This window comes from Medicago sativa, chromosome 2 (assembly GCF_051527215.1).
Source record: "Medicago sativa cultivar Bolivia chromosome 2, Bolivia_mono, whole genome shotgun sequence".
NCBI lineage: Eukaryota > Viridiplantae > Streptophyta > Magnoliopsida > Fabales > Fabaceae > Medicago > Medicago sativa.
In genome coordinates, this window is record NC_140750.1 from 19,456,312 (window position 1) to 19,600,490 (window position 144,179).

General features: G+C 33.0%; 10 protein-coding genes, 1 non-coding gene and 2 pseudogenes across 14 annotated transcripts; 7 read left to right on the top strand and 6 right to left on the bottom strand.

Moving 5' to 3' along the window:
- The first annotated feature begins 580 nt into the window (after positions 1–580).
- LOC146945277 (WD40/YVTN repeat and Bromo-WDR9-I-like domain-containing protein) lies at positions 581–19,968 on the top strand. Its single transcript, XM_085743616.1, has 25 exons — positions 581–721; positions 907–1,012; positions 5,247–5,594; positions 5,865–6,019; positions 6,151–6,390; positions 7,884–7,993; positions 8,096–8,173; positions 8,272–8,378; positions 9,545–9,636; positions 9,726–9,841; positions 11,342–11,445; positions 11,524–11,601; positions 11,737–11,815; positions 12,012–12,180; positions 13,394–13,464; positions 14,447–14,527; positions 14,617–14,687; positions 15,159–15,255; positions 15,340–15,399; positions 15,962–16,016; positions 16,131–16,531; positions 16,615–18,459; positions 18,607–19,179; positions 19,270–19,328; positions 19,410–19,968. The coding sequence occupies exons 2-25, from the start codon at positions 1,008–1,010 to the stop codon at positions 19,603–19,605; spliced, it is 5,190 nt and encodes a 1,729-aa protein (XP_085599742.1). The 5' UTR covers positions 581–721; positions 907–1,007; the 3' UTR covers positions 19,606–19,968.
- A 2,013-nt stretch (positions 19,969–21,981) lies between these two features.
- LOC146945278 (DNA-directed RNA polymerases II, IV and V subunit 9A) lies at positions 21,982–24,953 on the bottom strand. Its single transcript, XM_085743617.1, has 4 exons — positions 24,814–24,953; positions 24,661–24,736; positions 23,861–24,019; positions 21,982–22,430 (listed from the first exon to the last, which is right to left on the bottom strand). Exons 1-4 carry the CDS (start codon positions 24,840–24,842, stop codon positions 22,350–22,352), a joined length of 345 nt encoding a protein of 114 aa, XP_085599743.1. The 5' UTR covers positions 24,843–24,953; the 3' UTR covers positions 21,982–22,349.
- Positions 24,954–45,383: 20,430 nt separating this feature from the next.
- LOC146945279 (outer envelope pore protein 16-2, chloroplastic-like) lies at positions 45,384–47,492 on the bottom strand. Of its 2 annotated transcripts, none has more exons than XM_085743605.1 (6): positions 47,228–47,492; positions 46,786–46,881; positions 46,430–46,461; positions 46,218–46,251; positions 45,856–45,923; positions 45,384–45,680 (listed from the first exon to the last, which is right to left on the bottom strand). In XM_085743605.1, exons 1-6 carry the CDS (start codon positions 47,415–47,417, stop codon positions 45,537–45,539), a joined length of 564 nt encoding a protein of 187 aa, XP_085599731.1. In that variant the 5' UTR covers positions 47,418–47,492; the 3' UTR covers positions 45,384–45,536. The 2 variants fall into 2 exon arrangements, with proteins under 2 accessions (XP_085599731.1, XP_085599732.1); XM_085743606.1 differs by having other exon boundaries at positions 46,786–46,866; positions 47,228–47,483.
- Positions 47,493–49,823: 2,331 nt separating this feature from the next.
- On the bottom strand, positions 49,824–65,068 carry LOC146945280 (uncharacterized). Its single transcript, XM_085743618.1, has 24 exons — positions 64,880–65,068; positions 62,169–62,249; positions 61,655–61,754; positions 61,389–61,473; positions 61,236–61,285; positions 60,521–60,600; positions 58,914–58,973; positions 57,976–58,075; positions 57,805–57,882; positions 57,616–57,683; positions 57,441–57,509; positions 57,214–57,291; positions 57,030–57,125; positions 54,950–55,020; positions 54,301–54,378; positions 54,104–54,197; positions 53,548–53,646; positions 53,091–53,308; positions 52,887–53,001; positions 51,884–52,015; positions 51,471–51,578; positions 51,260–51,366; positions 51,062–51,175; positions 49,824–50,976 (listed from the first exon to the last, which is right to left on the bottom strand). Exons 1-24 carry the CDS (start codon positions 64,922–64,924, stop codon positions 50,442–50,444), a joined length of 2,661 nt encoding a protein of 886 aa, XP_085599744.1. The 5' UTR covers positions 64,925–65,068; the 3' UTR covers positions 49,824–50,441.
- Positions 65,069–66,530: 1,462 nt separating this feature from the next.
- Positions 66,531–73,829, top strand: LOC146945281 (dihydrolipoyl dehydrogenase 2, chloroplastic-like). 2 transcript variants are annotated; one of them, XM_085743620.1, is made up of 15 exons: positions 66,531–66,972; positions 67,536–67,682; positions 67,991–68,125; positions 68,458–68,566; positions 69,308–69,432; positions 69,679–69,804; positions 69,898–69,978; positions 70,588–70,650; positions 70,736–70,810; positions 70,880–70,958; positions 71,038–71,138; positions 72,288–72,401; positions 72,887–73,000; positions 73,192–73,263; positions 73,364–73,829. In XM_085743620.1, exons 1-15 carry the CDS (start codon positions 66,658–66,660, stop codon positions 73,370–73,372), a joined length of 1,665 nt encoding a protein of 554 aa, XP_085599746.1. In that variant the 5' UTR covers positions 66,531–66,657; the 3' UTR covers positions 73,373–73,829. The 2 variants fall into 2 exon arrangements, with proteins under 2 accessions (XP_085599746.1, XP_085599745.1); XM_085743619.1 differs by having other exon boundaries at positions 73,368–73,829.
- Positions 73,830–80,930: 7,101 nt separating this feature from the next.
- On the top strand, positions 80,931–83,873 carry MDA1 (Mitochondrial transcription termination factor family protein). Of its 2 annotated transcripts, none has more exons than XM_085743621.1 (4): positions 80,931–81,307; positions 81,885–81,946; positions 82,057–82,263; positions 82,355–83,873. In XM_085743621.1, exons 1-4 carry the CDS (start codon positions 81,177–81,179, stop codon positions 83,443–83,445), a joined length of 1,491 nt encoding a protein of 496 aa, XP_085599747.1. In that variant the 5' UTR covers positions 80,931–81,176; the 3' UTR covers positions 83,446–83,873. The 2 variants fall into 2 exon arrangements, with proteins under 2 accessions (XP_085599747.1, XP_085599748.1); XM_085743622.1 differs by having other exon boundaries at positions 81,017–81,307; positions 81,897–81,946.
- A 770-nt stretch (positions 83,874–84,643) lies between these two features.
- On the bottom strand, positions 84,644–88,526 carry LOC146945283 (Thioredoxin superfamily protein). Its single transcript, XM_085743623.1, has 4 exons — positions 88,213–88,526; positions 86,396–86,539; positions 86,104–86,309; positions 84,644–85,000 (listed from the first exon to the last, which is right to left on the bottom strand). The coding sequence occupies exons 1-4, from the start codon at positions 88,452–88,454 to the stop codon at positions 84,840–84,842; spliced, it is 753 nt and encodes a 250-aa protein (XP_085599749.1). The 5' UTR covers positions 88,455–88,526; the 3' UTR covers positions 84,644–84,839.
- Positions 88,527–93,519: 4,993 nt separating this feature from the next.
- Positions 93,520–96,425, top strand: LOC146945284 (small COPII coat GTPase SAR1A). The gene is made up of 3 exons (XM_085743624.1): positions 93,520–93,828; positions 93,917–94,048; positions 95,841–96,425. The coding sequence occupies exons 1-3, from the start codon at positions 93,700–93,702 to the stop codon at positions 96,159–96,161; spliced, it is 582 nt and encodes a 193-aa protein (XP_085599750.1). The 5' UTR covers positions 93,520–93,699; the 3' UTR covers positions 96,162–96,425.
- LOC146945285 (small nucleolar RNA snoR83) lies at positions 95,066–95,188 on the top strand. The gene has a single exon (XR_015028368.1). It is a non-coding gene; the product is annotated as a small nucleolar RNA snoR83 (small nucleolar RNA).
- Positions 96,426–98,783: 2,358 nt separating the features above from the next.
- Positions 98,784–105,730, bottom strand: LOC146945286 (calmodulin-binding transcription activator 5-like). The gene is made up of 14 exons (XM_085743625.1): positions 105,648–105,730; positions 105,358–105,487; positions 104,527–104,652; positions 103,978–104,093; positions 103,682–103,770; positions 103,449–103,494; positions 102,912–103,029; positions 102,488–102,604; positions 102,346–102,404; positions 101,831–102,217; positions 101,017–101,714; positions 99,867–100,413; positions 99,471–99,779; positions 98,784–99,212 (listed from the first exon to the last, which is right to left on the bottom strand). Exons 2-14 carry the CDS (start codon positions 105,425–105,427, stop codon positions 99,150–99,152), a joined length of 2,745 nt encoding a protein of 914 aa, XP_085599751.1. The 5' UTR covers positions 105,428–105,487; positions 105,648–105,730; the 3' UTR covers positions 98,784–99,149.
- Positions 105,731–125,195: 19,465 nt separating this feature from the next.
- On the top strand, positions 125,196–127,344 carry CTL2 (chitinase-like protein). The gene is made up of 3 exons (XM_085743607.1): positions 125,196–125,594; positions 126,406–126,565; positions 126,723–127,344. The coding sequence occupies exons 1-3, from the start codon at positions 125,219–125,221 to the stop codon at positions 127,141–127,143; spliced, it is 957 nt and encodes a 318-aa protein (XP_085599733.1). The 5' UTR covers positions 125,196–125,218; the 3' UTR covers positions 127,144–127,344.
- Positions 127,345–132,075: 4,731 nt separating this feature from the next.
- Positions 132,076–134,754, bottom strand: LOC146945288 (uncharacterized; annotated as a pseudogene).
- Positions 134,755–142,086: 7,332 nt separating this feature from the next.
- LOC146945289 (F-box/kelch-repeat protein At3g06240-like) lies at positions 142,087–143,324 on the top strand (annotated as a pseudogene).
- The last annotated feature ends 855 nt before the right edge of the window (positions 143,325–144,179 follow it).

A 144,179-nucleotide genomic window follows, 5' to 3' on the forward strand; every position in this document is an offset into this window, starting at 1 on the left:
TATTAATGCCATCCTCTGCTGCATTCAATCAACTCCGACCATTGTCTTCAAGTGTTCCATATTATATGAGAAGGATGTGAGATGAGTTGAAATCAAATCCAATCAATGTAAAGTTAAAAACCTAAAATCCAATCAAATCAAATAAATAAATAAAACTATATATACAGTAACAAAACAAATGGATTATCCGTTAAAATCTTTAACAAACCGCCTTAATAAAAGGCAGTAGTAGTAGTATACAAGAGCTACTAGTTGTTTGCAGAAGTAACCTACACGGATCTCATTAGCGCGTGTAAAACCGCCTTAATAAAATTTATTTTTATTCATTTATTTATAGATTAGAAATTATAAATAAATATTATTCTCTTTGATACTTAAGCATATTTCGCCGAAACCGTATCACAAAGACTCAAAACGCAGCGTTTTATTCAATCCCTTTCTTTCTCTCTCGCTTTTTTCTTTTCTCTTCATCGTTCTGTTCATATATTATTTTATTAGAAATAAATAAATACACTCAAAAAAAGAAATAAAAAAAAGACGCAAATCACTGCACAAAACTCTTCCTTGAATACACAATCGCATAACAGCGCGTGTTTCTCACTCGACTCGTTCTTCACAATTTCGAATTGCATACACTCTCTTTATCTTCCAAATTCCAATCCAAAAACTCAACCGCATCGCTTTTAACACTTCTGCAAACTCAATCCTATTCATGGCACATGTATGAATAACAATCTTATTCATTCATTTATTTTTTGTTATTTTTTATTTTTTGTTTTTATTTGAATTTTTGATGAATTGGTATTGTTTCTTATTTTGCCGCATGAATTTATTCTTTTTTATTGGTTTATTTGATTGTGAAAATTTTGTACATTGAAATTAGGGTTATGAATTTTGTTGTTGCAGATGAATGTGTAATGGATTCTATTGAAGGTCAGGGTTTGAGTTTTGCAGAGGAGAATTTTGGAGTGTGCTTCACTTGTTGAATTTGAATCTGTCATTCATTCATGAGGTTTTTGTTTTTTAATTATTACTCTGTTATTTGGATTTTTAATTTGATGTGTGATGAATGAAATTTGAATTTATCTATGGTAGAATTGTTCCACATGATTTGAAATGCAGCACATCATTGGATGCATGTGTAAAACTTTTTTACACTGATTGTGTGTATAAATTAAACTCATTTGCATTGTATTATGAGAAATAGATGCACCGACAGAGTAAAATAGTTTTACGCTGACATCCAATGAGTATTTTGTATCCAGTCAAATCACAGATATTTTGAAATTAGTTGTATGACATGGCAGACCGATGGTTTTTTATTGGATGACATTGCGAAACTATTTTACAATGTCAGTGCATGCACATTGAACTCTTTTATTAATGCATGTTACATCTAATGCTGCTGATATTGTTTACGGATTTAACTCATATATGCACTATCATTGTATGGAGTTTTTACACTGTCGATCAATAATAACTGTCGAATCATTAGAAACATTTGACTTTTATCATAATCACTTCTAAAGACACATGATTGGTTGTGATGTGCTGACAGTGTAAATTTTCTTACACTGACTGTTTGTGAAAATCAAACTCTTATTCCATCATGTTTTTGCTTTTGTGTGAGCCATTTTTGGAAAGTGAATGCATGGCTTCGTGGCTGAAATTGTTCTTCGTTACTTAATTGCTTATGTTGGTGATCCTTTCTTTTGATAGTTATTTTTTTTTCTTTCTTTTTCATGTTCTATTTTCAGATACCTTGGTGTTTTAATAGAAATACTAGGTTTTCTCATGAGAAATATTTTGAATTAGATGGGGTAATATGCTGCAAGATGATATTTGCTTCGTTTAATATTAATATTTGAAGGATGTATAGCTTTAGGTTGTAAGTTACTTGAAAAACTTGGGTGTTATTGGAATGCTATTTTAGGTGAGGTCATCTCCAATGACATTTCCTAGTAAGATTCATAGAGATAACAATCGGTTCTTGCATGTTCTACTTTTGTAAGAATCGTTCGTACGTAAGAACCACTTCTTAACTATTAAAAAAACTAATTGAGGTAACTCATCAAACCCGTTTTTAAGAAATATAAAAATGTGTGATAACTTGTGGGACCTATTTAAAGTTCTTAAAAAGTTGCATCCTTGGAGAGAAAAGTAGCTAAAGTTTTTGAAACTGATGTGGCCTTGTAGGGCTTACCAAAAGTGCTATCGTTGGAGATGCTCTTAGTTTAGTGTATTACTAGTTACCACTTCGCAGACATGTGACATTGGCATGCTAGAAGAGGGACGCGGAATGAAAAATGGTCATCTAATGAAGAATACTAAATTGGAAGCTTAAAAAGAAGGTCCTTAGTGGTTCATCTTATTGAAAGTTAATGGTGACTAGTGAATTTAGATATCTTAATCATACTTTCACTGAGTTACTTATGTCTTGAAGAGATGACAGGGAATTACTAAATTGTGTATCCCATAGAACCTGTGATTGTTATACTAGGTGGTATAAAGTAAACAAAATGATATAGAAAAGGAAAAGTTCACCTGCAATTTAATTGAATGTGCAGATTTAAGAAAGCACTTAATTTCTTCCTCATATTTTTATAGATGAACCATACACTTATTCTGTGAAGGACTTTTGGTGATTTTAGGTGATGATTTATAAATAGTTGTTAGAATTGAAATTAAGAGAAAAGAGAGGGGGTGGGGTGTTGTTCTGTCTTTTTTGATGCATGCTTATTTCAGGGGATATTTCTTTTTACATAAAATTTAGCAAATTTTAGATCTGGGTTCTAAAATATCATTGTGCTTTGGAGATAGATCTTAAAGACCCGTTCCTTGACCTCTTGTTAACTTGTTAGGAAAGGCATGTCAAGCACAGTTCTCTGCATTTCCTCAAAGCAAATGGAGCGGGCTTGCCGCCTTACCCTATTATAGTAGGATTTGAGATGAAGGAATGCTTCCCATGAGTCGCTAGGTCTTAAGGTCGGAGTCCACACCACTTACAAGGCACAATGTACTTTTAGCCCATGATCATTAAAGAATAGCATGCTAGTTTTAACCAACCTCACTATGACCTTGCCTACCCCTATGTTTGCTGACACATAAATCTAATCAATTAAACACAATACTAATCTTCCCTATCATACACTCTAATAATAGAGGCAGTGAACTATGCCTCTAGAAGTTGGCATTGCACACTTAGCAGTTAGAACCTATGTCTCCAAGGGAGATTACACCTCTTCAGATGAGAACCCTAACTCTAAAACACAATGTTATTTGTCTAGGTGGATAAATAAAAGCTATGTCACCAAAATCACAATTTCAATTGTGAAATCATCCCACTCCCTTGGTACGAGTCAAATCGCATGCATAATTGCTTTTCACAAAGATTGGTGCCGAAATTGCAGTTTTGATCGTTAAATTTTATGACTTTGCAACCGTACCCCCCTCTCTTAGATTTCACAATTCCCGTCTCTCCCCCCTCTCATTACCTCTTTGTGCATCCGTTCCTCGCTGAACGGCTGTCCCTGCGCAATCATCTCTGCACAGTTGTCTCCGGTTGTCATTGCGACCATGTTTGTGCCCTCTTTGGAAGAAGAAAGATGGCACAGTGCTGCTGTTAATGGAGGAGGTGGTTCATGGAATAAAAGAAAGTTAGGGTTTCGTTTCTTTCTTGACAGAAGGGTATCTAGGCTATTTTAGGTCCAACTCATGATTATTATTATTATCGTCGTTGTTGTTGTTGTTGTTCAAAAAATGAATGGGTCTTTTTTATTTTTTAATATTATTTTCTAATTATTTTTTAACTGTTGTGTTATGTTCTACATTAGCTTTGGTTTGGGCTGAGTGTTATCCTTGAAAGCCCAATAAAGAATCCAGTTAAGAGTAATAAATTAATTTCAAATATTCCCCAACAATGTTAAATAACTTAAATCTTTTCTTTACAAAATCAATAAATAAATATTTCTTAGCCACAAATAATTTTCTTACTTTCTTAAATCAACTATATTTAAATGGAAATTTTTTAATTTAGTTTATGTAATGTGTTTGTGTAATCTTGCAAACCCCTCGCGATACTAGGTAATCTTGCAACCCCCTCGCGATACTAGGTAATCATGTGTGAAGAATCTTATGATCCTTGTTATGGTTAATCGATCGTACATTTTACAATCTTGCTACCCTTCTCCGATCATAGGCAAGATATCAATCTTGACAACATTGAATAAAAAAGCCTTGCTTTCCTTTGAAAGTGTTTTTTTTAATTAAATTTTTACTATGCTGTTTTGGATGTTATTTATCTTTATCTTTAGAGTAAGCAGCTGGTGGTTTTAAATGGTCCTCGGTCATGTCTCTATGTCAATTGCTTAATTTTAGGTTAAATTAAAATTTGTGGCGTGATTTGGGGTGAATCTTATGATCCTTGTTACGATCAATTGTTTGTACATTTCACAACCTTGTTACGCTTCTCCGATCACAGGCAAGATATCGATCTTGACAACATTGAATAAAAAAGCCTTGCTTTCCTTTGATATTTTTTTTTTATTTACATTATTATTATGCTGTTTTGGATGTTATTTATCTTTAGGGTAAGCAACTGGTGGTTTTAAATGGTCCTCAGTCATGTCTCTGTCAATTGCTTGATGTTAGGTTAAATTAAAATTTGTGGAGTGGTTTTGGGGGTGAATCTTATGATCCTTGTTATGATCAATCAATCATGCATTTTACAATCTTGTTACCCTTCTCCGATCATTGGCTAGATCGCAATCTTGACAACATTGAATAAAAGCCTTGCTTTCATTTGAAAGATATATTTTTTTTAATTATTACTATGCTGCTTTGGATGTTATTTATCTTGGGGACAAGCAGCTGTTGGTTTTAATTGGTCCTCAGTCATGTCTCCATGTCAATTGCTTGATTTTAGGTTAAATTAAATTTGTGGAGTGGTTTAGGGTGAGGGTGAGTTTGTGGGAATGGGATGGATGGGTTGTAGTTATCATGTTTTTCTGTAGACATTAGAACCATGCTAAACAAGAAAATCAAAGATAATCTTGCTTTTGTTTTATATGGTATGGTATTGTTTCTTGATAAATGAATTCAACGTCAGAATATTGGCTATTTGCTGGTTGTTGCTTTTCTATCTAATCATTTATGTAATAATTGCCTTTTGATTTTACTATCACTTTGTAAACCATAGGGTGCTTTTTTTAGCTTGGTGCTTTACATGCTTCTCTGATGTTTTGTAGGGATATGGCTTTGCAGAAGTATGTTCCATCCGGCGATGCACCTACTGTTAGTTTGAAACATTTGAGTTCCAGTAAGGCCCCTGAGAAAACTCAGCCTGATGTAGCAAATCAGAATCATGACATGGATGTGGATGTTGACCTTGGGGAAGTTTATTTTCTCATTATGCGCTTCCTTTCTGCTGGGCCATGTCATAAAACTTGTTCACATCTTTGGAATGAGCTTCTGGAGAATCAACTTTTGCCTAGAAGGTATCATGCTTGGTATTCAAGGAGTGGGGCATCCAGTGGAGTTCCACATGATGATGGTCAATCATTCCCTTTAGAAGATTACAATAAGTTGGCCGAGAGGTATTTACAATGCTTTAGTTTAGTGTGTTCCCCCCTTGGCCTCTATCTGTTGACAATTCTGAGTTTACCTTGTTAAGGTATTGAAAGGTCATCAGCACGAGTCCATTTTATCACCTTTATGCTAGTTTTGTTAACAGTATGGTTGTTTGATTGCTAGTTATGGGTTCTAACTTAGCGTCTAAGTAATGAACAAACGAGGATGCAACTATCTTTATGTATTATTTTCCATTGTAGTATTTTCAATTGATGTTGTAATTAACTGTTGTATAGGTATCCTCATATTGAAAAGGATCACCTGGTAAAGCTTTTGAAGCAATTGTTATTAAACAAAGCCTCCCTGTCACCAGGCATGAGTACTGGAAATCCTCCAAATGCAGCTGATGTACCCACTCTTCTAGGAAGGGGATCATTTTCACTTCTGAGCTGTACGTGTAATTTATTTGTGCTTATTATTATTATGACTCTCAACACTTTCGGTTTCCCTTATTACTGTGCTTTTAATTGAATTAGCTTTGCCTGTCTGTATCTGTATTTATTGTTTTTTTCTTTACTACAGATGACGGGGATAAAGTGAACGAAGAAGTTAAACCACCACCTCCTTATATGCGCTGGCCTCATACGAAAGCCAATCAGGTTCATGGGCTTCATTTGAGGGAAATCGGGGGTGGTTTACCAAGACACCACCGTGCACCATCTATACGTGCTGCATGCTATGCCATTGCCAAACCTTCTACTATGGTACAGAAGATGCAAAACATCAAAAGAATAAGAGGACACTGTAATGCTGTTTATTGTGGTAAGCTATTTTATATAATACGAGAAAGTATTTAACCTTTTGTTTAATTTTTAGTTGTCCGTGTTTACTTACTTCTCTTTGATGGTTATAGTACAACCTATTACTTATTTTTATTTCAAAATAAGATGACCGATACAAGAGCAAGTCTCATATCAAATCTGAGTGCGAAAAATGAGACACTGATTCCTATTCATCAAGATATATTGAAGCGCCATCTGTGCCATTAATACACCCTTTGGAAGTAGTAAAGAAACTTCAAGGTGGAAAAATAAAAGAAAAATAAAGGAATGCTCATGAAAATAATAAAGAGGATTTAAATTTGCTGCGGTGTTCTAGGAGTCGTGTAGGTGAGGGAAGTCAGGTTATTCCTTGATAGTGTCTATTATTATTCTAACATTGCTACAGCGTTACTTCAAAAAATCAAAATTGAACTAAATTACTCCCACCCAAAGGAATAGTTTGTACCCAAAATTTGAAAGGAGGGATGAAGATTCGATGATGTAGGGAAAAATATGGTGTTTGATAGAGGATCATTTGATAGAAAGATGTGGCATTATGAAAATGAGTGTAGCAAACTTCCAAGTTTTGTTGGTTATTCTTGCACACACTTCTTACATTAAACAATTTATTAGCTTGATTCCATCCTTTTCCTGTATTATATTAATTATGTGAAAACCTCAAGGTTAAAATCCCTGCTGTCTCTGCGATCAACAAATTTGTAGTTTTCCTTTGCATGACAGAGAACGTGGATCATATTTTACCCAACTCCATTAGGTCTGTTTAGCCAAAGTATCCTTGCTTTTGTTTCAATTATGTTCCATCAGTGCGTTTTGAATATTCATAAATTTTTCACTTCCTATCGGTTTTGAAAAGCCAAGAATACTCTATACTCGCCCCTTTTCTTTTAATGCATTAGATTGCTTTTATTAAAGAGGAAAAGGGATGAAGTACAATTGAGTGGAAAATTTAAATACTCTAAAATAAAATACATCAAACCCCAAGGAACTTGGAAAATCTAGACTGCCCCTAAGGTACCCATTTCCAGTCTATGGATGTCAGAAATTGAAACTTCTTGCTCAAAATAGCCAGAGCAGAACAGGAAAGGAGTTAGCCACAAACACAATTCCGTGACATGGAAGTTTGGGGGAAAAAGGTCGCCCATAAAGGAGAAAGCCTTCTACCCCAAATGCCCCATACAATTGATTAAACATTATGCCACAAAATCATAAAATTAACACAAATGCCTGAATTAACAAGACAGGAGAAGCTCCCCTCTCATTTCAAATATGTACGATATCATTTTAAATATGTACAATATTCTAAGTAAACTCAACTCATTTACTGTACCTTCCAAGATGACATAAATAATAAATTCATGCTGTGTGGGTTTTACTATGAGTATTATTTCCCTTTCTGTTTTTTATGAATTTTTCTGTGTTTTTGGAGTTGGGCTGTTTAATAATATCATGCAACTGAGTTTCCTTTTTCTACAGCTATATTTGATCGGTCAGGACGATATGTTATTACTGGTTCAGATGATCGACTCGTAAAAATTTGGTCAATGGAAACGGCATATAGTTTGGCCAGTTGCCGTGGACACGTTGTGAGTCTTTTTTTTTGGTACTTAAAATATGTTTTCTCCTGTTTGTATAGATTTATATTACTTCAATATTTGCTGACCATTAGATTGAATTATGTTTGATAGGGTGACATTACTGACTTGGCTGTGAGTTCAAACAATGCTTTAGTTGCATCCTCATCAAATGACTATATCATTCGAGTTGTAAGCTTTCATGCGACAAATTCTGCAATTGTTTTGTATCTTCTCTCCCTTTTATCTCGAACTTTGGTTCTTAAAATTTGACTATTTGGTTTTTATAGTGGCGCTTGCCAGATGGCTTACCGATATCAGTTTTACGGGGACATTCTGGAGCTGTTACAGCCATAGCCTTTAGTCCCAGACCTAATGCTGTTTACCAGCTTTTATCGTAAGTCTAATGTTTATTAAAGAAAAGGAGTTTATAATAGTCTTGTGGTTGGCTTTTGCAAAAAATATCCTTATGCTTGGTAGTGTGGATGCATGTTGAGTGAGCAAATGCAAGTTATGCAATAGTTTCATTCGATTTTACAAATATTGTAGTTACTGATCCAGTCATGAGGTTTATTTAAGTCCCAGTGGGTAATTATAACCATCGTCAAAATATATATAGTTTGCTGTAGGTAACATGTGAGCTTTCTCAAACCGTAATATGGGCTAATATGTTTTTCCCTGTGGGTCCATTTGTTTCAATGGATTGGAGGGGGGGGATTTTAATGGAGGGGAGGGGAAGGGAAGGGCGGGAAAGAGAGATATTTTAATTAAATATGTTTGGTTCAAAAGAGAGAAAGGGAGGGATTTTAATTAAACACATGTTTCGTTCACAAGGCGAGGGAGGGATTTTAAAATTAATTTACCTTTTTGCCCTTAAAATTTAAGTAAGAATAATTTTAAGTTTTAACATTAATTTAAGGATAGTTTTGTCAATGTAATAATGACATTAATAATTGCACACTTTTCCTCCCCTCCAATAAACTCCAATTTGGGGGGAAGCAATAAATGAGTCTATGAGGGGTTTTGCTCCCCTTCCCTCCCCTCCCCTTCTAAAAATTGAACCAAACATGTCAAATTAAAAATATTTCCTTCCCTCCCCCCCTCCTCTCCCCACCCCACCAAAAACTCAAACCAAACGGACCCTATATCACTCAGAAATTATTGCATGCAGGCATGTTTGTATTGAACTCTTGACGGTTAATTCTTCTGTTTTTCAGCTATATTTATTTAGGAGTGGCACATACTTGTCTATGAAATATTAAGTAGCTACTTTATTATAAATTCACTAGTTACTTTAGCTAGTTTATGAAAGATCGTCTGCGAGAGTTGGATTGATGCATCAATTCATTAAGTGGGCATTTGATTTCGTCTATTTGTTGGTTTCTTGAATCAATACTATGCTGCGTGATTATGGCACTAAGAAAATATCTCTTATTGACGGATTCATGACACTATAGGTTTTGCATGCCTTTAACCTTTTAAATTGGTTTCCGTGGATGACCCTTTTGCTTACGCATTCCAGGTTTTCCGTTATAAATTAACTGTAATGTTTTCTTTTTGCAGTTCCTCTGACGATGGAACTTGTAGGATATGGGATGCAAGGTATACCCACTCAACTCCAAGATTATACGTTCCAAAGCCATCTGATTCTACTGGTTAGTTGATTCTTTTGTTAGCTAAGATTGTGATGCTTCTTCTTGGTGAAAACTGAAAAGAATTAACTTGATATAACATATTGTTTCAGGAAGGAGCAGTGGCCCATCCTCAAATACAATGCCACAGAGTCATCAAATTTTTTGCTGTGCATTTAATGCTAATGGAACTGTCTTCGTCACTGGTAGCTCTGATAATCTTGCCAGGGTATATACATAAATATAGTGTTTCTTCATCGTTATAGAGATGCATTAGTATATTCTGTAGTCTTTATTATTGAAAACAAATGTAGGATCTATGAATTGCCATCTATTTTTACATTTAGTTATTTCTTCCCCTTTTGATTTTCTGGCGTGTGCGTGAAAAAATAACCTCTCAAGGGACTGCAGATGGATTACTCTTCTCCAAAGCAAAATCTTTCATCCCTGTTCAAGCTTTTTATAAGAAACCAATGTCCATATTCAATCAACTTCAACCATTTGTTGTTTAGTACTTGTTGATTTCTGGTGTCTTCATCAATTAATGGTTATCTCCTGCCAGTTAGTTACAACCTTCTAGGTTTTAAGCATTTTCTGTCCACCCTGAGATGGTCAATGACCATTTTTGTATGGTTGTCAAATGTTAACAATACATTTTCTGTGATTTTGGAACCTGAAAACTTGCTCTGTAAACAGTTTCTAAGATTTTAGAACCTTTTCGACATATTAGGCATTGCTAGCTTCTAAATCAAATTTATTAATAGCATGCTATAGTGGCGGAGCAGAGTGGCTCGTGCCTGCTATTTGAAGAATGTAGATGAGCTGTTTAAAGTCAGTGCTGCCGCGGCCTTTATGGTTGCCCAGATCACAGCCCGTCTTGGTCACGACAGCTGCCAATGGTTTCAGAGTAGTATTTGGAGATATTTTCTGTATTTTTCATGTAGAAAAAGTGTTCAAAAAGAGTAGTATTTGGTGATATTTTCGGTATTTTTCATGTAGAAAAAGTGTTCAAAAGAAATAACCCCTGTGTAGCCTTTTATCGTTCCTTAAATTTGAACGCAGTTATGCAATCCCAGGATTCCCGGCCTCCTCTCGGTGAGCCGAGCTTCCAATTCGACCTAGCCCCCTATCCGGCGACCTTTTCTGTAACTCAGCCTTCTGTGTTGTTTGTTCTTTTTTATTTTTTCTAATAATAAAAAAATAGCCTTTCAAAAGTTAATTAGCTGTGTTTTTTATGCATAATCACGCACATGCCCAGCTCCACAAAAAAAATAGCTCTTTAAAGCTTTTTGTGCGTTGGTTAAACTCACTGGTACATTGACATAGCACGGCAAGGGAACAATTTGAAAGGTTTGGACAATAGGAAGAGCGTGCCCTATGACTTCTTGTTGTTAATTATGAATACTTGATGAAAGTTTTGAAAGGTTTTTTTTTTTAACTCTTAAAAAAATGAATACTTTATGAATTTTGAGTATTTTTTAAGCATTTCAATCTATATAGTTTTAATTATTGCAAGGGTTTTTGGGGTCAGCCGTGACACGATTCTGAGATTCTTAGCTATGATCTAAATGCATATTTGGCTAAGCCTATTAAATAGATTTTAGAAAAACCTGTTCAAAATGTTTGAAGAAAAGAGATTTTTGGTTGAGGGTAGTATAATGAAACCAGACATGTATTAAATATGGATTTCCTGCTTCACAATCTTCAGAGCTAACTGAAGGTTTTGCAGGTTTGGAATGCTTGTAAACTTAGTATGGAAGACGTGGAGCAACCAAATCATGAGATAGATGTACTGTCTGGTCATGAAAATGATGTAAACTATGTGCAATTTAGGTTAGTATTTTCAGCATGACATAATTTTAATAGATGATTTTTTTTTGAATGCTGATGTTTTCACTGCCTCTTTTGCAGTGGATGTACAGTAGCATCTCGATTTTCTACAACAGAAACTTGGAAGGAGGATAATATTCCCAAATTTAAGAATTCCTGGTGTGTGTAGTAGCATCTGAAATGATCTAAACTCCTATCACGCTTCACCTTTCCTTTGTTTCTTATGAGAAATGTCATATATCTAGTTCTCGATTCTTCTGCTATCTGATATATCTAAAATGGCTATATTTCTAGGTTGAATCATGACAACATAGTTACCTGCTCTCGTGATGGGAGCGCTATTATATGGATTCCAAAATCACGTAGGTCACATGTAAGTCTGTCAAATATATTCTCCTTCTACAGATGCTTTCAACTCCATTCCCCCCCACCCCTCAAAAAAGGGAGAGTTGTTTTGCCTACTTTATTGTTCAAATTGTAAAATATTAATTTGTTTATTTAACAATGAATTACTTATGGTAAAAAAACATTTTGTATTTATTTTAATTTGTTAAACTTATTCCATTTAGGGAAAAAGTGGTCGCTGGACTCGGGCATATCATCTCAGAGTTCCACCTCCACCTATGCCTCCACAACCTCAGAGAGGTGGTCCACGCCAGAGAATTCTTCCAACTCCACGTGGTGTAAATATGATTGCTTGGAGCCTAGACAACCGCTTTGTCCTTGCAGCTATTATGGGTAAGTTGGTTGTTTTCTTCTTGTCTTGATCCCCCCTTTTTCTCAATTCTTGGTGTCTTGGGATGAGATGGTGAATACAAAAAGCGCAGTCTTTCCACAGCTATTCAACTCTCCTACACTGAAATTCCCAATCAAATCAGGAGTCGCATGACTAATTCTCCCTCTTCACTATTCATTTTGTGTAAACTCTGTTACCATTAACTTTCTACCGGACAGATGCTAGTCCTTCCTATTACTTATTTATTCTCACCTCACAATGTTATGATCAACTGTCAGCTGAACAGTTACTGTTATTTGCAATTCACGAGGTTCTAATCTTCTGTTCGTTTTCTAGTCTTCCTATCATACACCCTCCTAACAGTGCGTTACTAATATAATGATGCGGCAGTCATCAATTGGCTTATCTTGAAACATGTAAAGTATAAAATAATACTTGACTGTCATCTATCATATCACAGGGAACATTCTAAGCTAGTGTTATAGTCTTGGGGAATCAGCAATTCTAATAGTTTAAATAGTCAATTTAAGATTGATTTTGATATTCCTTTTGATTGAAATACTAAGGTCTTAAAGTGTGGAAAAATATATTCTGAGGTATCATTCAATTGTGTTATGAGCACAAACACTAATTTGAATATGTAGACTAAGCTCTAACAAATGAGGCTAACACAAAAATATTAATAATCACTTAATATGTACCTACAACAATAATTACTTATCTACAGCACTCCCCCAAGCTGTTGAATGAATATCTTATTTTATTTCTAACACACCTGTCAGCTGGTGCTCAAAAGGGATGTATGTCGTTATCAATTCATTATCATCTTTTTCTTGGAAACAAAGATATTGGGTGAGATATGATTGGATATATGTTTATAAGTGGTGGATAGTCCCCACTTTACAAACCGATTATGTAAGGTTTGAGTTAGGGACCCATATTTTAAGAGTTCCCACATGAGAACGTGCAATGTCCTGAAGTGGGCCTTCTATCACTCACTGAGCCTGCATAATGTGCATGAATATAAGCCTCCATAGTCAAGCTTCGGCCTCTTTTGAACAAGAGAAAGCATTTTATTTGTACATTGTTTCGTATGCACTGCATTTGTTATCATGTCACTCTTGTACATGTGTCATGATAATGCAATGACTATTTTGTTTTTGTTTTGCGTTTTGGAAGGCAGTAGTCTATTATTTATCTGACTTCAACTTGCAGATTGCAGAATCTGTGTTTGGAATGCTTCTGATGGCAGCTTAGTGCACTCATTGACTGGGCATACTGAATCTGTAAGTGTTTAATTTCCTGATTTAGGCATATCTCCCTTTTTCCCTACTTTAGTACTTTGCCAGCATTTATACTGTCTTTTGCAAATATAATAATGTATGAGGCGTGACTCCAACTATTTAAGACATATTTAACGCACAAGCTGGACACAGGATGCTTAAGTTTGCGTTTATTAGTTTTTGTTTCAAACAGTTGTATCAGAACATATCATTCTATTTGATTAATTTTCAGAAAATTGGTTTTTTGGTTTCATGGTCTCAATATGATCTCTGTTGAACATATATTATGATTTTGTATTTATTGTATAAGCATATCATATCATGTAAATAGGGATAGAATCTATATTTGTTTTTGTCTTTGTTATCTTGAGCCTATATGTAGTTCAAACACACAGTTACGCCATATGCCTCTATCATCGTCCCTCTTTCAATAATGTCTTATGGTTATCTGTTTTCTAGAATTACCTTTTGGGGTAGCTAGTTGTGACATAGTATCTAGGACCAACTGGTTTAGAGCTTGATTCTTAATACCCACATTTTTTTAAAAAAACATTTGAATTTCAGCACAAGGTAACTAGGATCTTGCATTATCTCCACAGCCCAAAGGACTGTTGTATAAGAGAGCTTGCTAGCGATATATTATAAAACCATTCACGTATTTACTTACAGGTTTTTGACATTGAATTTTATAATATTTTTAAACAATATTTGAATAATTCTTAAAGTAGTTTTTTCCGCGAAGGAAGAATTTTATTGAAGTGATTTTAATTATACCCATTAGTTTACTTTATCTGCTTTTGATCGGCCATGATCATCAGTCTTCACTCTTCAGTTTCTGAACTGCTGATTTTCTCTCTGATGATATGCTAATCTATTCTCTTGGTTTAAATCAAACGCTGACGGGATAAAAGCATGTAATTTTGAGGGTTCATTTTTCTTTGTTTTTTTTTTAGTTTAACTTGTTTTGTTTCTCTGCTCATTTTAGACATATGTTCTGGATGTTCATCCTTTTAATCCGCGGATAGTGATGAGTGCTGGATATGATGGAAGAACTATTGTATGGGATGTGAGTCTTCAGTTTCTTTTATCTTGATTTCTTGTAGGCATTGGCAATCCTCTATCTTTAGATGACTTTCATATTTTTAATGACTTCAGATATGGGAAGGCGTGCCTATCAGGATATTTGAAATTTCACGTTTCAAGATGGTGGATGGAAAATTTTCTCCGTAAGTACAAAATGAGTGTGCTAGCTTCGAATTTTTTTTGCATCAAGTTGGTATTGTATTTTCCTTAAGTTATTCACAGTATCTCATATCATAATTGTTAGAAAATGCGGTTTGAAGACAAATCTTGCTTTGTTCGATTTCTTGCCATGAATTTCTATCAAGTTGTTGATCAGTCCAGCTATCTGGCTAGGCTATTTATATTGCAATTCTCTCCAACTTAACTTGAATCCCTGAGTTGCCTTTCCATCCTTTTTATTTATTTGCGGGGCAATACATTACTTTCTTGTAACAAAAGCTTTAGCTTGAGGGGGAGTGCTAGAAAATAAAATAATATCTCGATATTATGCCAAATTATCTTTGTTTATCTCCTAGGATCAGTTTCCAATATAAGCATATTTTAAATTATCTTTAAGTGCATGGACTATAGCTATTTTATGTCATGAATTCATATGCACACTACCTTATGGATAGGGATGGGACATCAATCATACTATCCGATGATGCTGGTCAACTATATATATTGAACACGGGCCAAGGTGAATCCCAGAAAGATGCCAAATATGATCAGGTACATACAACGTTGAATGTTAACTGCTGTGTTACTCTTTCATTTGTTACTGTTTTGTTGCTAATGTTGTCTGCAAATCTGCAGTTCTTTCTTGGTGATTATCGGCCTCTCATTCAAGACACGCATGGTAATGTACTTGACCAGGTTAGTTGATCGCTTGCTTGCTTCCCTTTTCGTTTATGATGCTTTTTGAACATCTGTTTTTGCTCGTTGTCTTGCCTACTCGTTTGCCTTTTTATTGTTTGGGCGGGGAAAGGAGTGAGGCTTTTTTTTATTAATATTTCTATATTTTTCTTTTTAGTCCATATGGGCAATTTTTTTTCCTAGAGTACTCCTGGTCAAAACTGACTTTTCAATGCCTATAGAAAAACAATTCAATTATTAAGTATTCTGTTACATCAACTTTCACATGTAGTAAGAAGAGTAAAAATAATAAATGAAATGTCAATACAACAAACCCAATGTGGAAGTCTAGTGAAATATTTAATTTTCACACCGGCACTTTAACTGATGCATTTTGTGGTGGACCGTCTACCCACTGCTTCTGTAATAAGTTTTGTAGATACACAAGTTTCAATTGCAATCAATGAAATCTATTGTTGTAAAGATTTCTTTCTTTGATGTTTTGGGTTTTATTTAGAATGCTTGCTTTATTTTCAATCTTACACCATCTGCTTTTCTAATTGTGTGATATTTAATGAGTCAGGAAACTCAGATCACTCCATATCGGCGTAATTTGCAAGATTTGCTTTGTGATTCAGGTCAGTTTCAGTTCTTGGTTCTAATCTTTACACCTATTCACACACGTAATGTAAACATATTGTTTCTCCCCACATTTATTCATTGGTTGTTTGTTATATGCTGGCAAACTTCAGCAATGATACCATACCCAGAACCTTATCAGAGTGAATTTCAGCGGAGACGACTAGGAGCTTTAGGCCATGATTGGCGCCCATCACCGCTAAAGCTTGCTATTGGCACTGATTTCAGCCTGGACCCAGCGTATCATATGCTTCCATTGGCTGACTTGGACCAGCTAGCAGAACCCCTACCAGAGTTTATAGATGCTATGGATTGGGAGCCAGACATTGAAGTGTTAGTTGATGATACCGATTCAGAATATAATTTAACTGATGATAGTTCTTCCCGGGGTGAGAAAGGATGTTCAAGCTCCAATGCCTCTGGTGATCCTGGTTGCAGCACAGATAACAGTGACGATGAAGACACTCACATGGATTGCATTCGTAGATCGAAGAGGAAAAAACAGAAGACCGGCGTAAGCACACAAATAGAAAGTATATAGTGAATACTTGTTATGTTTGAAATAAATTTAAATTATTCCCATTTTCTTCTCTGCAGATTGAGACTATGACTTCTTCTGGGAGACTTGTTAAAAGGAGGAATTTGGATGAGTGTGAAGGCAATGTTCACAGTAGTAGCCGAAGTAGAAAGGGAAAAAGTGGAAAAAAATCATCAAGGAGGAAATCTTCAAAATCAAAATCTTCAAGACCTCGAAGAGCTGCTGCACGCAATGCTCTGCATTTATTCTCAAAAATTACAGGTACACCAAATGAAGGAGAAGAAGATAGTTTGGTTGGTGATTCTTCAGATAGTGACTCAACATTGCAAGAGTCTAATATTGACAGTGATGAATCCGGTAGAGCTTCCCAGAATGACCAACAGAATTATTCCAAGGGAAAAGAAGTATTACTGTATGAATCAGAGGACTCAAAATCTCATGAATTGACTGAGACTCGTGTAAACAGGAGGAGGTTGGTCCTCAAATTGCCAATTCGGGATTCATCTAAACCTGCGCTCGAGTTTGAGAACCAGGCTGAGTTGGTTGGCTCATCGTCAAAAACTGCACAAGAATATCCTGATTTTAATAGGAAGAGACCAAGTTCTACAGAGCCAGGATATTGTTTGGGCAATGGAAGTTACTCTTCAATTGAAAGAACCGATCAAGTAAAACTTAACCAGGTAGCAGACCATGTAGACTTGCTAGAGAAACTTAGATGGGGGGTGGTTAGAGCTCGTTCAGCTAAACCTCTCAGAATGAGAGAAGATGTGCCACCAGGTGCAAATCCCAAATCTGTAGAATGTCCTAACCATCTCAATGAAGAAGAAATTGTTAGTATTGGGCATGACAGAGAGGACAAGGACTTCAGCGGTACATCAACCCCTGCTTTAGAAATCCAAAATGGTGATAAGGTAGATAGTTTGACAGAAATAAATGAAAATTGTGCTGGCACTACCTCTCAGCCTTTCAATCTTACTGAGAATGGAGAGCCACTCACAGCTTCCAGCAATTACAGGAATCAAGATGAATCACTAGTTTCTGCAAGCATGATTCCTGAGAATAATATTTTTGTACCTGTCGGCCAAAGTGGGGCTGACCAACTACCTGAACCAAATATTGGTTTTCCTTCGGTTTCAACAAAGCTAAGATCTAAAAGGGGTACAAGGAACCCTGAAAGTCCATGTAAGCCTGAAACAAAATCTTCAGTGCTAAACAATAATGCATCTAGCAGTAATGCTAATATTAATGTGAACAATGAAGAGCATGTGGTTGTGGTTAAGGATGACATCAATACTGGAGTAACATCTAATCAGAGAGAAAATGGTTCTCCGAAAGTTGATGTTCAGGCTAAACAAGTTAGTACTTCTCATGATTCTCTAGAACCACATTCAAATAGAGATAAAATGTTCAAAGCAGTTTATAGAAGATCAAGATCACATAGGGCTGTGACTAATTTAGCTGATGGTAGTGGCTTGGGAGAATCCACTTCAAATGGCAGCAACAGTAATTTTAATGTGGCAGTGGACAGTAATGGCATAAATGAAGCTCTTCATACCAATGGTTCCCTCGAGTTGGAACAAGGTTCTTGTGTCCCAAATAATGAGCAGAGTAATCTTAAAGTGCAGCAAGGAAATGGGTCTTGTATGGTTAGAATTCCTCAGAATGTTTCACCAAATAAAGGAAAACTCACAGAAGAAGAAAGGGGTTCTAGTTCAAAATTGACTGTTGGTTTGAGGTCCACTAGGAATCGGAGGTCTACTTATGATATCCGTGAGACTAGTCCTGTAAATAGACGGAAATCACTACAATCTGCGGTGAAGGGGTCCTGGTTGCTGTTATCAACACATGAGGAAGGATGTAGATATATTCCTCAACAGGGCGATGAAGTTGTATATCTAAGACAGGTTAGTACTGAAACACTACAAATACACCTTTTGTCTCATTTATAGTATTTTTATAATTTTTGCATGTAACACCTTTTCCTTTCTTTTCTTTTTTTTCTTTTTTTATTTTATTTTAAAGTTTACCTTTTGAAAATGTCACATTTTCAGGGACACCAGGAGTATATAGAATATAGCCGTAAAAGAGAGTCGGGGCCTTGGGTGTCACTTAAGGAACATCTAAGAGCTGTTGAATACTGTAGAGTTCAAAGCCTTGAGTATTCTCATGTTCCAGGGTCTGGTGATAGCTGCTGCAAAATGACCCTCGAGTTTTTAGATCCAAATTCAAGTGTTGTTGGCAAAACTTTTAAATTAACCCTACCTGAAGTGACTGGTTTCCCTGATTTTCTTGTTGAAAGAACTAGGTTTGATGCTGCTATCCAAAGAAATTGGACACGCAGGGATAAATGCAGGGTTTGGTGGAAGAATGAGGATAACTCCTCCGGTAATTGGTGGGAGGGACGGATTCAGTTTGTAAAAGCCAAATCATCTGAATTTCCAGACAGTCCATGGGAGAGATACAGTGTTCGGTACAAGAGCGACCTCTCTGATGAACATTTGCATAGTCCTTGGGAGCTTTTTGATGCTGATACTCAATGGGAACAGCCTCATATTGATGATCACACAAGAAATAAACTGCTATCTGCTCTCACCAAAGTACAACAGTCAGGAAACACGGTTCAGGTATCATTACAAAATCCATAGCATGCATTTGTCTTTTACCTCTTCAGGTGAATGTAAATATTCACACTTCTATGTGTTACTGATATCCAGGATCGCTATGGATTACATGAATTGGAGAAAATTTCAAATAAATCAAAATTTACAAACAGGTATTCGATCCATTCTTTTTGAAGCAGAACTATGCAAAATGTATCTATATTTTACCTTATATATTTCTGGTGAATTTGCAGATTTCCTGTTCCTCTGTCGATTGAATTGATACAATCAAGGTTGGAGAATAGTTATTACCGTAGTTTGGATGCACTAAAGCATGATGTCTCAATTCTACTGACCAATGCCAACTCGTTTTTTGAAAAGGATTTAGTGATGACAACCAAAATCAAACACCTATCAGAGTGGTTCACTAGGACTTTATCATCTCTATAACTCTTTGCTTCCTTAGGACATGGCCAGTATTATGGTCAAGGCAGCCCCAGCTGCTAATTTTCCCCCATAATTTTTTTTTTTTTTGTAGATATATTCTTCATTGTACCTTTGGATTAGTTTTTTTTTTTTTATCTTGTTTATGAATTAGATTTTGAGGTTAGAGATAGCAAAATCAGGATAAAGTAGCATTTTGCTGTGGAAAATTCTGCGGCCGCCATTCATCATTTGTACAGCTTATTGATAGCAAATGTGAAATTCAAACTCAGAATTTCTTTTGCTCTTATCTTCTGGTTGGGGTAGTTACTACCGGTTCTTCATTATTGAATCGAGGTATAATTCTAATAAATTATGCTTTTGGTTTAATTTTACTTGATTATAATGCAACCAATACACATCTGATTGAATATTGGCGAGTTTGGTTAGTGACAGAAACGAGTAAAGATCCTCTCCATTATCTTGTTCCATTTGTTGCAATTTGGAGAGAGATAGACACAAAAAAACTAATGATGGTGGGATCCACTTAGTGATAGGACCCACCACTAATTTTTTTTGTGTCTATCTCTCTCCAAATTGCAACAAATGGAACAAATTACAAATGGAGAGGATCTTAACCCAAAAAAAGTATATAGTGGATCCTACCATTAAATGGGTCCAATCACTATTAATTATTTGTATATTTTTCAAACCGCGTGGTGTCTTTATCTCTTCAAATGGAAGAAATAGAGAGGACATTAAATGAAGAGGATCCTAAGTTGCAGAAACGTAGAGAATGGAATTTACGAAACGTATACTCACTGTGTTGTGAGGGTTTTATGCAGGAGAGTTTTGAAATATAAAAAATGGGTTTGGTAGGCTGGGCGTGTGGGAAACTTTTTTCTACAAGATTTTGTGGATACTTTTAGAGCAAATTACTCTAACCATGAGGTTTTATTAAATAACACAAACACCCCTATTAAAAATTACACTAACCTATGAGTTTTCTTAAATAATACAAATACCCCCTCTAACTTAAATTAAACACTAACCACTTTATAGTTTGTTATTAAATCGACAAACACCTCTCTTTCATCTCAACATTGTTAAATCTCCACTAACTCTCACCCTTTCACTAACACTACTATGAACTCTTGTTAATTGTCTCCTCTATTTGTAAGCAAATTTACCGAATAATGAATGGCAACTTCCTAAAAAAATTGAGAAATATGATATGATCGAATAACAATGTCTTTTAGTGGGCAATTCATTTTAATTGCTTGAAATGAATCCATATTCCATATACAATTTCACGTGTCAAATTGTAAACTAAAATTTCACATAATGTAGTATTCAGATATGGTGAGTGGTGAGAGGGAAAGATTTAGGATGAATTGAAGATATCGAAGACCATGGTGTTTGAACCTAACGGTGACTGAGAAGATAGGAGGTTGGCCATTTTTATGAAATTTAGGGAGAATTTGGATTTAGAATAAATTTGCAAAATTTGACGATGATTGAGGGTGTTTCGAAGATGTAGAAGAAGCCAGATGGTGGTCATGAAGAAAAGGGAGAGCATAAAAGTTCATAATTGTGTGAGTGAATGTGAGAGTTTAAAGATATTTAACAATGTTAAGGTGAAAGGGAGGTGTTTGTCAATTTTATGACAAAATAAGAGAGACTAGTGTTTAGTTTAAACTTAGAAGGAACGTTTGTGTTATTTAAGAAAATCTTAAAGAAATTAGTGTAATTTGCACATTAGTGTCATGTCATCAACTTTCACATAAAAATCTCCCTTGTTATTATTGCTCATTATTGCAATAAAAATTAAGCCCCAAAATTTAGTAAAGAATAAATAAATTAAGCCCCAAAATGCATAAGTGGAGGAAAAAAAACATCAAACATAACCTAATGATTTGGTTCATTCATCACATTTGTCAGTTTCACCAATCTGATGGATGGACCAAAAATGCGTGACTTTAAAATAAGAAGATCAATTCCGTGAATGAGTGAAAATATGAGGAGTAAAACTAATTAAGCTAGTTAATTTTTTTAGTAATATATTCAAGAACAATGTTATAATATTACATTTCAACTATATTTTATAGGAAATGATTCATCTAAATTTTAAGTTTGTCCATTTATCAAATTGTGTTGATATAAATTTAAAAGTCTATTATTAGATGGGGGTCCAAATATTCTCTCCTGCCTCAAAATTGGAATTACCCCAAAAAATGAGTGATGAAAAGAAGAAATAAAGAGAGAAAATAGAGGATCCATTTCCATTTTATAAATACTATGTGTAACTTTGCTAAGAAGCATATTGACATGAACGCAGTTTGATTGAACAATACTATGAAAAATTATGAGAAAGAGCAGTGATATTTTAACGAGGGAAATAAATTTTTCAACCAATAAGCGTTTAATAAGAAACCTTAAAACAAATACTATCTCAAAGCTCAACACAAAAATGGCCATTTTGATTCCACATTTCCCCACCCTTCAAGTTAACAAACCAAGGAAATTCAGGGCCATCCATAAAAATTTCAGCATGACGACCCGCAAGGATTTGTCCATTAATCATTTGATCAACAACTATAGTTAAAACAGGTAGCACACATAATTATCTAATCTGTGTTAAAACGGGTCTTCCCCACATCACTCGATTTTTAATAACTACAACTTTTCTCTTCTATCCTAGAGTGGACAACATAATGAGCTAGATTTCCCCCAAAAGATGAGTTGAACCTTGATTTGGGCAGGCACAAAACTCAGTCTCTCCAGCGGTGTCCACAGTTTGGGTTGCAGCAAACGAAGAAAAGTGTCATTCCTTCCTCGCCTCTAGCAGTTGCCTGCATATGCATATAAAAAATTCAGATGATCCATAAGTAATAGAATAAGGTTTCTGATCAACATCCTGCTTGATATTTGCTAAAAATGCATTCATAAGAGTAGGGAATAATGCTTATTTCTTCATTGCTTTTGAAAGGGGAGCACAACTTTTCAAAATCAGAAGTTTACACTGAAACTTCTTTCACCTACCTGACATATCCACATTACTTTTAGCGGGCAGATAGAAATGTGTGTATAGCGAGTGAATAAAGGTTAGAGTATAGAAATGTCATTGAGCAACTTGGCCAGTGTTTAGGTTCAGCTATGGAACTAATTTTCCTTTTTTTTTTTTTTTGTGGTGAAGAACTAATTTGGTATTTGAACAACTTCATAAAATCAAATGTCCAAAACGTTACCTATTCAACATATGAGAGATACAGAATGAGTTTACAACATATAGGATGCTGCAGTTACAATTCTGCCAAACTGTTTGACAGATGGCACAAGCTGCCGCCAGTCTAACTGAGTCATAGGGAGCACACTAGTTACAAAGAGCTTGCATACACCCTATGAAACCTTCGTATATTCATTTACGCTAATGACAGTACTGCATGTCAAGAATATTTTGCCACTAAAAAGAAAATATAATAAGTTTATGCATTGCAACAATCTGCCTAGAACCATGAACACTACAATGGAGATTGCAGCTTCATGGCATTTAAAGCTGAACTTGTGGTGGCAGACAGATACACTAGCTAATGAATGTCATCGCACCAAAAACAAGATAAAGACAATAGAAAGGTTTTCAAGCTTGTGTGATTTATGCAACAACTCACATGCCTCCTAGCATCTATGCAATAGTCATGATCCGAGACACTTTATAACCCTAAACAATTCATATTGGAATTTGATAACTTATGCCGCACAAAAACATAATGCATCTATGCAATAGTCATGATCCGAGACACTTTATAACCCTAAACAATTCATATTGGAATTTGATAACTTAAGCAGCACAAAAACATAATATCTGCACACTGTTACACACTATCAAATAGTCAAGACTCAAACATATGCTATAATCTACAACATTCAGGTTGTGGGTTGAGTTACAAACATTTCATATTTTCATTCACCACTTATCACTTAACATGAAAATGCTTTCCTTCAAAACATATACGTTTCTTCTTGCCTTCTTTCTACGATTCACTTCTTCAGAAACTAAGGGAGTGAAAGTAGAAAGATTGGTACTGATGCTAATCAGTGTATTATTTCCACAAAATATATAAAACTCAAGAATCACAAGTGTCCTTAAAATTCCTACGACTCTACCACTCTACTTTAAAGTCAAAATCAAGAGAAACCTCTCTTCCTTCAAAACTTCTAAAAATCAAAAATACAAAACGAAAATAAAAAGCAGCTCTTTAGTGCCATAGAACAGAAACTTTACCTGGAAAAACACAGCTTCACCATGATTGCATTGAACGCAGCGAACAGCCTTGGTACGAGGAAGAGTTGGATCTGCAGCTACATCCTGCAACACTTGAGTCCGCTCAGCAACAGAGTGGTGAATCTCATTTCTGTAGACACAGAAGTTATCCGCTGCCTCCTGAACAACAAAAACAACAACACAGCCAGTAAACAACTAGTCAAACAAGCATATGTCATATAAAGGCCTGTTTGGATTGTCCTATTTAAGCTTACCTACTATGATAACTACTTGTGAAACAGCTTGGAAGAGCTTATGGAAACAGATTATAACGTATCCATAAATTACTTTCAGCTTATTTCCATAAGCTATCCACAATAATTTTATGAAAACACTTTAACTTTATTGTACCTTTCGTTAAAAAGTAGCTTATACAAAAGCACTTACATGGGAAGTGTTTATACTATAACCACTTAATTAAGCTACTTATCCCAACAAAGCTTAAGTTAAACAAATTAGAACTAGAAAATGAACCTTTTTAACACCACCTTCAAAACAAACAAAAAACAACAAGTTGACCCATATTTTGTTAAACCCTAATTCTAAAAAAAATAATTTTTTCCCTTCATAAACCCTCTATAACTTACAACCCACAAGGAAAAAAAAAACTTGTTCCACTTAAAATAAGCTAATAATGCTGAAACGCACTTAAAATATCAGAAACATGAAGAAAAAAAATCAAAATTTGAAAACAAACTCAAAAAACAGAAAATGGTTTTTTTTTATACACAGTAATGATTCGGGAAATTGAAATAACGAACCTGGTGATCGCAATTGCGACAAGCGTAGAGGAGAATCTTCTGTTCTCTGTCTTCCTTAGGGTACAGAATGTTGTTACTGAGTCAAAGAAATTCAATTTAGAAATAAAAAAAAAATGGGTAAAAGGGAAGAAGATGAAGAGAGTAGAAACGAACCATTCACGGCAAAACTTCATGGTACTCATCTTGTCTTGTTGGAAGAAGAAGAAGAAGACCTAACTCACACTCTTTTCCCTGCTGCGTTCTTCTCTTCTTTTCCCTCCCACTTCTCTCCTTTTCCACTCTCTTTATGTCAATACTTTTATTTTTATATTTATATTTATTTACTATCTCATGTGTTTAATCACGGGTTAATCTCAAGTGGTTTAATAAACTTCAGTAAATGTACGAAAGAATATGAATTTGATTTTTAACTGGAAAAATTTTTAGTAAACAATTGTCGGATGAACTTCACAGTTAAGCCTGCTTTACTTAGAGAATTTTGGGATGGGTGACCTTCTACGAAGTTTTTCAAAATCTTACGAGTGAGAGAAAAAAACATGCTGAAAAGACTCGTGTTGATTTCTGGAGTCAGTCGACAACCTTGAAAGTTGTATAAGATGTTACAAAAATCAAGAGAATAACAATGTATGAAAGTTGTTACAACACATAGAATCTTCTCTCAAGAACCTCATGGCTCCCTAACACATAGACTCTTTAAAACAAATACCTAACTACATCTCACAACACTCTTAGGAAAGAGCATAAGAGAATAGAAAAAACTCAAAAAGTCATATACAAGCTTAAAGTGTTTTTGATTGGTGTATCTTTTAACGAAAAATTATATCCCCATATTTTGTGAGATATTGAGTGATTGCATGACCTATAGGCTTTGTTTGCGAGTTGGGTTTTGGAGGGGAGGGGAAGGAAAGACTTATGGAGAGGTAAACCCTTGTTTGGGAGTTTTAAAATAATAGGGAAAGGTTTTGGGAGGTTTTGAAGGGCTTAATTTGTCCAATTTTAAAGTTCCCCCAAATTGGGGGGTTTTGGGGGGTTAAACATAAAAATTGACAATTTTGTCATCATAATAATTCAAAATTCCAATTATAAGTTACAAGATAAATTACAAAGTATAACACAATGTATTGATTTTAAGAGGAAAAAAAATGGTAAAATAGTAAAATTATCACATAAGCCATTCATCTCCTTTCCTGGTTGGTTTCTTTAACTCCCAAACAAGGGAAAGGTTTTCCCTCCTTTCTCCCTTCCCTCCCTTCCCTTCCCTTCCCCTCTTAAGCCTTTCCTTTCCCTCTCCTCAAAACTCGCAAACAAAGCCATATAATATAATCGGTGACTATTTAGAAATTTATTTATTTTCATTAATTATTTAGTTGTTTTGAACTAGTAATGCTTGTTATGGTTGATTTTGTGGAACAGGCTGAATATACGTTGTGGTGATACAAGAAGATACAACACTAGGAAGGATTCTGGTGATGTAGAAAGATCAAGTTCTAAAAGTGATTCTGGAGTTGTATTGTTATAAGGCGTCCAATACGGGTCGTACACCCATAAAAACTCTTGGGACACTCGTTTGCCTTTACGTGGGAGCAAAGTTCAATGAGCTATCTCCAATTATTGTAGTACGAGGAATAAAAGAATGTATTCTAAGTACCAAGAGGATAAGAAAAGGACGTTTCATACGAGAAATTACCAAATGATACAACTTGTAGTGGTTGGACTTGTACTATAAAAGAACAACTACATTGTTATGTCCAGGGTCCAAAATTTGATTGTTTGAATTGAGCGGCCAAGACCTAGCAAGGGTTAGCAGCCACTAGAGTTTTTATTCTATCTCATCTTTTTCATAGATGAGTACGAGTGCTAGTTATTAATGAGTTAAAGTTGGGATTATCTAGGGGATGCAAAGAGCTCACCTCTTTCCATTTGGAATGTAATCATATATTAATATAGTTATCATGTTTTCATTCATCTCTTCTTTATATTTTGCTTTTTGGTTAAGCTCATCATGAGCTAAACCCGTTAATGGTTTAAACATGATGAGATTATGGTTATAGCTCCATAGATTAAAGAGTTACATTTTCAAGCTTCTTTTAAACAAACTATTTTAATGATAATATTAAAAAGTAACACATGATCACTTTTACATTTGTTATCAAATTCCTTGAGAGTGGAAGGAGATAGGAATGAAAATGTTTTTATAATATGAGTTACGTCCTTGATACCGGAAGAAGATCAGAACTTGAAAAACTACTTGATATGATCATACATTTAGAATATAGAAGTTCAAAATCTATCCAGATTTCTTGTCATAGGCAAAAGACTCAACCTCTCCATGAAAAAGCTATTGAGACCTAACCTAGTAATGTTGCTTATTAAATATTGTTAGTGAACCCCGAAAGGTGTGTCGTCCCATGTTTAACAAGATGGTTGAGTTGGAAAACCTCTAAAGTTACTAGGTTGTCAGGAAGTTATAGAAAGTTATATCTCTATATTGTTGCAAATCTTATATCATAACTAATTTATTGTCTTAAAACCTAAACCCTATGAAGCCTTTCGTAAACTGTTATTGTTTTTAAGATATTCTAAGTGTTTTTAGCTACTTTCATAAACTGTTATTGTTTTTAAAACTTTATTTTTGTTGTTGTGACATCAAATGATTTACTTTATTTTTTTCGCAAACAAATTTACCACCGGAAAACTATAGCGCCCCAGTCCCTACGGGTTCGACATTTTTATATTATTACTTGAGACAATGTATACTTGCACTAGTAAGACTCATTAAAATACATAGTATTTTCAGAGCTACTAATTATCTTGGTCCCCGCTCTTCCCTTACAACACTATGTAAAGTGTGACATTTACAACATGTATAATTTCTACCAACACCAACGACCTCCACCTTGATTGAAAATGATACATTTTCTTTCATTGTCCACACAGACTATCATAGTTCAAAAGAACTATCATACCCCATTATAAAAAGTATCCTTCGCTTAAAGCTAAACTGTTTCAAGAATTTTCACATTGTCTTTACTAACAGATAATTCAGAATAATATTAAACTCCATCATGAGTTAAATCACTCTAAGAACTTTCACATTCTCTTCACCAACAATCATAGTTCAAAAGATCATACTAAATCATAAAAAGTAAATTTACTTCAAGTTAAATCACTCCAAGAATTTTCACATGTCAATAATCAGGCTTAAATCGTAAGGTGAAACTTCCATATTAGCAGAAAGTTCTTCAATCGTCAACATAATCTCACAACATGCCGTGTATTAATTCCCACAAATGTTCATGTAAGTTCTTCAATCGTCAACATAATCTCACAACATGCCGTGTATTAATTCCCACAAATGTTCATGTCCTAATCAACACCTTGTGTAACACTGATTGTATGAACATGTCATTGACTTGAATTTTCCATCAAATTTTACAATGGAACTTGAAATTTTAGTTGTATCCTTACTGGAAATCATGCACAAGTATTACTTATTTAAACAAAAGTATGTGAACAAAAGTATTGCATATTTAAACTTAAAAAGTAGTAAATAATACTATTTTGTTTATTATTATGTGTGTAAACACATGACAGAATAATTGTTTATCCTATAACTTTTCTATCTCATTCTTATTCACCTACTTATCATATCATGTTTCTGTTATATCTTGCGCATAAAACAAACCCTTAATGAGATTAAATTGATTAATAATTTTTTAATTTTTTCTTACAAAAGAAAACTCGTTGCATTTCGAGATTCAATAATGTCATCATGCAAGTTGTTCATGAATCAAAGTCATACTCAGACTAGGTCAAGATGAAGTCTTCCATGCAAAGGCACAAAGGATCACATTTGTATGGCTCTTAATAAACTATACATTTATATTAATGAAAAAAAAATAAAGGTGAACACTTTGATACGTTGAAATTTGGTTTGTTATGTACCCATTATCAAATCATAAATGTCATGTTATATTTTTATGTTAATTTATTTTAGGGTTAAATATGTTTTTGGTCTCTATAAATATGTCAACTTTTCATTTTAGTCACTCTAAAAAATTTCTTCAACTTTTAGTCCCTAAAAAATTTCCCATCTTCACTTTTGGTCCCTCTTTTAAAGTAAACTCATATGTAGAATTCATATTATAGAATAAAAAAATTTGCAGAAAAATTCATAATATTATAAGAACCTCTCCAAAAAAAGTTAGAATTTTTTAACAAAACATGAATTTAATATGAATTTTTATATTTTTGACGGTTAAAAATTCATATTTAATTTATGTTTTGGTAAAAAATTCAAATTTTTTTGGGGAATTTTTTTTACAATATTCTACACATTTCTGCACAATTTCATTAAAAAATACAAAAGTTAACTTAAGAATAGGGACCAAAAGTAATGATTGAAAATTCTATAGGGACTAAAAGTTGAAGGAAAATTTTAGAGGGACTAAAACGAAAAGTTGGTATATTTATAGGAACCAAAAACATATTTAACCCTTTATTTTAAAATTAAATTAAATTTTAAACAGTTTTACCTAAAACATGTCGATACCTAATTGCCTTTTACGACTTGTGATCTTGGTCTATCTTATGGCTTGAGGTTGATTCTACCTTAGTGGTCAATGCTTTTAAGAATGATTGTCTGATTCCTTTGGAGGCTTAGGAATAGATGGAACAACTATCTTCTCATCATAAATAGTATAAACTTCATGGTTACTCATGTAATTTAAATACTATGCATATATGTAATGTTATCATATTTGTTATCACGTGTGCAACAACACATGATAAGATTATCATGTTTCTATTATATGCGCACCATGTATGCCCTTTCTACTTTCCACAAATTCCTAGAAAACAAATCATATTATTTTCTAATAAGAAAAAAATCATTTTAAATAGTATCAATTAATTTTTTATAAGAAAAAATTAGTATTCAAATGAGTACATTAAATTTTCTACATTCCACAAATTCCAAGAAAAACAAATTATTTTGATTAGTATTAATTAATTTTTATAAGAAAGTATTAGTTGAAATAATAATTAAGAAAGTATTAGTATTAAATATTATTTTTATTAGTATTAATTTTTTATAAGAAAATATTAGTAGTCAAACGAGTGTATTAAATGTCCCACTTTCCTAAAAAAAATACTTTTATTTTTTGGTCAAGTAACATAGTGGCTTGCGCTCGCACATTTTATATATGAAGAAGTGGAGTGTCCGAGGTTCGAACTCCGAACCCTGCATGTATTATTCATTATCTCTAACAATTGAGTTAAGCTCATGGAGATACTTTCCTCAATTTATAAGAAATACAAATCATTTTGATTAGTACTCCCCCCGTTTCAAAATACATGTCCATTTTGGAGAAATTGCAGTAACCAAGAAACAAAATAAATTTTGTTATTTTTGATGAAATTATGTGTGCGTTTTCTATAATACCCTTAACCATTTATTGTTTCATTCTATTTTTTTTCTCTCTCTACAATAAATATGTAAGGGTATTATTGACAAGACAATAATTAATGTTACATTAAAACTTGAAAGTGACAAGTATTGTGAAACAAAATTATTCTCCAAAATGGATAAGTATTATGAAACGGATGGAGTATTAATCATTTTTTAAAAGGAAATAGTAGTCAAACGAGTGTATTAAATGTTATACTTTCCTAAATTTTCAAGAAAAACCATTCATTTTAAATAGTATTTTAAATAGTTCCTTCAAAAAATAAAATTCATTTTAAATAGTATTCATTATTTTTTATAAGAAAATAATAGTATTTGAACATGTATATTGAATGTTCTACTTTCCTCAATTACCAGGAAAAATAAATCATTTTTACCATAATTAATTATTTTTATAATAAAATATTTTTGACCAACATAAATTAGTAGTTAATATTAGTATTAATATTTTATAATAAAATATTAGTAGTTAGTCTCTCTGTCCTGAATTGTATACCCCTCTAGCAATTTCACATAAATTAATAAATGTTGTTAATGTTATATAGAACATAGTGATTGCGAGTTATTTTATAAAAATATCATTCATTAAAGGTATGAAAAACATAAATTAAAAGAATTTGAAAAAAATGTAAAGTAATAAAAAGTAAAGAACAAAATACTCCTCATTTGATACTCCCTCTGTCCCAAATTATATGTCGTTTTACAATACCAATGAAACATTAATTTTTGATGTTACTTTTCCTATTATATCCTTAATTATTTATTACTCTCTCTTATTTAAATTCTTTAATTTATATTTTTCATACCCTTTATTATAGACAATTTTGTAAAACAACTCATAATATTTCTTTCTCATACAAAATTAATTAAATTTCATAATACACGTTCAAAACGTCATATAATTTAGGACGGATGGAGTATATAACTTGAGACAAATAAAATTTGTTAGACTGACATATAATTCTGGACAGATAGAGTAAGTGAGCACATTAAATGTTCTACTTTCCTCGATTTTCAAGAAAAAAATATTATTTTAATTAGTATTAATTACTCCCTTTGTCTTAAATTATATAACATTTTGGTCATTTCACACGTATTAAAAAATGTAATTAATTTTGTATGAAAAAATATATTATGAATTGTTTTACAAAATTGCCTTTAATAAATGGTATGAAAAAAATAAATTAAAGAATTGAAAGAAGAGAGAGTAATAAATAATCAATGATATAATGGGAAAAATATCATTAATGTTTCATTGATATTACAACATATAATTTGGGACAGAGGGATTATCTTTTATAAAAGACATTAGTAGTCAAACTAGTACATTAAATGTTCTACTTTCCTCAATTTTTTAGAAAAACAAAATCCTTTTATTAGTATTAATTATATTTTGGGTCTTGCAATCGAGTTTCTTTGGGGCATTCTTCAAGGATTTTAAAATAAGAAATTATTTCATAAAAAAGTCAAATATTTCAATTTTTAATGAATTAATTACATAAATTTTCATAAAAATTATAATTTAAAGATCTTAAAGAATACCCTAAGGGCACTCTTTAGTGGAGTAGTTCCTCTATTTTTTTCATAAAAAATATTACTCGCTAGTCAAACGTGTACTATAAATGTTCTAATTTCCACGATTTCCAAGAAAAACAAATCATTTTGATTAATATTACTCTCTCCATCATAAAATATAGTAAGTCGGTTTGGTCATTTCAAACATATTAGAAAATGTAATTAATTTTGTATGAGAAAGAGAAATTATGAGTTATTTTATAAAATTATCATTAATTAATAGTATGGGAAAAAAATTATAGAATTGAAAGTAAAAATGATAATAAATATTAAAGTTATAATAGAAAAAATAACATTAATGTTTCGTTGGTATTGTAAAATGACTTATAATTTTATACAATTTCTTTTCATAGTGACTTATGATTTAGGACGGAGAGAGTAATTTTTTTTTTTAAAAGAAAATTTTAATAGTCAAATAACTATATTAAATGTTCTCCTCTCCTCAATTTCTAAGAAAATAAAATTATTTTAATTAGTATTAATTATTATTTTATTTCTAAGAAAATAAAATTATTTTAATTAGTATTAATTATTATTTTTTATAAGAAAATATTTGTAGTTAATTTACCCCAAACCTCCTATATATAACCTATTCTCTGTCTCTTAAAACCATTAGGATACTCATTCATACACTAATTTTGGTTGATCTAGTGGGGAATTCAGTAGTGGAGGTAATCTCAAGCATATTATTACATTTTTCATGTATTTTTCCTTTTGATGTAATTTGTATTACAAACGTTTATAGTTTCTTTTTCCTCAAAAAAATGTTTATAGTTTCTTCTTAAAAAAATGTTTATAATTTATGTGCTAACTAAATCTTACTCATAGTTACAAGAAAAAGGTGAGAAAAAAAATATACTATTGGTAGGTGAGATGAAAAATGGACCTATCCTCGAGAGGCATGTTAGATGATGAACAAGAGAATCAGAGCTCAAACAAAGCAAATACAGCCTACACTTGTCATTCTTTTGATAAAAAATTTTGGTTGGAAGAATAAGATGATCGATCCTAGTTTATGATCTATAATTTTTTAAGATTATTTTTTTTCTTTATTTTTGTTTGATAGGTTCTAGTGAATTCGATCTTGTTTTATTGATTATTTTGGAGATTTTGGGAAAATTTCACAAAAATCCTCTGAAAATACGGACCCCTTCACCAATAAATCAAGATCAAATTCTACGAAAACCTATCAAAGGAAAATAAAGCAAAATGATAATCTAAGAAAACTTTGGATCATAAGAAAGGATCAACCATTTTACTCTTCAAGCCTATATATTTATCGACAAAATGATGACTATAGACTCTTTTTGGGTTTGTTTGAGCTATGATTCTCATGTTCATCATCTAACATGACTCTCAAGGATAAGTCCATTTTTAATTCACATACAAATAGTGTGTCACACACATTCTCTTATCTCCTTTTTCCTTTGCTTGTGCGTGAGACTTATAGTTAGTACATAAACTCTAAAATCTCTGTAATACAAATTATACAAAATGAAAAAATACATGAAAAACCCAGATAAATGGAGGATGTGTTATCGGCGAGTGAAAAGAACCAAGCAGTCTGTGGCACCATTAGCGACTACAAGAACGGCCCTCCATTTTGGTTTAGTCACATACATGTTTCTGGTGTATGATTTATTATAATAAAATCAAATTAGTATATTATATTTATTGTTATTTTATTTAGAAGATTTAAAAAATGGCTAAATTTTATTTATTAGTGACAAACAAATAGTTGTCATGTGTATCAATTGTATATGCTAACGACGTCTTTACAGACTCATTGCCAAAAAAATAAACAAAGTTAAAAATTGAAGTGTGTAAAGTTAAATGTATTATAATTATTTTTATCTATAGGCAGTGTATTATTTATAATTGTTCTCATTTTTATATGGATGATGTTAAAAAATATAATACTAATTTTAACTTTTTTTAATAGCACACACACCCAAATACATAAATATGACAAAATTACACAATTCGTCTCTTAAATTAAATTTAGTTAACACTTTTGTCCTTTGTTTTTTTTTCTTTCTTCGATTTAATCATTTATGTTATAAAATATAAACATCGCTATCTTTTTTTTATTAAAAAAACATAAATCCATAAAATTAATCAAAAACAACAAAAAAAAAAAGTCATAACAAAACTCATAACTTCATAAAAAAAAAATCATCAAAATTTCATCTTCTTCATTTTCTCTTACCAACCTTCTACTTGGTTTAAATTAAAAATGAAGGCACATATATTTAAATTCTCGGTTTTGGTATACTCTTACCAACCTTCTACTTGTTAGAATTATTCACTCCTTTTTTATTTAATAAAGAAGCATATGTATCCCCCTCAATCACCCCATTCTCTATAAGTCGGTCGTAACTACATGGTACATGTCCCGTCAGTTCTTGCCAACATGGGGGGACAAGACTAAGATGTTGAAGTCATACTAAGTTTCTCTTCCAAATCCCCATTCTTTGAGTCTATCACACCAACTGATACCGTAGCCATAACTTCAGTGGGCACACAATGATCAACACCAATACTTGTAGTTGTAATCTTCATATTCCCAACTTGATTCGAACCACTAGCTTGAACTCGCTGACAAGTGTTATTTTTATATCCCCACCCACTCCTCCATTCGCAACTTTAATAGCCTCGAGGGACCATTCTATTTGTAATTGTTGCACAAAAGTATCATCATCTTGCATAGGTTCTAAACACAATGATTCATTTTCTTCATCTATTAGAATATGTAAATTAGAATGCAACAATATCTTTTGTATTTACTCAACTAGACATGTGTCATCAGCTATTTCAAATTCTAGATCATCCACAATGCAAATATAATATTTTTCCCAACTATCCAATAATCTTCAACCTCATTTAGTTCTTTCAATATCATTGTAATAATCAAAAACACGAGCATAGTCCAATCTTTATTTATTAAGAATATACTCATTAACCTTTAGTAACCTTCCTTTCAACGAAGCAAGTTACCGTTGTCTGCTAAGATACCGCTAACATACAAAAAAATAACTGGTAAGATACAAAAATGAGGTTCATGATGGGGGTTCATCTCGTGTTGTGCGTCATTCTCTGCTTCCGATGGCCGGTGCAGCGTGGTGGTTTGAAATTGTCGCTACCTATTGATGGTGGTGACAATTGTGGTTCTTTGATTGGTTTGGCTTCAAGTTCAGTCAGGTTCGACATTAGATTCCTTTAACTTTGGGCTGTGATTCTTACCGTAGTGCTTGAAAGGGCAAAGGCTCTTTCATCTTCAAAGTCGGTTTAGTTGTGAGTCTGAATTCAGACTGTATGGTCAGAAATGACGTGAAGAATTTTCTGTCTCTTGTGATAGTAAACGGCTGGGGGAGTAGATGGAATTGATTGTTTATGTGTTGGCAGACGATTCATACACTAGTAAACGGCTGGGGGAGTAGATGGATTTGATTGTTTATGTGTTGGCAGACGATTCATACACTAGTAAACGGCTGGGGGAATAGATGGATTTGATTGTTTATGTGTTGGTAGATGATTCATACACTAGCTTAAGATCCGCCATTCACTTTGTTTGGTTTGGACTGTGGGGCTCGAAAGGGTCGTTTGGCTTGCTGCCATGGGTCGTTTGGCTTGCTGCCATTGTTGCAGGGAGCTGAGGTACATGTGTTGGGGAGTCCGGGGAGCGCCGGGAGCGGCAATGGGTCAAACGTCCAAGACCATAAGAGACTTAAACACCACACTCTTACCCAAAACCTTAATGGAATGGGTTTATGGGTTCCCTCTCTTATATATATTCTTTGTTTCCTCCATTCCTAGTCGATGTGGGACATAATCACTCACACTTGATTACCCAACAATTTCCCCCTCAAGTGTGGATCACCCACATCACTAGCCTGATCCACACTAGGATCCCGCTCCCGCTCCCCACCGAGCCTAACCACAGCTCTGATACCACTTATAGGAAATAACAGGGCTGAAGAAGAAAAATTAAACACAATCACAACACAAGAATATAACGTGGAAACTCCAAAACCGAAGAAAAAACCACAATCGTTGTCTAAACCGACAATCAGAGAATTATTACTATGTGAAATTTTTTACAACACATAGACCTCTCTAACTCTCACCCCAATGCCCCAATACAACCACACTCTCACAAAGCAAATATTTAAACTAAGTCAGATATAAGATTAAAGTGCTACTGACTGGTGCATCTAAAAACAAAGAACCTAGGTTCAATATAGAGCCTTGGTCTTCCCCTTGCTTCACTAAACTAAACGATGTGGAACGTAATCGCCAATAACTAATATTTTTAACCCCCTTCTTTATTCAAGAAATTTGACAATCAAACCTAACAACATGAACCGCCTCAGTGTTGACTGACGGTTCAATCACCACATTGGAGACCTTTATTTAGTTTTAGGATTAATTAGAGGTTGATACACTTGTGTGTTGTTTTAAGTTTTGATCACCCGTTTAGGGTCGACTTACACACTTAGTGTGGTTTTTCTGGGTTAGGTTTATGTCCCCCAGTTTTTGTATAATTTTTCCTATTTTTAATAATATTTATGAGCAACTGACAAAATATTAGAGTTGGGTACCAACTTAGTTGGAAACCACTCTTTTTATGTCATTTTGCTCTTGTCGTATAAAAAAAAAAAATTGAACTTAAATGAGATATTCTTTCAAGAAACAAACTGCAACACCAAAAAAATTGGCCTATACAATATGGTGCAAGGATATTCCCCAATCAAAATCTCTTCTGGTTTACATCAAAAACACAATCTAGTTTACTAAGAACTAATTCATATTTTCGACTTAAATTTTTAAATATTCAAATAGTATCAATTATTTTTAAATAGTCAAGAAGAAAAAATCATTTTAAATAGAATCAAATATTTTTTATAAGAAAATATTAGTATTCAAATGAGCACATTAAATTTTGGGACATTAGTCACTTCAGTCCCTGAATAGGAAATGAGTCATAACAAAACTCATAACTTAATAAAAAAAAATCATCAAAATTTCATCTTCTTCATTTTTCTCTCTCGTCAATCAACTCAACACTCCAACAACATAAAAATGATCTTCATCTCTTTTCACCCTTTCTTCTTCGATTTTCATCTATTTGGGTATTGAGTTGAAATTTGGTTATGTTTGTTTTTTCGGTTTTGGTTTTGACTCTCTTTTGTTTGGTTTTGGCTTTGGTTATGTTTGTGTTTTGGTTTCGGTTATGTTTGTTCTTCTAACCTTACGTTGTGATTTTCATTTACATAAAGAGGGGGGAGTGTGAGATCTATTTTTTTTTTTTTGAACTAACTTGTTTGTTATTTAACTAAGGTAAAAACTTTTCTTCCTTTCCTTTCTCTCTTGTGGCCATGAGCAGAACCAGTCTAAGAGTAAGGTCACTAAAACATTCTCTCAAATGGACTAAAAGAGTCTACATTCAGGGACTGTTTTGCAATTCCTTTGCTTTCAGGAACTAAAGTGACTACTCATTTCTCATTCAGGGACTAAAGTGACTAATTCCCCATTAAATTTTTGACATTCCACAAATTCCAAGAAAAACAAATTATTTTGATTAGTATTAATTATTTTTTATAAAAAAATATTAGTTAAAATAATAGTTAAAAAAATATTTGTAGTCAAACGAGTATATTAAATGTCGCATTTTCCGCAATTTATAAGAAAAAAAAAATCATTTTGATCGGTATTGATTATTTTTTACAAGAAAATATTAGTAGTCAAATGAGTAAGTTAACTGATCTAATTTCCTAAATTTTTACGAAAAATTAATTATGTAATTAATATTAATTAGTTTTTTATAAGAAAATACTCCCTTCGAAAAATACTCTCTTTGAAATATTTTAATTATTATAAGAAAAATAAATTATTTTATGAGAAAATACTGATCTAATTTCTTAACTTTATTATGCATTGAAAATATCTGTTCTAATTGAAATATTAATTATTTTAAAATCCTTAAAGATTATTAATTATTTTAAAATCCTTAAACTAGTACGGTTAACATTAGTAGTCAAACTAGTACGGTAAATGTTCTACTTTCCTCAATTTCTTAGAAAAACAAAATCATTTTGATCAGTATTAATTATTTTTTGGGTATTGCTAACGAATTTTCTCGGGGCACTCTTTAAGGATTTTAAAATAAGAAATTATTCCATAATAAAGTTGAATATTTCAATTTTCAATGCATTGATTATATAAATTCTCATAAAAGAGTTACTCCTCCGTTGTCAATTATAAGTAAATTTGACTTTTTTATGTTCATTCATTTAATGATGTATCTGATCTATATTATGGACCACATACATCATTAAATGAATGAACCTAAAAAATCAAATTTACTTATAATTGACAATGGAGGGAGTACCATTTAAAAATTTTAAAGAATACTCTAAAGGAACTGGTTAACATTTTTCTTATTTTTATAAAAAAAATTACTCGCTGGTCAAACATGTATACTAAATGTTCTACTTTCCACAATTTCCAAGTAAAACAAATCATTTTGATTAATACTCCCTCCGTTTCAAAATACATGTCCAATTTTTTTAATGTGCACTATTCACTTGACTTACTTTGACCATACTTTTTAACTAATGTATAAATACAAATATTAGCATGTAAGATGTTGTTTGATTTGTCTCGACAAATATTTTCAAAATATTAAATTTTTATAATTTTTTACTTTAGATAATTAAAGATATTAACGATCAAAATTATGCATTGGCATATGTAAAGTGGTTGACTTGGACATGTATTTTGAAACAGAGGGAGTATATTACTCCTTCTGTCCCAAATTATAAGTTGGTTTGATCATTTCAAACATATTAAAAAATGGAATTAATTTTGTATGAGAAAGAGAAATTATGAGTTGTTTTATACTTCCTCCGGTCACATTTATAAGCAAAAAAACACTTTTTAGATTCATTCAATACTTAATGTATTAGGTCAATATATAGACCAAATACATTATGTATTCAATGAACCTAAAAAAAAAGTACATTTTTGCTTATAAATGTGACCGGAGGGAGTACTTTTTTTTTGAAGAAACTAAATTAGCCACTCAAATTGACACGGGAGAATCGAACCTGAGACCTCGAGGAGGAGCACACTCTTAGGTCCCAAACCAATACCACCAGGTCAACTTAACTGGGTTATCTTTAATTAATAGTATGGGAAAAGAATTAAAGAATTGAAAGTAAAGATAATAAATATTAAAGTTATTAATAGAAAAAATAATATTAATATTTCATTGGTATTGTAAAACCACGTCTAATTTTATACTATTTATTTTCAAAGTGACTTATGATTTAGGATGGAGAGAGTAATTATTTTTTTACAAGAAAATGTTATTAGTCAAACGACTACATTAAATGTTCTACTCTCCTCAAATTCTAAGAAAATAAAATTATTTTAATTAGTATTAATTATTATTTTTTATAAAAAAATATTTCTAAGAAAATAAAATTATTTTAATTAGTATTAATTATTATTTTTTATAAAAAAATATTTGTAGTTAATTTACTAAGGGAGGAGAGAAATGTAATTAGCAGAAGAAAATGAACCTCAAACCTCCTATATATAACATATTCTCTGTCTCAGTCAAAACCATTAGGATACTCAATTACTCATTCATAGACTAATTTTGGTTGATATATGAATGCTCTTTTATAATAAAATAAACATCTTTTTAGATCATCTCAAAGGGGTCATCAGTAGTGGAGGTAATCTCATGCATATTATTACATTCTTTCACGTATTTTTCCTTTTGATGTAATTTGTATTGCAAATGTTTGTAGTTTCTTCTAAAAAAAATGTTTATAGTTTATGTGCTAACTAAATCTCACTCATAGTTACAGGAAAAAGGTGAGAAACGAAAAAATATATATACTATTGGTAGGTGAGTTGAAAAATGGACTTATCCTCGAGAGTCATGTTAGATGATGAGCAAGAGAATCAGAGCTCGAACAAAACAAATATAGTCTACACTTGTCATTCTTTTGATAAAATTTTTGGTTGAAAAAATAAGATGGTCGATCCTCACTTATGATCTATAATTTTCTAAGATTATTTTTTCTTTATTTTTGTTTGATAGATTCTAGTGAATTCGATCTTGTTTTATTGATGATTTTGGAGATTTTGGAAAAATTTCACAAATCCTCTGAAAATATGGACCCCTTCACCAATAAATCAAGATCCAATTCTCGAACAACCTATCAAAGGAAAATAAAGCAAAATAATATTCTAAGAAAATTTTGGATCATAAGAAAGGATCAACCATGTTACTCTTCGAGCCTAGATAGTTATCGACAAAATGATGACTATAGACTTTTTTGGTTTGTTCCAGCTCCGACTCTCGTGTTCATCATCTGACATGACTCTCAAAGTTAAGTCCATTTTTAATTCACCTACGAATAGTGTACACACACACGTATATCCTTTTCCTTTGCTTGTGGGTGAGACTTATAGTTAGTACATATGTAAACTGTAAAATTTCTGTAATACAAGTTATAGAAGATGGAAAAATACACGAAAAACCCAAATATGACGCAAATTTTGGAACAAAACCAAGAGCTCGAATCGAAGCAAGCAATATCAAGGAGCAGAAACCCAAAAGCTTCTGACGAGAACTCAAACAAATGAACCAGAAACAAAGCAAACATACCCGGATCTTTGAGGTGACCCAAATGATCATGAACCAAATTGTGGAAAAACTACAAACAAATGGAGGATGTGTTATTGACGAGTGAAAAGAACTAAGCAGTATGTGGCGCCATTGACGACAAGAACAGCCCCTCATTTGGGGTTTGGTCACATACATTTGTCGTGTGCATGATTTATCATAATAAAATCAAATTAGTTATATTTATTGTTGTTTTATTTAGAAGATTTTAAAATAGCTAAATTTTATTTGTTAGTGACAAACAAACAGTTGTCATGTGTGTATCAATTGTATGTGTTAACGATTTCTTTATAGACTCATTTCCAAATGATAACAAAGTTAAAAATTGAAGTTTACAAAAGTTATAGTTCGTGCATTATAATTATTTTCATTTAGAGGTGGTGTATTATAATTGTTCTCATTTTCATATGGATGATATTAAAAAAATATACTAATTTTTACTTTTTTGAATAGCAAATACACACACATAAATAAATAAATAAATAAATATGGCAAAATTACACTATTTGTCTCTTAAATTAATTTTAGTTAACACTTTCATCCTTTGTCTTCTTTTTTCTCCGATTTAATAATTTATGTTATAAAATGTAAACATTGTTATCCTTTCTTTATTAAAAAAAACAAAAATCCATAAAATTCATAAAAAAAAAAAACAAAAAAAAAAATCATCACAAAACTCATACTTCATGAAAAAAAACAAAATTTCATCACTATACCAAAAAAAATATATATCACTACCCAATAAAAAAACAGAATTTCATCGAAATTTCATCTTCTTCATTTTCTCTCTGGTCAATCAACTCAAAACTCCAACAACATAAAAGGGTCTTCATCTTTTTTTCACCCTCTCTTCTTCAATTTTGTTCTATTAGGGTATCAAGTTGAAATTTGGTTTTTTTTTTTTTTGTTTTGTTCCGACTCTCTTTTGTTTGGTTTTGGCTTTGGTTACTATGGCAGCCAAAGCGATCTTCACATAGCTGCCAATTCTGTTTTCCACAAACGTAACAAACATTTGGAAATTCATTGTCATCTTATGCGTGATAAAGTTCAAACTGGTGTCTTGAGGCTTCTCCCTATGACTTCGCAAGAACAAGAACAATTAGCAGATTTCTTCACCAAATCTCTCCTTACTAAGCCTTTTTCCAATCTTTTGCCCAAAGCTGAATTTGTTAAACATTTACAAATCCTCATCTTACGAGGGGGTGATAGAGGATACAAGCTCATTCAACTCACAACCGATTATACCAAGTCACAATACCAGCTCATAATCTTCAATCTTCATAGAGTCACCATCACACTACAATCTAGTTGGTTATAGTTAACATGCTGGACAAGTTAACCACATAAAATGCCATCACTTTAAATAGAGTACTTGTAACTAGATCAATTCATTCAATTTCTCTCATTTTCACTTTGCTTTTGAACTCATAATAGTTCTCAAAACAAACTATTTAGCATGAGATAACACTGCAAAAATTCTTATCAATTGTGTTGGCCTTTAAAATTTAAGTAACGATTAACGTTACACCGGTGACAGTCGTATTTTATAGTTAGAGGTTGATTTTTAGATTTATGAAAGACGAAAAACGAGTGAGAACATTTTGTCGAGAATATTTTGATTAAAACCAATGTTAAAGGCTCAAAGATGGTCATGTAACACCAGAGTCCACAGCTAGCCTCAATCATTAAAATTAGGGGAAATTATAATTACCTCCCTTGAGGTATGTCTAAATATAACAAATACCCCCTCAATTTTTTCAATAATCAATAACCTCCCCTGCCGTTAGTTATAATCAAGTTCCCGTTAAAAGAGAAAACAAAAACGTTATGAAGTTGATGTTGGCTTTCGGTTTTTCTTTCAAAATCAATACACACACAAAACTAAGATTATTTTCATTCTTGTCTCTTGATGTCTCTTTCACTTTTGTTTAATAAAACTATGTCTTTACCGTCAACACAAAAAACTAGTTTCCATAGATACCAGAGTAGTGTTTTAGTCCTCTTCTACTTCTGTGAATATAAAAACCTCTCCTCCTTCAGTGTGTACGATACATGGATGGTTTTTTGTGAAGATCATCTGCTAAAATTAAATTCAGTATATCAAACTCTTTAATCATTTTGTTCAATTATTTTATGATAGATTTGTTCTAAATAATTCAGCACAGATTATTTGCTGCGACCCATATGCATTACTTACCTCTTCTAATATTTGGAGAAAATAGGAATTAAGGAAGTTGGAATAAACTAACTTGAAACAAATTTAACTCATCAAACAAACACTAAATTAACATAAAACAAGAGAAATTGTAGATTCAAATGAATTTCAAGTTACAAAGCCATGGATTTGAGAACAAAAATAAAAGAGAATGAAAAGTAAATTACACGGTTGAATTGGAAGATTAAGGGGAAGTAGAAGTAGCTTCGTAAATAGGAGAATAGTAGTTTTTGAAGGAAGCACAGTGCAACATCTTATGACTGTCTCTCATAACAGAGTTTAAACACCGTTAACCCACAGGGGAGGAATCTTATAGTTAGAAAATTAAGTAAGGGAGGTGACTGCTTGATTGAAAAATAGAGGGGGTGTGAGTGACATTTTAATAAAGTTTAGGGGAGGTGAGTGTAATTTACCCTTAAAATTATATCAATCAAGAATCAGCTCATGTTTTTAGGATGCTAATAGTGACACTTTATAAAGAATCAAAATCTTTAAGTTTCAATTAGGGGTGGGCATGGTTCGGTTAACCCAAAAAACCGAACCAAACCGAACCGAAATTTTGAAATGGTTCGGGAAAACCGAACCGAACCGTTTCAAGTTTGGAGCTAACCGAACTGAACCAAAATTATGGTTTGGTTAACCATTTGCTTACCTATTAACCATACCAAACCGAACCAAAACAAATATTTTTTATCCAATGAATAAAACCACTTTTATTATAAAAAATAACAAATTAAAATTAAAAGTTAGAATAGTTTATTCCTTCAAAAATAGCTTATCTTATGCAAAACAGTTTATTTTAAAAAACAGCTTATTCAAAAAAACTTATTTTATGAAAAACAATTTATTACGATCTCTTTTTAAAAATAGCTTATTCAAAACCGCTTATTTTATGCAAAACACCTTATTTTAAAAAACAACTTATTCAAAACAACTTATTTTATGAAAACAACTTATTTTTAAAAATAATCGGTTAGTGTTGGTTAGTCTTGGACCTAACAGGCTAATTCAGGTCGAAAACAAATGTCTAAAAAATAAAAATCCTTTGAAAAACGAAAGTCTAAAAAGAAGATAAAAATCTAGGATTTGCACTAGAAGCACTTAAATTGGCCCATCACGTGAGCATGAGCTCAATCTTGTCACCTTAAATCTTTTGAAATAACTTGAAAATACCCAACAAACAGCTATCAACCCATGGATACGAAAGTGCTTATTGGCGGAGAATAATTCACAAAGTGAATGAAATGTCTATAAGTTACTCAAGGTACTAAAGCTACATATAATGAAAATATTTCAAACAATTTCAAACTTAACCAACACTAACCGCTTATTTTTAAAAATAAGTTGTTTTCATAAAATAAGCTGTTTTGAATAAGTTGTTTTTTAAAATAAGGTGTTTTGCATAAAATAAGTTGTTTTGAATAAGTTGTTTTTTTTAAAATAAGCTATTTTGCATAAAATAAGTTGTTTTGAATAAGCTGTTTTTCAAATAAGCTGTTTTTTTAAAATAAGTTGTTTTCATAAAATAAGCTGTTTTTAAAATAAGGTGTTTTGCATAAAATAAGCTTTTTAAAATAAGCTATTTTAAATAAGTTGTTTTTTTTTGAAAGATCCAACAAAGAGTTCAAGTGGTTTCCTTAAAAAAAAAAAAAACAGTTCAAGTGGTTTGGTTCGGTTCAAACGGTTCGGTTCAGTTCAAGATGGTTCGGTTATGGTTCAAGAACTGTTAATAAATTAACGGTTCGGTTCGTGAACCATTATAATGGTTCGGTTATTTTTTGTTCGGTTCGGTTCGGTTCGCGCGGTTCAGTTTGGTTCATGGTTCTTTTTGCCCACCCCTAGTTTCAATGGTAGTATACTGGTCGTAACTAGGAAATTAACGGAAATGAATCGTGTTGCTTAATTTGACCAACACAAAAAAACGTACCAATATAAACATGAGAGACTGTTACCAAAAAATGAATAGTGGATGGATGATTCCGACATATCTATTGTTATACTACCTCCGTTCCTTTTTAAGTGTCACTTTTTAACATTTTACACAAACCAAGACACTCAATAAATGTTACTTTTTCTTATACAATAATCTATACTTTTACTATAATAGCCTTAATCATTTAATATCTTATTTCATATATTTCTCTCTCCACAATAAATAACTAAGGGTAATGTTGGTAAAACAACATTTATTGTTGCATTGAACTTTGAAAGTGACAGTTAAATAGGAACAAAAATTTTCTCCAAAAATGACACTTAAAAAGGAACGGAGGGAGTACTAAACACACACTAAATATTCTTCCTTGTTTTGCAAGATTTTTCGTGGTCCTCTAAATAATAGTATGAATTATGACTTATATTGGCGACAAGGAAGATATTTGAATAGTTGTTTGTTAGTTAGACATTTGTTATAGAGTGACTTAGACATTTGTTAAGGAAACAAATTTAGAAAATTTGTCTTTAAAATGATGTATTCAACGTAAGTAAACTTCTTTAAGAACTCCAAAATTTGTTATTTCCAATGCAAAATTTCTACTTATCCATTTCTTAATTAGATTTTTTAACTAGCATCCTTAGAGCATTTATTTAAAATAGTATACCATACTTTTAAAATATTGATCAATACTTCTTTTTTTGTTCAAAGAACCATCGTTTTTCTTCTAAAGAGCCTAATGGCGAATTTTCACATATATTTCTGTATTATAAAATACCAAGCTTTTATTATATCATTTTTGTACTCTAGTAAACAAAACAAAAAAACATGCTTAAGCAAGAGAGGACAAAAGCATCATAAATGATAACTAAAAAAATTCAAAAGGAAATTCTTACAAGTCCATCTTAAATATGTATAAGGAACTTTTACAATTCAAAAGAAAAAAGATTTAGTAAAAGCAAATATCCATAGACAGAGTACCCATTTAGAAAATCCCTTTGAGAAGATTTGCAACGGTGGAGATTGCAGCTCCAGTGATAGCACATTGAACAACATGTTCATGTGTGGAATCTTCCAATGTAAGTGCAAGGGTAGCACCAGTGATTGCTCCGGCAACTGCACTGTTTTTCTGCATCAAATAGAACAAGAGATAATGTTATTTTTTAGATTAAGTTATAAATTGCGGTCCCGATAGTAATTGGGGCCGAAACATAACAGTTTTAGATATCTCTTTTAGAGATCTCTGCATCGGCGTCACAGACTCATTTTACCACACTATAATAGTCTAAAAAAGGCGTTATTACCCAGTCATGATCCCCACGAGCTTCTTTCAACCCATATGTTAAACCTGAATATATTCCTGCAGCCACTCCTGCAATGGGAACGAATATTTAAGTTTCATGTGTCAACAAATGGAAATTTCGTCTTTGAAATTAAGTAATGTCGTCAATTTCATCATAATATAATAATTGTTATTGAATTAAAACTGAAACCTCTTGATTACGTAATACTACCAACACAAATAGGAGTATTTTGAGGAAAGAAGAAAATGATATTCATCGCTAAACAATTATTGGTCATTGGAAAGTTCACATAATTATATACAGAACATAAGCGAATAGATATAGTGTACTGTTGTAGGTAAATAAAGGGAATATCTCATTACCCCATTGTAAGGACTCTTTCCCTGTGTTAATCACCTGAAGATGGCAAAACATGGCAACATGATTAACATAAAACACCACATAATTAATATGATGCAAGACTCACCGGAGGCCACTATATTAGGCCAAATTGAAAAACTACATGTTTAATTTAGAGGGTATGTAATGTATAATTATAAAATCATATAAAAGATTTATAAATTAAGTAACTCACCATTGCATCGAGGGATTTGTTAACGGTCTCTCCTAATTACACAAACAAAAAAGAACAAATTGTTAAAAATATGCACAATATTCCACACTCCATCAATTATTTAAGGTCAAAGCTTGCAAAATAGTAAGTTAAACATGGTTTTGTTACAAAAATTGGTTCTAACTTGTTAATATTGCAGCAAAATGCAAGCAAATTTGGGCAATGAAGCCACAATTGTGGTTGCCTATGTCATTGCATACAACTCTAAAACATTTTATATTGTGTCTGAAATTGCATTCTACAAACCGCAATTTAAAACCATGGTCTAAGTGATAGAAATGAATGGTCGTGGCATGCATGCATGTGTGTATGTGTACCTCTAAGACCTGCTGGCAAACGACGTTTGTTGGTTGGTGAAACATCTTGTGGAATAACGCCACTCTTATCAACCTTGTGACCTGCAATGCCAAACCCTCATGAAAATATTATTGAAGTTTACTACTTTCACCATGCAAAATGAAAACTCAGTTTTAGATGTTTATTAGATACAACCTATAGCACAGACACGGACACCAAACACGATACGAAAACTGACACACTAACACTGCTAGTAATTTAAAAAAAAAAATTACATAATTGAGTGCAATTCAATTATATGTGTGGTGTCATGTCAGACACAACCGAACACGCCTAATCCAAGGAATGGCAGTGCTTCATACAACATAGAAACATATACTACTACTACATGCAAGTTATGTATATAGTAAATAGGAATATAGAGAGAATGATGTATATATAAATATAGAAAATAAGGCTTACCATCAATGGCAGTGAAATAAGCCTCACGAGAGACAGCTTGAACAGCACCAATTCCAGCAGCTTTGACAAAACTCTCAGCAATGCGGTTAAGAAGAGGGTGGCCAAGGTCAAACAGACCTTTCCTATCAAAGCTACATATCTCATCAAGTAGAGCCCTCGTCTCCACCTCACTGCTTGTCTTCAAGTTCATCTTCTTCTTCTTTGATTATTTGCTCCAAATGCAATTCAATTCCTCTTATTATTGAGATGGTGTAGAGATGAAAACAAGTTATTATTTGGCTACAACAGAGAAAGAAAAAACGGAATTTGAGAGTAGTAGTGGGAGGAGTGGGTTGAAAAACACTTGTACACACCACTCACACGTGGTGTTTCTTTAAACAACTAGGATGCAGAGTTGTTGGCCTCCCACTTGCAATACATTTGACACTATTCACCTTCTTTCGGTTTTCATTTCCTGAACATATATATCTTCATTTTTTAATCGTTTCAAGGATAAAGTCGACACATTTTTACAATCTCAAAATTACTACGATCTCCAAGAGAGAAATGCCTGACAACATTCTCATTCTAACACTTTATCTATCTGACCCTTTTATGTAAAATCAATGGTGGGTCTCACACTTTATAAATCGGTGTTGCATAAAATCGTGAGATTCACATGGATTTTAACTGGTAAAAGAGTGAGTGTCGAAAAAAATGTTGGAAAGAGAGTGTTGTTGACACTTAGTAATTTGCTTTATGCATACTAAATTGTACTCCTTCCGTCCCGTTTTATCTGAGTCAGTTTAGTTTTTCACACAGATTAAGAAAAATGTATAAATAAAGGGGAAAGTGGAATATATTGTATTGGGAATGATGAAAGTAGTATTAATTAGAATTATATTGTATTGGGAATGATGAAAGTTGTATTGAAAATTGAAATAGCTCAGTTATTTTGGGACACTTTTTTTTAGAAAATGGGTCAGATATTCCGGGACGGAGGGAGTAATAACTACCCTCCGTTTCAAAATGAGTGTCGCTTTAGCAAAAATAATTTGTTTCAAAATGAATGTCACTCTCACTTTTCAATGTACTATTAATTACTTTTTTCCAATAGTACCCTTAATTATTACTATCCACACAACTTCCAAAGTATCATTTTGTACTTTAATTTATAATGATGACAAATGCACCAATAACTAGCGAGGCTATTTTAGTAAAAGTATCGTATCTTTGGACAACATTATTGCATTCCTTAATCTGTGTGCAATTGGCTAAAGCGACACCTATGAAGCCCGGATACTCCAAAATGGTGCCGTACCCGTGTCGGATACGTATCGGATACCGATACTCCGCGGATACTCCCGGATACGTATCCCAGAAGTATCCGAATGATTAAATTTAATTTTTAATTAAAAATATATTGGATACCTTAAGGATACGTTAAGGATACTCCCGGATACGTATCCCAGAAGTATCCGAATGATTTAATTTAATTTTTATTTAAAATTTTTATTTGTATTTTGATCACAAGTATTAATTTTTGTAAATTGGGATCATTATATTGGCCATTATTTGAAAAGGGTGACTATCTTCATACTACCTTGGTATCATCATAGTGCAGGTTGTTTATATGGTATGTTTTGGTTTAAAGGATATCTTAGTTGGTGAATGGTCCATTGTAGTTTGACTTGGTGTAATTAGTTTTAAGATTTCACGCTATTTATTTTTTGTGCGTTTATGTCTAATATATATATATATATATAGGGTTATGATAGAAGACACCTTTTGTGAAGGTGTCTTTTATCAAGTTACTCTATGAGCATTTGTTAAAAGACACCAACTACTTTTTATGAAGGTGTCTTTTATCAAAGTTATAACTAAAAAAGTGAAAATCACACCTTGAGGTGTGACTTGATAAAAGACACCACACTACTTTTTATGAAGGTGTCTTGTAACATAACCCATATATATATATATATATATATATATATATATATATATATATATATATATATATATATTAAAAAAAAAATTAAACGTATCCAAGCCGTATCGTATCCTAAATTTAAAATTTTTGACGTATTCGCGTACCCGTATCGTATCGTACCCGTATCCGTATCGGGGCTTCATAGAGCGACACTCATTTTGAAATGGATGGAGTATATATTAAATTGTTGATATATTAAAATTGCAACTATTAATTCTTTCAAGAATAATTTGTAATCATATTTACACCTTCAACCAAAGAATGAGTGCTCATTACAAAAATTCGAAGAAAAAAGTCGAGGGCACACTTTAGAAAAATTAAATCCCATAGGAGGGTTTTTCCCAAACATAACTGGACTAATGTAAATGTCACGAAAGGAGAGTTAAGCAACATTAGTGTTTTACAAACAGAGATTAATTTTGAAATGACACACTACATAACTTGAGCGGTGTTAACTCTTCTAGAATCGACATAGTGCCGACAATGGAAGCTACAGAGGAGATAGCTTCCGAGACAGTTCAGAAATATAAACTAGGGAAACAGAAAGAGAGAAGAGATGTGGCCGACGAATATTGTTAATGGTGAAGCAGTCACAACTAACAAACAACTAGATGAAAGATCAAGGGAGAAAGTCAACCACTGTAACTCATGTTAACTGCATGTGAAGTTCAATGCATCCATAATTCAATAGAGATATACAAGATGATACTTTCTACCTCTACAACTGAAAATTTGTTAATACAATCCCACTGGCAATGCACATATTCCTATATCACTTACAGAGGGGGGACAGATAAATAAAACCTATGTAGGGCAGATATTGGCGCCCCCTATCAAGATATTATTATAACTTATAAAAACTACAAAATGACAACATGATCAACCCCCCAAATCAGAATTCTCTAACAGCAACTATGAAAAATGAGCTGAAAGAGATAAAAATTGGTGACAAGGAAACAAAACGATAATTTATTGCTGGTGAATGTTACAGAAAAGCAACTATTACTATGTTCAAAGCTTGAAACAGCCAACCAAACATGGGATCAGAGCCAAGTTGCTCTATAATATCTTGCCGCCTCCCATTGGCACTGTATATCATCTGCAATGTCCTTCACAGATGCATATCAGAACCTAAACCCTTGTAGAAGGAATTTCTTGTTTCACAGGGCACGGCAACCACCTTGCCACCAGCAAATTCTTGGGATAAATATCACAATCTGCTTTTCTCTATATGGTTATAAAGTTTTAAGAACCTTTAACGGCCATCTCTGGCGAGGATTTGGGTGAAACCAGTGAATGTTCCTCGCCACCCAACTGTCCATTATCTGTAGTGCCATTCGATCCATCAGAGAAGTTCCTAGGTGTATCAGTTTCTTTCTCTACATGATTCTCTTCAGCTGTTGTGTTACTATTTTCAGAGCAGCTCCTAGAAACTTTTATATCTTTTTCTTGATTGTCTTCAGTTGAGCTCATCCTCCCATCAATTGTCTGATCACCACTATGATCGTTGATTGCAGTTTTCTTACCAGGTAGTACAGCCTGGCTCAAAGTTGAACACAAGGCAGAAAAAACAGTATCTTTTGATTTTGAGCTTTTAGACATCTTCTGCTTATGTACAACATCTGTCACCTTATCCTTCAAAGGCAACTTTCGTTTCGTCCCGAGCAACTCCAATGCCCCTTCATCCTCTTCAGAAGCTTCTGGCTGCTTCCTTGGTGGTGGCTTGTAATCTTCATCATCCTCATCATCATCGTAGTCAACCAGTCCACCGGACCTCGGACTGAAAACCAAAACAAACACATTGCCTTACAAAAGATGATCTTGAGAAAATTGGACTAGTAAGATACAAAGTATAACAAGTATACCTTAAATCTGAATGGCTCGCAGCAGCTCCATTGGATAACACCTGCGGCGGCTGCTGCTGATGCTGCCCTTTCTGATGACGTGAAATAGACGTAGAGGTCGAATCCTCATCATCACTGATTAACCACCAGATGTTAAATAGACTCCATGCCAGAAGTATAAAATTTCATGTAACATTTAACAAAAAAAAAAATATATACCTGTCCTCATTAAAGTAGTCTTCCTCTTCTTTCTCTAAAGCACGCTCCTCAATTCGTCTTCGAAGATCATTTGTAACAGTACCTTTTGTCCCATCATTATCCAAACACTGCAAGGAAGTATATAATCTCAAAACTGCAAGCAAGCATTCGTAATTGCGCTACTTTTGATTTTGAGCAAGAAGTCAGTGGATAAAATAAAACTGGAAAATACCTGCTCATATTTTACTTTCAGTGAATGAATGGAAACCAAATTCTCAAATCTCACTAGCTGATCCCAGAACGAATCAACTATATATGTTATCAATAATTTCATATTCTCCTGCATTATAGAAGATTATCAGTACAAAATTGCTTTGAGGCATTTAATATCCAAAATGAATACAAACAATTTGCAAAAGAGGAATGCTGGCAACACTCACTTTTCAACACTCTCTCTAGCACCCACTCTTTTATTGGATGAAATCAAAGTATGTCTCACCACTTTGTGTGGGTTTAATTTTCAAAGTGTAGACCCACAATGATTTAAACCAATAAGAGAGTGAGTATTAGAGAGAGTGTTCAAAAGAGAGTGTTGTTAGCATTGCTCTTTCCAAAAAATATTGAGTACAAACAAAAGAACAATACCTTGCGAATAAACTCAAAAAGTTCAAGAACAGCAGAATTGAGCAGATTGTAGCGACTGCCATTAGCAACGAAGACGTCTACAAGTGGTTTGAGAAGGTTGTTTCTGATAAAATGATTTATCACATGCTCATCCTGCAGAAAACCAATAAATATATAAGGCTTAAAATAAATTGAAGTTGTAGCTTAAAACAAGATAGTTTTATCAAGTAAAAATGATTCAGCCAATTAACCTATAAACTTGCAGCGCAATATTCTAGAGAAAAGTTTCCATAGAGCTGCCAACATAAGCAACTCAAACAGCACTAATCAAGTACGCTAAATTGTCCAAAAGTTATATTTTGACCAACTGACACCTTCATCCCCTCATGAATTGAAAAATTTAAGCATAACTCGATAACAGAAGTTAACAGTTAACACGCATTTTTAACAGTTATCAAGAAATAAAATGCTCTCAAATTGCCAAGATGTCATGGTCCTCATACGTAGTCTGCAAGTATTTACAGCATACATCTGATCATTAACTCCACTTCAACGAAGAAGAGCAAGGAGGCGGGCACCAAAATGACACAAGGTACAACTTAGTCACTGATAAGATTTTGCAAGAGGAAAAAATCTAGAGCAGACAAGAACCTCTAAACAAGAACGTGGTTACATAGTTAACAAGAAGAAATTAACAGTTAGTTATGACTTTTAAGCCAGTAGAGAATGAGTTACATGTTTCACCTGGTATAAACTTCTAATATTCCACCCAGATTAGGTGAGGATATGAAGAAAAATAAACTACAAATACACAGTAATCAGAGTTTGTTATACAATGTTAAGGGGAGGAGGAATGCCCTACTTTCACTCTAGACAGGGTAATAAGACCCTTATGAACCATATAATTGCAATTACATGCTCTGGGTGTTGAAACATATATATATTGGGGCAGCGTGGATATTTATGCTCTGGCAGTTGCCAAAGACAAAACTGAGATAATATCTACACAAACGTATGAGCTTACATGACGAGAGAGAATGGTACGAACAAACCGAATAGCACCAACAACCAGATATTTTTCTCTTCTTCGTGTCAGTAACAAAATTTTATCAATCACATTATTCAGAAGAAAACTGCACCTGCAAAGAGCAAAGAGAGAACAATTAAATTTTCAAATGATCAACAACATAAAGTCAATTCTGATTTTTGCAAAGCAACAAGGAAATACTTTATTCGGTATGGGTGGTGTAGAACACAGAAGCATAGTAGTTCACATATGTTCAATAGAATCTCTGGCTTTGTCCCACTGTGATTTTGGTCTCCTTTGTCAGGGTCTACAAATTTGTTGCTCGCATTAGGGACATTTTCTGGAGGACATGAAGCTGTTATCACTTTGATCAGTTGACACAAATGCTTCTCGTAGAAAATATCAATAGTACTGTCCCTCTGCCAAACGAAACGTAAAGGTAAGTAAATTGTTTGATAAAAAACGGCTTATTTCAGAATGTTGAACTTAAGTTCACATATTATAATTAAAGTTAACAAAATCTCTTTCACAAAAAGAAATAAATAATACAAAGCACAAACTAAGATATGTTTTAGTCGAGAAGCATTTTGGTTAAGTAAATATCAGCAACAACGCAAGGCAAGATTGAAAGATCAATAAAAATAACAGAAAGTTGAACCTGTGCCCCAGACAATGTAGATGAGTCTAAAAGAATGCGAAGAATCTCAAGAAACTGGCAATGCATGTCGTCCCCAAAATCTGTTACCATTCCTCTAACCTGTGCATTACAAAAATCCTTTAACAAAAATGATAAATATTCAAAAACCATGCTGTCATGTTCCATATTTCCTTGCAAAAGAATATGAGCACTGCTGAGAAAATAAAAGAAAATACAGGAAACAGAAAGAGGGTGAAAGACACTAAAAATACTCTAATAAACAGCTGCAAATTATTTCAAGATTCAGAATTGACAGGAAATACTTTTAAGTTCAACTAGATTGTTGAACTCCTATATACGTAATTGCTAGTACAACATACATCTTAACAAGGAATCAACCATCAAAAAATCTATCTATGGCATCTTAGCAGTAGTAGACACAGCTAAACATAATGTGATACACATGCACAAAGTTGGCAACAAACACACCACCAAAGTTATCTGATTTCAATTGTTTATTCACACATGCATATCATCTAGAAAGAACATGTCACCAATTTGCATAGAAAGAACTTACCAACAGTCCAAGAAGTGAGACTCCTTCCTGTCGAACCACATAGGATCGGAGAAGATTAGGATCCTGGTTCAAGAAGAGAATGAGAATATCTGTTCTGCAACCATAGAAGCAATTCCGTCTTAGAAAATGATCGCAGAGAATGTAAAATCAGAATAGTCAAAAGGATAATGCAGATCATGAGATCAAGGTTACTATACCCAGTAAGCACAAGCTTCTTGTCTTCACTTTGCAAGACATCGGTGACAGTGTCAAAGATGCCCTCATTTACCATATCTCTACATACAATGAATAAAAAACTGATCAGGAACTCAGAATGAGTTTGGCATCAATGCTACATGGCAAAGTTCTGCAACTTTAACCAATGAAAGTTTGCTCTACGTTATATCTTTAAGGAACTGACATATACATATTAAACATAACTTCTAATAATTGTGTCAAAAGTTGCTTTTAGAAGCTTTTTATACTAATTAAAGCTTGCTAAGCATTGTGAAGGAACCAAACTGAAGTTATAGTCATAGCTTAATTAATTAAAAAAAAAAAAGTATAGTCATAGCTTAAAATTACAATTGTGCAGGATCAAATTTCCAAAGTAAATGTGCTTGACCTATGCAAGCTCCCCAATTAAATACTCCAATAAAAGCACTACCAATATTTTAGATAATCAATCCAAATATTTCTTAAGAAAATAGACAGGCAAACTTGAGAAGTAATACCAAACTCTGCCAACATAATTAAAAGAAGGCATTCAAACAGACAATAGCAACTGATTACAAAATATTGGAGAAAACAAATTGCGTACTAGGCTGATGCTGCGTGTAAACTTGTACCGCTCCAGATGCTACATACCTAAAAAGTCGAAGCTGCTGTACCATCGGTAAGCTCTTGCTTAAACCACAAAACTCATGCAAGAAATTGATCTATCCATTGTTTAGAGAAGCAAAACAAACAAAATTAAGCATCAGCAGTGAATTCTGGCATTAACATCAAAGAAGTTTAAAAGTACAAGATAGAAGAAAACTCTTCCTTAATACAGTTTATAAGAATACAAAAATTAAACTCGAGCAAGCATGATTCCTTTTGAATGAATGAGAAGCTCAACCTCAGTTCCCAAGACAATTGATCTTTACGAACACTTCCCTATAAGATCACACCATTATGGTAAAACTCATTTGGACACCACTTTTTGGAAAAAAAAATAAGAAGAGAATAATGCTAGCAATACACTCGCACTTTTCAACACACCTTTTTATTGGTTAAAGTTCAAATGGGTCCCACCAAATTTATATGCGACCCACATAGTTTGGGGGAACACGCGTGTATTTTAACCAATAAAAGACAATGTGTTGGAAAGTGAGTTGCTAGCACTTCACAAAGAAGATAATGCTAGCAGCACACACTTTTCAACACACTAGCACTCAAAAATATAAAGAACAAAAATTTCACTGTTTGGTTTTGTTCTAAGATGATAAGCAATGAGCAGAAGCAATGCTTCTGTTAAAAAGCCCCACATTGGATGAGAGATGGCCTGAACGAGTGTTTACAATCCTCACCTCACAAGTCGGTTGTGGGGTCGTGTTAGGCCCAACCACAAATTCTAAGATGGTATCAGAGACTCCTCCAAGATCCATTGGGCCACATGCTATCAGATTTCCTCTATCGGGCAACCCACCATTTATACCCACACACCAAGCTCAATAGTTTTGGCGTGAGGGGGGTGTGTTAAAGAGTCCCACATTGGATGAGAGATGACCCGAACAAGTGTTTATAAGTGATGGAAATCCTCACCTCATAAGCCAGGTTTTTGGGACTGTGTTAGGCCCAACCACAAATTCTAAGAACTTCTAATACCTTTCCTCTTGTTGAGATCTCACACCGTCTAATGATATGGCTAAATTAGCTATTGTAACTGGTGGGTAGCCCTCAATCCCATGAGCTAACTTCTCGATATGAGTTAGACCCATCCCGACTTCTAAGATGGTAACAAAGTCCAGCACATTTGTTGCTGGATTACCCGCAAATGTTCAGTCCAACAAACTTTGCAGACCAAACATTAGACATATCGCCAAATTTGAGGGATCATAAGTGGTGGACATGCTTATCTACATGAGCTAACACTTGGGGTTGAGTAAAGCTCAACCGAAATTCTAAACTGACCTTCAAGCTTAGGAAAAATTGGACACAAAAAAATAAAACTATTTTCAAATATTTCCTATTAAAGACCCCACATCGACTAGCTATATGGCCATAATACTATTAGTTTTAGGGTTGAGCTGAGCCGTTTTTGGCTAATTTCCTGTCAAATAACAACCTATTACATCCCAATCTTAACATCTCCAAATGTCCAACCCTAGCCTGATAGTGTACATAAGAACACACATCTAGGTATAACGTCAAAATACACACTAGTGACTTGTATAACTCTCACCCTAAAGGTAGCCTTTTGGGTTAAGTAAGGCTCGTCCCAGTCCACTCTCTATATTCATATTTCCAATTAGGCTTAAATGCACTTTTGGTCCCTATAATTTAAAAGAAACAAGATTTTAGTCCCCCAGTTTCACAAGTTTCAAGATTTTTTTAGAGAACCCATATTCTTTATAATATATCGTATTTAGTAATGATGATGAATTACATTTGATGGTGTGACATTTTTGGACCAGAAACCCTGTTACAACCTTTTTTTTTTGGTTTCTTTAATCAAATGTAAACCTATCCTTCTGAAATCCACAATTTCTAGTCCAAATCAGCAATGTCACATCATCAAATGTAATTCCACATCATTAATGAATGTGACACGTCATAAAAAATAAGCCTCAAACTGGGTTCTGGGAAAAATTCCGAAACTTGTGAAACATAGGAACTACAATCCCAGATAATGAGATAAATGTATAAGAATGTTGCCAACGCTGAGAACCAGAGAAGACTTTACCATATTTTTCTTTGATTCAGGAGAGGTAGTTGGAGATTTAAACCTAGCAAAGAACTCCCGAATAAATGCATTGTCATCTTTCAATAAAGAAACAACCTAAAAAGTAACAATGCAGTCAAAACTAAAGATAACAATCAATATATTAAAATAGAAGTCTTCTTTTCATTCTAATCAAAAATCTTACAGTGGCATTGTTTGCATGTATCATAGAGTTGAGATTTGCAGCAGTAGCCTCGTCTAATACTCTAGTCAAAACAACATCCTGAAAGCAGTCAGAGAAGATATGAAGATTTATCAGAGAAAAAGAGCAAGATATATATATATATATATATATATATATATATATAGAGAGAGAGAGAGAGAGAGAGAGAGAGAGAGAGAACATAATTAAAGTCTAAGAAGGAGCCAAACCTTCAAAAAACCAATTTTATATGTTTGATGTATCTTTGATAACACAGTTGAATTTTTTATAGGTATGGCCTGAAAAACACAGTAGCCGAACATAGTAAGTAAAACATTCTTCAGTCTATCTACCGCCTTGCTTCTCTCCCACAATAGAAGAAAGTAATAAGATAACAAAATATACCTCCTTAAAAACAACATTCTCCTTTAAGAACTCACGATGATGTTGAGCATGAGGAACCTCTGGATTATCTGAAGTAACAGAAAAATAGTTTCAAGAAAGAAAGAAAAAAAAAATCATTTTTGGGGTTTAAATACAGAGGGAAATGACATATAATAGAAAGAAGAAAAAAAAATCATGTCATAAACTTACATTCAAGAGCACCAATTATGTCCATTATAAACTCATCACTAAACATTCGCTCAAAAATCTGTGTGCTATTAAGCAAAACTGCATCAGAACAAAAATATGTCAAAATTGTAACAGGAATAAATTGTCAATAAAACGTTGGAAATCAAAATGGCATAAAATATGGATACTGACTGATCCCTTTCATTATTTTGAAAACCATGTGAAGGCCATCCATATTTTCCAAATCCTCACAAACTCTGAATACTTCAACGAGCTTCCGAAAAAACTCTTGCTGCATTAGAAATATAAATGAGAGAGGAAGCACAGGATGAAAAAGAAATTTACAAAAGATTCTAACGCACTCTGGCATACAGGTGAACAATGCAATCAAAAAATGAACAAAATGAGCACAAGAACACTCTGAGTTTGCAAACAAGATGGGTTATTGTATTAGGTGGATTCTTTTCATGGTTAACCATAATAGGTAGGTGATTCATGGTGGTGGTCCATGTTAAATTTACTGTTTGTATTTCCTCTTATTTTTACTATTCACTTAATTTTAGAATGGTCATTAGTAGTATTTATGTACCTTAATCTATATATTGTAACCTATGTCTATGACTTCATGAACATTTGAATCTGAAATTATATTCGGTATTTTTATCAATCTAAACACATTGCATAAATGAAAAGTCATACATGACTTCCTATAAATTTCTAGTCATTTTATCCTTTTGGTCCTTGATTACTTATTACAAATGAATAAAAGTTTTGTAAAGGCTGCCTAATGTCCACAACCAACAATATGAATAAATATTGTGACATATATTTGGGACAAGAAATTCCTGGTTCCAGCTTACACAATATTCCATCATAGTCATACTAAAAACCGCCACAAACAAAATTGAAGTTATTGAAATTGTCAATACAAAAAGTACCAAATGGGATTGCTAGGAATGAAATGATAAAAACTTGATTAATGGATTTTTTTTGTTGATTGAATTAATACTTCAATTCATGGCTGATCTCCATTGATTGTGAGAAATCATCAAATCATGCAGAATGAGGGGAACCAGTATACTCTATGAACACATCACAAGCATATAAACTAGAAATCAAGTTTAGCTTACATCAGTTAATATTAGTTCTGTAAGTCGCAACTGATCCGTAATCCCACTCTCGACCACAGTCTGTGAACACAGAAAGAAAAGATGGTGATGATGATGATGATGAATTACATTCAAGTCATAAATGCAAGCTTTTAAAAACAAGAAATAATGGTTAGAACTATAGAACAAAGTAATTTAGTCAAACTCATTTGCTGGAAGTAGCGTAATACTCTACCAAGAAGTCAAGATACTTCAAACAAGAACCATGTCTGTTCTATATGCCGTTATGAAACACATACTAAGCCAAACACTTCAAATACTTCTACTGGTATTTTGCAAATGGTTTAATTACTCTCTAAGTTTCTAAACTATTTTTAGATTTTTAAATAGGTCCCTAGACTACAAATATTTGTAATTGAGTCCCTGAATTTGTCATAAATATTTAATTAGATCCCTTAACTAAATTATTTTAATCAAGTCCATGAGCTTTTAATTGATTTTTAATTAGGTCCCTCCTAAACTTAAAAATAATTAGTAATTTGGTCCCAAAATTCAAGGATAATTATTTACAAATCATTTAAAATTTTAGGGACCCAATTAAAAACTTTGTTGTTTAAGGGCCTAAATACAATTACTCCTTCTGTCCCATTTTATAATCCCACTCCCACTTTTAACATGTATTAAGAAAATTTGGTAGTGTAATTAATGTGTACATTTGGTGCTTAACTATCACTTTATTGTCTTTTGTGTATATATGTATCAAATGTTTACTTTTCATCTTCCAAGAAAAATTAGTAGTATTATGTGTGAAAAAAAGTAATAAATGCACCTAATAATTTGGAGGTCTTGTATTTAAGACAGTTTTGTTTTCAAAGGGAGCTTATAATTAGGGACGGGGAAGTACTAACAAATTCAAGGATCCAATTAAAGAAAAAGGTTAGGGACCTATTTAAAAATTCTCAAATAGTACAAGGACCTAAAGAGTAATTAAACCTTTACAAATCTATAAATTTGAATCCTCTCTTCTATCTTAAAAAATGTGCTTCTATATTAACTTCATACTAATATTATGTCTTGTATTATGGCTGTATTTACTGTACCCTAACGTATAGTTTATAAAATTTGTCACATCCGTATTCCCATGTCCTAAAAGTGATATAAGCACTTGACCATGAATCTTGTGAATCTGTTTTCTCCTCTCGGAAGACAAGAAGCAATAACATAAAGCAACACCAACATAACATATGCCAGTAAAAAAAAAAACCAACATAACATATGTGTGTATCAAAATCAGAGATCAAAACTAGATTCATTATGCAGCACAAAACTCTTGATGATTGCACAGCGAAATTGTTTGGAAATACATCAGAAACTTGGAATTGATGCAACGCAATTAAACAAACTTAGGTGGTAACACATTAAAGTGATAAAACAAGTACTTCTAAACGTCACTCTGAATTGTGGCTTGGAAGATTAAAAACAAAAAGTCGTGGCCACAGTTGATCTGCGTGAAGTAAGATTCCAAATAAAGAGATAATCCTAAATAGAACCATGATAAAATTGCAGATCCATAAATAAATAAAAATTAGAAACAAAACAAATGAGCGGATTAAAGCATATATCCAAACCTTAAGAATCAATGGAAGCGTTGATAATTCAACTGCAGGCAACTCCCTCAACTCACTGTTTACACTGTGAAATGCCTCACCTGAGATATACGGAATAAACAGTAAGCTAGTAGTATAAAGGCAACAAATAAAACCAAGGAAATTGTCAACAAGAACTCTTAGGTGACATGGCTAAGTTTGCTAGTAGCATAAAGGCAATGTTAGAACTCAGATTGACATTGACTCAATCAAGGTATAGGATCAATAAATCATTGATTGAACCAAAGATATAGTAACATTAACATCATTTATAACTGTTAAGTGTTAACTATTTAAGAGAAAAAATATTCAGTTAACAAAATTGATAACCATTAACTGATTTTAGTAATTCTGTATATCTAATATTCAAGGATGCGGTTTAAGTATGGGTTTTCGATAAAAGGAGATAAGAGAAATAATAAAAAGTTGAACATTGTTGACAATAACTTCAAAACACTTTGCTCAAAAAAAAAAATTCAAAAAACTAACTCCTATATATAGCGATACAAAATTTCTAATCCCCCAAAAAAAAAAAAAATTCTAATCTTAAATAAATAGAGAAATTCAATAAACAGATGATGGTGATGACCAAGTACTACAAAAACTAATGTTAGGAGTTAATATTCAAATGATAACAAAACATGCGAACATTATCCAAATATAGAAAGAAATGGTATTCAAACTTTGCATTACTTACTATTTAAGGTATTAAAATGCATATTCCTTTGCACGTTGCAAATATGGTCCCTAAATAAAAACAAGCATAGGAATTAAGATCAATTCCACATCAGAAGGAAGAAAACCCAAAGAAAAGTGTGAAGAAATTAAAATTTAGAAAGTCACTAGCAACCATATGAAAGAGCATCCACCAGGTTCTTGAAAGCTTAGTGCTATCTCAGTGGCATATTCTGGATCTCTCCATGAAATAATTGTATCTAAAGGATAAAAGAAAATCTTCAATCAAACCACTATAAAATCTTTAATCAAACCGCTATATAAAATGAATCCTCAAATATTTTAAAGCATGAACAGATGACTACTAGTTATTGATGAGCAAAAGAAAGCATGACTGCTACCAATTAGTTTTAAAAGGAAAAAATAATAGCTACCAATTACCTTCTTGTTTTCGGTAAATATCATCAGAAATGATGCGATGCAAAAGTATAGTCTCATTGTCTTCTTCGTCATAAACAAATAAGCCCAGCTCTTCTGATCGCTGCATTTTGAGATGTCATGATATTTCATTCATTCTAAATGCAAGAAGCTTAAGATTTATCCAATTAAAAAATAATAACCAACTTCAAATACATATGTAATAGAATGTAATAACAAGACCAATCAAACACCTATTTCTTTTGAGTAATATAATCACGTGAGAGGGAGGAAGATGTACTGTCATCAGACAATGAGGAAAACCAGTACCCATCGGTATCACAAATCCTTAATGAGATTATATCTTATTATGAATTGCAATTAATATTATAATTCAAAATGCAAAGGTAAAAGCCGCTGAGCATACGAATAACCAGACATTAAGGGGAAATTGTGCATGAGCTGCCCCTTGAAAAGTGCGCGCACACACCTCAACATTTATATAGTACCCGTTATTTACAATGTACAGTGTACTAACCTCTAAATAATCAACAGTGACATGCCCAGTGCCCTGGTCGTCCCATTTCCCATCATCATTCAGACGGTAGACCTTGACACGCTGAAATTCAATAAGGAAAAAATAAGTAATATAACAGTCGCAACAAATGAATACATCAATAGGGAAAAGAATTGTGCAAAACATTACCCTAGTTATATTGCAAATGTATCAATTGTATTACATCATAAATAACAAAGATATATAGGAACTATATTCATTGAACAAACTCAGGCAGCCCAACTGCTGACCGTGATGAAAATGGTTATAGAATAGCTGAGTACTAAATTCCTTACTCCATAATTTGTTTTCTTTTCCATTTTCATTCAAGTATTTTAGAGGGACTGGTTGAAACAATTTAAAGCAAGAAGCATCAGCAAACAATACCAAAACAGTTTTAATTAACCAAATGAAATGGGAATGTCGCCACTTCACATTTTCTCTTCCATAATCCATAATACGAGTAAAATAAGAATAATAGAAGGGTAAGAAAGAAATACAAAGACACAATATTGAGATAGAAACTGGTACCGAACATAGAAATATAAAGGAAATAGTTGACTTCTATTGAACAATTCTGGTCAATGGCAAGAGCTTGGATTACAACAGGAAATCTAGTTAACAGAGTATAAGAGAGAAAAAAGAAAATTAGGATAGACACTTCTTATCCAAGAAATTCAAGAGTCTGGGTCTCTCCCTTGCAAGAATTCGAGAGCTTGGTCTCTCCCAATCAATATATTCTATTTAGTCCCAAAATAAATGCCTACTGACTTTTCTTCCATTCCCCATTCATTCAATAAATGTATAACTACATAACTGCTGCCCTAATACATATAACTGTTGCCTGATAGTATAATAATAATTGCAGCTAATAATATAATAACAATACTAACAAGAGGTCTAACATACTGCAAATGAAGTTCTTTCCATGAACATAGTAACTAGTAAACATGACTTGAAAATTAGAATTGTCATTTTCAATATATATTTAATTTAGTGATAAGTTATCCCATCGGTTTCGCCTTTCAGTCCTGGAACCGAGTAAACATTGTTTGAGGCTTCCTAGACAAATAAAAATACATATTTTGAACAACTTTCAAAAGTTTACAGAAGATCAGCCAAGCTGAAAAAGGCTAATCGACCAAATTTTTCTAACGTTAGATATTAATATTGGATAAGGGTACTAATGAAACATATTTCTATTAGTATTTGTATTCTTCAACAGCTGATATCAGACAGTCAGGATGTAAGTGAACTAGTCGAAATAAAGTAGGACAGTGAAAATAATTGATGAGCATAGTAAAATATCACATCCCAAAAACCCTATTCAATCCATAAGGGTACTTATAATAGCTGCTATAAATTCACCCTAGGCTAATCTAACATTATAAGCACTACATTTTAAATTATTCACTTCTGTCCAACCTACATATTTGTGCCAAGCTTCGAATTGCTGTGGTGTTGCTACTGCACACAATTAATAACTCTGGTTCAAACAAATCCAAGCTTATCCAAAGTTATCCAATTATCTCAAGATACTCAACATAAACAGTTCCATGATGCCAGACTCTTGTCTCAAAACAACTCACATTTCAGTACATTTCTAGAAGGTTTTAATTTTGACTTTCATTATATTATATAACTCCTGGACATTATCAATTACGCTCTGCTAAAAAGTTCCTAATTGCACATGTTAAACAATAAACAGGGTATTAAATGCTTTAACTATTTAAAGAAAGTATATATGTTGCCTAGATGCTTAACCTTTTACTTAATATACTTCATACTTTTGTTAACTTAACCAATGCTTCAAAGGCACTTAAGCAAATCTCAAAATCAAATTATTTTTGGTATACAATCATGACAATGGGGAGTGTACAAATATGTGATTTCTGTGTAAAATTATGTGTCCATAATGCGATCACACACCTTGTATATATAATGGTTTTACAATAATGGCATTCAATGCTTAATAAGTGAGCAGTAGCCTAAGAAGTTGTATACTCTAGGAGTAATAACAATCAATTCATGAAGTTGTACGATTAATGGAATGTCTAAAGATTCTTAATTTTAAGAGTGAGATTTGAACCAACAACTTCAAGCAAACAACTCAAATTCCCTCGCCACCAACTCAATCCTTGTGACTTGATGACATGAATTTATTACCATGTATTTATGAGTCATGAAAAGTTTTTGGTCATGTTTGGATAAACAGCTTATAACACAATAGTGTATCATGATAAGCACGTACGTACTCCCTCCGGTCACTATTATAAGCAAAACTTCACTGCTTAGATACATTAAATAATTAATGTATTCTAAAAAGTGAAGTTTTGCTTATAATAGTGACAGAAGGGAGTATAAGATATTTCTATAGCATAAGATGTTTATATAGCATAAAACTAAATAAAGTTAAATTATTGCTATAAGTTGTTGTTATCTTGGGAACTTATGCAAATAAGTTGAAAACAGCTTATGAACAAAACGTATGCCACTAAATAAGCTCGAATAAGTGAATCCAAACAGTTGAACTGAATTTGGAAGCGGTAACTAACTAACTAACTAACAGTGATTAATTCAAAATGCGTCAACCTCCATCACCAACTCACCATATAAATCAAATAAACTCTAAACACAATATTAAAAATAAAAGGAAGCTGAAAAAGCTTGAATTACATAATAAGCAAACTTGCCTGCAAAGAATTAACGTTTTCCTGCGATTTGTCAGGTGCACCCATGACAGCAAAGTTGTCAAAATTTGAAAGCAGAGGAAGTGAATCTTGGAGGTTAAAGTTGAAATTAGGGTTCAAAGAGAGGGAATTGAGGTTTGGGGGGATCAATTGGAAACCCTAAACCGCCATTGATGAATTTGGATTAAGCGTAAAGAAAAAGTAGTAGAAATGAAAAATGTGTATTAGGCGGGAGTGGAATGGCGGAAAAGCCACTGTGCAATTGGGGAAACTACGAATGCGCCATTGGATTCAGTGCCTTGCCCGCGCTTATCCTTGTCTTCTCTCTATGTGGATACACGTGTTTCCTTCTCACACTATTAGCTGTTCAAATTTTTTTCCAAAAAAAGAAAAAGGATAAAATAAAATTTTGAACTTAGTAAAATTTAGGTGAGGAAATTCAAAATAGAAAGACTTTAGAACTAAGAACTTAAAAGAGAGGCATTTACTTTTACCTCCATTTTTGTGGCTAAGCATGGGCTATTTATTTTTGTAAACTTTTATTTTACAAATTATATTCCACTAAAAAAACAAATTATGTATGATAAAGTTGAAAATTTTATTCCATTTTTTTGGCAAATAATTTAATGGATAAAAAATTCACATCTAAAATTGAATAAATGACTTTTACACTAGTAAAATATTATTATCTTTTTGCGTGGTTGGATCTTTAATCTTTAACTTTAATTTAATTTAACACAATAACACTTCACCAAATTTAACATTATTCAATGGAAGGAAGCTTAGAGCAAACACGTCACTAGAAAACTTGCGTGGTTTTTCCATTGTCCTAGGTTCCTAGCCGATGGTTTCAGAAAATCTTTGGATGTTTGGCTGACCGCGCAGTTTCCCAATTTTGCAACGTGCCTCGTGCAGTGGGAAGTTTCATCTGTACTCTCTTGTTGTAAACAATGGAGTATTAATGAAAAGTTGATTTACAAATATGAATGTTTGTCGGATATATTGTGAGTTCAATGGAACCTATTCAAAAAATTTCCTTTATTGAATCTATGGAAAGTTTTTAATGAATTTTCAAATATTTAAGAAATATAATTGAGTTGTTTGTTTATATAGAGATAAAAACAAGAAGTTTACAAAATTTATATACCGAAACAATTTTAATATTATGATTAAATTATACATTTTTTTTAAGCAGTCTAATAATTAAAAATTCACCTTATTAAAATAAATAAGTGAAACGTTTAGATTTGTCAAAAACAATGAAATGTCTAAGGTTCGAATCAACATAAATCAACTCACAAGGACATTTATACATATTTTTTAGTATAACATGATATATTTCAAATGTAAACCTCACTTATCCATATTAAGAAGTGTAATTCTTTTTTAAGGAAAAAGAGAAAAAATTACACTTCTTTTCCTACTAATATATTCTTTTTTAGGAAATTTTGTCTTAGTAATATATTCAATATATTAAAAATTTTAAAAATAATTTTTTCTACTTAAAATTTACCAATTATTTTCATTTTTGTATCTAAACTATTTGATTATCAATTAAAAAAATCAACAACCAAATCAGGAAACAAAAATGCTGCCCATACTAACGTTTCTAACTGCATTATTAAATCCATGTGCGAGTTGTCCACTTCCTTCCAACAGCATTGGTGAAAAATAGAAAGTACGCCCACTTACACTTGGATATGTCCGCCCTCTCCTAACTCCCAACTTCATAACTCCAAACCTCTCTCGCATTTATCTGTTCAATTCAATTTCCTCTCAAAATGACGCTATCACCAATCTCACTATCTTCCTCCTCCCCCACCACCATTTCAGGACCACACCACTATTCCCTCTTCAACAACACCACTGCCACGTCACTTAATCTCCGATTCTGTAGTCTCAGACGCGAAGCCTTCGCTTTCACTTCTCTCCGCCATCGTTCACCGCGCACCCACTCCCTCCGCCGAACACACCTCAATGCCGTATCCGCCGCAATTTCAAATAACGGCACTCCTCCTAAATCATTCGATTACGATTTACTCATTATCGGAGCTGGTGTTGGTGGTCACGGTGCCGCTCTTCACGCCGTCGACAAGGTACATTACTTCCATTTACTTAGTTCAAATTTGAAAATTCACCTGAGTTGATGCAATTTGTTTTTCATAATCATCAAAATTGACGTAGCTTTGTTTCGATAAAATAAGTGTTTATTATAGAAGTTTTTACCTGTTTCGATAAATCAAATTTATAGCTTTATCAATTTGCAAGCTGTTTTTCGATAACTAAAGATAAAATTATATTATTTTTGTATAAGCTATAAGCTGTTTCCGTAAGCTATTTTATCAGCAAATTATGAACTTGTTATTAGTTGTTTTCTTTCCTTTCTCTAATAAGTCTCACGAGTGCTTATGCCAATCGAAAAGCTCAAATAAGTTGATCCAAACTGGGCCTATTACTATAAGAAAAGATAAGTGGAGTCAACTTGTATTAGTATAAGTTTAAGTTGTATTGGAGAGCTTGTCTTGATAGAGATGTTATAACTTATAAGCCGTTTTGATGAGCTTTTCTAAACAGTGGTCCAAACATGCACTTAATTGATAAAGAACTTTTGGATTGCTCAAGTTTCATATGAAATTTGTAATAAGTGAGTGAATTACAGGGTTTGAAAACAGCAATCGTTGAGGGCGATGTGGTGGGAGGGACAAGTGTCAACAGAGGTTGTGTTCCTTCTAAAGCTCTATTGGCTGTAAGTGGTCGTATGCGAGACCTCAGGAATGATCATCATTTGAAGTCGCTCGGCATTCAGGTAAAAACTTAAAACTGAGACCCTGTTTGGATAAACAGTTTAATTATGCGCTTACCATATAAGTACTTATGAAAAAGTCATTTCTCTTATGGACATATCATTAGTTATTTTCGTAAGCTCTCTGAAATAATTTCACAATTGTTTATGATAGAAAGTAAGCTCAAATAGGTAAGTCCAAACAAACCATTAGTGGATCTGGCTTCATTGATAGAAAATATAATGTATATGTTGAAATGTGTTTAGAATTTTACTTCATGGTTAAAAATGTTTAAAATGGTTAACTTATCGGTTGGGTTTTGTTATGTTAGGTTTCTAATGCTGGATATGATAGACAAGCAGTTGCTGACCATGCTAATAATCTTGCTTCGAAAATTCGTGGTAACTTGACCAACTCGATGAAAGCACTTGGAGTTGATATACTCACTGGTTTTGGAACTATTTTGGTGAGCGACTTATTCTTCTTTGTAAAGTCAGTGGTTATCAGAGATACGCTTATGCTGTTATGATTCTCTTCAGAAATTGACTTTTCTGTTTGTTAGCCAAGGCTTGAACAATGTTGTCAAATAGTTTCTATAGTGGTGCTATAGAGTAGCGGATTTCAAACAAATAACTATTGTTCCGTGATATGCTATATAGTACGAAATGTTTTCAATAATTTAAACAAGCTGCTATTTCCCATAATTAGCGATTGCCAACACCGAGATTGAATTTAAATCGCCAATGGAAATTTTATCATTTTTTATTTACTTCCTATCTTATTTGTGAATTTTTGCAGGGTCCTCAAAAGGTGAAAATTGGCTCTTCCAACAATGTAGTAACTGCAAAAGACATCATCATTGCCACTGGTTCCATTCCTTTTGTTCCTAAGGGAATTGAAGTTGATGGTACACCTTACACTATGTATTTCTTTTTGTTTCTCTCAATGGCATTATTACTATTTTTGTTTGGTCTCTAGTTTTTACTCAATGGAATGGCTTTGTTATAGGCATGTATTCTCTCTCTACATTACTGTTAAGCTTCAAGTGATTTAAGATAGAATGCTATCAGTTATAAAAGCAGTCAGAATCCAATTGAAAAAAGAATGGATTAATTTAATTTAGTATTGGAGATATTTTCTGATTATTAGTATGTTTGTATTTAGGATATTAGACTCCAAGTAGATATTTGTTATGTAGTCTATTGATTGTTTGATACTGCCCCTCTTGTTTTTAGTTTTCCTATCTCTTATTGTAAGATTTATTATGTATGTGATATGATAGGATTATAGAATAAAGGGAAATTAGATTAATTGGTTTTATAACCAGTGTAGGAGAGCTTGCTCTCTTGTTACTCCCTCCGTCCCAAATTATATGATGTTTTGGTCATTTCACACAAATTAAAAAATATAATAAATGTTATGGAAAAGAGAAATTATAAGTAATTTTACAAAATTATCCTTCATTAATAGTATAGGAAAGATAAATTAAAGAATTGAAAGAAGTGAGAGTAATAAAAGTAGCATTTAATGTTTCATTGTTATTGTAACGCGACTTAATGTTTCATTGTTATTTCTTTGGAATCCAATTCTTGGGTTCCTAACAGTATATCTCCACTGCAATTAAAATTTGACAAGTAATTACCTTCAGGGAAGACTGTGATCACCAGTGACCATGCACTTAAGTTGGAGACAGTTCCTGATTGGATAGCAATTGTTGGAAGTGGTTATATCGGCCTTGAATTCAGTGATGTATATACGGCACTTGGAAGTGAGGTAGAACTTTTTCCGACATAACTTTCCCCATTTATTTATTATATTTTGTTCACGAAAAGGATTGCTAATAGTTTACTACTTTTATGATGCCCAAAGGCTGCGTGCTGTAAACTTACACATTCTTTTTAGACTCAGTTTTTTCTATTAACTTAAGAAGATAAAACAAAAAATTGATATTATGTCCTTGTAAAATTTGAAAGTCCTGTATGCAGACGGGATAATGTGGGTAATAAAGTTATTTTGCAGGTTACTTTTGTTGAAGCTTTAGATCAGCTTATGCCTGGATTTGATCCTGAAATTAGCAAGTTGGCTCAGAGGGTTCTTATAAATCCCAGGAATATTGACTATCATACTGGCGTTTTTGCATCCAAGGTAACTACGTCTGTAACTTCTCCCATAAATTTTTGTAGGGTTGATATTTGGAATTGTCACACTCACGTCAAAATAAATATCCTTTCTGTATAGATAACTCCTGCAAGAGATGGAAAACCTGTAATGATTGAGCTCATTGATGCAAAAACCAAGGAGCAAAAGGAAACTTTAGAGGTACCTTCTCTTGAAATGTTTTTAGTTGATCACTTTGTTTTGAACTGTATAAATTTTCCTAAAGAAACTGTTTGGAAAAGGTTGATTGGAGAATATGTGAGCAGGGAACACTTAATACAGAATAATATATTTTTACAATTAGTAATTATCTCTGGTCATATGCTTTCTAGAACAACCCTCAATACAGCATGCCCTCATGGTATTAGACCCTGTAATGACCTCATCAAATTTTTAAGATCCAGTGATCGTTAATGTACTCACCATCAATTAGCATACGGAGAGAAGAAAATACAAGCGTGTGCCGACAATTCTATGAATGATGCAGAACTTTGCCATGCATCTTCCCTCTTGTTTACCTCTTTTTTTTTTTTTTTTTCCAGTTTCATTAATTTATAAGTTCATGTAGCTTTATATGTTAGTGGCTTCTGTATGGCTGAAATTCCTGAACACTTGTAATGTTAGTATCAGGATATGTAGAGCTATTGCAATTATCTGAAAATCTCAATTATACATAACTTCATATATTATGCATGCATATTTAATAACTGAATATACACTCTGTTCCAGTAAAAAGAATATATTTAATCTGTTGTTTCTTATATTCTGCAGGTGGATGCTGCATTAATAGCAACTGGAAGGGCTCCATTCACACAAGGTCTGGGGTTGGAGAATGTATGCCTTCTAAACAAAAATAATTTAGTACAAAAAGCTTTCTGTGGAGGAAGTGATTCGATATTATTGTTACATGTTCCTGCAGATTGACGTTGCAACACAGCGTGGTTTTGTTCCCGTGGATGAGCGTATGAGAGTAATTGATGCAAATGGAAACCTGGTTTGTTTCAAAACTCTATTTTTTCCTGCTGATCTACTATTGTTACTGATTTAGGATATGGAACTATAGGTCCCTCATTTATATTGTATTGGCGATGCAAATGGCAAGATGATGCTTGCTCATGCTGCCAGTGCACAAGGAATTTCAGGTAAAAAAAACTATATAATTTGGCTACAAATGTTCCAAGTGATTTTTCCAGTTCACTGATTGAAAATATTATTGGACAGTGGTTGAGCAAGTCACTGGAAGAGATCATGTGCTCAATCATTTAAGCATACCAGCTGCTTGTTTCACTCATCCTGAAATCAGCATGGTTGGATTGACAGAGGTATGATATACTTTTTATGTTGGTTAATGTTTCATCATCCACTTCCTACTTGTTTCAATCTTTCTTACACGGCGGTTATGATATTCTTTTGCTCTATCCCCTTGTATCCTATACTACTAGTTGTCCACAGAGGCGGAGCCCCTCATGGGCCAAGGTTGGCCATGGCCTTCCCCCAAAAAAAAAAACTCTTATTATATATATTATGTTTTGTAATATGTTTCAATGATTTTGTAGCATGCTGTAGTGGTTAATAGCCTTTTTGCCAAGTCTTATGTGCTAGGTTCAACTCCTGCCAAAGCTGCTAGGTTCAACTCCTGCCAAAGCCATTTTCATTTATTCTTTTATTTTCTTTTGTAATTTTCTTTTGTATAAAAAAAGCATAATTGTTAAAATAATCTTTCTTTTTTAATAAAACATAACTCCTTTATCCAATTTAAAATAATCTTTCCTTCCTTACTCTTATTTTTGGGTACAATTGTCACTTTACTCTTTTTTTTTTTATACAAAGGGGACTTCAACTCCTCTTTTGTCACACATAACATATTTTTTTATACAAAAGAGGACCTCAACTATCTTTTATTACGCATAACATATAGCATAAATATTAAAATATCCTTAAAAAACATGATATCATAAAAATATTTAATTGTATACACACTATTTTTTAGGTAAAAAAAATACTATATTCTTTATTTTAAAATATATTTCATTATTGTACTTGATTATAAGTATATTTTCTTATGTAATGATCTTTTTTACATTACTATATATGTCATGAGTTTTATTTTAACTTTTTTTTTTTTTACTCAATCATTTGATTCAATTCGATTTAATACTTATACATCTGTTTATTGAAGTCGAGTCATTTAATTCAGTCGTTAGGTTCAATGACCTAGTTGTTCGATCAATTATCTTGTACTTTATCTGGGTTGATAAATGGTTCAGATTTTAAAATACTGGTTTGAATTATATTCAACAAATAACAAATTTGTAGTCATTCGAACTAACCAATCATAAAATGTACTTGTAAGAAAATTAAGCTCCATCACTATTTATGGCCCACCCTAGACTTTTTTCCTAGCTCCGCCACTGGTTGTCCATTGCTTATGTTATGATGTTGTTCATTATGATCAAATATTTTGTTTGCAGCCTCAAGCAAGGGAGAAAGGTCAAAAGGAAGGGTTTGACGTAAGTGTTGCCAAAACAAGTTTTAAAGCTAATACAAAAGCCTTGGCAGAAAATGAAGGCGAGGGTCTTGCCAAGGTAATTTTTGTGTCTTTCTCTTAATAAATGATCGATTGGGTTAGATTATAAAAAATGGCATTAAAAATTTGTTTTTTAAACGTTGGATGTTGTAAAATAGAATTATTTTAAAGTGCAAATGTGCAATTACAGAGATACTTTTGCAAATTTACTAGGCCAATCTTAAAAGTTAGTGGAGAAGCAAGAAAATCATTATTCTCTTATAATCTTTTCTACACCTTGAAAAATGTGAGTTGATTTTGTAAACCACCCAAACGTGGACTCCATGTAAATGGCCAAACATGATTATAGACTCTAGAATCTGAATAACCAGTGGTCTCTTCTTGACCTAACACCACAGTTAGGCAGTGGTTGATGAATTATCTTCTAAGGAGTTACTTTGACGTTAACAAAATAAATTTGGTTGAGAGCAGAATGGATGGGTTTTTACACTCTTCTAACCAGTTTCATTGTTGTCTAACTGTCATCATGATGTTTTCATGCAGTTAATATACAGACCTGACAACGGAGAGATACTAGGAGTTCATATATTTGGGTTGCATGCTGCAGATCTCATCCACGAGGCTTCCAATGCAATAGCATTAGGGACACGTATTCAGGTAAATTTTCTTTCCAATGCTGTCATTTGTGAGACTGGCCCTGGCTTTGAATTATTGATGGCTACATGTGCTGCAGTGTTATAGAATATAAAAGGTTCTCTCTGTCCATGTATGTTGATAAATTTACTTTTAAGAATCTTTCAATTCCTGTCTATTTGGTAACTTTGAACATTTTTGTGTTACAAATGCAGGATATTAAATTTGCAGTTCATGCTCATCCAACTTTGTCTGAGGTGCTTGATGAACTATTTAAATCAGCAAAGGTGAACTATCTGCAATTTACTTCCATCCTTACACTTATTAAACAAATAATTAGCTGTGCTTGGTGCGTTAATATATGCGCTCGCTTCTTCAATCATCAAGACAGGTTAAAGCACAAGCTTCTGACCCAGTAAAGGAACCAGTTGCAGTCTAATCTGTTGCATGCATGCAATTTGCTTGTAAAAGCAAGTTTCAAGATATTGATCATCTTCAGGCGTGATACTGCACATTCAGAATCTTCTAATAGAAGGGAACTGTTTTAACTTTGAAGGGGCCTGGCCAATGATTTGATAATGGATTGGCACCGAATTATTATTTTCGTGGCATATTGTTAGTGTCTGTCAAAGACACTCATATTCCTAATTATTGGACTATAGAAACTCGTTTCCCCCCGGGTTATGTCTAAGATGCTTCTAGTGGGGAGGCATTTTGTATTGGTCTGTTTTTCGGTATGCATGAGTTTGAATCCAGTATGTTGACTATAAATAGTTGTTACAAGATTTTCTGAATAAACCTTGTTTACGCATAATCCATCATAAGGAGCTTGAAATTGCGTCTTGATGATTTATTTATTCTGTCTCCATAATGTTATTGCCTTGTTGAAATTGGTATTTCCAATAGGTTGTCCTTTTCAACTTCCAATTTACAACCATTTTACAATAGTTGCTTCTCAAGACACCGAAAGCAGACCAATAATAAAAGGATTGGGAAATATTTAATTCTAACCATTAGCACGACCATTCTACCGTAGATGCTTGTGATTGATAAACCAGCTCCAACATCCACTATATAGATTTAATGTTTCTTAACCTTTTTAAAAAAAACTAAGCAGAAAGCATGTAAACATCATGTCCAGCAGTTCACATTTAAAAAATATCCCCACGTAATTAAACTAACAAAACTTTTTTTTCTTTTCAATTTGTCATACTTTGGTGAAAATGGGAGTTTCCCATCTTATATATTAACTTGAATGCAGAATAGTGAAATATTCCCACATTACAATCAACAATTTCCAAATTGCGCTTTTAAAAATTACAATCCATAAAATTAGTAGAGAACTAGAAATGTAACCTCTTGAATTGATAAAGCTAATGTTAAATTGCTCTCTAATATTACTAGAGAAGAAAGCATATTTATAAGAAGAAATGGAAAAATAATAGCCACATAAACAGTTGAATATTACTCAACCTTGAGTAAGAGTTTTGGTGGTACTGGTAGGTCCTAGAATATTTAAAAAACATACGAAGAATGTTGAGTTGTGTTAATTAGTATATGGCCTCTTTTTTAATTTAACTAATTAAATATGGTTGACTACCTAGTCACGAACCCATATTCATATTACAACATAATGTTTCCAAGAGGACATTACATCGTTTATATAGAGAGTATGTTAGTAGCAACCTATGAGGCATATTTTCAGATACACACACCAACAAGGGCGTTTTTAGGGCCCAGCTAGTGCCTGGACTCAACCGATACTTTCTTTGTATCGCTGCAAGAAATTTGCAAGAAATTTGACTTATAGTGACAGCCAAAATCCGTCACTATAGGGCAAATTTCCGTAGCTAAATCTGTCTGTCATTGCCAAATGGCTGTCACTACATGTTTTCCACATTTACCTGCGGAAAAAATGTAGGTAATTCTAAGGAGACCATTTTAAAATGCATTATGGACCTCTACCTACGGTTTAGCTGTCACTAAAACTTATCATTGTTTTTTTTTTATATTTTATATTCTACTATAAATTCTAAAGATTAATAATTCATAAAATTACCACTAAAATTAACTTAATCAATATAAAACAATATTATAATTAATATCATTGGAATTTGAAATCGATTACTATAATCAATTTTTAGAATAAATTGTTGAAGTGACTTAACTACAATAATTCTTCCTAACTATGAACTATTATACCATTCACCCAAACCGATACTCAATACTCACAAAAATACTCAATACTCACATAAATCAAAATCTATATATATATATATATATATATATATATATATATATATATATATATATATATATATACTTCATTGCTCATTTAATTTATGGTAACAATCACTTCATACATAAAAAAAACTTACAATCACTTTATACATAAAAAAAAAAAACTTACAATCACTCTACAACATGGCATAATTAATCAAATTTTAACTTCTAATTTGTGGATCTTCAACAATAGCTGGTGCACCAAAGCTATTATTAACATCAACAAAAGTTGGAAGTACACCAGTTATCAAGTCATGTCAATAAGCTAGTAAAATAATCTTATAAGCCCGTGAGAAAGAATTGTTACCAACATGATCAACGATGTGTTGTTCAATGACTTGATGATATGTTACATCGAGCGAGAGATATTCAAGTCATTTGATGATGTTGATATTATTCGAGCATTCATCGCAAAGAGGTCTCGGAAAGGGTATTTATCTCCTAATTTTATTTGGCACATATTGACAAGTTATGTTTCATCACTCTTATTTCAAATTGTACTTTTATCGACAAAATGTCGAGCCTCTTTTATTTTGATTTATGACTATTTATATATTATGTCGCATGTGAATTTGCGATCAAAATTTTACCCATGCTCGATAAAATTCCTAGCTCCACCACTGCACACCAAATGTAATGTTAATATTAAAAACATAGGACATTGACACATATTTATTTATTATAATTAAATAAAATATTAAAATTATTTTTAAATGATCCATATTGAGAATAAAAGTATATATTGCATCCAATTTGAACAATTTGTTTCGTTAATAAAAAAAAATTCTAAAACAACGTATGAAAGTTTGTCAACCTTCATTCCTCCATTTACCATTGAAAAACTATAAATGATGTAATCAAATTTAATGCAGAAAAATGTTAAATGGTGCAAATTAAATTTCGAGAAATCCCTGTGAATGACCTAACTAGTGTATGTAGGGCATTTAGGAATAGTCAAATAGTTGTATACCTATCGAACCTTGGTGAATTCAAACATGTTTTATTATTAAATAAAGAAAAGATCAAAAATTAATATATCCTTAATTTTAAATTAAAAAATTATTTTTGAATATTAAATAAATCACACACAATTCGTTTTTTCTCATTCTCATGATCAATTAAACATGACACATAGAGTCATGCATTGCAATCAAAAACAACACCAACATTTTATATGTATAAAATATGACTTTTAAAATCATTCATTTCAATCTCTAACAACATCACCAACTACATGCACAAACCACTAATAAATCTGTAAAGAATATATATCTCCCTCATTCTTCATGTATTAAATAAGTCTCTTTACGCAATGTATATAATATGAGAATAAATATTATATATGTAAGAAATAGAAAGTAATTGTAAAGTTTAATTCTTTTACATTTATATATTATGAATCTATTATCTATCAAATAACAACTTTTTTTTACAAGTGATCGAATGCACTTTACAATGTTATATAATTTTATAGACAGACTTAAAATTACATTACTTACAACTTTTATGTTATATGAAGAATATCAACACCATCACCATCAATTATTTATTTATTCTCTAATCTGTTTTCATCAATTATTTTGTATTTTTCTTTCTTTCTTCATTTTGTACAAATGTTTAAAATAAAAGGCATTTTTACAAATACACAAGTACAAAAAATTGTTACCAACTATTAACATACTATTATAAAAAAAAGTTTTAAAAACACTTTCGACCCTCAAACTTTTAAAAACTTGCGATTTGGCCCCAACAAAAAAAATACAATTTTGGCCCTAATTTAAAGATAAGGGGCCAAACTTGCTGAGAAGACACCACGTGTCTCAAAATAGGGGGTTAAAATTGCTATTCTTTTAAAAGATAAGGGGCTAAAATTGTTATTTTTTAAATATAAAGGGCAAAAATTGCAACATTTTGTAAAGTTAAGGGACAAAATTGTTATTTTTTTATCGCCTAAAATCGTAAGTTTTTAAAAGTTAGAGGGCCAAAAATACATTTAAGCCAAAAATATTCTCATCTCACTCACAAGTCATTCCATGATCACTAGACAAACTATGTTTATAAAAAGATAATTTTACTTTTTGCCTCCCACGTTTAGAAACATTGAGTGAGGTTGTCCCTTAATTGAAGAACACATGTGGCGCCAAATATCATCTCACTTTGTATATTATCTTATTTGTTAGTATGTGTGTACGCGTATATTATTGTAGTTAGTATGTGTGTACGCGTATATTATTGTAAACAGAAAATGAAAATGTTTTAATTTTTATTACTTTTTCATTATTTAATAATGATAAAGTGATTTCATGTTTATTAATTTTTCAACTGACGGTGATAAGGCAGAAGTGGCTATCAAGATAACACTTCTCTCGTTTCTTGGGTGGTGTAATGGAGGTGTATTATAATATAGGGTGGGAAAGATTACACATATATTTGTTTATTCTTTCGTTAAGTTAACTAGAACTGACGAAAAGTAGTCGTTCTCTTAATTATGCCTCGTCTAAATCAAATCCGACAAAGGTTTTTTTTCTCTTCAATTTATTATTTATTATTGTCCATTGGGTTTTTTAATTTGTGATTGAGTGAAACATTAAACATTAATTGGATAGAGTCCCATGAAGAGAGACTGACTTTGGGGTGAAGTTGGAAATCCGTTTGCAAACCATTTGAGAGTGTGATGTTAAGTTTGGGGAAGTCTTCTTGCTTGTATTATGTCTTCAATGTTTTCTTCCCACTTTTTTCGCATCTCTTTACTCAATTTGGGCATATGAAAGGTAAAAGTATTCTTCTTAATAGCACCCAGTTTCGGCGCCTTATGCTATTTCGCTTGTAAAAGCATACAATTTTACAGTGTCTATCGGAATTCACAGACCAAATCATTGATTTACAACAGCAATTATCGCGTCTTTGTAAAGGCTTAATGATTTACCACACGTCAACAAGTCCCAAAGAACAGAAGAACCAAAATATTTTCTTGTGTTATTTTTAATTTACATGTTAAGAGTTAGATTAGATTGAACACCACTTCAAATTTGTTTAGGTTTTTCACAAGTATGTTCAGCATCCTCTTCTAAAATTACGTTGTCGATCAAGTATAGTTTCGTGACTGAGTTGCTTTTTGATTCATTTTTTCTGAATGAATCTCCATATTCAAAACGTCTTTCAACAATTTAAAAGCAAGCAAGAGTCTTTAATACATATTGAGAATAAAAGTATATATGTGCATCTAGATTGAACAATTTGTTTCGTTAATAAAAAAAATTAAAACAACATATGAAAGATTATCAACCTTCATTCCTCCATTTACCATTGAAAAACTATAAATGATGTAATCAAATTTAATGTAGAAAAATGTTAAATGGTGCAAATTAAATTTTGAGAAATCCCCATGAATGACCTAACTAGTGTATGTAGGGCATTTAGGAATAGTCAAATAGTCGTATACCTATTGAACCTTGGTGAATCCAAACATGTTTTATTATTAAATAAAGAAAAGATAAACAAATTAATATATCCTTAACTTTAAATTAAAAAATTATTTTTGAATATTAAATAAATCACACACAATTCGTTTTTTCTCATTCTCATGATCAATTAAACATGACAAATAGAGTCATGCATTGCAATCAAAAACAACACCATCATTTTATATGTATAAAATATGACTCTTAAAATCATTCATTTCAATCACTAACAACATCATCAGCTACATGCACAAACCACTAATAAATTTGTAAAGGTTGGTGATGATTTTCATAGTACCGAAAAGAGTTATTTTCAAGCATTTCATCAAACACATATAAAACAATTTTGAACCAGTCTGGAAATAACAATAAAAAAACAAGTAAAAAATAGTGACGGAGTAACCAAAATACACAAATACCATGGTGGCTCTCGATTCTTGCGGGGGCGGAGGGGTGGGGGATCCATTTGAAACAAGCACTAAAGCCGAAGGATAACACTATACACCAAAGTCTCTCAACAAGCACTAAACGTCTAAACCCTAGCACATGGTGAGAGAGACGATGCATGTCACACACCACTCTTTTTTACAAAACTTGAGATATATGCTAAAATTATTAGAGGGATTTGTGTCCTTTTAGTATAGGAGAAATGGAAAAAACAAAGCATAATGACCAACAAATGTAAATGATAAAAATGTCATCATCACACCTCAACACTAGTCATGTAAGAATTAGTTGTTGCAGGTTCGATTTGCGATACCGCTAGTCCCTGATCCATATAAATGACAAAAATGACATTTGTTATTTTGATGAATAATCTAATTAAAATTGACCACGAGGTAAAAGTTGCTAATTAACACGATTCTTCTCAAAAAGTATATATTTTTTTTAGAAGAGAGAGAAAATAAGTGTTAAATGGTGAGACCTACATTCTCTATTGTAGAAATACCACATAGTTACATGCGCTAGTGGGCGAGGGATGACCGACCAGAACACTTACAACAAGGAAGTGATTTTCCTCTTTGCCGTTGTTGTTGTTGCTAGCACCATGAGAGAGTGACGAGAACGACATTAAAAAGGAAGACAGAGTAAAAGCACGAACGACATCACACGAGAACACGAACCAGAAGGCCACGCAAATTGAATCGTGTAAACACCAATTAAGAATACATTGCGACATACACGCGCTGAACCAACAGGAAAGCAAGCACCAACCTGAAACAAACAACAAGCACAAAGGCAAAGGATAAACACTATACACCAAAGTCTCTCAACAAGCACTAAACGTCTAAACCCTAGCACACGGTAAGAGAGATGATGCAAGTCACACACCACTCTTTTTTACAAAACTTGAGATATATACTAAAATTATTAGAGGGAGTTGTGTGCATTTAGTATACGAGAAATTGAGAAAGCAAATCATAATGACCAACAAATATAAATGATGAGAATGCCATCATCACACTTCAACACTAGTCCTGTAAGAATTAGATGTTGCAGGTTCGATTTGCGACACCCCTAATCCCTGACATAATGAAGAAAACGACATTTATTATTTGGATGAATAATCTAATTAAAACTGACCACGAGGTAAAAGTTGCCGATTGACGGAATTCTTCTCAAAACGTATATTTTTTTTAGAAGAGACAAAGTAAGTGTTTTAGATTCTATTTTTTTAATAACATCTTTAAAAAAATCTCTAAATTATAAGATATTAAAATTATTTTTTTAATCTGTAACAAACGAACGAACGTTAAGTCACACACATAAATCTATAAAAAAAAAAATCTCACATGAATAAGGAAAATAATTATTTGATTACGTAGATAAAACGAGTGTTGTAATATACTTCATCTGTCCTAAATTGTAAGAAAAAAAATATTAAATCACACTTATTAAGAAAACTAAAACATAATAATAATATAGTTTTTGTGTTTTCCTTGTAATAAGTTTTATGGGAAGATGTAAAACAATTTTTATTGGTTATTGGTTATGGAAAAATTGGAAGAGAGAAAAAATTGAATGTAATTTGCATTTAATTTTATGAGAATAAACAAAAGTTTTTCTTAAATAGGATAAAATTTTGTGTTTTTTACTTATATTTTAGGATAAAAGGGTGGATTATTTTTACTTACATTTTAGAACCAAGAAGTATGTGATATATTCTTTTTGGTTACAGAAGTATGTGATATATTCATGTTGCAATAAATAGAGAGGGGAAAAGAATGAGATATTGTCGAAATATTTGTGATGGTAAAACTTTATAGTTTTTACATACAAAAAATGGAGTGAAAATAATTTTAGAAAGAAATACTACATAATTTCCTTTTGGCATTGCTTTGGCTCAGCTCTCACCTATAGCCACAGTCGCCGGAACCTTCCTCCGGCCTCAAAACCACCGTCAAAGCCAATTTCTGCCGTTGTTCTCACCAACAGCAGCAGCAGCAGCCGCTGCTATGTTTGTTGTTGCATCTTCCATTTGCAGTGATATTCCACTCTTAAAACCAATAAAGATGAAAACTTTCTCCTCAATTCAACCACCCCACAATTTCCATTCCGTGCCATTTTTCTCTTACACTTCCATAAGGTACAATCTCTTTCTTATTTTCATGTATCAATGTCTTTTTTTTTTCTTTTCATTATACACATTTTAATATGAAATAGAGGGGGGTTGGGTAGCTCAACTGGTTTGAGTCAAGGGTTGAAGCAGTTAGAGGATCCGAGTAAAACTCTGGTGATTAGAGAATACTAACCTATCAGCTAATTACTAACATTTGCCTGTCCAAAAAAAGTGCTTCAGGCGCTTATCATATAAGTGCTTATATGTAAGCTATTTCTGTAACAAAAAATTAAATAAGTCAAACGGTTTTTATATATCCTATAAGTTATTTTTTTCGTAAGTTATCCTAGATAGCTTATGAAGATAAGTTGAAAACAATTTTTGGACATGTCATAATGTGTTTTCGTAAGCACTCTCAAACAGTCTTACAAGTGTTTATGCCAATTGATAAGCTCAAACGAATCAATTCAAGCAGAGACTTATATGAATAGCGTGCAACCATTATGCTTTTTTATTTCTCTCTCTTCGAATCTCTCTTATTTTATCTTATGTATTTATGATTATAGTATTACTGAAACTTGGATTTTTTTTCTCTAATATGAAGATTTTGCATCAGGACTCAACTTCCTTCCTCTACAAGGGTCTTCTTTTCTCAGGAAAAATCTGGTATGCAATCTTGTTCAAAGCTTCATTTAGATGTTGCAATTGACATGAGGTTATTTAATAATGTACTATTCTAATAAGCATTAGACCTTTCATTGGTGCTTTGTACTCAGACACAGATGAGTCATTAAACGTAAAACTGTTGCCTCCAACCCTATTGGCAGCAGAAAAGGAAGAAGCCAAGGCTGTATTAACCTTGTTTTTGAAGAAACGAGGTTTGAGCAATGCAAATGCAGCAAGAACGATTAACAAGTCAGATCCTTTTATTGATCACCTTCTCTCGAAGCTTCACTCTAAACACAAAACTTGGTACCTTTCAGGTTTGGTTGCTACAAATTAATCACTTCTATTTAATAACTTTCTTTTTGCATTGGATCCTGTTAATCACAGTCTCATTGACATAATAATCAGGGAGAGAGCTTACAACTCTTGAGATCAGGGATGCTCTTATCTCTTATCTCGAATCACTTTACGAAGAGCATGGAGAAATTCTAGTGGATGTAGTGGAAAACTATCCAAATCCACCTGTTAAGGATAAATCGGACGCACCAATTCCACCTCCTAGTCCTAGTCCAGCGGTAGACTCTAAGAAAGTTAAAGCCGTGTCTCGAGTGAGTGGTATAGACCCTGCTGAGGGAAATCTTCGTCCTCATATTGCTTATCTGATGGAACTCGGAATGAATATTGACCAGATTAGGACTATTATGCGACGATTCCCAGCTTTTGCCTACTATAGTTTGGAGGGTAAAATTAAGCCAGTGGTTGAGTTTTTTCTTGAACTTGGAGTACCAAAAGAAAAAATTCTCATTATCCTCACTAAAAGGCCTCAATTATGTGGAATCAGTCTATCTAAAAATCTTAAGCCCACCATGAAATTCTTTGAATCTTTAGGTGTTGACAAGGAACAATGGGCGAAAGTGATCTACCGTTTCCCAGCCCTGCTAACTTATAGCACGCAGAAGATTAATGAAAGTGTAGATTTTCTCCGTGAATTTGGTGTCTCAGAAGAGAACATAGGTAAGATTTTAACTCGCTGCCCAACTATTGTTAGTTACAGTGTAGAGGACAATCTTCGACCGACAGCAATGTACTTCCGTTCTCTAGGGGTTGATGTTGGCCTTCTTCTATTCAATTGTCCACAAAATTTTGGTCTTAGCATTGAGGCCAATATAAAGCCCGTAACACAATTTTTCTTGGAGAGAGGATACACCGTGGAAGAAATTGGGATTATGATTATGAGATATGGAATGTTGTACACATTCAGCTTGACTGAGAATTTGATGCCGAAATGGGATTACTTTTTGACTATGGATTACCCAAAATCTGAGTTGGTTAAATTCCCTCAATTTTTTGGATACAGTTTAGAGCAAAGAATTAAACCGAGATATGCACGCGTGAAAAATTCTGGGGTGAGATTACTGTTGAATCAGGTTCTTTCACTGTCAAGCAGCAACTTTGACGAGATCTTAAGAAAGAAAATAAAGAAAATGCAAGTTGATTAGGATTCTTTTTACAGCAGCATGGTTGTTCAATCCGATATTGAAAATTGAGACTTTCAGGCATGTTTCAGGTCAGAAGATGGTCATGACTGTTTTTTCTTTTTCTTTTTTCGGATCAATGTCATTACAAGCGAAAAGTTGCAGTTATACTGGAACATAGGTCGAACGATAACTTCGGGAAATGCAGTTCATGCTCATGAAGATAAGCATTGAAACTGTTTTTGAGGGACTTTGAAACATGCTAGCACCTGCAACCAATTTTTATTTTTTGCAGGATTTTAACGTGAATACTTGCAAGTTGTTGTATATGTGATAGTAATTGTAGTATTTCTTGTGTACTTTGTAAAATAAGTGATTAGAGGATGCTTTTGGTAACATGACACCAGGTTTTGATGCTATTTATTTAATGAGGCCATTCTGATGAGAGAAAATCATCTGCAGCATTTTCATTTGGGTTGATTGTTTGCAAATGCAGGGAGCTTATATCTCTCTTTTCAAAGATAAGTATCAAAATGATATCTTAGTCAAAAGATTATGAAATGAGAGTCCCAATTCAAATCTTGGTTCTGCTAAGCGTTTTTTTTAGGGTTAATAGTGTTTTTCCCTACTGTAAAATACGTCATTTCCGGTTTACCCCTAAGAAATTTTCGGTTTGGAATTCGTCCTTTTAAAAAAAAAAAAAATCCGGAATACCACCCCTCTCCCATCTGAATTTTTATTTTTATCTAAATATTTTTGGAAAAAAAATTCTGAATATTTTTTCTGATTTTTTAAAATTTTTGAAAATGAATTTTCAAAAGATATTTTAAAAATAAAATCTGAAGTGGAATGGTTTTTATACACGTGGCCAATTAAAAAAAATGCCATCTCAACGCCACGTATTAGATTCTACTGAGTTGGGTGTGGAGAGGGGTATTCCGAAAAAAAAATATATATTTAAAAGGACGAATTCCAAATCGAAAATTTCTTAGGGAGTAAATCGAAAATGACCTATTTTACAGGGAGAAAAAACACTATTAACCCTTTTGTGAATTTAGAAATTCGAGGTGATTGTCTTGTATTACTAAATTTATGAAGTGTTAAATTTTATAAGAAAAACTAGATTGATAGTAAATCCTTAATTTACAACACAACAAAAATTTAAGCAAAGATCTGAATGCAAAAACTGAAATTAATTTACAGCCTATGGGGGTCTAGCAAATGGAAAATCAGTAATCACACTTTAAACTACATTTCAACTACACACAAGATTCTTTTGGGAGCAAAGTTGTGGAAGGAACAAAGCCCCACAAATGTATTGTTTCACTTCATCAAATAGAAACATCTCTTCTTAAAGAAAAAACATGTATCCAAATAGGAAAGGAAATAAAAAAGGACAGCAAAGACAAGCAAAAATGCTAATCGCTTGAAGAATCATCATCCTTCTCTTCATGATCAGCTACGACTTTTTCTATAAACCTCTTGCGAACTCCATCAATGACGGCTTGTCTTGATTCCTCATCTCTGCTCTGGCCATCATTAAGTACAGGATCTGATTGGCACAGGATCAATGCAACACCTGATGTTACAAAACAAGCAAAAGTTAAATGTAGCATGTTGTAAGCAGGGTCATTAAATTGAGGGAATGTATTTCGACTAGAGAAGTATAGTAACTACGTATGAACTTAAAAAGGTTATCCTTCAAGAACAAAAGAACTTAACAAGGTGAAAGATGTGCAATACGAGGTGAATGACTGCAAATTGCAATCAAGAGGCAGAAGTTCAACTAGATAAGGAAAATCTTTATGTCTATGAGATGCTGATAGGAAATACTAGGAAACGAACCGAAAGCTTCATAGCCAGAGAGAATTCTCTAAACACCAACTAAAAACAAAATACTCAGCATAATTTAGGCCCTATTAAGTAACTGTGAAAATGAATTAGAATTTTTAGGAATTGAATTGATTTTGCTCCAAACACAAACACAGATGCTAAATGCATGTTTGGTTCATTTTGGGAGAGTCAACAGTGATTCTAAAGACTTAAATTGATTTTAGGTATGTTTGAGGGTTCTCAATTAAAATTGATTTTGCTCCAAAGTTGATTTTAACTTGAAGCTAGGATTTGTAGCTTTAACCTCCAAACATGGATTTTACACTCAAATTTATTTTTCAACTCACTTTTACATGAACTTATCCAAACATAGTAAATTGCATTACCTTAAATTATTTTACAAAATGATTTCAATCAAAATCAGTTTTGCCACCGTAGATTTTACTATGTTAGGTCCTGGGTTTGGACCTTACACCAACAAATGGGCCAAATGGAGAATTAGTTACTATTTGTTTACATGGAAAATCTGTTGGAGGAAACAGAAATATATTAAGGGGAGGCGTAGCAAGTGGCAAAGGCATTCAATGAGAACCTAAGATTGGGCAGAGAGAGAATCATCTCTTTTATGAGGAGCATTTGCGCAGGGATTACAGGGGTTAGCCTTTTGTGATATTTCCTTATCAACCAATAATACTATCTTTCCTATTCTCTCTAATCCGGGTTCCTAATGCTTCAAGATGATTAGCATATGCCTTTCATACTTAAAGACCATTAACAACTAGAAATTATCAAAGAAAGAAAGCATTAACAATGGAGCTTGTAGGCATCCTAAGAGAGTTAAATAAATACCTTCAGGAGTGCATCTTCGGCCAAACCTTTTCATGCCCACATAATTTCCCTTAACAGCTCCATTATTGTAAACCAACAAAGTAGGAAGATTACAATCCGGGTAGTTAGGAATGCAATCAGTGGATATTATCTTCACAAATTTTGTTGCAGGATACATTGTAGCCAGTTCCTCAATGCATTGCATCAACACCCCACATTCGGGAATCCTGTCAAATAAAAGCACAACCAACTTCAACAAAAAGAAACATAAAATTTAAGATTTAAATGAAAATCAATCGCTTCTAAAGCATACCCGTCTTTGTAAAGAATGACAACAACCCAAACATCAGATGGAGCCTGCGAAACCTCTCGAACGAAATCAGATCCTGAAATGGGAGTCACTGATCCATACCTCAAAACTTTGGCTGCCTCTTGTATCTCAGCTAACCTCTTCTTTCTATCACAGCAAAATAACTCAAATTAGAACATGTGAACTGAAAAAACAACAGCACCCAATTTTGCTAACTTCAAATCTCATACATAATTCTTTTCCTCACTTCTCAAACCCCTAAAGCAAACTCAGAATGAACAACATCAACATGTCACAAATTCAACAGAATAAAAAGATAACTAAGCTCTTTTTTTGAATCAGCAAAATTTATTATAAGCAATGCCATGTTAAAGAGAAACAAGGCACGCAGAACAGAATACACAAAGCAATGCTCACTTAAAACACAACCAAGCAAAGCCAAACAAACAGCAGCCTATGCTAAAAACAGCAATAACACCTATGGTGCTGAGACATTAATAATTGCCACAAAAAAGCCACAAATAAAACTGGCCACAGCCCCATCATAGGCGGACCTAAAACGCCAAAAAATCACCCAAGAGCCACTAGGCAAACTGCTGTGGAAGCTGCACAGCAGAAAACCAGTGAAACCGCAAAAACAGAACCCTGCATAGTGCATACCAAACCTGACAGCAGCAAACCAGCAGCTCCACAGCCAAAACAAAGCTCTCCCTCAACGTTTCAAACAGTCTCCCAGATCCCAGCACCCCTCATATAACAAACATGGTAAAGTCTTAAGCCGAGTTAAACTCCACCTCCAAGTACCTTAATATCCTTGACCAAATCATCCTCCTCCTTTTGAATTTTATTAAAAACCCTATCATTCCTAAGCTCTTGACAGTTTATTAGCCATGAAATCTCACATTCGTCAAAACTACTTAATGAACTTCATTAAATCTTAAGTTCACCTTCATTCACTACCATCTCCAAGGAAAACAAAAATGAACCAAATAAAAAAAAAATCGGAAAATTGAAACTTCCAGATTCATGAAAGAGCCCCATCAGAACGGAGGGTTATCAACAACAACCAAGCCTTATCCCATAAATGGGGTCAGCTACATGGATCAAACTACGTTATTATTATAAACCAAATTTCAATTCAACTCATTAATTTCTAGATCTTTCTTAATAGTTTCTCTCATAGTTTTTCTAGGTCTTCCTCTACCTCTAGTGACCTGGCTATCATGATCTACTCTCCTTACTACAAAATCTACATTTCTTCTCTCTACATGTCCAAACCACCTAAGCCTAGTTTCCACCATCTTTTCTAACATACTCGCTACTCCAATTCTCTCTCTAATGTTGTCATTTCTAATCTTATCCCTATTTTGATCCAACTCATGAATCAAAACAACAGAATTAAAAAAAACCTTGTATCAAATCAAATACCCAAACATATTAGAATTTTGATTGAACCTAAAACACTATATTACACAATTCAAGTGCATTAACCTTAAAAAAGTACCAAAATAAGAAAAGAAGAAAAACCAACTAACCAGATTACATTCTGAAACAATGACAAAAACCAAGTGATATAATAAAACTCAAACTAACAACATCAAAAAAATCAACTTTACACCATTTCAAGGAAAAACAAAAACGATCCACATAAAAAAAAAAAAATCACAACTTGATTCAACTTTTCATCATTTCAGACAAAAACAAAAACCACCCACATAAAAAAAAATCACAACTTAATTCAATTTTCACCATTTCAGTCAAAATAAAAACCGACCCACATAAAAAAAATTAAAATTCCGAAACCCCAGAATGTTGAGTACCTGTATTCTTGGAGGAAGCGATCATCATCAAGATCATCTTCAAGGTCTTCAAGTTCATCACTGGTTTTGGAATCGATCCATGATTTATCCTTGGGAATGGAATCAGGATCAGTGGCGGGGGAGAAAGGTGCGGGTTTGAAAGCTGGTTGCTTAGGAGGAAGATTGCCAAGTTTGGCTTGAATATCATCCCATTGAGTAGAGGAACCTTCTAGATCTTTGTATATGAAGTGATAATCTCCCATTGTGTTGTGTTTTACTTCCACCACCGTGTGTTCGCCTTTCTTACTCCGTCGCGCGAGGGAAAGAGAGTGTGTGAGAGAGAGAAATTGTGTGTGAAACCGGCTAAATACTAGTATGAATTTTCATATTCATTAATTAAATCACAACACATGTAGTAAATTAATTAATTGTTACTAGAGAGAACCAGTTTTTTGTTACTAGAGATAATAGTTAAATGGTTATGCACCCTTTTTTTTATACGGTAATAAAAATAACTCGTTTCATTCATAATATCATAGTCAATACAATGACGCTCTTATAAACAAATAAGCTACATTGTTTGTTTGTTTGTCGTTGGATGAAAGTTATCTTAAAGTTTGTTAGATAGAGAGTGAAACTTTACAATAATTTAGAATAGCTCCTACTTTAAAATTGGTACCAATTTGGTTGGAGATGTCGTCAACAACTTGCTTAAAATCAAGTTCTATAGACACTGTCATTAATCCTCGATTCATAAGGCAAATTATCACCTCTTTTAGACCGCATGCTTCCGCTTCTTGCGGTTGTGGAATGCCTTGAAACCAAACTGTTTTTGGTACATATGATTAAAATAAAAAAAATTAAAAAGTTCAACAATTTTTTCCTAAAAAAAAAGTTCAACGATTTTAATGGACTTACAATATAAAAAATCCTCACACCTAAACTGTATATGAATTAAATCCTTAAAATAATTTTGGATACAAATGACGATATTCAAGTGATTATGTGGATAATATGTGTGGCAATGACTAAAAACTAACTCAAAACTTAACAAATAGACCCTCAGTGACTATCCTGATCATCTAATTTTCCAAAATCCACCAATCAAAACTTTGGTTCTACTAACCAAGTTTCTCCCTCTCTGACCATTGCCACCTTGTTAACCAGGGTCGTTCCTACGAATTTGGAGGTTCGGCATTGAAAAAAAAATCAAAACTCTAATGAAATCAAGGAGTTAAATATAGAGTTGGAGAAACTAAAGTTATTAAGTGAAACCAAGCATCTCAATGAAGTGGAATTATTAGCTAGAAGAGAAGCTTTGAGGAGCCAATTATGACTCTCGTTGAAGAGAAAGGAAGCTTATTGGTTCCAAATCCCACTCAAAAGCTATCAAGTGGAAGGATAGAAATTCAAAATACTTTCACATCCTAACATCCACCAAGAGCAGAAAAACTATCTTGATGCTAAGAAATAAGGAGGAGAAGGTGATCACAAGAGTAAAAAAAAGTCATCAATTATTTTAAAAATCTATGGATGCGTTTGATTTGCTAAAATATAAGAGACATGACAAGACAACTTCAATTGTACTGTGTTTAATTGTAAAACTGTTCCAAAGACAGGGCAAACTAAATGACAAAGGACCGAACAAAAGCTGAAATTTTTGTCTATGCGTTCTACATCTTCACCTTGTTCCAAGACTCGTGTTTGAGGGGTTGTGGATCGTCAATATCTTCCTAAGGACCTAGAAGTCCTCCCAAAGGGTCTAGAGACCCTCCCAGAGGCCTCAGCTTCCTTCTAAAGGGCTCCTGGGCCCAGGGCGCCGCCTCAACCAGTTTCTAGAAGCCTCTAGAGCTTGGTCTAAATACCCTCATTACTTATGGCTTAAGTAACCATAAATCAGACTCATATAGGGCTATAAATACAACCCTTGAAAGCATTCTCAAGGCATGACATAAACGGTCTAAACCCTAAATTCTATTATTGTACTTTTGCAAGTACACTTACTAAACCACAATACAATTTTTTGTCCAAAATATTGTTAAAAATATCAAAATAGTATTTTGTTCACCAAACATAGAATAAAACAAAAAATTGTTCAATATCATAAAAGTTTGTTCTATTTCTTGCGTTGTTCCCTCCACTACTTACATTTAAGCAAATCAAACGCACCATATACGTAGAAGATGGGTTGATTTGCTTGAACCTCGATGGAAATGATATTCCAAGACTATCTTATGAAAAAGCCAAAGAGATAGAAACAATGCTCAACGAGATGGAGATTGAAGTAGTTTTGAACACATTTCATATTATATAATTTGAATCAATATAAATTGTGTTTGGATGATACTCCCTCCGGTCCTATTTACAAGAGAAAGTTGGCTTTTTAGATACATTGAATAATGTATGTATCTAGTCAAGAACCTAAACCAAATACATAAATTATTTAATGTATCTAAAAATTAAATTGTTTCTTGTAAATAGGACCGGAGGGAGTATAATCCAAAAACGTCTAAACTGTGTACCAACAAGGTTTGAATGATTAATGATATATTTAATGTATAATTGTGTTAGTATGATTGACCACGGTGACGTTACCAACAAGGTTTGAACAGTTTGTGGTGTACTTAATGTATGATTGTGTTCACATGATTGACCAAAATGGATTGCTCTACATCAACTTATATTTCAGGTCAATTTTGATCTAGGGTTGTTCTCGGCTTCTCTTGCTCCATCCTCTTGTATTCCATACTTCTTGATCACGTCAAATACGAGGTTGTTTCCATATTCTTGATTTCTAAATGAATTATTGAACTGTTTTCAATTAATAAATTATGTTGAATAAATAAATTTTGTTGTCAATTTTAAATTATGTCATTTTAACCGATAAATGTTATTTAACACAAGCATTTTTTTATATAATTTATGAGATAACCAAAGATATACAAGACATTTTTTTAAGACTAATACCTCAAATTCGTCCTTGAATTTTAAAAAATCGGCCAAATCCGTCCTTGAATTTTGCGAAATATCTATTTAGTCCCTGAATTTACAAAATGTCAATCAAATAAGTCCCTCCGTTAAGTTGTTATGTTAACGGAGGTGGCGTGTAACGTTAACCTCTTACAAGGCTTAACACGTCAGATGCCACGCAAGCAGGGACCAAATTGATTGATTTACAGAAAATTTCAAAGGACCAAATTGATGGATTTTCAGAAAATTGCCAACAGCTCTTTCTCCTCTTCCTCATTAACGGCTCTTTCTTTCCCAAATATATAAATTTGGAACCCTAATGTTATATTTTGTCACCTAGAGTTCAAAACCCCCCAAAATTCTTCCATGAATTGATGTCAATGTTCTTCCCCAATTCAAAAAACTTAAAACCCTAATTTTTTTGATTCAATTCGAAATTCAAAAATCATTGGTCATTGTTGAAGATTCGGTGTTCAGAAATGATGGGTGGTGGGCGTATAGGCAACAAGAGAATGTTGCGACTGAGGTGCAACAAGAGAATGTTGCTACTGGTAATGGACCTGTAACTAATGCAGTTTCTAGACAGGTATGACTTTATCCAAAATATGGATCAATTTGAGACTTACTGGCATAATTTGAGGACTAATTTGATGGATTTTGTTATAATTTAAGGGCAGATATGATTGATTTTATTTGCAGAGAATGAGTACAAGGAGATATAGCATGAGAGGACGAGTGATTTCAAATGACATGCATAAACAAACACCACTGAGGGGTCATGCTCCACAAAATCTAACTGCTCCTGGAGTTATTAGAGTTCCAAATTCAAATTACGGCCATCCACTTCTACTCAACCCCAATACATGGAGTTTATCCCAACTCCAGGATTTCCAAAGCATTGATGCTTGTTTAAATTATGCTTTTGGACTAGTTTAATTATTGCTTTTTGGACTTGTTTAGTTTATGCTTTTTTGGATATGTAATCACTTAAGAACATCAAATGATTTGATGACTTGATGGCTATGTAATGTTATTTTTTTGGCTATGTAATGACTTATGAACATCAAATATATGACTTGGTATGCAAATGTCTGTCTTTTTATAATCAAAGTGTCTGTCTTTTACTTTTTACTTTGTTCAACAAATGTATGCACCAAGGATCACAGTGATATCTGTTGTGAAAATTCAAGGACCTATTTGATGGTATTTTCACTAATTTGAGGATCGATATGATGGATATGCATATAATTCAAGGACCAATTTGATTGAAATTTTTTGACAAAAGGGTTTGATTCATTCATTGACAACCTCTTTTCACACATCACATAACCATTGTTAAACAAACCATTAGGCAGAGGGCAGGCATAGAAAGGCCTTCCTGGATTACTAACAGTGTTTGCTTTTCTTACAACACAAATTCTAGAACACCAACACTGAAGCTCTCTCACATCATCATTGTACATAGAGCTTGAAGATGAAGACCGGCTGTTGTAGTTGTTTTTGCCCATACACCCACCACCCATCATTTATGAACACCGAATCTTCAACAATGACCACTGATTTTTGAATTTCGAATTGAATCAAAAAAATTAGGGTTTTAAGTTTTTTGAATTGGGGAAGAACATTGACATCAATTCATGGAAGAATTTTGGGGGATTTTGAACTCTAGGTGACAAATTATAACATCAGGGTTCCAAATTTATATATTTGGGGAAGAAAGAGTCGTTAATGAGGAAGAGGAGAAAGAGTCGTTAATGAGGAAGAGGAGAAAGAGCCGTTGGCAATTTTCTGAAAATCCATCAATTTGGTCCTTGACAATTTTCTATAAATCAAACAATTTGGTTCCTGCTTGCGTGGCATCTGACGTGTTAAGCCTTGTAAGAGGTTAACCTTACACGTCACCTCCGTTAACAGACCAACTTAACGGAGGGACTGATTTGATTGACAATTTGTAAATTCAGGGACTAAATAGATATTTCGCAAAATTCACGGACGAATTTGGCCGATTTTTTAAAATTCAAGGGCCAATTTGAGGTATTAGTCTTTTTTTTAATTATGTCAATACATATATCATTTTATATATCTTTAATTGTTTTAGAAATTGTACTGTTTAAATATCATACTCCTACCTCTTTTAATAAATAAACTGAATTCTACAAAACTGATCAAACAAAATTCAATTTTATAATTTGAATTTTTTTTCTTTTGGTGGTGACCGGAGTTTGAACACTGAACCTCGTCTCTATTAATTGAGCTAAACTTAGGACATAATTCGATTTTTTATTTTTTATTTTAAATAAATGGGTAGAATGAGAAAAAGAAATTGAAAAATAAAATAAAAAATGACACACGTTTTGCACGGCTGAACTGGCCAAGACAACACAACAGACAGAGAAACTCATACATGTGATCTCTCTTTCTCTCTCTCTGTAGGATCTGTTACACTTCATTTCTTCGATCCCATTTCACAGATTCACAAAACCAACACAAAACCAACCCATTCTTTTGGGTTTAGATCTCTGACTCACTCTCTCAACCATGTTCATCTTCGATTGGTTCTATGGCATTCTTGCATCCCTTGGTCTCTGGCAAAAAGAAGCCAAGATTCTCTTCCTTGGTCTTGATAATGCCGGAAAAACCACCCTTCTTCATATGCTCAAAGATGAGGTCTTTTAATCCTTTCTTCTTTGACCCTTTTGATTCAAAATTCGATTTTTTGAATAAAGATTTGATTTTTGATGTTTTTTTATTGCAGAGATTAGTTCAACATCAACCGACCCAACATCCTACTTCGGAGGAATTGAGTATTGGGAAGATCAAGTTTAAAGCTTTTGATTTGGGTGGTCATCAAATTGCTCGTAGAGTTTGGAAAGATTATTATGCTAAGGTTGAATTTCTTGATCTATCTCTTGATTATCATTTTTTGGTTTTTTCTTTAGGGATTAGTTGGAATTTTATGTGATAATTTGTAAAAGTCTGTTGAAAGGTTTGGTTAATTTGTTTCAACTAGTGCATGATTGTTTTAAGTGATTTTTATTGTTTTGTTAGTGCTGATCTAATTCTATGAAGCACGGACTCACTCCTCATGTCCATGTGTTGGACAGTGTCGGATGTGTCCGACACCGACACTTATAATTACACTGAATTATGTGATTTTCTCAAATTAGTAGTGGTGTCTGTGTCCGTGTCTGCATCTGTGCTTCATAGGTGCTGATTTGTTTTCGGTCGGATGGATCTGTTGATAGGTTCTTGGTCTTTGTAACATTTTTATTGTTTCATATTTTTAGACTCTATTGATTGAGAAAGTTATAAATATCCGACACTTACACATGTAGTTACATTTAACACTTTCATTCTCATGAATTGGTGTCAATGTGTCAGTGTTGTGTCCGTGATTTTGGTTATGATTATGATGCAGTGTCAGTGTTGTGTCCGTGATTTTGGTTATGATTATGATGCATCTACTATGATACTCAAAAACTTGGCTATTCTTTAGCTTCTTTAGGCACTTAATTGAATGTCTTTTCATCCAAATACCACTTGTATAACAAATTAGTTTCACTCTCTATAGCACTGACACTTAATATTGAATGTGTGTCCGGTGTCCGACACATCGGTACATTTGATTACATTCAACTAATTCATTTTCTCACTTTAATACCGGCGATGTCAACGCTTGAGTGTTGTGTTTGTGTCTATGTAAGTGCTTCATAGGTGCTACTTGTTGTATGGGGAACTGGATTTTCATATGCGGTGATCTTTTGCTGCAGTTGCTGTAAATATTTGAAATTTTCATTCTAAAATTGTTAGATTCTGACTTTGAGCAACTTTTTATGACTCATTCTTCTTGGCAATAATTTACACAACACAAGTGCTCACTAATCACTAAGTTTATGCCTTCATAATCCCAGATAAAGCTCTTTGTATTTATCTGATTCATGGGAGGCAAAAAGTTACTGGAAGATTCGCTGATAGCACCCCTTTAAAACTTTCAGGAGGTGTTTTACTAGTTGCCTTCCACACATGTACTGTTTTCCTTTAACAAGAATTTGTGAGAAAGAACATACAGAAGAGTGGGAGAACAAATAACAGATACATAGATTATATCTGTATAAAAGGATTCAAAACTTTCTAAAAATTTGATCATCCCATTTAAGCATTAGAAGACATACCCTTGAATTGATATATGGCCTGTTTTGATCCGACATGTTTGAGCTAACATAAGCACTTGTGAGACTGTTTGTGAGAGCTTGTGGAGACAACTTATAACATGTGCTGAAGTTTCTTGCAGCTTATTTCCATAAGCTCTCCAAGATAGTTTATAAAAATAGCTTATAATTTATATAGAAAGAGCTTGACTTTATTTTATTTTTTGTTATAGAAATAAACTTATACGTAAGCATTTAAAAGATAAGCGCTTAATTAAGCCGTTAATCTTAACAGGGCCATATTCTTTCACCTTTAGACAAAAGAGATTTCCAATAACAAAAATTTGAAGTTTTTTTGGTAAATATTGCTTAGTATCTATATACATCACCTTTCCATTCACCAATTCAGCTCTATGTTTGACTTGAACAAATTTCTTGTGTCTTTATTTGATATGACTATATACCAATATACCATAACTTCTAGAGTTGTTGGATATGGCTTTAGAATTCTCACCTATGCTGGTTATCCAGGTGGACGCTGTAGTTTACCTAGTCGATGCTTACGACAAAGAGAGGTTTGCAGAATCTAAGAAGGAGCTTGACGCATTGCTCTCAGACGAGTCTTTAGCAAATGTTCCATTTCTTATTCTAGGAAACAAGATTGACATCCCATATGCAGCTTCAGAAGACGAGCTACGATATCATCTCGGCCTAACCAATTTCACCACAGGCAAAGGCAAGGTCAATCTTACAGACTCCAACGTTCGACCTCTTGAAGTGTTCATGTGCAGCATTGTCCGCAAGATGGGATATGGCGAAGGCTTCCAGTGGCTTTCACAATATATCAAGTAGAGTCCAATCTGTTTGCTGGTCAACTAGGCACTGTCTGCAGTTAAATTACAAGTTATTTACCTTTGGTTTTGCTTTTGATTGGATTATTTCGATACAACTGCAGTAATATTACATGATAATAACATTTGTATGTTTAGAGATTATTTTTTTGGGTGGAATATTGTCCTTTAAAATACTTGATTCTGTTGTAGGATGGCATGACTTGGCAGAAACTTAAATAATTTTGAAGAATCTTAATATAGTTTTTTTCCTCTTAGATATTAATGGAGGCAGTGTCTTCTCTTCTTTCAACCTTGCGATCCGACTAGGTTTTAATGACAAATGTTAATTTTAATACGTTGATGATGTAAAAAGGCTTTGATATGGTTGATAGAATGAAGTAAAGGAATCAAATTATATTGCAAAAAGAGATGGACAAGAGAAAATCACCAAATTGATCCCTATCTTTGAAGTTACTTTCAAATAAGTCTCTTACTCTATTAATATTTCAAAATAGTTTTCGTCTTTGTCAAAAGTTTCTCAACTAAGTTCTTCGTTGTGTAACAAAAACTTAGAGACGAGATCTAATTGAAAATCTTTTGATAATATTTGGAGATTTAATTGAGAAATTTTTGATAATATTTCAAAATAGTTTCTGTCTTTGTCAAAAGTGTATCAATTAAGTGTCTTATCATGTGACAAATATAGACATGATCTAATTGAGGAACACAAATATAGACATGATCTAATTGAGGAACTTTTGATAAAGATAGGGATTATTTTAAAATAATAGAGGTATGGACTAATTTGAGAATAACTTATAAAGACTGGGACCAAATTAGTGGTTTACGATTCCAATGTACTTAAAAACCACTGCGTAGTTGGACTGTGTTTTTTTATTTAACTTTATAAGACGACACATTTGTTGTTGTTGATTTATGACTCCGAGTCTTGAATTATCTTGAAGTTTCTATATAATACATCAACTTATCTGAAAAATTCATCTTTATCAATGACACATCATATAATTCATGATTTGAATTTGATTTGATAAGCATGGCCTGTGTGTGATGTGAACCTAATTCAATTGTAGACCCTTTTATTAGATTGTCTACGACAATTCTATTATTTTGGTTGACAATATTACTAGAAAAAGAATAAAACTAAAAAAAATAATTTTTTTAGGGGAAAAGTTATTATTGTATACTCTGTGACTGTCTCATCTTAATTTCCACGTTTGCATTTTTTCTTTTTCAAAATAATTTTTTTTGAAAAAACTTTTTCAAAATTATTGTCACTTTAAAATACCGATGCAACATTTTCTTTTCCTATTAATATAGTACTCCTTCCGTTCCAAATTATACAACCTTTGGTTATTTCACACGTGACGTTTGATTATTTCACACGTATTAAGAAATATAATTAATTTTGTATGAGAAAGAGATATTATGAGTTGTTTTACAAAATTGTCCATAATAAATTGTATTGGAAATTTAAATTAAAAAATTGAAAGAAGATAGATTATAAATAGTTAAGGATAATAGGAAAAATAACATTAATATTTCATTGATATTGTAAAGTGGAAGTTTAAAAAAAAAAGATATTGTAAAGTGACAATTTAGGACAATTTTTTTTCTTCCAAAACAACATAAGTAGTATAATTTAGGACGGAGTGAGTATGTTTTTTTTATTAAATTTCACTTCACTTAACTACTACATTCACTACAATTAACAATGATGCTTCAATAAACGATAATTTTATCATTGAAATCAATCTAATTAATAATTTTTTTATGAACCGGTGCCCTAGATTCCATGGTTGTGAGGGCAGCACGACATGGACTTTGACGGAGAAATGGAGATTTTTTTTTTTTTTTGACAAAATGGTGCATTGAAGATTTGTAAGGAAATTGAAGATTTAGGACAAAAATCAACACACACATTTTAATTAAAAATGCCATTTTTATTAATATATCTTTTGTCTCGTAATAAATGTCACTTTGCATTTTTCAGTCTTAAAGTAATTGTCATTTTATAATATCAATGCACCATTTACTATTAACATTGAAATAAACTCAACTACTAATTTTTCCCTAAAAAAAAAAAAAACTCAACTACTAATTTTATTAGGAATCATACACAACCCAAATAGGTTAACGTCACTTAATATGAGACGAGGAGGATATTTATGACTCATAATTTGAATATTGATATAATATCCATCCATGTGGACCTGGTCAAATTGTAAACCATTTTATTAGATTAGCTAAACTCAATTTTTATTTTTGACAAAAATTATTAAAAATATATATCTGGTAGAATGGACCATATTCCATGTTTGCAAGTGAATGCAGTTGGATGTTGCATTTGAGTTATGTAAGGAAAATTAAGGATTTGGGACAAAAACCAAATGGAGGTGTAAAATGGTTGCTCTCATGCCAGCCATAACTAAAATTTAGTTGAATACTGTTTTGCATGTTGGGGGAGAATATACTGAATTTGCAAAACAGTTTGGTATTGTAGAACATGATAATAAGAAAATATGAAAAACCACCACATGCCTAGAAAAGTTGTGAATTTTGTTTTTGCAGATGGAACCATATGTATGTAATCAATTATGCTAGTGTTCCTTTCCACATATACTTTGTGAAGAGATATTAATCACTCATTATAGTGTCAACTTTATCATTACATAAAAAGTTTCTACAACAATTATGTCTAATAATCACATCAAATAAGGCCTTATCATTTCAGTTACATATTACATCTTGCACCAGTAACATCCACCAAACATCATAATTAAGCATGAAAGCTTCAAAATGACCCATTTCAAGATATTAAAGCAATTTGAAAGGGTCATTAGCTCAATTTGCACACTATGGAATTTACAAGATCTACATGCTAATTCCTATACAAAGAAAGAAAGAAAAAAAACACTAGTTTGTTACATTACACAAGTCTAAAGGAATTGGATGCATCCCAAAAACATAAACCTTTCATAGGAACTTATCATGTCTTTGTTGTGAACATGTCCACATCAGAATTGATGAGTTCTTCTAATTCAAGTTCCAACTGCACAAAGCAATTCTACCAAGTTAATAACCATGTCAAATCAAATCATAATAATGACAATTTAAATAGTTAATACAATTCAAATACATGGTTAATTGCATTTAATAGACGGTTGATGAATAGAAAAAATGTAACACAACTCATTAACCATCCACGTAACGAAATTAATCACATATTAGAACGGCGCTAACCATCCAAATTGTCGTTATTTTTTGTTAAATTTGTGTGTCAAAATATCATTTATCTTATTTTAGTCACCTTTGCTTGACTATGTGCCATCTTCATCCTGCTATACTCTTGTTGCGCTTTCTTAGAACGGAACATGGCTTGTACGCGTACCACAGATCTCTCAACGCGTTCTTCCGCTTGTTTCCTACCGGTCTTAAAGAAGTCCTCTTCTACATCGCTTTCCTGCTTCTCATCTTTCATGTCTTCGTCCGGATTCACCTCAAGCCCACGGAAACCTTTTCTCTTTAAAAGCCAACGCAGGATTACTTTCTCAAGAATTCCAACAGACCATAGAATTTTACGATATTGCCTACGCACTTGAAAGCCTCTAAATGCAGCCTGCATCGAAAATATAACCAATCAAGCATTAACAACTTAAAGAGAAAAATTCAGGAAAATCAACAATAACAGAAGCACAGCTCTTACTTGAATTCTAATAGCCTGACGTCGCATGTGGAGAAACTCTCTACGCAACTTCCATGAACGGAATCTGTACTGGATCCGAGCAGCGGCTGCCATTGCTTTTCTTGTCTCAAAGTTGCGAAAGGCATGTTGAATTTTCATTGCTGCTACTATCTGGCGTGCTTCCTCCTCTGGACTGATAAATTGAACCGACTGATATCGCAATTTTAGTGAGTGCTCCCTAAACGCTGCTTGTATGCGTGCTGCTGCCTCAGCTGTTGTCCGGTAAGCTGCCAATGTATCCTTTAAGTACACTTGGTCCTCTGTAAGGTTCTCAGCATTTACTGGATCATTTGTAGTGGTTTGGAGTGAACCACTGATATTTCCAGCTAAGCTCATGTCATTGAACTGCTCAACCAGACACTTTTCTGAAAGATAAGCAGCTAAACCGTCATATCCTTTCATATAAGCAAGATCAGCAGCAGTACAGCCACCAGGGTATTCGGTAGTTGGATCTGTCACCAAATTGGGCTTTGCTCCACAAGACAACAACGTAGCAACCATATTCTCCCTAAGACAAATTTCAAACAAACAAACAATGATATTTCCGTTCAGGCTCATAACCAGATTAGAAGGAAAAAAATGCATATAAGAAAGTGTTTCTGCCTAAAAACCCTACAGTGCTTAACTTAATGATAAAATCACATTTGTCATAGTTATATATGTATCTTTAGGGAAAACAGAAAATGAGAACAACGTGAACAGTGAAGCAATGTCAGAAAAATTGAGTAAACCATCAATTTGGTCTCTCAAGTATCACACTCTCCTGTTTGGTCTCTAAACTATATGAGAACAATAAATAGTCCTTGAACCATATGAAATCCGTCAAGTTAGTCTCTAAACTATATGAACTCCGCTTCTTTAGTTCCTAGTATCTCTTGTTAGTATACACCAAAATGGAATAATTTGATGGATTTCATATAGTTTATGGACTAACTTGACAAATTTCATATAGTTTAAGGACTACTTATTATTTTTATATACTTTAGGGACTATATAGCAGTGAGAGTGATACTTAGGGGACACAATTGATGGGTTACTCTAAGAAAATCATTTAGTTCAATGTTGCGACAAATCTGTTTGTTCAAACAACTGGAGTGGCAGTGTATCATACATTCCATTATATGCTGCCCAATGAAGAGCTGTCCATCCAAATTTGTCGCGGAAATCTAGCGACAAGCCTGACCACGAAAACAAAGTAATAGCCCAAGTATATCCCAACATTGCACACAAATGAATTACACTTTGGCCTTGTGCATCATACTCAGTAGTCTTACATCCTAAAACAATACGTTCCAAAAGCCATTCCCTGAGTTTGTTTTTCAACGCAATTTCGAACAAGGTATTTTTCGCTTGCAGAAAGGGAGGTGCGTTTGCGTCAGACGACTTCATGAAGTGTATAAAACTTTTGGAAAGAAATAATGTTTTGGAGGCGAATTTTTTAGTCTCTTTCAGTGCAGTAGGTGATGCTTCACTAGAGAAAACATCAAGGGTCTTCGGTGTTGTAAAAAGCAAATGAGAAAGCCTCATTTGAAGACGAAATTCAACCCAGTTGTATGTCTCCTCCATTGAAGCAGCAGGATCGTGCAAAATAGGAGTGCGATATTCAAAATTAACAACTTGGCTAATAGGCTTATGGCCATCGAAGCTCAAATAGAGATTCACGAATCCAGGAGAATGCGGCAATACCCAGCATCGGTAAACTCCAACCTGAACAATTTCTACAGGAACACTTGTTTCGCCACAGACACACATTATATTAGACTTTGCAAGGTGTTGATAATCAAAGAGAAAATATCCAGTTACTAGGACCTGCAAGAAGTAAAGGGCCATGGAAGTTCAATTCTAATTGCAAAATAGCGGTCGAAAGAAGGCTACTATAACAAAATAATTAATTGCAATTAGATATGAGAAAAAGAAAAGGAAACCTTTGTTTTCTCAGTGGAAGAAACCCATGAAGGGGCCACCTCAGTAATATGAAATACTTGTTCCGGAAGAGAAGATTGTTGATTATCCATCACCAGTGATGAAAATGGATCAGTAACAGACGAAGGAATTGACGATTCAAGAGTTGACGCCTCTACAGAACAAGGTGTGTAAGATATGGCATTGTTCATCCACGTTCCAAAGCTATTCTGACTTTGCAAACCCTCATTGACTAAAGTGTCAACGGAATCAACACCACCAAAAGTCATAGAATGATTCTTTTGATCGTTAACACCTTCTGGGAAACAGTAAGAAACATTACTGCTCCCAGACTCTGGCGGAGTTAAAATACCATACGAAGGAATTTCTGAGGAAGGATTACCAGCAACCTGTTTATAAAAACTCTATAGGTTAGAACAACAGTTGTACAAGTACAAAGTCGGTATCACTAGAAGACAGAAAAAGGAAGCACAACATAGAGCAGATTAAAGAACGCAAATGAAAGGTATTATCTTACATTGTCAAAGCTGCCATTCGGTAAGCTTTGATTTAGTTGATAGTAACGCGGTTCGTTTCCTGCCAAAAGTTAAATTTGAAGTATAAAATCGTAAGGTTCTTTCCGAATAAGCCATTGGCTCTGATAAAGCAGAAACAATTACCTCCATTTTGTATAGTAGGGGTATTAACATTAGAAGCCACTAGTTCATCCCAATCAAGTGTATTAAGCTCATGAAGCTTCTGTTCATGACTTCTGACTGTTAAATTTCCATTAAGACCTGCCTCGAAAACAGTAAAGGGAATGAAAATATGTATCTACAGTCAAGGAAAGAAACCAACAGTATCTATGCCAATAACAATATATCATAACCTATAGGTTGATAGTATTATCCTAATGTGTAACAACACTATATCATAATAATCAATTAAGGTTGGTAGTGTAATTAATGTGTACATTTTGAGTATGAATATTACTAAATTATCATTTGAGTATAGATGTGTTCGATTCTGACTTTTCATATTGATTGCCTAAAGAGTATAACTTGAAATAAATTTGACTAAAACTATCTAGATGTCATTTCTCACCATTCGTATAAGCACTGCTGGTTCCAGAATCCAAGTCTTCTGATAGAATCCATGGTGCAGTTGTATCAGAAATAGGACTCGCATTTGAATTTAATGGTGTAACGGGAGAACTTTGAGACTGTATCAATCCACAACCTAACGAATGTTAGCAAGCCCAATTTTCTTCAATAAATAAATAGATCACATGGTAAGGCATAAATCACACATATCAATCATGAGTCTCGGGAGACAAGTCTCATCTAAAGTGAGCAAGAAAGGTTATTTTAATTCAAATTGCATTGTGATTTCAACCCATGAAAATCTAAAAGTGGATATACTTGCTTGTTTTAGAGACAAATTTGGTTTCAACGAAGTTTTTCTAGACTCGGGATACCCTTAAACACATTCATTGGTAAACAAGGCTATAAAAAATGCCTCAGAAAACCAAAAAATACTCGTAGGGTCTTTCTATCAGACAAAGCAAAATATACGTCTTTATTTGTCCGGTGAAGTTCAATTTTTAAGAGGCAAAGAAAGAAAGAAAATGATTAAGACGACCTCTTGTGTTTCACGATAATGAACCAGGACTATGTGCTCCAGACTCCTGAAAGAAAAACAATAAAAACAACCGAAAGTCACTTTACTATTTGCAGATTTCTTTTTATTCTGTTAAATAAAAGCAAGAAATATAAAAACACAACCACTAATACATAGATCACAAATACGAACATGCATACATAATATATAGGAATCGAGACCTTAAGGGTTAAGCTAAACATTGATATACATACTTATCAAGCAACCAATAACATCTTCGAACAAAGCCTGGGTTATCTTGGCCGTGTGCATAATATACGTGGATTCTCTCTTCGTTACCAACCTGATTGACAGGGGGAAATAAGAATGAACAGAAGACATATCAACAATCAGATAAATTAATCAATAGTAACTCGAACTAACATTAGAATCAAATATAACACAGTTATGGAATGATAAAAATGTGAATAAACATAAACATTGTACAAAGTCAATACGCTCCCTCAAAACATCAAATAAATAAAACAGTGAGGAAAATTAAAATCCTCACTTTTAAGTGCTCATGAGCTTCTTTAACAGTTTTCCCGTCATTTTTCTTTTTCCAGTTGTGCCCATCTTTTCGGAAGTTCCTAAGCATCTTGCGGTCAAATAGTACAACAGTACCACCTGTTTTACACTCAACATTATAACAAGTTAGCACTGAAATCCTGTTTGACATCATATAACTCACAATAAGGTGAACGCTTCTGAAGTTCTCTTTTTGATGCAAAGTAATCACTTAATCAAAATTCCATTAAATAGATCTATGTAGGAACAATGCGAGAAATTAATCAGATTTTATATTCATGCCATATATAGTTGAACAATGCATAAACATGCATGCACACTTTTTTTCTATATAACGCTTTATTTACTATTTATAAAGAAAAGCTTCAACAAGAACTAAAGGGTCTAGAAGCTTGCAAACTTTATAATACATTATACAAAATGCAATGCAAATTAAGAAATAGAAATATGATTGATCATATTATATAGTATATATGGAAATGCAATGCGAATCTATTAAAGAAACACCAGGTTAGTTCTGATAGCAATATACTTTTGGGCAAATTCAATGGCTTGACATGGATAGTAAAATATTTGTAATTGCTGAGTATGGCGTGAATCTCATTCGGACGAAGCCATCTGCTTTTTGCTTCCTCCAGGGTTTCGCCGACATCCAGGTCTGAGTCATATACAATAAAACTACTTTAGAACAACGAATCAACAGATAAGATCAATATCTTACTAACAGTTAACAATGACTAAATCTGCAGCCACATGTTTCTACTTCTACTCACTGTTTTTATAGCAAACACAATACATGTAATTTGTTCCAAACTATACGTCGATGGAATTCAGTTAAACTGAAGTCAGTCCAGTATTTCAAATATATCGAAAAAGGGAAATTGTTACTGTTTTAGGTTAGCTTCTCAACATAAGTTGAAATTAGTCTATGCTTTTTTTCTTTGTAACCGGTACCCTTAATCGGTTGGTGAGTTAAGGTACACCGAAAGATTTCTAATTAAACAAAAGGTCTAGAGTTCAAACCCTGACAAAACTAACGCAACCACTAACTTACTAACATCTATCTATCAAAAAGTAAAAGTTGTCAAAGATTTGAGGAAGGCATGAATAGTACTATCTACACCGACAAAACTTCTTTTTTCACTCCTAAGTTGCATTGAAAATTATATACTTGCATCTTCAGAAACTAAAACAATATATAGTTTCAACCATACCAAACAATTAAACATCAAAATAATTCCCTCCACAAAAAAAAATAAAATTAAACCAAACCAAGGTAGCATAAATAAGAATAAAAAATAATTTTTTCAAAATTAAAACATGATTATGAGCATAATTCAAAGTTAAGAATGCATTGTACTACCTCTCAAGGTGTGGAATCCATGTATCTCTGAACCAACAAGCTGTCCTGTGAAGTTGTTTTGTGCCATCATCACAGCCTATGACAAGTTTTTCTCTTCTGTTCTTACCACAAACACAACAAACTTCATAACCTACGACAACATTAATAGAAACAATAAATTCAGCACCAACTACACGACAAAAAAAACAGCAGTTATTGATACTAAAACTGTAACTGTGAACAGAAAAGGAAAAATAAAAATGAAAAATCAAAAGGGGTCAGAGAAAAAGAAGAAAAGATGATAAATTTACATGAATTTGGAGAAGAGGGTCTGTTCTGAATGGATGAAAGAGAAAAACTGAAAAAGTAGTCAGAGCTGAATATTAATGACACTCTGTTCTTGTTTGTCTTCTGTTCCTTTTTCTATCTTCTTTTCTTTCACACTTTCTACTTTCTGTTAATATTACAGTTACTACTTGTTCAAAATAAATTAAATTAAACATTTTTTTTTTCTTTTTTAAAGTTAAATACTCCCTCCGTCCCGGAATAACTGACATATTTTCTAAAAAAAAGTGTCCCAAAATAACTGACTCATTTCAATTTTCAATACAACTTTCATCATTCCCAATACAATATAACACTAAATAATACTACTTTTATCATTCCCAATACAATATATTTCACTTTCTCCTTTATTTATACACTTTTCTTAATCTGTGTGAAAAACCAAAGTAGGTCAATTAAACCGGGACGGAGGGAGTATGATTTTAGTCCTACAAAATTATATATTTTTAAATTATAATTTTTCCTTTCCCTAATAAGTTTGAGTTGAAATTTTAGTAGTATAAAATATTTAGTTCGTAAGATTAGTCTTTATTTTTATTTTTTTAAGAAGTATCTTGAAAATTCTTTTACAAAAACTTAATACTTTTAATATTTAAAGTAGTCCATATAAACTAAATATAGGGACTATAAGTGAATAAATCTTTTTGATGGATTAAACTTTTTTTTTTTTGAGGGATTAAACTTGAAAGCTCATAATTTTGTACGGACTAAAATTATATTTAACCATTTTTCAAATTTAATACTTTTTTTTTGACAAAAATAAACGATATTTATACATTTAAATTGATAGAGTACATCGATACAATACAAATTCAAAATCACTAAAAACAAAAATGATATGAATATGTGAACAAACTCACATAATTTGTGTTAATATCATAAAACGACAAAGCATCTATGCCTACAAGCATGACTATATTCAAGTCTCTAGAATACTCATAATACTCACGTCTTCGGATCTGCAACGTTGGCGACTTCAAAGTCATTGATTGAATTTGTACTTGCTCAAAGCTAATCTTTCAACCTGAATCAAATAAACACCGCACTAAGACGGAAAATCAAAATAACACCGCACGAAGACGGAAAATCAAAACAAATAGAGTCGTGCAAAGACGACGAAATCACAAAAACAAATGAAATAAGATTAACAATAAGTGGAAATCACTTATTCAACTACTAAAAGGAAAAAAAACAACCCGAAGAGGTATTTTGGGTCAAAATTGACCCTAAATCATCCATCTTTGGTAGATCAAGGAGAAGAAAAGTGGCAAAGCTAGAGTTTGGGAAGGAGAAAAGAGAGAGAGGATATAGGATTACTTTTTTCAAGTTTAATAATTTTGTGCTACTTTTTTCTCATGTAAATTAATTTTTCTTCCATTTTAAAATCTTATGCTTAAAAAAGATAAAAAAATGTTGGACTAAACTCTATCAAAATATGGTAAAAAGAAGATCAATGTTGGACTAAACTCCGTCAAAATGGATTTTATATCTTAAATATTATAAATTGACATGACAAATATAAGACAAAATGGACCAAATTGGTTCATTTATAAGTCACAATTAATTTTATAATTTTCTTTTATATTTGACTCATATAGTAGGCAAAAAATATTATTTAATAAATCCCTTTGGTTTTATTAGCCTCATATTTTAAATATTTTTTGAATCAATGATCTTATTAACTTTTCATTTTTGTTGTCTTGTTGGCTTATTCTAAACTTTTTTTTTATGATGAATCATGAATTTTTGAATGATAATTTTTATTTTTGATATATCTATTTTTAAATCAACTCATGTGGGTCATTCAAAATTTTGAATCATTTTTTAAAATAATAGTTTTACTTTATAGAAATCTCTCTTGCAAAAGTTTATAATGTTTAATATTTATTACACTTAAAAATTCATATTTACTTCATCTTTATTTAAGAAATTCTAAATTTTTGTGGTAGACTCTTATAATACTTTAAAAATAAAAAAATAAAATAAAAGGAACATATCAATTGACTTAAAGATAAAGATAAAAAATAGTGATAGAAAATATTCGAAGGAAAGAGTCGTGGTTTAAATTTTTGTTAAGAGACTAAAAAAGAAACTCGATATATATATATATATATATATATATATATATATATATATATATATATATATATTTGCAGAGGGGTAGCATGTTGTGACACTCTAATCTTATAATAATAGAAATAAAAAGAGTACAAATAAAGAGGGGCGACTAAAGCCAAAACCCTCAGGCAAAAAAGAGAAAAAAAAACATAAAGAACAAAATAAAAGCCTGAGGAACAACAACACAACAAAGGATTAATGCGGGGTGCAGTTTGAAGCACCTACCTTGAATTATTTGTTAGCCTTGGATTGTTGCTTCTTAAACTTGCTCTTTGGCTTTCTTGGGACACTTGTTGAGATGGTTGATCTACGTTTCGAACCAAATCAACACTCTCATCATTTTGAGCCATGTTAGACTAGGATTCACTCAATAATTCCATAGCTTGTTGGGCCTCAGTAGGAACTAGCCCTAAAACTTGTATGTCGTGAATTACATTTGAACTAAAGTTCGACAAGTTAGAGTCTGTCACGACCATGGATCTACCAAAATCCTCATGACTTGAAGGATAACCTTTAATATAATTCACATCAGTGACTGCATCACCCCAATGACCAACAATATGCATATCCAGAATTTTGTTGTGATGTTGGTCCTCCCTTTGTGTCTCAGCCTGAACAGAATCATCAACCTGCAAAGGTTGCACATGAACAATTCCAGAGATATATCATGAACCTCTTCCTCATGATTTAATCTCATAAACACACCATTTGTAACTTCTATAGATCTTATTATATCATCAATAAGCCGGTCTATTTATACATCAATTTTAATGTAATTTGCCACCTTGTTTAGTGTACCTGTAGGTGGTATGATCACGACATCAACTTTCTCAATAATTGAGGCAGTAGGCTTAACAATAGGTTGCACTTTGGGAATTTTATACTTGCAATTCTTAATTGAATGTCCAACAATTTGACATGAGTTACAAAATGGGGAAGTTTTTCAAACTCAACATCCACGTAAAAATTAAAATCCTTCCTTCAACTAGGATTCTTTCACGCATCTTTAAAGTAAGATCAACCTCTATTAGAAATTTGGCATAATGACTGAAAGGTCTCTTGCTAGTCGCCTCATGAAGAGCCAAAAGAGTTCCTAGAGCCCTACAATTTCAAACAATGTTTTTTTCCACCAATATTCTCGAGCAAGACCATGAAGGTGAATCCATGTTTGAGCAATTGTTTGCTGCACCTTGTGAGGGTTGAAGTCAGTCGTCCAAGCAAATGTTCGAAGGAAGTCTGATGAGAAATTGATAAGGGCTAGAAAGTGTTAAATCCAGGATGTATATTAAGCACTTTTGATTACTTGTTTTACAAGTTATTTGAGGAAAAGCCATGAAAAAGTAAGAAAATGCCTCATTATGTTTTTTATATCTTACTTAACCCATTTGTGCAGAAAAGAAGTGATCAAGACTTAAACAAATGAAAGAAACATAAAAAGGAGCAAAAACAACAATTTGTCGCCATGGCCACAACTTGTCGCCCTGGCCGGAATGAAATTCCAGAACTTATGTTTTCAAGACCAAATGTCGCCATGGCCACAACCTGTCGCCCTGGCGGGAAGTGACTTCTAGAGGCTATGTTTTTAGAGACCAGATGTCGCCATATCGACCAATGTTCTGCCTGGCGGGGAAAGGCGGTTTAAGGCAAGTGGAGGTTGACATGGTAGAAACCCACTGGCAAAGAAAGCTGATGTCGCCATAGCGACATATATCCTGCCTGGCGAGATTTGCAAATTATGCAGCAAGTATAAAAGCTCATTTCCCTCATTTCAGACATGATCTTATTACATTTTTAGAGAGAGAATAGGGCGAAATTGTATTGTTTTCATAGAGCAAGAGTGATTGAGTGTGGATTCATCAAGAGTTGTTGAGAAATCAATCTTCTAGCATGGATCTTCATCTTTCTTCCCACTTTTGTATGGTTCTCATGACCATGATGAACTAAATCTCCTTAGTTGGGATTAGAGGTACTTGATTAAGCTTAGAATGTAATCTTTTGATCTTGTAATATATGATTCTAGCAATTTACATGATATTGAAGTTATTCTTGCAATTCATTCCTTATCTTTGATTTAATTGTTATTGAAAAATACTTTTGAATATAGGTTTAGAATATTCATCTATCAAAACAATGATTCTAGACATAGGATTGATGTTTTGATAATCACACAAAGTATCGGATCTTAAGGCTTTCAGATAGTTTAATAGATTGAGAAATCGTCGATTAAACGATACGATCGAATATTAGATTGTTTAATAGTTTGGGAAATCAACAATTAAACAATACAATTGAATTCACAATATCATTTGGACACGAATGATATCGTCGAGCGATACGTGATAATATCGGTAAAACGCTAGAATCCATATATGTGATTATTAGATTATGTTCAATGCTTAATCAACGAACTCTAATCCCAACGTTTCTACGCCTTATTACTCTCAACTTTTATCTTCGTATGTTAGTTATCATAGTTTAAACAAACAAACAAATTACTCCTTAACTTAAAATGATGAATGATGTTGAACGGTCCGTGATATCGCACTGGACGATATAAATACTTACTTTTGATTGTTACAAAAATATTACATCAGAGATTCCAAGCACGAGTAGATCGAACTGCACTTAGATCATCCAACGAAAAAACAAATTCAAAGCAACCTTTACCTAACGAAACCATGGACCACAAACCATTAGTTTTCCAAACCTTTGAGATTCTTTCCTTCAAGTCCAACATATGCACCAGGGAAGAGCCCTCTGAAAGAATGAACCTCCCATTAAGGAAAATTTGACGGTTTAAGATACCTAATATAATAATCACGTGTTTAACCAAGTGATTAAATTCAAGTGGTTAATGACTTTACTAAAGAAAGTATCATTTGAGAAAATCCGAGTTTGATTTTTAAGTGAAATAATTTTTAACCAGATTTTACTTATCTCACAATGAATTCTAATTTATCAAATCTCTTTCTTCTGAGAATCCAATCATGTGTTTATTTGTTTGTATTTTCAATTTTTAGTTTTAAGTAGAGGTGTTTAGATAAAAATACTAATGCCTAAGAAAGAGAAATGATTTTTTTACAAAAGAAGAAAAAAAGCTTCTTTAAAATTGTTCAAAAACAGTTGTAAAAATACCATTTGCCCAAAAAAATTAATAAAGTGAGACACTCCAATTGGATGTTCACCATGCTGGGGGATGGGGATTATTTGTACTTTTATAGAAGAAGAAGGGAAAAAAAATGGGTTAATAGTGTTTTATCCCTCTGTAATATAGGTTATTTTCGGTTTTCTCTCCTGTAAAATATTTTTTTTGGATTTCGTCCTTGTAATTTGAAGATTTTTTGATTTTAGACCTTCATAAAAAATTTTGCCCCCTATAATTTGAGGAAATTTTGGTTTATCCCCTGCCATATCATCTATTTTGTACAGTCAAAATTCATGAAGGTCCAAAACCAAAAAACTTCAAATTACAAGGACGGAATCCAAAAGAAAAATTTTAAGGAGGAAAAACCAGAAATTTCCAATATTACATGGGATAAAACACTTTTAACCCAAAAAAAATGAAATGATTTGTAGTGTAGTCTACAACAAAAAAAAAACAGATTTTTATTACTCCAGTAGTCAAACCTGCGTGGGGACCAAGATGGTGGCTACTAAAACTCCCACGTACTTATGGGATCGTTAATCGCCAACCAAATAATTACTCCCATGCAGCTTTAATTATGATCATGAAAAAATGACTATAGTCCACCAACCTCAACCAAATGGGAACGGATTAATTAATGATTGAGTTGTTCTCCTTTCCTTCCGGTCGTTGATACTCCTTCCATCTTTAATTATAAAAACACTTACAAAAAAGTGTTTGCCCCTCTAATACAAGATCATATACAAATTTTAAATATATTTATTACTCTTTATAATTTGCAACTTTTTATTCTTGTTATAGAATCATCCAAGTTTCTGAGCACTAAACAAGATATGGAATTTTCTCATATACTCCCTCCGGTCTTATTTATAAGAGAAAATTGACATTTTAGATACATTGAATAATGTATGTATCTAGTCAAAAACCTAAACCAAATACATAAATTATTTAATGTATCTAAAAAGTAAATTGTTTCTTGTAAATAGGATCGGAGGGAGTATTTTATATTGCTAAATAAAAGACATTGTACTAGCGAGCTCCAACCCTTATCGACAACTATCTTAATACTTTCTCCATTTTTTAAGAGAAATGATATTTGAACAACCATTTTTAAACAACTTTTGTGACAACTTTCTCTCTCATACTCACATTATACTTTTATTCTCTCTCTTCCTTTTTCTCTCTCTATTGTTATTGTCCAATAAGAAGAGAGAAAAAAAGGTTGTCATTAAAGTTGTTTGATTTTGGTTGTCAAAATATCACTCCTCATTTTTTAATACATGTTGTAGTTGGTCATTTTACACATGTCAATATACAACCTTGATTAATACTCCCTCTGTCCTGCAATAAATGATCCATTTAAAAATGTGAAATTTTGACCTAACTTACTTTGACAATATTTTTCTACTAATATACAAAGATAAATAATATCACATAAGATGTCGTTAGATTTGTCTCGATGAGTATTTTCAAAATATCAAATTTTCATAATTTTTTATAATATATTATTCAAGATATTTAAGCTCAAAATTATGCATTGACATGCGTAATAGGGTCAACTGTGTCATGTATTATGGGACGGAGGGAGTAATATTTTCAATTATTTATAACAATATATTATAAAAGTCGATATTTTGATAACATTCATTGAAACAAATGGAACATCGATCTTTTTTTGTTGAGAAAATCCAACATCTTATATACAAACATTTATCTTTATATATTAGTAAAAATATGATCAAAGTGGATTATGCAAATAATACACATGGTAAGCTACATCATGTATTTAGGGATGGCCGAACGGAGGGATTGTAATCAATGGGCTCGATATGTAAAGCAAAATAATTGTTGAAAATAACCTCGAAACAACACCAACAATGAATTGATTCAAGTGGTAAGGGACTTTGACATCTTAAGCACAAGGGTTCAACTCCTAGCTCATGTGTATGGAACAAATTCGGTTGGGAGGTGAGAAGTCCAACAGGTTTCCGACGGAGATTAGTCACCGTTATGCGGCCGTGGAAATTCCGTATCAATATCATGGTAAAAAAAAAAAAAAAATCGAAACAACCAAGAGAAGCCATTTGTATTACGTTTAATCTAACCAAATGATGGGGAAATCCAATGAACATCCTTTATGATGAAATGGAGAGAAAAAAAAAAATTAAATGAAAAATTCATGTATGGAAAGCCGAAGTCACACCATTGATAGGAGTCAGAGAGATATTCACAGAAATCAAATTGAAAGCATCTTGAAATGAAATGGGCTTGTTATCAAAGATAGTCTGATTGTGACAGTGCTAAATGATCTAGTCTAGATAAAGTTTATGATGGTAGATAAAATAACATCCTTAGAATTATGAGTAATCCGAAAAGTTAGGTGTCATGAATTCTCAAAACAAGGTATTTTCTTTCCAAAACCCTCATTTCTTGATTATACTCTTGGCTACAACTCTAGTTATTCATGGTGGAGTATTGTATTTGGTCGTCTCGTCACGTTCTTGTTAATGGGATTAGGTGGGGGATTGGCGATGGTTCCTCGCTAAAGGTTATGAAGGATCCATGGTCAAGAGAGCATGATGCAAGTTGGGTGCCCTCACCTCAAGTTCATGAGGTGCATAGTATGGTGGTGAAAAGTTAATATGTATCACTACTGTAGTTATGTATCACTTTTAATAAATTGAAAAGTTAAATGAATTGAAATAGATTAATATATTATTTTATTTGGGAAATGCTAACCGGTGCCCCGGGGCACTGGTTAAGGATATGAAAAAGGAAATTATATAGTAGTTAATGCATTGAAATTGTGTAATTAATTTATAATAAAGTCAAAAACAGTTTCTTTTTATGGTAATAATTCTCTTTTATGGTATGCTTAACCGGTGCCTCAGGGGCATCGGTTAGCAAGACCCATATTATTTTAATATATTAGATTGAGTTAATATTTTTTTTTGGTACAAAAGAGGGCCAAAGGCCCAAAAGAAGGAGAAAAAAAAACTAAGGATCTAATCACATATTTCTAGGTATGTATGCTCCAGAAATATCATCAAACATGAGACTTTGAAGCTTATTAGGAGGAGACTCCAAAACTACCAGATTCCAAGAATTCAAAGATAAGCTAAAATTGGCTAGCCAATCAGCACATCTGTTGCCTTCGCGCCAAGCGTGAATAACTTGAGTATGCCATTCTCGCCGAAGGATCTCTTGAATACGTTGAACCAAAGAAGGAATGGTTCCATTGATCTTACAATTGTTAGTAACCATATCAATAAGCACCTTTGAGTCACTCTCAACAATCAAGTGAGATATACCCTCTCTCTAATCCATATTCAGCCACAGATAAAGACCCCACATCTCATATGCAGAGCATCATAACTCCAATTTTACGGCCAAAACCCTTGATCCACCTGCCATCAGATTATCGGAGGAGCCCGCCACAACCTGCAAGCTCACCATTATCTTTGCATGCTCCATCACAATTAAGTTTCAGCCAACCATCCAACGGTCTTTTCCAACCAATATACACAATTTCCTTATGATGAGGATTTTTCTGCAAATGATCTTGAGCAACTTCTTCAATGGCCCTAATGAAATTTTGGATGACATAAGTTGGATTATCTGGTATTTGAAACCCTTCTTCAAAAATAGCTTTGTTTCTCCAAGTCCACATATGCCAGCATGTAGTCATGAAAGTTGTCTGCCACCTAAACTCAGAAACTCCAATCGATCTTTTGCTAAGGTTTTTGAAAATCCAATCCCTGCAATCAACAAAGGAAAAGAAATTAGTTATCCAATCAGAAGGCACAAGTCAAATCCATACCTGAGACTCCGGCCTGCAATCACGAAGCACGTGAAGAACAGTTTCGCCAACATTTCCACAACAAGGACATGTAGCTGAAACACCTGTACCCCACCTACTACGACAATAGTTTGTAAGAATACGACCATGAGTAACTAACCACATGAAAGTTTGAATACGATGAGGTCCCCTCCATCCCCAAAGCATTTTCCAATCACCATCCACAGTAGATTGGTCCTGAACAAGCAAATTATAAGCACTCTTAACTGTGAATTAATGTGTACTAGTTCCTCTCTACCCAATGGTGTCAGGACCATCAGCCTCAATAGGCGCGAGTAGCGCAATCACTTTAGTCGCAATGTTTTCAGGAAGATTTTGAAACAAGAACTCGTTATCCTAATTTCCAGATTCATTAGTCACATCCTTAAAATTAAGAGTGGTATCAATACAAGATTGAGTTGCTACCGTGATGAGAGAAATGTTGTTGGATCCCCATTTATCTAGCCAAAAATTGGTATGAAGAACATCCCCAATTTTCCACACTATATTTCTTTGAAACTCCCCCCAAGTGCCAGCAAGAGCTTTCCATAATGGAGAGTCATAAGGTTGAGATTAATGGACGAACATAAATCATTATTCCTGCCATACTTACTAAGGAGCACTTTGCACCATAGATCATCAGACTTAGTATTGAGATTCCAAAGCACCTTCATTAAAAAGGCTTCATTCATAAGGTTGGGACGTTTGAGGCTTAACCCTCCATTCATTTTAGACAAACAAATAACATCCCATCCAACTAAATGAGGTTGACGACCCTGCTCAGTGTCTCCCCAAATAAAACCCCGTTGAATTTTTTCCATCTCCACACAAAGGGTTCTAGGACGCTTGGCGTACTGCATATGATAGCGTACTGCATATGATAGTAAGGTATGGAACTAAGGACCGAGTTACAGAGGGTAATTCTACCAGATAAGCTTAAACAATGTTGTTTCCAATCACTAAGTTTATTTTGGATCTTGTTGACAATATGACTAAAGTGTTCTCTTGAAGTGCGTCCTGGAGCTATGTTAGCTCCAAGATACCTGCCTAGATTGTTAACTTGAGAAAACCCTGTATGATGTAAGATATCCTCTCTAAGCTGATTATCAACATTTTTTTGAAAAAAACACTTGAGTCTTCTGATTATTTATCCGTTGTCCTGATGCTTGGCAAAACATATCCAAACAATGCAAAACACAATGAACTTGCTAAACAAAAGCCTCTTGCCTAATAGAATTATGTAATGTAATGTTATTTATAAAGTTATTTCCAAAGTTGTTGTTAATAGAATTAAACCTTGATGGGATAATTTCTCCGTATCAATCAAGTTTTATTTCTGGAAGAAGTATCCATCATAACATTATTGTAGCACAAGAGATGGTCCACTCTATGTCTAGAATGAAAGGTAATAAGATGTTTATGTCAATTAAAATTGATTTGGAAAAAGCGTATGACCGTCTAAACTGGAATTTTGTGGAAAAATGCTTAGAAGAGTGCAATTTCCCTCATAAGATCATTCAATTAATTTATCATTGTATTTCTTCACCTTCATACAAAATTTTGTGGAACGGGGAGAAAACCGACACCATCATTCCAACTAGACGTAGACTGAGTTAATATTAATTATATTACACCGGTTAATTTAATTGATCATTTAAGTTGATATAATTAATAAATTTTGAATGTTTTTTTAAGATGTCAAACTAGTCCAACAAAATAAATACCAGAAAAAATGAATATGAGATCTTGAAATGATTACACTTCAAATCCCAATTCAAAACTACTATACCAATTCAAATGAGTATTATGCCAACCCAAATAACATTTTTTTTAGAGATACTATTCAACACCTTATAATTGCTTCTTCAAATCATCTTCAACATTCCAAAATCCAAATACTTCCTTTTGTTCCCGGTCAACTCATACCATCTAAGTTTATTGAATTGTCCGGCAATGCTTGCTTTCCTGTTTGTAGGAGGTAATTCCAAAAGAATATAAATCGTTGAAAGTGATTGTCAAGAATTTTTTTGAGCAAACCACAACAAACTAAATTTGAAAACATGAGTGAGATCAAATCAAACCCAACAAAACAAATTTGAGAAAGTAATTCAAACAAAAAACGGCTTGAATTATTTCTCAAATTTGTTTTGCTTAGTTAAATTCTTTTGCTCTATGTAGCCGACCCCACTTAGTGGGATAAAGCTTCGTTGTTGTTGTTGTTGTTGTTGTTGTAGTTAAATTCTTTTGCTCTCAAATACATCCAAATAGAACATGAATTTAGAATGATAGTACAATAACAATTATAATATAAAATAAGTAGGTGCTAATGATTGGAATGAATTGAATGAGAACAATGCAAGAAATAGGGTTTAGATGATTTACAGAGAGGGAAATGCATATATGTAGAATTTGGGTGGACCAACAAAAAATGTTGAGAAAACCCATTTGGGTTGACCTGATGGTATTGGTTTGAGTCTTGGGAGTGTGCTCCTCCACAAAGTTTCAAGTTCGATGTGCCAATTTGGATGGGCTATTTAGCTTCTTAAAAAAAAAACAAAAAATGTTGAGAAAAATAAGAAACCATGGCAGAAAATGAATTGAGCGGCTTTTTAAATTAATTTTTGTCTTGTACCAAAAAAAATAAATTAATTTTTGTCTATTATAATAACCGTAAGATTGATGGAACAGTGGATATAGTTGCAACATACACTGCAGTAGAGGGTATTGCTGCCGGGGATACACATCAATAAAAATATGAGAAATTTGCTTTTTACACTTCACTCAATGCTAAAAAATATCATAAAATGACAAATTTAATTTTAAAATCCATCGACAGTTAACTGCCGTCGGTTAAAATCCATCTACAATTAACTGTTAATGAAATTATATTGATAATTTTGTGGTGTTTTATAGCATCCTTTAACGTACATCAATTTTCAAAATATGATGGTTGTTAAGAAGACCTTTTCATGGAAACAGTCAAACAGCAAACATGTCCAATCATTTTCATAAGGACCATAAGGTTGGACAGGGCCAGTTTGTCATTCAAACTTGATTGTTTTTGTTTTGAAATTTGCTCTCCACCCAGCAACTTTTACTCGCACCCTGCAGCCATGCCGAAAATGCCCATGCGCTAGTTAACTTGCGCAAGTGTAAGTTTATGCGCAAGTTAACTTACGCAACGCAAGTTAAGTGGCGCAAAGATACTTTTTCAAATTATTTTTATTAACTTATTCGAAATTATTTTGTTTATTTTAACTTTATTCAAATTATGTTATTTTCTTAACTTTATTATCTTTATTCAAAATTATTTTATTAACTTTATTTTGAAATTACTTTGTTTACATTAATCTAAATTATTTTCTTAATTTTATTCTAAATTATTGATTCAATATTATTCTTTATATTAATACAAATATAAATAAAGGTAAATACAACAAATATAAAACAAAGGAACAAAATTGAGGCATAAATAATCTCTCATTTTATTAATAATTCATAAATTACATTACATAATTTATATGATAAAAAGTAATCTACTTATTCACTAAATCTACTTATTTTATCCTTCTTGGGGTAAAAAGTGAACAATCTTCGTGGGGTAAAATAGTGAGCAGCCTTCTTGGGGAAAATACATCATCAACCCTTGGGCTAAATTTAAAGATGTTTTTTTTTTACCCCACGAAGTTATTTTTACCCACGGTAAAAAGTTTTTGCGGTTAAAAAAACAGGTTTAAAATTATCCCAAGGGTCGATCATTTCCCCAAGTCGGCTACTCACTATTTTAGCCCGACGAAAATTGATCACCTTTTACCCCAAAGAGAATATTGAAAAGAAAAAGAAGAAAGAAGAGAAATAGAGGGAGAGAGTGATGAGGGGGAGAAAGTGAGATGGTGTGAGGAATTAGGGAAATATGTAGATGTATTTATAGGTAGAAATGGTAGTATATATGGTAAATACAATTAATGTGGTCAAAAAACGTGTAAAATTTGGTAGAAAACGTGTGGATTGAATGTTGAAACATTGACCACAGACCAAAAAAACGTTTGTTCTTCAGTTCTGACCACCGGCCAACGTGCGTGACTTAACTCACGCATGGCTTACAACGTGCGTGACTTAAGTCACGCATTGCTTACAACGCGCGTTAGTTAAGTCACGCTGCGTGACTTAACTAACGCAAGTGTATATTTGGAAGCAGTGCAGGGTGCGAGTAAAAGTTGTTGGGTGGAGAGCACATTTCTTTTGTTTTTTATTTATAAAAATCAAACTTTTATGCAAATTGATCCGTTCCTTATGTTGTCTACATTGAAAGAATTTTGTTCCGTGGATTCTAAATTTCAATATTGAATGAAGATTATGGAAACACAAGAAATACAAAGAGTTTTCCCCTAAAAAGAAAAGAAGAAATAAGGAGTTTTGAATTATGTTGTCTCATTAAGATATATTTTTTAAGTTAATAATGAAGGTGAGAAAAACACAAGAAAGGGGTTGGATTGTGTTTATCTTTTTCTTCTTTTTAAACTAAGTTCAAAGTCCAGAGTCTGATCGAGTTCAGATTCTAGAGCAATGTTCAGAGTCTAATGCAGCGGATAATGTAAAGATAGAGAGAGAAGAGAAAGACACAAACCAATTATACAAGTTCCTTCCACAATCCGGAAGTAGTCTTGTCCCCCTTGCACTTCTAAGAAGAGTTCACTAAAATCAATATCTGTTTACAAATGCTCAAACACACAAGCAAGAGACTTCCAAATACTCAAGCACACAAGCAAGATATTTCCTATGCTCAAGCACAAAAGCAAGAGACTCTAAACAAACACAATTACACAGAAATATGTTTGAGTTGAACACTTGATATACAATCAGTGGTATTCACAATACAAATCAGATAAGACTCTTAAGACTCTAGAATTTCTAAGATATGAAAGTTTGTTAAGAAATTCTAAGTGAACTTGATGTGCAACAATTTCAGCAGAGTTTTAACACAGTTAAATTGTTGTTGAGTCTCTCTTTTGAATCTTCAAGTCTTCACTCCTTTATACATAGGTGTGAAAGATACGTTGAGGATTGTCAGCACATCAAAAGAATCGTTGTTGAAGCTTGATCATCACCAATGATCTGTTGCTGATTTGGTTAATGTCTTAGGAGGGAATAATTTGAAATCCATTCCTTGTTTGGAGAATTAACCAGTGTAGACACAGCTGTAGCTTGTACTACTGCAGACATGATAGTGAAGTAGTGGAGTAGTGGTTGTACAAATGTATTATGTCCTTTTCCTGCGCTCTTCAGTGGATAAGCATCCAATGCCTTCTAATTTCTCTGAAATAGTCGTTGCTCTAGGCTTCTAATCCTTCTGCAATCATGTGTCTTCAAATGACTAAGTTTAACTAACTCCAGCTTCTTGACTTTAGACTCTGATGATGTCAGACCCTGGCAGTCAGCTTATGATGAATCTTCAGACTCTGATGGTCTTCAGACTCAGACTTGCAAAATAAGCTTCCTTTGTAAATTTCCATTGCTCTCTTTTGTTCTTCGAGAACCAATACTTTGTTTTAAGACCTATAAATTTTAGTCTATGGTCCTGCACACTTGAACAAATAAATATTAACATATTCAATTGACTTTTTAATACTTTGTTATCATCAAAATTTAAGGTGGCAATGTTAAAGACATTTTGTTCCAACAAATAACAAGTTTTTCTTTAAAAAAAGTTAATAAGAAGTTTTTCATCCATTAAAACATTTGATAAAATTATGGCTTAAACATTGTTTTCCCTTGTCTTTATTGCGAGGTTATATTGATCTCTTAACAAAAGAAAGGTCCATATTGATCCTTTAATTTGATTAAGTGTTAGTAAACTTGTTATCTTTATCTATTATGTTAGTTAAAGTCAATATTTATGAGACATGAAATTGATGCGGACACTCAATCAAAATATAATATTATGTGTCACATTTTTTTTTTAAAAAGAATTAAATTAAATTAAAAATGATTAAAAGAATCATTAGTTTGAAGATGAAGATGAAGAAGGATTCATAAAAAAAAACCTATAAATAATATTAAATTAACTATTTTTTTTGCTTAAACACCTTTTTGAGTCCATTAAGAGTAGCATCATTTTTCAACTATGTTACATTAATAATTTTTTTAAAGTTTAGGATACGATACTACGATACGTCAATAATTTTTTTATAATAAAACTTATATGCATATAAAGTACTTGAAAAAATATGCATTGATTCTTCATTAATATATAACTATAGAAATCACAATTTACAAAATATAACACTTGCGATCAAAATAGAAAATGAATAGTTTTTGTATAAACCATCGGGTCTTTCTAACGAGTGCCTCAGATGCACACTCTAAACATTCTAGATTAAGTATTATTCTTTTAAAAAATCCAATATTTCAATTCTTAATGCACTTGGATACACGAACTTTCATAAAAATTTACCATTTATGATCCTTAAAGAGTGTCCTGAAAGCACTCGTTATCATTTCCCTATTTTATTTTCATTGCTATCTTAGGATATTAACAAAATCATCATTAAAATAACATTTTTTTTTGTGTAATGTTGACCGATTAAGTCTCCTATCTCTCATTACTTTTATCCAAAAAAAAAATATAACTTTTAAGTTTGATCCATCAAAAGACTATTCTATTGACCTACATCTTAAATTTAATCATATACATCACTTTTTATAAGCATCTATGTGTATCTCTAAAATATCCTATAAATATTCCATAATTTATTTATTTTTAATTATAAAAATTTTAAACATATAAATTTTGATACTTTGTGGATACATATCCATGAGCATCGGTATATGATATAGACACGAGCTTCATAGTTTTTTTTTTTTTTTTACCAATGGAGCAAAATATGCATGAGTTGCATAAGTATACGGCATAATGTTGATGTTGCGGTAACCGGTTGATAATAGCGTAGAAACTCAAAATAAGTTCTTTAAAAAATGAGCATCGAAGATGCTCTTAGATAACAAACTTAATTTATTTATTGAAATTCCAACGATTAAAAAAATTAAAGAAATGTTAACAATTATCTTTAAGGCAATTGATAAAAAATTTGAAAACAAAATTTTATCTTAAAAATGATGCATTCAACACTTTAGAACTTTAGAAATTAATTTTTCTACCTAAAATTTATCACTTATTTCATTTTTTAACTTCTTCTTAAAAAGTACCATTAGACACCCAAAAAATAAACTACCGTCCTTAATAACTATAAATCAATTAATTTTTGCTCTTAATTCATTAATAACTATATTATTGTAGTCCGTCATCCGTCTCACAATGAGTAACTATTCCATAAAACATTATTAATTGTAAAAAAATTAAAAGTTAATTTGGAACCAAAATAAGTTACTCAGCTGATAATTGAAAGAAAAAAAGTGATAATGTTTTTGGTCTTCAGCTGAGATTCTCAATCTCAATTCTGAAAGACAAAACTGGTTTGAAAATTGCTTTTCTGACATTGAAAACTTCACAATTGGACGGATTCCTCCTTTCGCTCCTCAGCTTACGGGGTATTAGCAGCCGTTTCCAGCTGTTGTTCCCCTCCCAAGGGCAGGTTCTTACGCGTTACTCACCCGTCCGCCACTGGAAACACCACTTCCCGTTCGACTTGCATGTGTAAAGCATGCCGCCAGCGTTCATCCTGAGCCAGGATCAAACTCTCCATGAGATTCCTAGTTACATTACTTATAGCTTCCTTGTTTGTAGATAAAGCTGATTCGGAATTTCATTTCAATGAATAACTTGTATTCATGCGCTTAATATTCGCATGACACAAGTAAAATATTTGAATGCCCCAAGCGGTAGTTAACTACCGTTCAACAAACCGGCGGCAGTTAACTACCGCTGGACTCAGCGGTAGTTAACTACTGCTGAAAAATTGCTTTTCTGTTCTCTCTATTCTCTCTCACCCTCCCATCTCTGTTCTCTCTAACCTCTTCTCCTTATGTTTGAGACTTGAATTCTACCAAACTCTTGTTTAAAAACAAATCTCAAACTACCAATAAAGACAAAGTGTTTGTTCGATTATTAATTAATTTTTTATAGCAATATGATTCTTTCATTGCGATAAAATGTTTCAGCTCCAAATATAACTAAGCTCCCAGATTACTGTATTATCAAAAATGACAAGAAAGATGCAAAACGAAAATATATATTTTTCTCCAAAACCATTAATCTTTTGAATTGAATTTTAATCATTATTAGTAGCTGCACATCAAATGAATAACTCCAAGGCCTTTGTTTCAAGGTTACATATGGTTAACCTGCAGCGTTTGGTTTTAGATCAGCAATAGTTTTTTGTTATTATTTAAAAAAAAAATACGAATTTTCTTATATTATTGAAGGAAACTTTTTTCTTTTGTTTCTGTCATATGCTTTGATTGGTAGATTCGATGTTCCAAAAGAGTTGCTTGCAATTTGACCAAAGTGTGATGCAATTTGATTATGCAATTTGATCACCGGATTCCATATGGATATATGTGGTGCAGCAGTTGAAACAGAAGAAGAAGATGAATAGGTTGTTGAGAGAGAATAGAGAGAATAGAAAAGCAATTTTCCGGTGGTAGTTAACTACTGCTGAGTCTAGCAGTAGTTAACTACCACGGTTTGCTGAACGGTAGTTAACTACCGCTGGAGGTATTTAAGTATTTTACTTGTGTCATTGTGAAATTTTTAATGTCAGAAAAGCAATTTTCAACTGGTTTTTAAAAGAGTCCTGTTTGTAAAACATAATTCTTCAAATTTATTTTGCAAACTAATTAAAAAAAAAAAAAATCTCTACCCATCCCATGGGCCCAAGCTTTCAACGTTCTACACTCCTACTTCTTTCCGTCCAATCAGTGTGAAACAAAAAACTTGAGACTTTAGTGTAATGGCAGACAAAAATCCTTTGGATGTGCCTTGTGATGACTTTTTTGTTGGAAAGACCAAGTTCTCGTCCAAATGCTATTAACATTCTACGTAGAATTTAAAAGGTCATGCATACTAATATTATGTCTCTTTGATTCATGAATGTTGTGTTTTTGTCATCTCAAAATCAACTACTATTTAATTTAAGCCATGGAAGAAGAGGGTAGTCAAGTTTACAACAAGTAAAAGGTGAATTGATCACATGGTGATTGCGTATGAAGTATGTACAATCCTCAAATTAGGTGTGTTTTGGTGTCGGACACGCGTTGATGTTCGACACCGACACTTATAATTATATTGAATTATGTGATTTTCTTAAATTATTAGTGTTGTGTCTGGTGTTCATGTCTGTATCCGTACTTCAGAGGTGATTGCAAATATCCAAGAGAGATATGGGCAGAGGATAGTCAAGTAAACCATTGTTGGCTGCTTTAGGCCATACAAAAACTTCTTCAAGAGGCAAACTTGACAGAGTTGTGTAGTGGACTTATAGCTTATAGTGGTATCAAAGTATTTATATTATCGTATCTAAAGTTTGAATCTGGTTAGAAGAGGTGTCCATATTTAAATTCTTATAGTGTCTCGAATAAGATTACCTCTAATGTAGCGAACCTATGTGAAAAAAAAAACTATGAAATACTTGAAACTGCTCTTCTAATTTTTCAATCAGTTATGCTAGATCAATCAAAATACCAGTTATGGTAGCTGTATACTTTTCGTATACTTCTTAATTTCGGAAAACTATAGGTAAACAATCTCAATTTAGTGGAAGAAATGTCCCCTTTTAAAAGCTTACTCCAAATTCCAAACATTTCCTTTTCAATTCCAAATTATTTTCGTTTGTCTCAAAACCTTTGGGCCTCAAATCAGAAAACCCAAAATAGCAAAATCAGAAAATTTGGGCCAAACAACGTGTAATGTTGGTGAACAGCAATTGCAATGGAGCCCCTCACAATTACAGAATTTTTTTGTAGGAGTGTATTAACTCGCTCTTTTACATTATTAATATTTCAAAATAATCCTTGAAATTGTAAAATGTTAATCGAGTTAGTTCCTCGTTGCATTTACGACATTATGCACTTAATTTCAAATTCATCTCCGTTATTACTAACTTAATGTCATTCTAATAATCGCAAACATAATTCGAGGGACAATTTGCAATTTCAAGAATCATTTTAAAATATCAATAATACGGGAACTAAATTGATATAATAATACAATATCAAGAATCATTTACTCGTATTTATTTCCACTTACAAAAAAGCCAAGTGTATGTTTACTTCCCTTCTACTCAAAACATGTATGAGAATGGAAGCAAAAGCTCTACCTAATCCAACTCTGAAAATCAATTCCTCCTAACAAGTTAAAATCTCACTTTCCATCCTTTTCACTTAACATCACATACACACTCTCTAGAAATCTCTTTTTAAATCACATAAATATCTTCCAAAAGCAGCATACACAACATGATTCATTGATTCAAGAAAAAATGAATTCCAAATGGACATTTTTTCTATTAGCCATTGCAACAATATTAGTGATAGGAAATGCACAAACATCAGTGAAGCCATTGGTGAAAACAGTAAAGGGAAAGAAACTATGTGACAAAGGGTGGGAATGTAAAGGTTGGTCAGTGTATTGTTGCAATGAGACTATATCTGATTATTTTCAAACATATCAATTTGAGAATTTGTTCTCGAAACGGAATGATCCAACGGCACATGCTTCTGGATTTTGGGACTATCGTTCTTTTATTACTGCTGCTGCACTTTATGAGCCTCTTGGATTTGGTACTTCTGGTGGAAAGCATGGTGGTCAGAAAGAGGTTGCTGCTTTTCTTGGTCATGTTGGAAGCAAGACCTCTTGTAAGTCACAATTCAATGTTTTTGTTTATGTTATATGAAATCGTTTTTTATAAAATGATCAATTCATGTGGGGGACAAAATTAACTTTTTATTGATCTTATGTTTTAGAACATGATCAATTCATGTAAGGGACAAGTTAACTCTTTCTTGATCTTATGTTTTTTGGTTCATTATGCCCTCAATTGCATGATATTTGACATTTTAAGTGAGATATAGTTAGATTTGTTGATTAATTTGTTTTATACATATATTTGAATCATTTGATGATTCATAGATTTGGATTTCATGCGGTCAAAAATCCTATGCATTCACACAATGTGCATGGATCGAGATTATACTGTACAATTTGAACTTGGAATTTTAGAGTTAAAAAGAAACAAACCATGATTATTTTTTGCATCATTTGATCTCGATCCAACGATTATCGATGTGCTGACGGTGTGAATGACTGAAATTGTAATCGCAAAGAATCCATGTCTCAACACACATGCACAAATCTTTTTTCCGTTCTAAAGAGTTAAGCGGCGTAACTCACACACTAAGTGCTGAAAAGTGGAGAATTGCATATTGAAATCTGCGTCACATCATATCAAATGTCCCTACACTTTTTTACCATATGAGTTGTACATATAGGACAAACTTGGTTTTTGACCATACAACTTCAAATTTTTGGATCTGTTAGCGCTTATGCGCCAAACTTGGTTTTTGTTTAGGAAAAATAATGAATTAGATAGGTGAAATTATTGGAGTGATTGGATATTTATTTTAAGATGATAAAATTGTAAGGTAGTTTCTTGAAATATTGTTTCAGGTGGTTATGGGGTGGCTACCGGGGGACCTTTTGCATGGGGCTTATGCTACAATAAGGAATTGAGTCCTGATCAATTCTATTGTGATGACTACTACAAATTAACCTATCCATGTAGTCCTGGTGCAGCATACTATGGCCGTGGCGCCATACCGATTTATTGGTATTCATATTTGAGTTTTCTTGAAATATTTCATATTTTGCGTGATCTTGCTGCCACGTTCCACTGAGACTCATTACTTCTTGTTTTGAATCGTCTATAAAAGAAGTATTTATGACAAAAATCCTTATGTTGTCTTTCTTGATGCCTTTAATAACAGGAATTACAACTATGGAAAAATTGGGGAAGCCTTGAAAGTGGATCTATTAAACCATCCAGAATACATAGAACAAAATGCAACATTGGCCTTCCAAGCAGCACTATGGAAATGGATGACACCACCAGAAAAACACATACCTTCACCACATGATGTTTTTGTTGGAAATTGGAAACCAACAAAAAATGACACATTGTCCAAAAGAGTACCTGGATTTGGTGCCACAATAAATGTTTTATATGGTGATCAAGTTTGTGACCAAGGTTCTGATAATGAAGCAATGAGCAACATAATTTCTCATTATCTTTATTACCTTGATTTATTAGGAGTTGGTAGAGAAGAGGCAGGGCCTAATGAAATTCTCTCTTGTGCTGAACAAGCTGCTTTTAAACCTACTGGCTCACCTTCTTCTTCAACAACTTGAAGAGATTTTTACTTGTTTGGTTGTGAATTAATCTTGGTTGGTTTATTCTTGAGTCTTTGCAAAATCTAATATGTATAGATTATTATGATGCTATTATATCTTGGTTTTTATGATCGATCACTATATGATTTGAATATATTTTTGGAACATTGTATAAATTGAATATTTGATCATTAAAAATTGTTTCAACAATTTTCTTGATATTTGTGTTTCAACAGTCAAAATAATACAAAGTTGCATTCAAATAATCATTTTCAGCTATGTTTGTGTATCACATTTAAATCAAAAATGAGTTTTTTATGGTCACGAAGGAAAAATGATATTTGTACAATTAATTTGTGATAACTTTTGAAATAATATTTTATTCTTCTCTCTTCCTATTGATGAAAAACTATAGAAAGAAAAAAATGAAGAGAGAGAGAGAGTAATAACACACTATGAGAAATAATTGTCCTAAAGTTTGTCCAAAAACGATTCTATAAACATTATTATTCTCATCATGAGATTACACACAAACTGATATTCCCACTTCTAAATTATTTTCATACTTTGAAAAGCATTTGACCAAGTAAGAATGGAAGAAATTTAGTGTGAGACCCACAATGTTAGGATCAATTCCAAGTTCACCGGAGAAACAACGAATCAACGCTAAGAAGGTACCACATCTTCAATCAAAATTTTAAGACATTATTAATGGGTCAATTCCTTTTTATATATCCAAGATTTTACTCATTCACAGATGATGAGAAAACTTAACTACCACACTTGAAGCCCAACCACTATAAAACTAATTCATTTGTTTAGAAAATACAATAAAGAAATAGATGATTAACAATCAAATGAAAAATGATAGCCTCCATTCAATATTAGTTAATTAATTATATAATATGTGATTGATATTTTTTATTTTTATCTATTACATTATATCTTTACAATTAGTCATATATTTTTTTTGGTTACATGAGAAAAAATAAGCCAATAAAGAAGAAAGAAAGCTGAGAACAAAGACTAAGCACGAGAGTATGGAACTCCTATGACATCCACAAGAAGGACTAACTGAAGCTTAATCGGAGGATTGTTGAGAATCACCAAATTACTAGAAGCTCTAGCACCAAGTTTAGCGAGAACGTCTGCACTCATATTACCTTCTCGGAAAGTATGTTGAAGCCGCACGGTCTAATCTTTGGTCAAGAATTGGCAAATTATCTCAATCTTGTTCCCATAATGGTTATTGAAGTGGATAAAATAGTCACAAGAAAGGGGGGGTTTGAATTGTGACCCTTTAAAAATTATCCTGCAACTTTAAAAATGATTCTCAAGTGGAAACTTGGAATAGTTAAGTTAATAGCAGACTTCAGAACGTTCTGATGTCTGAGTGCAAAAACAGTTTAAAGCAGACTTCAGAATGTTCTGGTGTCTGAGTGCAAAGACAGTTTAACAAAGTAAATGTGTTTGTGTGTGTTTGTGTTTGCAGTAAGTAAAGAGTATAGGGAAGAGAGAATCAACACACAGAAGTTTATAGTGGTTCACCCAATGTGGGTTAGTCCACTCCTCACAATCTTGTGAGAGTTTCCACTATGATGCTTGAGATAACCTCTCAAATCCTGCACCTTACAATCTGTGTTCATCTGGACACTTACAACTCTGTATTCTCTAAGCCTCAGCAGGCTTGCACCTTGTTGCTAAGTTAACCACTTAGACTTTTACAACCTTTGCTCAAACTAACACTTTAGTACCCCTAAAGCTAGATGAGACTTTCTTTTCTTCTTGCTAAGTTACCCACTTAGACTTTTACACCTTCAGCTCAAACTAACACTTTAGAACCCCTAAAGCTTGATGAGAGTTTACAAGATGTTTGGAGGTTGAATGTTTGAGAAACAAACAGAGGAGGGAGAAGAAGAAGTTATCTTTAGAAGAGATAACAAAAAGAATTGATTTACACTACAAAGAAGGTATACAGACCCTTCAATGATGATCAATTCAGAGAAGAAAGGAGGGAGAACTTATCTGTAACAAGATAAGGAAGAATTGGTTTACACTACAAAGAAGGTAGAAGGAGCCTTCAGTGATGACCAATTCGAATGCTAAAGCTTCAAACATATTTGAGATGTTTTCTTGTATGCTTTGCATTGGTGTGGAGTTTGGATGTTTGAGAATCTATGAAGCCCGGATACGTAGTGCGATACGGGTACGATACGATACGGGTACGCGAATACGCGAAATTTTTAAAATTTAGGATACGATACGGCTAAGATACGTTAACAAAATATTTATATTAAAATTTATATGCGTGTAAAATACTTAAAAAAAACATTGATTACTCATACTATATAATCATAAAAGTTACAATTTACAAAAATAATAATAATAATACATATGATCAAAATAAAAAATGTAAAGTTTTTGTATAAATCATATTCTATTTTCATTCATATGTTAGTATATCAACAAATGTATCAATAAAAGAACTCAAAACAAAGTTTGTTTAATGTTGATTGATTAAATCTCCCCTCTCTCGTTACTTTCATCCACCAAAATCATAATATTTAATTTGTTAATTGAAAAGTAATTATAGTGATTCGTATCTTAAATTTTCGCTACACAATCTTATTTTTATACACTTCATTTTTTTTGGATACGTCAGTGTGAAGTATCTTATAAGTATCTGTGTGTATCCGTCGAGTATCTTTTAAGTATCCGATAAAATATATATTTTAAATTAAAATAATTAATTCCGATACTTCTGGGATACGGTATCCGGAGTATCCGCGGAGTATCGGTATCCGATACGTATCCGACACGGGTACGGCATCATTTTGGAGTATCCGGGCTTCATAGTTGAGAATCAAACAAAGGAGGGGGGAAGAGAAGTTATCTTTGCAAGAGATAACAAAGAGTATTGATGTGCACTAAGTAAATGAAAGCCTTAGCCATTGATCAATTTCTGTTGCAAGAGCTTTTAAACAATCTTCAAGTTGTTTATTTGAATGCTTTGGCAAGGTGCAAGTTTTGCTGAGCCTTAGATCTGTATTTATAGAGTCTTTGGGCTCAAATAGCCGTTGTAGGGTGTCCAATGGTGTTATGCCATGTGTCCTGGGCCCCACAAGCTTTTACTTGAAAATCTGGGTGAACATTCTGACCATCAGAATGTTGTTGCGTTCCCAGGATGAACATCAGAATGTTGCTGTGTTCTTCATCAGAATGTTGGAAATTCATGATGTTCTTCATCTGGGTTCATCATGGATGAATGTTGGATGAATTTCTGGGCTTGCCCAGTAAGTGATGTGAGATTTGTTTGAGTTTTATCCTCCAAAAAGTAGCTTCTCCATATGCTTCAAAAGTTGCTGGAAAAGTAGGATAAAGTGAACCAAATCTGTCTTGGACTTTGTGCAGGAAAGAGAGGATAATGGTCTGCAGCTTCAGGCCCATGCTTCTAGGAGATTTGCTTGATTTTGTTCAGAGTACAAGTTATCTCTGATGCAAGATCTCCTTTTGTTACCTTTTTCTTCTTTTTACCAACTACACTGTTCATGGCTGGAAGCATGTGCAGAAGTGAACATTCTGATCATCAGAATGTTTCATTTGTGCTTACTTTAGGATGATTTGTAAGACTACTTTTGATGTAATCAATCCTAATAGTAGAGACACGACTGAAGTGCAGTGAATGCAACATCTAGGATAATATTCTCATTGGAATAATCCTAGTACTTTAATGTTCATAGTCTTGGATGAACATTAAAGATCCTTTTTACACGATTCATTGTCCATGTCTTTATTTGTTGATAGATCCATGCATTTGAACTTTTCTGGACATTTATTTATGTCACTTGTGCCTTGCATGTTCTTGAGCTTCTGAGTTTGAGCTTCTGAACTTCAGCTTCTGAACTTCAGCTTCAGCTTCTGAACTCTTATCAGAACGTTCTGATCAACTCACTGATCAACATTCTGAACAACCTTCTGAACTAACTTTCTGAACTTCAGAGTTAGTTCATGAATTCAAATGTACTTTGATTTCTTGTATCTTGGTATGATTTAAACTTTGTTTGTGTCTTGGTTAATCACTCAAGAACGCACAAATCCCAAGAACTATCAAAGTCCATTAATCCTTTAATCACCATAGATGCCTTCATTGCTTGATCCATGCAAATGTACTTTTCTGGACATATATCCATGTCACATGTGCCTTGCATAACCTGGATCAATGTTCTTGAGATTCTTGGCTTGTTAAGAACAACCTTCTGATCTCTGCTTGAACATTCTGATCTTCGAGCAACATTCTGATCTAACTTTCTGACCTCAGTGTTAGATCTTGAATTCAAATGTCCTTTGATTTCTTTATTCTTGGTATGATTTAAACCTTGTTCCTGTCTTAGTAAAACACTCAAGAGCACAAGTTAAATACCAAGGAATTAATCAAAGTCCATTAATTCTTTAATCATATTGGTTTATTATCTTTAAAATTAATTAGGGATTTTGCCTCAACAATCTCCCCCTTTTTGAAGATGATAAACCTATGATTTAGGATTAAGGATTTTGATTATATATATGAAGAATAACAGAGCTTGAAAATTTATTTTAATGCTCCCCCTCATTTTTATAATCCATTATGCAGAGTTTTTAAGAACTTTAAAAAGCTCCCCCTCAATTTCATAATATATTGCATAAAATAAACATATGCAGGATTGAACCAAAATCAATATTCATTCATTGATATAAAGCATGAAGTACCTTACATGATATATATGGTTCAAAACAAAAAAGAAATTCATAGCATGTGATCAAGCAAAAAATGAAGTTTAAAAAACTTCAATAACTATTGATCACTAGACCTACTTAGGGCCTAAAACTATGAAAAACTTAAGACCTTAAATCCTAAAGCTTCTCCCCCTTTAGTCATCTGCAAAAAGGATAAGGAGGATAACACAGACAGATTCAGGGAGTAGAATCCCCAGAATCAGAGGATGGTTCTTCATCAAAGATGGATTGGTCAGCAAAGGTTGGTCCAGCAATGGCCAAACCAGGAGCATGGACTTTGACAGTCCAATCAGCCAATTCACACACAATTTTGTGAGTCTTGGTAGAGACCCTGAGTGCCCTAGAGGCTAACTTCTCAGCCCTTGAAGGCTTAGAGGGAGGAGCAGGTGGAGCAGCATCAGAGGCTTCAGCCTTCTCTTTGTTGGCAGTCACAAAGGTATTGAGGGATTCAAACAGAGCAGCCATGTTGGGAAGCTTGCTTGTGGAGGTGATTTTCATAGGTGGTGGTGGTGGAGTGTATGAGGGGATGGTGTTTGGAGTGGGAAGATCAGAGACCAAGAAGTTGCTTGTACCAGCAACAGACCCCATGGTAGAAGAAGACAGATTAACATTCCGACCAGTTTGAGCCATGAGCTGTACCTTTACAGAGGGCAAAGATCCTGAAGCCAATGGCATTGGATCTGCTGACAGCTGGCCACCTTGAAGAGGTTCATTTGATGCATTCTGATCATCAAATTCTTGAACATTCTGCTTGACTGGAACATCTTCAACATTCTGAGCAGCAGGGACTTGAACATTCTGAGATACAGAGACTTCAACATTCTGAGCTGCAGAGACTTCAACATTCTGAGCTTCAGGAATTACAACTTCCTGAGCCAGAGTTGATTCCTGAACATGTTGAGTGGTTCCCTGACCATCTTGAAATACTTCATTGTTGAAGTCAGTATTGACATCTTCAATGTTAAGGTCAAATCCAGTTGAGAACTCCATTTGTTCAACTTGAGCATCTCCCTCAATTGACATGTTTGAAGCTAAGATCTCAGCCACTTCCTGAGTATCTTCATCTACATTATGAGTTTCTTTCTCAGTATTTTCTTTAACTCTTTGATTTGGATCAACAGAGTTTCCATCAGCAGCTTGAGGTATACCTTTATGAGCCTCAATAGCTTGCTTAACATTCTCAGCTACCCTTTGAAGAGATGCATCATTATCCTTCTGAGCATCATCTTCAGTTAGTGACTCTCCAGGCAAAGCTTTGAACTGAGAGCTTCCTTCTTCAGCAATCTCCTTTGCAAGCTTGGAGATTTCAGAGAATTTCTCCAACTCTGGTGAAGAGGGAGGTATGGTTTCTTCAATCTTAGGAGATTCATCTCTGATTTCCTCCACCTTTCTCTTCTTTCTGGTTTTCTGAACATTCTTATTAGAAATCCTCTTAGCAGACCCAGAAGTTCCAGAAGTTGTGAAGGATGGCATGTTAGAGGTGGTGATGCGAAGTTGACCTAAAGTCTTTGATGTGAACTTCATGAAGTCAAGCTTACGTTTTTCTCCCTCAAGAGGCACTTGTGCTTTCTGAAAGATGGGGGTTAGGTGCATTCCATAGGGTAACCCAGCAACTGTTTATTTGTAGGCCAAACAGGAATCAATCATATGTTGAATGATGATGAAGCAAAGGTTCAGCTTGGTTTTGTTCATGAGGTGGTAGATGATGCATAGGTCCATATCAGAGACAACATCAAAAGATCCACACTTGGGTACTAGGGTATGTCTAACCATGTTGTGAAGGATTTTTGGGACATCCTCTAGATTTGTGGAGTTAAAGGTGTGATTTTCTTTGGTGTACTTGACTATGAGTTGATTACGGTTAACTCTAACATCATTGTACCATGAACAAGAAAACAGCTTATTACCTTCATTTGGGATTTTCAAGGCTTCAGAGAGAAAGTCTTGAGTTACAGTGATCTGAATACCCTTGACAGATGAGATGAGAAAGTTCTCATTTTCATTCTTCTTCTGCTTCACAGTCAAGTTGGTGTAGAACTCTCTAACCAGATCTTCATATGTGTGTTCTTGCAAAGATACAAAGTTTGTCCATCCTTGTGGATCAGTGAACTCCTTCAGATTCCACCCCTTTGTTTCCAAACTCCCAAACTCAAAGTATTTTGTTCTGCTTATTGGTCTGAGAGCAATCTTCTCTGCTCTTTGAGCCCTTATAACTGCAGCAACCTTGGCAAAATCCTTTCCTTTGCCATGCTTTTTAGAAGAAGCTTCATCTTCATCAGCCTCTAAATCTTCTTCATCTACTTTTGCAGCATTTTCACCATCATGCTGAGATGAAGGTTTTTCCTCTGAAGGAGAAGCAACTTTCTTTTCCTTCTTATAGGTTTTTCTTGCAGCCTTAACCATTTCAATGAGAGTTTGTTCAGAGTCCTCTTCTACTTTCTCTTCATCTTCCTCTTCAAGGATTTCCATTTCTTCTTTAGGATCTTCTTCAATTTCCTCTTCAGAATCTTCTACCTTTTCATCATCACTTGAATCTGTCTTCTTCTCTTCATCAGAGACTAGATTCACATGAGAAACCTTTGGTTCCTTTGAGGATTTCTTCATCCTAGTTGATCGTCTGGTAGGAATGGGTCTAGGTTTGGTGATGGGTTTCTTAGAGGATTTTGATTTGGAAGATTTGGGTGGATCACAAGCAGGGATAATCACATCTGGAAGAACAGTGTGCAAAGGAGTTTCATCCAAAGGTTGTTGATCAGAGGATTGACCAGCAGCGGTGTTTGGTGGTGGTGATTGAGAACGTTCCACTTGACTTGTTTCATCATCAGAGAACTTTGAAGTGGTTTTGGTTCTGGCCATGTTTCTTCGAAAAAATGAAGAACAAAGTGATTTGAATTTTTGAGGAGAAAGAAGTTTGGATTTGAAGTAGATGTGAAATAATCAGAGTTGTTACTGATTATATAGACCAAACGTGCAGAATGAAAAGAAAGAAGGAAAGAAAATGTAGCAGTTACATTGGGAAGGAGGAAAATTGGAACGGACAGGAGAGAGAAGAAAGTAGCCGTTTTGAAAAGTGAAAGGGGATTGGTTGATTTGATAGTTAAGGTTTTACATGGTGGTTAAACCTTAAATATAACTTCTTATAACCAAGCATTAAATGCTTAAGATTATAGAAATATTTCTGGAGAAAATCAACACAAAATCTCACGCATGAGATTTCTGACCCAGATTTCAGGTTTTGAACATTCTGACCTTCATGAACATTCTGACCTGATGAACATTCTGAACTCAGGAACATTCTGAACTCTGGAACATTCTGATGAATGTCTAGATTGAGATAGATCTATCTGATTTGCATCAGATGACATCAAGGGGTTTAGTCTAAGGCCCTTAGTGATCTGTAATCAATCTTTATTGGGATTTTTCATGATTAACAATTTTTCTTTAAGAAAATTGAATCTATCCTCAACAAGGGATTTTGTGAAAAAGTCAGCTAGTTGATTTTCAGTATCAACAAAGCTTAATGCAATATTCTTTTCCTGATCATGGTCTCTAATGAAATGATGCTTTATTTCAATATGTTTAGACCTAGAATGCTAAATAGGATTCTTAAAAGGATTAATTGCACTTTTATTATCACAAAAAAATAGGAGTACTTGTGTACCTTAGTGTGTAATTTTCCAACTGATTTCTTACCCACAAAATTTGAGAGCAACAACTAGCTGCAGATACACACTCAGCTTCAGTTGTGGAGAATGCAATGGTATCAAGACCATTCAATTAATGCTTGTCCCAAGAATTGACAGAAGCCACTTGTACTCTTCTTCTCAACTTTGTCTTCAGCATAATTAGCATATTCTACAAGATCAAAACAAGAACCTTTTCTATACCAAAGGCCAAGATCAGTAGTACCTACTAGATTTCAGAAAATCCTTTTAACTGGAGTTAAATGAGATTCTTTTGCACATGTTTGAAATCCAACACATATTGATGTTTGCACTTTTATCTTTGTCTTCAATTTTGGCAATTAAACTAAGATAATTAAACAAACTTTTATGCTCAAAGCAAGGCCAATATAAGTTTAAGAACAAAATATGCAAACCTTAGAGCAATATTTGAAGATTATAACAAGATCATACACATCATCAACATGAAGATCAAGTATATAAAAAATCTTCTAATGGGAATTTCAAACATAAGATTCTTTTGGGATTATGTCTGAAGAATGGTATTTTCATAAACCATATCAAAAACAAGTGAGTATATTCTTGTTTTAGATTATTCTGAAGTTTGACAAATTTAGACATTTTTTATGTTTCAAATTAATGAACAATCATGATTTAACATCAATGATCAAACATAAATCTCCCTATCAACAATGATGATTTAGTTTGCAACTCATGTTAATAATTCAGAAATGTATCAAAATCATTTATTTCAAATGTGAAAAGATAAGTATTCACAAATTGATGTAACACATTTAAAGCATAAGACATCATGTAATGATTTTAAACATCAATTATGACTTGTGCAGTTGTAAATGAGTATCATACCATCATGAAAGGAGTGTGAACAAAGTATGAAACAATTATTGCATTTAAGTTTAAACATTTGATATAAGCATATATTAAACATGCATTCAATCATCATATTTATTATAGTGCAAATAAATGTGTACCTTATAGGATGACGTTCCTTACTTTGAGATTCAATGAAGAGAGCATGCTTCTCTTTCTTTGAAATACTTTCTCATTTGGATGGAGAACTCCAAGCATAACCTTCTGAAGTAGCTCAATCATCAGTTGATTTTTCTTCTTCTTAGTCTTTCCATTTTTCTGATCTGAGTGTCTTGTAACATATCCAGATGTTTTAGGATCTGTAGACACATGGTCAATCAAATAGAATGTTTTTTTTTTGAACATTCTTATTGGTTGCAATCTCAATATTTGAGGTATTGCTTTAACTTGCTGGCTTCCATTCTCAGCAACATCAACTTCCTTTTGACGTTGTTCAACATTCTGAGCTTCATCAACTTTCTGAACAGCTTCCTTAGCAATATCTGCAACTTCTTGGAAGGTTTCTTCAGGGATGTCTTGATCCATTGTTGGAAAATCCTCATTGTTGTCAAATTCTTTATGTTTAAAGATTTGATAATCTTTCTCATACACTTCACTTTTTCAGAGACATCTTAAAATGCTTGAATGTGAGTGTGAAATCCAATTCATATAGAATATGAGAAGTCTTCTTGTTCTTGCTTGAAAACAGAGGGATGAACTTTGAAGCTTTCAATTTTTTCTGAATTGAGTAGCTTCAGCATCAGGAGCATTTTCTTGAACATTCTGATCTGCAGACACCTGAACATTCTGATCTTCCATTTCAGATGTTTCTTGAACAGTCTGAACTGTTTTTCCCAGCATCTTGAAACACATCAGTGTTGAAGTCTGAGTTTTAAATCATCTGTGTTGTGATCAAAACTAGTTGCAAATTCCATTTGCTTATCTTCTAGTGATTGAACATTTTCTTCACATATAATCTTGGAAGCAAATATTCCTGCATCACAGATTGACAAAGCTTTTGGTACCCATATTACTTTGGGTCCTTGAAGGTTAGTGTTTCTCTTTTTGAGAGATTCTTTCTTATGACCACATTCTGATTTAAGATAATCAGATTTGTTGTAATAAGAACATTATGTTTTACCAATCTCAACCTTTTGAGACCAATCTTAATTTAGGATAAAAAGTCTTTTTGAAATGGTTGAATTCTTTTTCAAAATGATCATTTTTATTTACCTTCTCACTTTTGTTAGTGATAGGTTATGAAACCTAAACCAGCCTTTTTTGAAAGGTCTTAACAGACTTTATAAAGTTGAATATGTCCTTTTTCAAAATTTTACTTCCCTTTTAGAAATATCATTTTGTTTCAAAAATTCAGACTTTTCTAAGTCTTACAAATTTTTGCATATTGAGAATCTTATGTTTCTCAAATATTTTAAAATGCATGAGTCACATTTTCTTTCTTTATACAAGAAAAGTTATTATTTTAAAAGTTCATACTTTTAAGATAAAATGCATGAGTCATATGAGATATTTTTAAACACTTTATATAAAAGATAAGGATTAGAATTTCTTACCTCTTCACTTCTTGTGTTTGTCTTTACTCATGTGTTGACTTCTCCTTTTTCTTCAGAATCATCTCTGGTTGCCATCTTTGCATCTTCTTCTTCAGAGATCATTCAGATGTGACATGTACTTTGATTTGCAGGTTTTGACATCACTTCCTTCTGGATCTTTTCCTCATACACGGTTAAGTGCTCAACCCATAGAGGCGGGCTCTGATGCCAATTGAAGTGGATAAAATAGTCACAAGAAAGGGGGGGTTTGAATTGTGACCCTTTAAAAATTATCCTGCAACTTTAAAAATGATTCTCAAGTGGAAACTTGGAATAGTTAAGTTAATAGCAGACTTCAGAACGTTCTGATGTCTGAGTGCAAAAACAGTTTAAAGCAGACTTCAGAATGTTCTGGTGTCTGAGTGCAAAGACAGTTTAACAAAGTAAATGTGTTTGTGTGTGTTTGTGTTTGCAGTAAGTAAAGAGTATAGGGAAGAGAGAATCAACACACAGAAGTTTATAGTGGTTCACCCAATGTGGGTTAGTCCACTCCTCACAATCTTGTGAGAGTTTCCACTATGATGCTTGAGATAACCTCTCAAATCCTGCACCTTACAATCTGTGTTCATCTGGACACTTACAACTCTGTATTCTCTAAGCCTCAGCAGGCTTGCACCTTGTTGCTAAGTTAACCACTTAGACTTTTACAACCTTTGCTCAAACTAACACTTTAGTACCCCTAAAGCTAGATGAGACTTTCTTTTCTTCTTGCTAAGTTACCCACTTAGACTTTTACACCTTCAGCTCAAACTAACACTTTAGAACCCCTAAAGCTTGATGAGAGTTTACAAGATGTTTGGAGGTTGAATGTTTGAGAAACAAACAGAGGAGGGAGAAGAAGAAGTTATCTTTAGAAGAGATAACAAAAAGAATTGATTTACACTACAAAGAAGGTATACAGACCCTTCAGTGATGATCAATTCAGAGAAGAAAGGAGGGAGAACTTATCTGTAACAAGATAAGGAAGAATTGGTTTACACTACAAAGAAGGTAGAAGGAGCCTTCAGTGATGACCAATTCGAATGCTAAATCTTCAAACATATTTGATATGTTTTCTTGTATGCTTTGCATTGGTGTGGAGTTTGGATGTTTGAGAATCAAACAAAGGAGGGGGGAAGAGAAGTTATCTTTGCAAGAGATAACAAAGAGTATTGATGTGCAATAAGTAAATGAAAGCCTTAGCCATTGATCAATTTCTGTTGCAAGAGCTTTTAAACAATCTTCAAGTTGTTTATTTGAATGCTTTGGCAAGGTGCAAGTTTTGCTGAGCCTTAGATCTGTATTTATAGAGTCTTTGGGCTCAAATAGCCGTTGTAGGGTGTCCAATGGTGTTATGCCATGTGTCCTGGGCCCCACAAGCTTTTACTTGAAAATCTGGGTGAACATTCTGACCATCAGAATGTTGTTGCGTTCCCAGGATGAACATCAAAATGTTGCTGTGTTCTTCATCAGAATGTTGGAAATTCATGATGTTCTTCATCTGGGTTCATCATGGATGAATGTTGGATGAATTTCTGGGCTTGCCCAGCACGTGATGTGAGATTTGTTTGAGTTTTATCCTCCAAAAAGTAGCTTCTCCATATGCTTCAAAAGTTGCTGGAAAAGTAGGATAAAGTGAACCAAATCTGTCTTGGACTTTGTGCAGGAAAGAGAGGATAGTGGTCTGCAGCTTCAGGCCCATGCTTCTAGGAGATTTGCTTGATTTTGTTCAGAGTACAAGTTATCTCTGATGCAAGATCTCCTTTTGTTACCTTTTTCTTCTTTTTACCAACTACACTGTTCATGGCTGGAAGCATGTGCAGAAGTGAACATTCTGATCATCAGAATGTTTCATTTGTGCTTACTTTAGGATGATTTGTAAGACTACTTTTGATGTAATCCATCCTAATAGTAGAGACACGACTGAAGTGCAGTGAATGCAACATCTAGGATAATATTCTCATTGGAATAATCCTAGTACTTTAATGTTCATAGTCTTGGATGAACATTAAAGATCCTTTTTACATGATTCATTGTCCATGTCTTTATTTGTTGATAGATCCATGCATTTGAACTTTTCTGGACATTTATTTATGTCACTTGTGCCTTGCATGTTCTTGAGCTTCTGAGTTTGAGCTTCTGAACTTCAGCTTCTGAACTTCAGCTTCAGCTTCTGAACTCTTATCAGAACGTTCTGATCAACTCACTGATCAACATTCTGAACAACCTTCTGAACTAACTTTCTGAACTTCAGAGTTAGTTCATGAATTCAAATGTACTTTGATTTCTTGTATCTTGGTATGATTTAAACTTTGTTTGTGTCTTGGTTAATCACTCAAGAACGCACAAATCCCAAGAACTATCAAAGTCCATTAATCCTTTAATCACCATAGATGCCTTCATTGCTTGATCCATGCAAATGTACTTTTCTGGACATATATCCATGTCACATGTGCCTTGCATAACCTGGATCAATGTTCTTGAGATTCTTGGCTTGTTAAGAACAACCTTCTGATCTCTGCTTGAACATTCTGATCTTCGAGCAACATTCTGATCTAACTTTCTGACCTCAGTGTTAGATCTTGAATTCAAATGTCCTTTGATTTCTTTATTCTTGGTATGATTTAAACCTTGTTCCTGTCTTAGTAAAACACTCAAGAGCACAAGTTAAATACCAAAGAATTAATCAAAGTCCATTAATTCTTTAATCATATTGGTTTATTATCTTTAAAATTAATTAGGGATTTTGCCTCAACAGTTATATCTAACAATTAGTCCTATATAGTTTGTAAATGCAAAATATTTCCAAACTTTCTTACTTTTATATATTTTGAATATTTGTGAAATGCATAAGAAGATTTATTTCCAAATAATATTCATGATTTATTAAATTGAAATTTTTCTTTGATATTTACGAAATATATTTCAAATTTTCTTCATTTTTTATATATATATTTTGTAATTTTGTGTTGATTGTAATGAAATACTTATTTTTATTATTTTTAGGTTTAAATAAGTTTTTGGTCCTATAAATATATCAATTTCTTTTATTCTCTCTAAAACTTGTATGAAGACAATGACCCCACTAATGTTTTCCTCAATAAATTTAGTTCTCATTGATATAAGTAGGGGTGTTAGCGATGTGGTTTGATTTGGTTTTCTGATTAAAAGTCATCCAAATCGCAAGATAAAAAAACATGTGGTTTGGGTTGGATCGGTTTGTGCAACTTTTATCAAGAAAATACAATTTTTTGTATGTGCACCCAAATTCAGTTTACATGACCTACTTAAACTAAGTTTACATGACCTATTTAAACTAATCTGAGTTTAAGTACGTACACTTAAACTCAGTTTACTCGACCTACTTAAACTGAGTTTTGGAAGAAGAAAGAAGGAAGATGCGTTAGTCTTCTGGATGAATGGGTGAATTTGAGAATTAAATTTTACTTAAGGCTAATTTTATCATTTTGGAGTGTAACCAAGAATACATGGGTGTAATTAGAAAAATTCTTATTATTGTATTAAATTTTACATTGTGGATTAAATTATAAATTTGTTAAATTTTTAGTAATTTATATTTATTAAAACTGAAATATGGTGTAATATATATAGTCAAATTCTAAACATATCATGTTAAATATCCAAAGAGAGTTTAATCTCATTGTTATATTAATTCGTTAATTTTTGACCAAATTTTTTTTTTTGTTAGTGCATATAAACATAAATTAGATTACTTATTTAAATAAGTTTATATCTATACCAATATATTAATGGGATACACGGGATTGCATTTATAAAAATATTTAAAAAAGGATAAAAGATTTTGGGTTGAATATTTCATTATCCCAATTATATCCTTAAATAAATATATCTATAGCAATATTATATTGTTAGTGTTATTGAAAAATATATTAATTTATATTATATTTGTCATATTTTTTTTTCTAAAAGATAAACATAATTTGTTATAAACATTAACTCGGCCAAACCTATTTCAACTCTAGTTATAGCTCCCTCAAAAAAAAACTCTAGTTATAGTTATAAAATAGAAACCCTTCGCCTCTTCTGCTTTCAAGCCCTATTCCGATTCACTTTTCCTTTCCTTTGCACAGAACATTCATTCACTTCACGGCATATTCAAAAACTCCTTTTATGTCTCCTCCAATGTTTGAGAAAGTTAGTGGTACTTATATACCTGATGATATTGTTTTCTCGATTCTCTCTAAACTTCCTGTTAAATCTCTTAAACGTTTTGCTTGTGTTTGCAAATCATGGTCTCATTTATTTGAAAACCCTATTTTCATGAACATGTTCCGCAACAATCTTGTTTCCAAATCTCATTCATGGTATGATGATGATGACGCTTGTCTCATCTTTCAGTGGTTTTTGTATCCCGTGAAGAAGTTGTCTTTTCTTACAGGTGAGAAGTTTGAGAAAGAGATCAAACTGGATCTGCCACCTCTATTTCACATTCAACAGAATTACCTCTCTGATCATATTCGTATTTTGTGTTCTGCTATTAACGGCATTCTTTGTATCTACGACTGGATTAATCCTTCAAAGATAATGTTGTAGAACCCAGCTACCAACGAAGTTTATGTCGTACCTCCTAACCTTCCTGAGTCTCTACTTAATGGCGCCGCTGATTATTTTCTTCATGGGTTTGGTTACGACCATGTCAGTGATGACTACAAGGTCATCCAGTTTGTGCATTATCAGAAATATATGTGTAAGCCACCTGCCCTCTTTTGTGAGATATATAGTCTAAGAAGTCACTCTTGGAGAAAACTCGATGTTGATACACCGATTTCTTACCACAGCCCGTGGGGTTCTGAGGTGTACTTGAATGGAGTATGCCATTGGTTGCGAACGATAAATGATAAAAGGGATGTTGTGTCATTCAACTTGAGCAATGAAGTGTTTTTCACAACACCCTTAGACATGCATGGTGTTGTTTGTTTGGTTGTGTTAAATGGGTCAGTTGCTATAATCTCATATCATAGAGGGTCAACATCTTTCAGCATATCAATTTTGGGTGAGATCGGTGTCAAAGAATCATGGACTAGACTCTTCGACGTTGGACCTTTGTCTTCCATTTTGTATCCTATCACAGCCGGGAAGAAAGGCAATATATTAATTCTTCAAGAAAAAAGATGATAAATCCAAACTAGTTTGTTTTGATTTAACTACCGGAGTGATTGATGATATTGATGTTAAAGAAAAAGGAATTATTTGTGACATCAAAATTTACAGGAAAAATCTTCGCCGATTGAAGGAATGAAAAAAATAGTTGTTTTTATAATCTAAGCTTAAAGCTTTCATCCTAGAGGTTTAACATTTTATGATTTTAAGCTTAAAGCATTAATCTAAGAGGTTTATGAGTCTAGTTATTATGATGTAGCATTTTCATCAAGTTATTCATATGCAAATTTGCTTCTCAATATTGGCCACACTATATTGATTTTCAAGTTTAAGAGATAGAAGTATTTGTTTAGTTTTACTTGTTTTATTTCACCAACTACTCTCTTTCTATGTCATATTGGACTGGTTTTTATTTTTATTGTATGGGCGAGATGTAACGTGAAAAGTATAAGTTTGAACTTCAATATGATTACAATGTATACTTTGATTGTTTCTTAGCTTTACTTATTTATTTTTACTAATAACTAATGGTGATGTAATTAAAGAAGTAAAAAATTGAACTTTAATATATTATGCTCTTTTTATGTTTCTACTATATGCAATGTGTTTGCTTTGTGTATTAATTTTTAGTATGTTCTAAGTCAATTAAATATTTCTGTTCAAGTAATTTGATTGCATTGTCAATCAAGCTTATGAAATTTCAGAGTGATAATGCAAATAGGTACTGAAAGATACATGGACTTGCAAAGTATAATGTGTAGCTGCTCCAACTTGTTTAGATGTGATGAGATATTCTGTTCACATTACAAGATTAGAATGGACATGTTATACAATATAACTCGTAAGATATTTGAATTCCTAAATGCACCCACAATGCAGCTTGGTAGCCAAATGTGGGATAAACTAATGTGATTTTCACCAATTATGTTCTAATTTTGTTGCATAGGGAGTAGGACTTTAGGTACTTGTGAACATTCCTTTTGTAAGCAATACA

Bases quoted from the DNA above. Each gene is read 5' to 3' on its own strand.
- LOC146945277 (XM_085743616.1), top strand. The intron at 9,637-9,725 runs GTTAGTTGATTC...ATATTGTTTCAG, and splicing joins AAAGCCATCTGATTCTACTG to GAAGGAGCAGTGGCCCATCC. The intron at 13,465-14,446 runs GTAAGTGTTTAA...TGCTCATTTTAG, and splicing joins TGACTGGGCATACTGAATCT to ACATATGTTCTGGATGTTCA.
- LOC146945278 (XM_085743617.1), bottom strand. From the start codon at position 24,842: ATGAGTACCATGAAGTTTTGCCGTGAATG. The intron at 24,020-24,660 runs GTTCGTTATTTC...TTTGTTGTTCAG, and splicing joins GTCGCAATTGCGATCACCAG to GAGGCAGCGGATAACTTCTG. The intron at 22,431-23,860 runs GTAAAGTTTCTG...ATGCATATGCAG, and splicing joins GTGAAGCTGTGTTTTTCCAG to GCAACTGCTAGAGGCGAGGA.
- LOC146945279 (XM_085743605.1), bottom strand. From the start codon at position 47,417: ATGAACTTGAAGACAAGCAGTGAGGTGGAGACGAGGGCTCTACTTGAT. The intron at 46,252-46,429 runs GTGAGTTACTTA...TGCCATCTTCAG, and splicing joins ACAAATCCCTCGATGCAATG to GTGATTAACACAGGGAAAGA. The intron at 45,924-46,217 runs GTAATGAGATAT...TTCCCATTGCAG, and splicing joins GAAAGAGTCCTTACAATGGG to GAGTGGCTGCAGGAATATAT.
- LOC146945280 (XM_085743618.1), bottom strand. From the start codon at position 64,924: ATGGGTGCACCTGACAAATCGCAGGAAAACGTTAATTCTTTGCAG. The intron at 54,379-54,949 runs GTATGTAGCATC...CATTGTATGTAG, and splicing joins CAGCAGCTTCGACTTTTTAG to AGATATGGTAAATGAGGGCA. The intron at 54,198-54,300 runs GTATAGTAACCT...CTATGGTTGCAG, and splicing joins AAGAAGCTTGTGCTTACTGG to AACAGATATTCTCATTCTCT.
- LOC146945281 (XM_085743619.1), top strand. From the start codon at position 66,658: ATGACGCTATCACCAATCTCACTATCTTCCTCCTCCCCCACCACCATT. The intron at 68,126-68,457 runs GTGAGCGACTTA...GAATTTTTGCAG, and splicing joins CTGGTTTTGGAACTATTTTG to GGTCCTCAAAAGGTGAAAAT. The intron at 70,651-70,735 runs GTATGCCTTCTA...ATGTTCCTGCAG, and splicing joins AAGGTCTGGGGTTGGAGAAT to ATTGACGTTGCAACACAGCG.
- MDA1 (XM_085743621.1), top strand. From the start codon at position 81,177: ATGTTTGTTGTTGCATCTTCCATTTGCAGTGATATTCCACTCTTAAAA. The intron at 81,308-81,884 runs GTACAATCTCTT...TCTAATATGAAG, and splicing joins TTCTCTTACACTTCCATAAG to ATTTTGCATCAGGACTCAAC. The intron at 81,947-82,056 runs GTATGCAATCTT...CTTTGTACTCAG, and splicing joins CTTTTCTCAGGAAAAATCTG to ACACAGATGAGTCATTAAAC.
- LOC146945283 (XM_085743623.1), bottom strand. From the start codon at position 88,454: ATGGGAGATTATCACTTCATATACAAAGATCTAGAAGGTTCCTCTACT. The intron at 86,540-88,212 runs GTACTCAACATT...TTGCTGTGATAG, and splicing joins CGCTTCCTCCAAGAATACAG to AAAGAAGAGGTTAGCTGAGA. The intron at 85,001-86,103 runs GTATTTATTTAA...TTGTAACATCAG, and splicing joins CCGAAGATGCACTCCTGAAG to GTGTTGCATTGATCCTGTGC.
- LOC146945284 (XM_085743624.1), top strand. From the start codon at position 93,700: ATGTTCATCTTCGATTGGTTCTATGGCATTCTTGCATCCCTTGGTCTC. The intron at 93,829-93,916 runs GTCTTTTAATCC...TTTTTATTGCAG, and splicing joins TTCATATGCTCAAAGATGAG to AGATTAGTTCAACATCAACC. The intron at 94,049-95,840 runs GTTGAATTTCTT...CTGGTTATCCAG, and splicing joins GGAAAGATTATTATGCTAAG to GTGGACGCTGTAGTTTACCT.
- LOC146945286 (XM_085743625.1), bottom strand. From the start codon at position 105,427: ATGATGGCACAAAACAACTTCACAGGACAGCTTGTTGGTTCAGAGATA. The intron at 102,605-102,911 runs GTGAGAAATGAC...TTTTCGAGGCAG, and splicing joins CAGCAGTGCTTATACGAATG to GTCTTAATGGAAATTTAACA. The intron at 100,414-101,016 runs GTATGATACACT...AATTTGTCTTAG, and splicing joins TGGGCAGCATATAATGGAAT to GGAGAATATGGTTGCTACGT.
- CTL2 (XM_085743607.1), top strand. From the start codon at position 125,219: ATGAATTCCAAATGGACATTTTTTCTATTAGCCATTGCAACAATATTA. The intron at 125,595-126,405 runs GTAAGTCACAAT...ATATTGTTTCAG, and splicing joins TGTTGGAAGCAAGACCTCTT to GTGGTTATGGGGTGGCTACC. The intron at 126,566-126,722 runs GTATTCATATTT...CTTTAATAACAG, and splicing joins GGCGCCATACCGATTTATTG to GAATTACAACTATGGAAAAA.